Source organism: Salmo salar, chromosome ssa12, assembly GCF_905237065.1.
Source record: "Salmo salar chromosome ssa12, Ssal_v3.1, whole genome shotgun sequence".
In the NCBI taxonomy this organism is placed as follows: domain Eukaryota; kingdom Metazoa; phylum Chordata; class Actinopteri; order Salmoniformes; family Salmonidae; genus Salmo; species Salmo salar.
In genome coordinates, this window is record NC_059453.1 from 94,877,240 (window position 1) to 95,004,599 (window position 127,360).

Below are 127,360 nucleotides of genomic sequence, written 5' to 3' on the forward strand. Positions count from 1 at the left end.
AGTTGAACAGTTTTGAACAAATGAATTTCTTCCAAAATTAAGGAGGAGAGAGGGATCTATATTTGGTTGTATTTTTGAACTTTCCCTTTCACTTGCTGCTAGCTAGTTTAGCCTACTCAAACACCCAGCACAAACCGAGAGGGATGCTATGTTAGCTAGCTGGCTATGGCTATCCAACACTGGAACTCTTCCAAGTTTGGTTTTATTAATTTATTGCCACTGGGGCCCGTCGGTGTAACTGCTTAACTGCTTGCTGCTGACTGTACACTGTACTGCATGATTGTAGCGGGTTTACTAATGTATTAGTTCTAGAAGCTATGTTCACTATGATGTTAATATGATGACAATGATGTAGGCTGTGTGTAGCAGTTAGCGGTTATGATATGAAGGTTTGGCTTGGAAAGGTTTATTCGTCTGGTCACAGACCGCTGATGTGTTGTGCACTGAAGTCCACAAGCAAAGGGAAAAGGTACGAGGACATCGTGCAGATGTGAGAAGGAATACAACGAACAAGGGATCATGCTTTTTTTTTATGTGGCTTCTATGAAAGTGATAATGCTGTTTGTATGAGGCTTCTATGAAAGTGAACTGTGTGTGCGTGTGATCAGGGGTGTATTCATTACGCCGATTCGGGTTGAAAGAAAATTCTTAAAAGGAAACAATTGGAATGAAACCGGGATAAACATAACTGAATTTGTCCAATAAAAAAACTCTGTCTTTTCAAATGCAGACACATTTTGTCCTAAACCTGAAGAGTGGAGGGGAAGCATGTAGATGATGAATAGCAGGGGTCCCAGGACTGAACCTTGAGGCATGCCTTGCTTGACAGGGGCTGGGGTGGATGAACGGCAGGGGTCCCAGGACTGAACCTTGAGGCATGCCTTGCTTGACATGGGCTGGGGTGGATGAACGGCAGGGGTCCCAGGACTGAACCTTGAGGCATGCCTTGGTTGACAGGGGCTGGAGTCTCTGAGGAACACAAAACTCTTGCTTGTTTTAGAATATACTTTTTGGGGGATTTCCTTTGATATACCGTCCCCCCTCACATCCCGTATGTCTGTCTGTCTCTCCCTCAACCAGGCCTTCTTTGATAAGGAGTACATCAGCAGCCACCCAGAAGACACAGAGAAGATCACTGCCCTCAAAGACCTCATGCAAGAACAGGTATGTTTGTATCTTAATGTTGAGATCAAATTCAAATGTGGCAATAAACTGAAACTCAACAAACTGTTGCTGTCTCCTGTTGTAGGTTTACATCCTGGGGGTGGGGCTTGCGGTCCATGACAAGCTGGTGCACCCTGAAATGCGTCCCCTGCACAAGAAGCTGATAGATCAGTTCCAGATGATGAGGAGCAGTCTCTATGTGAGTGACTTTTTCAGCATTCTCTAATGTACGTGACTTTTTCAGCAGTCTCTATGTGAGTGGCTTTTTCAGCAGTCTCAAGATGTGTCCTTTGAGCCTTATCCACTTCTGTCTGGTGCAGTTGGTTCTAGAAGTAACTTAGTTAGCTATTCAATCAGACACATTCTCCAGAGAGTGTTTTCCGTACTACTTGCCGGATGGAGGGAGCTGACAAGTGATTTAGGAACCGGCAGTCCTATTCTGTGACCCGGTTATTGCTGACTGTACAACAGGCTCAGAAATCATTCAGTACAGGTAGCCAGACGGACACTTTCTACATCTAGACTAGGGTCAACTCCACTTTCTACATCTAGACTAGGGTCAACTCCACTTTCTACATCTAGACTAGGGTCAACTCCACTTTCTACATCTAGACTAGGGTCAACTCCACTTTCTACATCTAGACAACTCCACTTTCTACATCTAGACTATGGTCAACTCCAATTTCTACATCTAGACTAGGGTCAACCCCACTTTCTACATCTAGACTAGGGTCAACTCCACTTTCTACATCTAGACAACTCCACTTTCTACATCTAGACTAGGGTCAACTCCAATTTCTACATCTAGACTAGGGTCAATTCCACTTTCTACATCTAGACAACTCCACTTTCTACATCTAGACTAGGGTCAACCCCACTTCCTACATCTAGACTAGGGTCAACTCCACTTTCTACATCTAGACTAGGGTCAACTCCACTTTCTACATCTAGTCAACTCCACTTTCTACATCTAGACAACTCCACTTTCTACAGCTGGACAACTCCACTTTCTACATCTAGACAACTCCACGTTCTACATCTAGACTAGGGTCAACTCCACTTTCTACATCTAGACAAGTTTCACAGACATGTGACTAACAGAAATTGAATAATGTGTCCCTGAACAAAGGGGGGGTCAAAATCAAAAGTATCAGTCAGTATCTGGTGTGGCCACCAGCTGCATTAAGTACTGCAGTGCATCTCCTCCTCATGGACTGCACCAGATTTGCCAGTTCTTGCTGTGAGATGTTACCCCACTCTTCCACCAAGGTACCTGCAAGTTCCCAGACATTTCTGGGGGGAATGGCCCTAGCCCTCACCCTCCAATCCAACAGGTCCCAGATGTGCTCAATGGTATTGAGATCCGGGCTCTTCGCTGGCCATGGCAGAACACTGACATTCCTGTCTTGCCGGAAATCACACACAGAACGAGCAGTATGGCTGGTGGCATTGTCATGCTGGAGGGTCATGTCAGGATGAGCCTGCAGGAAGGGTACCACATGAGGGAGGAGGATGTCTTTCCTGTAACGCACAGCGTTGAGATTGCCTGCAATGACAAGAAGCTCAGTCCGATGATGCTGTGACACACCGCCACAGACCATGACGGACCCTCCACCTCCAAATCGATCCCGCTCCAGAGTACAGGCCTCGGTGTAACGCTCATTCCTTTGACGATAAGCGCGAATCCGACCATCAACCCTGGTGAGACAAAACCGCGACTCATCAGTGAAGAGCACTTTTTGCCAGTCGTGTCTGGTCCAGCAACGGTGGGTTTGTGCCCATAGGTGATGTTGTTGCCGGTGAAGTCTGGTGAAGACCTACCTTACAACAGGCCTACAAGCCCTCAGTCCAGCCTCTCAGCCTATTGCAGACAGTCTGAGCACTGATGGAGGGATTGTGCGTTCCTGGTGTAACTCGGGCAGTTGTTGTTGCCATCCTGTACCTGTCCCGCAGGTGTGATGTTCGGATGGACCGATCCTGTGCAGGTGTTGTTTCACGTGGTCTGCCACTGCGAGGACGATCAGCTGTCCATCCTGTCTGCCTGTAGCGCTGTCATAAGCATCTCACAGTACGGACATTGCAATTTATTGCCCTGGCCACATCTGCAGTCCTCATGCCTCCTTGCAGCATGCCTAAGGCACGTTCACGCAGATGATCAGGGACCCTGGGCATCTTTCTTTTGGTGTTTTTCAGAGTCAGTAGAAAGGCCTCTTAAGTGTCCTAAGTTTTCATAACTGTGACCTTAATTGCCTACCGTCTGTAAGCTGTTAGTATCTTAACGACCGTTCCACAGGTGCATGTTCATTAATTGTTTATGGTTCATTGAACAAGCATGGGAAACAGTGTTTAAACCCTTTACAATGAAGATCTGTGAAGTTACTTGGATTTTTACGAATTATCTTTGAAAGACAGGGTCCTGAAAAAGGGACGTTTCTTTTTTTGTTGCTGAGTTTATTTAGTGCTTTCTCTCTCTACAGGGTCTGCCGGGACTGGACAAGCTGAGTGCTGCCTGTTCTGGGGCCAGCACCCCTAGAGGCATCCTGGCTACGCACGGCCCCATGAGCCCCGACATCCTGGCTACGCACGGCCCCATGAGCCCCGACAGCTTCAAACTCATTCACAGGCACAGGTGAGGCACACACACACAGATATGGTCACACACACACACACACACACACACACACACACACACACACACACACACACACACACACACACACACACACACACACACACACACACACACACTTAGAGATGTGGTCACACACACACACAGAGATGTGGTCACACACACACACACAGGCATGCACACAATCCCCTTCCTCTACCACAGCCCCTCCTGGCCTCAACCCCTCACTGGTGATTTCAGTGCTCTCACGAGTCACGGCACAAACCCAACACGCATCCCACTGGGCACAGACATCAGTTAAACGTCGAGTTTTGATTGACATTTGGTTGAGTTGTCAATTAACGTGAAATTAACAGAACATTTCACCATGTTAATATAGTTTAACAGTTGGGTGAATAAATAAAAAGAGAGATTCTATCAGTGTTCCAGATAGATTTTTTATTTGTAGTTGTTGAAATGACGCGATATTGATTCAAGCAGTTTTTGCCCAGTGGGATTGTGGTTCGTCCTTCACTGCATCTGAGCTCCTAGACTGTGTGGCTCTCCTTTCCTGTTTCAAGTGTCCTTCACTCCTCAGTCACTCTTTCTATCTCTCACTCTCTCTATCTCTCACTCTCTCTATCTCTCACTCTATCTCTCTCTCACGATCTCTATCTCTCACAATCTCTATCTCTCTATCTCTCTATCACGATCTCTCTCTCTCTCACGATCTCTCTCTCTCACGATCTCTCACGATCTCTCTCTCTCTCTCTCACGATCTCTCACGATCTCTCTCTCTCACGATCTCTCTCTCTCACGATCTCTCTCTCACACGATCTCTCTCTCACACGATCTCTCTCTCTCACGATGTCTCTCTCTCACGATCTCTATCTCTCACTCTCTCTCACTCTCTCTCACTCTCTCTCACTCTCTCTCTCTCTCTCTCTCTCACTCTCTCTCTCTCTCTCACGATATCTCTCTCTCACGATCTCTCTCTCTCTCACTCTCTCACTCTCTCTATCTCTCTCACTCTCTCTATCTCTCTCACAATCTCTATCTCTCACTGTCTATCTCTCACTCTGTCTATCTCTCACTCTGTCTATCTCTCACTCTCTCTATCTCTCACTCTCTATCTCTCACTCTCTATCTCTCACTCTCTCTCTCTCACAATCTCTCTCTCACGATCTCTCTCACGATCTCTCTCTCACTCTCTCTATCTCTCACGATCTCTCTCTCTCACGATCTCTCTCTCTCACGATCTCTTTGCTCACAATCTCTCGCTCTCTCTGCCTGACCAATGTCTCACTACACCCCCACCTATAGCAATCATTCATTCACTCTTTCTCTCTCTTCCCTCATACCCCCACCCCTCCCCAACCTTCCTTCCCTCCCTCCCACCCCTCCCCAACCTTCCCTCTCCACCGCCCCTTCACCCCTCACCCCCCCCCTCCACAACCCTCCCTCTCTGTTCTCCCTCAACCCCCCCTCTCTCTCTCCCCCCCAGTCCACTGAATCTGCTGGGGTCTATCCGCCAATCGTCCTCCTCACTGTCCTCTCACACCTCCAGCGAGACGGGTAACCTGGTGATCCTGACGGACAGCATGGTGGAGGACATCTACCGTATGCAGGTCTGTCTCCACGCCAGGGCAGCACCAGCAGTACACGTTGTACCCATCTCAATGTACTGTACCCGCTGTACCCACCTAACTGTACTGTACCCACCTCACTGTACCGTACCCGCTGTACCCACCTCACTGTACTGTTCGCACCTCACTGTACCGTACCCGTTGTACCCATCTCACTGTACTGTACCCGCTGTACCCACCTAACTGTACTGTACACGCTGTACCCACCTCACTGTACCCACTGAATTCACTGTACCCAACTCACTGTACTGTACCCACCTCACTGTACCCACTGTACTGTACCCGCTGTACCCACCTCACTGTACTGTTCCCACCTCACTGTACTGTACCCGTTGTACCCACCTCACTGTAATGTACCCGCTGTACCCACCTAACTGTACTGTACCCACCTCACTGTACCGTACCTGCTGTACCCACCTAACTGTACTGTACCCACTCTACCCAACTCACTGTACTGTTCCCACCTCACTGTACCGTACCCGCTGTACCCACCTCACTGTACTGTACCCGTTGTACCCACCTCACTGTACTGTACCCGCTGTTCCCACCTCACTGTACTGTACCCGCTGTTCCCACCTCACTGTACTGTACCCGCTGTACCCACCTCACTGTACTGTACCCGCTGTACCCACCTCACTGTACTGTACTCGTTGTACCCACCTCACTGTACTGTACTCGTTGTACCCACCTCACTGTACTGTACCCGCTGTACCCACCTAAATGTACTGTACCCACTATACCCACCTCACTGTACCCACCTAACTGTACCCACCTAACTGTACCCACTGTACCCATTGAACCCGCTGTACCCATTGAACCCACTGTACCCACAGAGAGGACTCAGCCATGTTGAGCCCCCCCCATCTCTGACCAAGCTCCTTCGCAAGATGGATAATAAAGTTATTTTCTGTTGTAATTCTTATTCCCACAGAAGTGGGCGCCCAATGAAATACAGTTAACTAGCTGCTAAGTAAGGGCCAGATGCTAATTTAGAGCCGCATGGGGAACACAGAAAGTGTATGGCCCTAAATAACTACAGGTGAAGCTGATAAAGTTGCTAAAACCACAATGACTCTGCATCGGTTGGATGAGGTCCTTTACTTCTACTTAACAGTCAGGAGATTATTTCTGGAAGGAAGTAAATAATTTGGTTTCTGGCTCATTTACTGTAAGTAATCTAGTTTCTGGCTCATTTACTGTAAATAATCTGGTTTATGGCTCATTTACTGTAAATAATCTGGTTGATGGCTCATTTACTGTAAATAATCTGGTTGATGGCTCATTTACTGTAATTAATCTAGTTTATGGCTCATTTACTGTAAATAATTAGTTTATGGCTCATTTACTGTAAATAATCTGGTTGATGGCTCATTTACTGTAAATAATCTGGTTGATGGCTCATTTACTGTAAATCATCTGGTTGATGGCTCATTTACTGTAAATCATCTGGTTTATGGCTCATTTACTGTAAATAATCTAGTTTATGGCTCATTTACTGTAAATAATCTAGTTTATGGCTCATTTACTGTAAATAATCTAGTTTATGGCTCATTTACTGTAAATAATCTGGTTTATGGCTCATTTACTGTAAATAATCTGGTTCATGGCTCATTCTACTGTAAATAATCTAGTTTATGGCTCATTTACTGTAAATAATCTGGTTTCTGGCTCATTTTACTGTAAGTATATTTTCTCTTTCTTGTCTCAGCCCAGTCCTTCGTCCTCCAGTCTGAGCTCTACCCACTCAGCCCCCTCCCAGATGATGAACTCTGACCCCACCAGTATCAGAGGTAGGTTGTCTACTGTAGTCACATTTTACTAGCAATGGGTTCAAACCCCTACTTTGCATGTCTAGTTGTGATGCTCTGTTCCTCTCTGTCCTGTCTCCTCTCAGTATCTCTGTCTAGTTGTGATGCTCTGTTCCTCTCTGTCCTGTATCCTCTCAGTATCTCTGTCTAGTTCTGATGCTCTGTTCCTCTCTGTCTCCTCTCAGTATCTCTGTCTAGTTGTGATGCTCTGTTCCTCTCTGTCTCCTCTCAGTATCTCTGTCTAGTTTTGATGCTCTGTCCCTCTCTGTCTCCTCTCAGTATCTCTGTCTAGTTGTGATGCTCTGTTCCTCTCTGTCTCCTCTCAGTATCTCTGTCTAGTTGTGATGCTCTGTTCCTCTCTGTCTCCTCTCAGTATCTCTGTCTAGTTGTGATGCTCTGTTCCTCTCTGTCTCCTCTCAGTATCTCTGTCTAGTTGTGATGCTCTGTTCCTCTCTGTCCTGTCTCCTCTCAGTATCTCTGTCTAGTTGTCATGCTCTGTTCCTCTCTGTCCTGTATCCTCTCAGTATCTCTGTCTAGTTTTGATGCTCTGTTCCTCTCTGTCCTGTCTCCTCTCAGTATCTCTGTCTAGTTTTGATGCTCTGTTCCTCTCTGTGTCCTCTGCCCTCTGTGGTAGGCTCCCCGTCGCTGCCAGAAAAATACAGACACAACCGTGAGATGTTGATGCTGCTGCCTCTGCACCGTGAGAGACCCAGTTCTGCCATGTACCCCAACATCACTGAGAACGGACAGGTACAGCTACAGGTACAGCTACAGCTACAGGTACAGGTACAGGTACAGCTACAGCTACAGGTACAGGTACAGCTACAGGTACAGGTACAGGTACAGCTACAGCTACAGCTACAGGTACAGCTACAGGTACAGGTACAGCTACAGGTACAGCTACAGCTACAGGTACAGGTACAGGTACAGCTACAGCTACAGCTACAGGTACAGCTACAGGTACAGGTACAGGTACAGGGACAGCTACTGTTGGCTTGGCCCACGCTACTCCGCTCCTCTTCAATCTCTATCCACAAAGAATCTCACAGTATTGGTGCTGATCTAGGGTCAGTTTCCCCCCTTTTTTTTTTTTTTAGATCATAATCAATATGATTATATGGGCAGATCCTAGGTCAGTACTTCTACTCTGCTTCAATCACTATCTCTATAGATCTTCTTATTGGAACGTAATGAAGTACTTCCTGGTACAGCCAGAGTAGGATGACCCTCACCTCTGGGTCTGGTACCTCTCCATATGTTCTTCCTGTTCCTGCTTGCTTTTTTTTTAGGCCAGATTATTGTAAAAAAGAAAAAAAACACTTTGTGACAACTGCTGATGTAAAAAAAAAAAAGGCTTTATAAAAATACCTTTTGATTTGGTTCACTGATTCATTGGTTGTTGTGTCCTTTCTGTGTCTCCAGCCAACTAACTTCCAGCGAGCGTTGTTCCACCAGGTGATTGGTCCATGCAAGCCCTGTAGCGACCCTAACCTGTCCGTAGCAGAGAAAGGTACTGTTGTCCTGCCTGTCCTCAGCTTATTGCCCTTCAGTCTGACCTTGAGTCTGTTGCGTTAGAGTTACAGTACTTGTCCTATATATATAAAAAAGGGAAATCGCTGCCTACTTCTGATGATAGTCTGTAAGTAGTGTTGTTGCTGCGTTGACTAAAAGCTATCTGTATAAATTCACGAGTGCAGACATTCTGTCAGTCTGCTGTAATACTTCATCACACACCTTCCATCTCTTCTGCCAGTCTGTGTGTTCATGGGTCTGCTTTATCTGTTGATTCAGTCAGTGGGTACAAGGCAGTTCACAGAATCTCCTAATAATTCAGATGGTTTCATCCACAGTATCTTCAGCCTGTAGATATCCCACTGTGGATCATTTTGTAGAGAACAGCCCAGTCGGCACTAACTTGTTGCTATGACTAAAGCCCTTTGTAAGCCTCAGAGTTTATAGAAGGTGATGACCAACTGTTATTCAGAGTTTATAGAAGGTGATAACCAACTCTTGAACAGAGTTTATCGAAGGTGATGACCAACTCTTGAACAGAGTTTATAGAAGGTGATGACCAACTCTTGAACAGAGTTTATAGAAGGTGATGACCAACTCTTGAACAGAGTTTATAGAAGGTGATGACCAACTCTTGAACAGAGTTTATAGAAGGTGATGACCAACTCTTGAACAGAGTTTATAGAAGGTGATGACCAACTCTTGAACAGAGTTTATAGAAGGTGATGACCAACTCTTGAACAGAGTTTATAGAAGGTGATGACCAACTCTTGAACAGAGTTTATCGAAGGTGATGACCAACTCTTGAACAGAGTTTATAGAAGGTGATGACCAACTCTTGAACAGAGTTTATAGAAGGTGATGACCAACTCTTGAACAGAGTTTATCGAAGGTGATGACCAACTCTTGAACAGAGTTTATAGAAGGTGATGACCAACTCTTGAACAGAGTTTATAGAAGGTGATGACCAACTCTTGAACAGAGTTTATCGAAGGTGATGACCAACTCTTGAACAGAGTTTATAGAAGGTGATGACCAACTCTTGAACAGAGTTTATAGAAGGTGATGACCAACTCTTGAACAGAGTTTATCGAAGGTGATGACCAACTCTTGAACAGAGTTTATCGAAGGTGATGACCAACTCTTGAACAGAGTTTATAGAAGGTGATGACCAACTCTTGAACAGAGTTTATCGAAGGTGATGACCAACTCTTGAACAGAGTTTATCGAAGGTGATGACCAACTCTTGAACAGAGTTTATCGAAGGTGATGACCAACTCTTGAACAGAGTTTATCGAAGGTGATGACCAACTCTTGAACAGAGTTTATCGAAGGTGATGACCAACTCTTGAACAGAGTTTATCGAAGGTGATGACCAACTCTTGTACATTTCTCTCCTTCATCTATGTGTGGTACTGGTGTGTTATTGGTCAACCCTGTAAGTCAACATAAACAACATTAATGATACATATTAACCCCCTAAAAAAGAAAAGAATAATCAAAGACGTTACTAACGCCACCATTACAGAACATTGGCTACATTAATATATAAAAAAACATGAGCTGGCTGAGTAATGGCGAATAAACTTTAACCTATAAAAATAGAGTCTCACACCCTATATATATATATATATATATATATATATATATATATATATATATATATATAAACTCCCAGTAATTTATTAATTTCGTAATTACTGGGAGTTTATATATAGAGAGTGCGACTCTCTTTAGTTTTTATACATTAATATTACTAACATCGCTGTAAATGCCTTCAATATTAACAAAAGGATGATAATAATGTTGATTTTAATGATGACGATGATGAAGATTTTTTATGGTTATTTTTTTTAATTTTTTTTATTGTAATGATGTTATTGTGTAAATATTACCTGTCTCTCCACTGCAGTCCTAATCTCGGATAAACACAGAACTAAAATATTGCATCAGATGCTGATGATTAATGATGATTCAGAGTTAATTAATTAGATGATTAAGTTCTGGGGGGGGGGGGACGTGTTAGAAAACAAACAGGAAGTGGAAGCAGGGCTGTAGCTCCACCTGGCTTTTGTTTTTCAAGTTAGGGGAAAGTCTATGTGCCAAATGTCCCCTCCACTTCTGAAATTCGCAATATGCGAACACGATTCATGATTTGTCCAAATGATCTGTGCACCGGAAACAAAGTTCCTCATTAGTCGGCGCATCCCACAGTCTGTTGACAGACGTTACGATATCAGTTATGTTATCCCACAACTACGATATCAGTTATGTTATCCCACAGTTACGATATCAGTTATGTTATCCCACAACTACGATATCAGTTATGTTATCCCACAACTACGATATCAGTTATGTTATCCCACAACTACGATATCAGTTATGTTATCCCACAGTTACGATATCAGTTATGTTATCCCACAACTACGATATCAGTTATATTATCCCACAGTTACGATATCAGTTATGTTATCCCACAGTTACGATATCAGTTATATTATCCCACAGTTACGATATCAGTTATGTTATCCCACAACTACGATATCAGTTATGTTATCCCACAACTACGATATCAGTTATGTTATCCCACAACTACGATATCAGTTATGTTATCCCACAACTACGATATCAGTTATGTTATCCCACAGTTACGATATCAGTTATATTATCCCACAGTTACGATATCAATTATGTTATCCCACAGTCTGTTGACAGACGCTTCGATATCAGTTATGTTATCCCACAGTTACGATATCAGTTATATTATCCCACAGTTACGATATCAGTTATGTTATCCCACAGTCTGTTGACAGACGCTTCGATATCAGTTATGTTATCTGTGTCTGTCCACTAGAGATTACTGCCGTCCCAACCATCCTCAGCAGCTCAGGGTTAGGGTGGACAGTAGAGTGAAGTTGTAATATTATCTGTCTCTCCTCTACAGTCCTGACCACCCCCAGCTCCTGGAGTCTGGACAGTGGTACTAGAGAGGCGTTGCCATTCCTGTCCGCCCACGTTGGGAGTGTGTTGGCCCCCCCAGTCCCGCCTCGTAGCCTTCCTCATGGTAAGACCATCTAGACATTGAGTGCCACACTCCAAACTAAACATTTTCTGCTAGTTAAAACAATCAAGAAAGAAAGCTAGCACAAAGCATATGCTGCTCCCAGCTTCTTTAATGGCTTTATTCAAGACCACCTACAATGCCTTGCAAAAGTATTCATCCCCTTTGGCGTAAATTTTTGTACATTTATTACACCTTTATTTAACCATTTAGGCCAGTTAAGAACAAGTTCTCATTTACAACTGCGACCTGGCCAAGATAAAGCAAAGCAGTGCGACAAAAACAACCACAGAGTTACACATAAACAATATAAAAATCTATGTACAGTGTGTTTCAAATGTAGAAGAGTAGGGAGGTAAGGCAATAAATAGGCCAACGAGGCGAAAAAATTACAATTTAGCATTAACACTGGAGTGACAGGTGTGCAGATGTGGATGTGCAAGTAGAGATACTGGGGCGCAAAAGAGCAAAAATAAATAACAATATGGGGATGAGGTAGTTGGATGGGCTATTTACAGATGGGCTATGTACAGATGCAATGATCGGTAAGCTGCTCTGACAGCTGATGCTTAAAGTTAGTGAGGGAGACATGGGTCTCCAGCTTCAGTGATTTTTGCAATTCTTTCTAGTCATTGGCAGCAGAGAACTGGAAGGAAAGGCGGCCAAAAGAGGAGTTGGCTTTGGGGATGACCAGTGAAATATACCTGCTGGAGCGTGTGCTATGGGTGGGTGTTGCTATGGTGACCAGTGAGCTAAGGTGGGGCTTTACCTAGCAAAGACTTATAGATGACCTAGAGCCAGTGGGTTTGGTGACGAATATGAAGCGAGGGCCAGCCAGCATTGGTCAGTAGTACATGGGGCTTCGGTGACACAGCGGATGGCACTGTGATAGACTGCATCCATTTTGCTGAGTAGAGTGTTGGAGGCTATTTTGTAAATGACATTGCCGAAGTCAAGGATCAGTAGGATAGTCAGTTTTACGAGGGTATGTTTAGCAGCATAAGTGAAGGAGGCTTTGTTGCGAAATAGGAAGCCGATTCGAGATTTAATTTTGTATTGGAGATGCTTAATGTGAGTCTGGAAGGAGAGTTTACAGTCTAACCAGACACCCAGGTATTTGTAGTTGTCCACGTATTCTAAGTCAGAACCGTCCAGAGTATTGTCAGGCGGGCAGGTGCGGGCAGCGATCGGTTGAAGAGCATGCATTTAGTTCTACTTGCATTTAAGAGCAGTTGGAGGCCACGGAAGGAGTGCTGTATGGCGTTGAAGCTCGTCTGGAGGTTTGTTAACACAGTGTCCAAAGAAGGGCCAGAGGTATACAGAATGGTGTTGTCTGCATAGAGGTGGATCAGAGAATCACCAGCAGCAGGAGCGACATCATTGATATATACAGAGAAAAGAGTTGGCCTGAGAATTGAACCCTGTGGCACCCCCATAGAAACTGCCAGAGCTCCGGACAACAGGCCATCCGATTTGACACACTGAACTCTATCTGAGAAGCAGTTGGTGAACCAGGCGAGGCAGTCATTTGAGAAACCAAGGCTATTGAGTCTGCCAATAAGAATGTGGTGATTGACAGAGTCGAAAGCCTTGGCCGGGTCGATGAAGAAGGCTGCACAGTACTGTCTTTTATCGATGGCGGTTATGATATCGTTTAGGACCTTGAGCGTGGCTGAGGTGCACCCATGACCAGCTCGGAAACCAGATTGCATAGCGGAGAAGGTATGGTGGGATTCGAAATGGTCGGTGATCTGTTTGTTAACTTGGCTTTTGAAGACTTTAGAAAGGCAGGGCAGGATAGATATAGGTCTGTAACAGTTTGGGTCTAGAGTGTCTCCCCCTTTGAAGAGGTGGATGACCGTGGCAGCTTTCCATTCTTTAGGGATCTCAGACGATACGAAAGAGGTTGAACAGGCTAGTAATAGGGGTTGCAACAATTTCAGCGGATAATTTTTGAGAGGGTCCAGATTGTCTAGCCCAGCTGATTTGTAGGGGTCCAGATTGTGCAGCTCTTTCAGAACATCAGCTATCTGGATTTGGGTGAAGGAGAAGCGGGGGGGCTTGGGCAAGTTGCTGTGCGGGGTGCACAGCTGTTGGCCGGGGTAGGGGTAGCCAGGTGGAAAGCATGGCCAGCCTTAGAAAAATTCTTATTGAAATTCTCGATTATCGTAGATTTATCAGTGGTGACAGTGTTACCTAGCCTCAGTGGGCAGCTGGGAGGAGATGCTCTTATTCTTCATGGACTTTACAGTGTCCCAGAACTTTTTGGAGTTTGTGCTATAGGATGCAAATTTCTGTTTGAAAAAGCTAGCTTTTGCTTTCCTAACTGACTGTGTATATTGGTTCCTAACTTCCCTGAAAATGTGCATATCGCGGGGGTTATTCGATGCTAATGCAGTACGCCACAGGATGTTTTTGTGCTGGTCAAGGGCTGGAGTGAACCAAGGGCTATATCTGTTCTTAGTTCTATATTTTTTTAAAGGGGCATTCTTATTTAAGATGGTGAGGAAAGCATTTTTAAAGAATAACCAGGCATCCTCTACTGACGGGATGAGGTCAATATCCTTCAAGGATACCCGGGCCAGGTCGATTAGAAAGGCCTGCTCGCAGAAGTGTTTTAGGGAGCGTTTGACAGTGATGAGGGGTGGTCGTTTGACCTCGGACCCATTACGGACGCAGGCAATGAGGCAGTGATCGCTGAGATCCTGGTTGAAGACAGCAGAGGTGTATTTAGAGGTCAGGTTGATCAGGATGATATCTATGAGGGTGCCCGTGTTTACGGTTTTAGGGTTCTACCTGGTTGGTTCCTTGATAATTTGTGTGATATTGAGGGCATCTAGCTTAGATTGCAGGATGGCCGGGGTGTTAAGCAGTTTAGGTCACCTAACAGTACATTTTTCCCTATGTTGTTGCTTTACAACCTGTAAGTTTAAATTGATTTTTATTTGGATTTCATGTAATGGACTTACACAAAATAGTCCAAATTGGTGAAATGAAATGAAAAAAATTACTTGTTTCAAATTATTCAAAAAAATAAAAACAGAGAAGTGGTGCGTGCATATGTATTCAACCTATTTGCTATGAAGCCCCTAAATAAGATCTGGTGCAATCAATTACCTTCAGAAGTCACATAATTAGCTCTGCAAGCTCCACAGCGGAGATTGGAGTATCTGTCCATAGGACCACTTTAAGCTCTACACTCCACAGAGCTGAGCATTACGGAAGAGTGTCCAGAAAAAAGCCATTGCTTAAAGAAAAACATAAGCAAACATGTTTGGTGTTCGCCAAAAGGCATGTGGGAGATTCCCCAAACATATGAAAGAAGGTACTCTGGTCAGATGAGACTAATTGAGCTTTTTGGCCGTCAAGGAAAACTGTATGTCTGGCGCAAACCCAACACCTCTCATCACCCCCGAGAACACCATCCCCACAGTGAAGCATGGTGGTGGCAGCATCATGCTGTGGGGATGTTTTTCATTGGCAGGGCCTGGGAAACTGGTCAGAATTGAAGGAATGATGGATGGCGCTAAATATAGGGAAATTCTTCAGTGAAACCTGTTTCAATCTTCCAGAGATTTGAGACTGGGACGGAGGTTCACCTTCCAGCAAGACGATGACCTTAAGCATATTGCTAAAGCAACACTCGAGTGGTTTAAAGGGAAACATTTAAATGTCTTGGAATGGCCTAGTCAAAGCCCAGCCCTCAATCCAATTGAGAATCTGTGGTATGACTTAAAGACTTGAAGGAGCTGGAGCAGTTTTGCCTTGAAGAATGGGCAAAATCCCAGTGGCTAGATGTGCCAAGCTTATAGAGACATACCCCAAGAGACTTGCAGCTGTAACTGCTGCAAAAGGTGGGTCTACAAAGTATTGACTTTGGGGGGGTGAATAGTTATGCATTCTCAAGTTTTCAGTTTTCTTTGGTCATATTTCTTGTTTGTTTCACAATGAAAAATATTTAGCATCTTCAAAGTGGTAGGCATGTTGTGTAAATCAAATGATACAATTTTAATTCCAGGTTGTAAGGCAACAAAATAGGAAAAATGTGAAGGGGGTGAATACTTTCGCAAGCAACTGTATGTACATAACCACCATATTCCTGTTATTGCTGATATTTGAGAATATGGTCTTGTGGTATTTTGTGTGAACGATTGTATTTGTATTTATTATGGATCCCCATTAGTTCCTGCCAAGGCAGCAGCTACTCTTCCTGGGGTGTAGCAAAATTAAGGCAGTTTATACAATTTTAAAAACATTACAGTACATTCACAGATTTCGCAACTGACTGTGTTCCCTCAGGCCCCTACTCCACCACTACCACATATCTACAGTACTAAATCCACGTGTATGTGTGTATAGTGCGTATGTTATCATGTGTGCGTGTGTGTTCGTATGCATGTGTCTGTGCCTATGTTTGTTTCACAGTCCCCACTGTTCAATAAGGTGTTTTTTTTATCTCTTTTTCAAATCTGATTCTACTGTTGCATCAGTTACTTGATGTGGAATAGAGTTCCATGTAGTCATGGCTCTATGTAGTACTGTGCACCTCCCATAGTCTGTTCTGGACTTGGGGACTGTGAAGAGACCTCTTGTAATATGTCTTGTGGGGTATGCTTGTGTCTCTGTACTGTGTGTTAGTAGTTAAACATGTCAATACCTCTCATAAATGCAAGTAGTGATGAAGTCAATCTCTCCTCTACTTTGAGCCATGAGAGATTGACATGAATATTTTGTTATCTCTCTGTGTACATCCAAGGGCCAGCCGTGCTGCCCTGTTCTGAGCCAATTGCAATTTTCCTAAGTCCCTTTTTGTGGCACCTGACCACACGACTGAACAGTAGTCCAGGTGAGATAAAACTAGTGTTAAGTTGGTACAGCAGTGCTTTATTATGGACAGACTTCTCCCCATCTTATATACTGTTGTATCAATATGTTTTGACCATGACAGTTTACAATCCAGGGTTACTCCAAGCAGTTTAGTCACCTCAACTTGCTCAATTTCCAAATGATTTATTACAAGATTTAGTTGAGGTTTAGGGTTTAGTGAATGATTTGTCCCAAATACAATGCTTTTAGTTTTAGAAATATTTACGACTAACTTATTCCTTGCCACCTGAAACTAACTGCAGCTCTTTGTTGAGTGTTGCAGTCATTCCAATCGCTGTTGTAGCTGACGTGTATACTGTTGAGTTATCCCCATACACAACTTGCTTTACTCAAAGCCTGTTGCCTGTTGCATGTTGTTAGTAAAGATTGAAAAAGTAAGGGGCCTTGACAGCTGCCCTGGGGAATTCCTGATTCTACCAGGGTTATGTTTAAGAGGCTTCCATTAAAGAACACCCTCTATGTTCTGTTAGACAGGTTACTCTTTATCCACAATATAGCAGGTGGTGGAAAGCCATAACGCATACGTTTTTCAAGCAGCAGACTATGATAATGCCAAAAGCTGAACTGAAGTCAAGCAGCCACCCCACAATATTTTTATCATCGATTTCACTCAGCCAATCATTGGTCATTTATAAGCGTGCTGAAAGTCTGTTTTCAATTTGTTACTGTAAAATAGCATTCTGTCTGGTAAAACACCATTTTTTTCCAAAGGTTTACTAAGGTTTGTTAACAGGCTGATTGGTCGGCTATTTGAGACAGTAAAGGGGGCTTTACTATTCCTGGGTAGCGGAATGACTTTTGCTTCCCTCCAGGCATGAGGGCACACACTTTCTAGTAGGCATAAATTGAAAATATGGCAAATAGGAGTTGCAATGTTGTCCGCTATTTTCCTCAGTAATTTTCCATCCAAGTTATCAGACCTTGTTGATAGACAACAAAAATGTTTTCACTTTATGGAATTCAAAATTACGATGCTTGTCTTTCATCATTTGGTCATATATACTTGGATGTGTAGTGTTTGTTGCTGCATGTCATGCCTAAATTTGCTAATCTTGCCACTGAAAAAATCAAATAAATTGTTTTGGTCACATGCGCCGAATAAAACAAGTGTAGACCTTACCTTGAAATAGTTACTTACGAGCCCTTTCACACAATGAAGTTAAAAAGGACAAACATTTACAAAGAGATATAAAGAAAATAGTAACAAAATAAAATAACAATAACGAGGCAATATACAGGCTATATACAAGGAGTCAGTGTACGAGGTAGTTGGGATGATTGAGGTAATACGTACATGTAGGTTTGGTTATGTGATTGATTGATTGATTGATTTGATTGATTGATTGATTGATTGAAGTACTTGTAGGTAGCAGAAACTCTGGGTATCCATTTGATTAACTGTTCAGCAGTCTTAGGGCTTTTGGGGTAGAAGCTGTTACGGAGCCTTTTGGTGCCAAACTTGGCGCTCCGGTACCGCTTGCCGTGCGGTAGCAGAGAGAACAGTCTATGACTGGGGTGGCTGGAATCTTTGACAATTTTTAGGGCCTCCCTCTGACACCACCTGGTATAGAGGTCCTGGATGGCAGGGAGCTCGGCCCCAGTGATGTACTGGGCCGTACACACTACCCTCTGTAGCGCCTTGCGGTTGGATGCTGTTTCTGTGCGTGTATATGTATGCATGTGTGTGTTTGTTTAACCATCAGCCCTCTGTGATCAGCAGTCTCAGGTCCATGTCAGAGTTGATCATGCAGTTTGATGCAGTTTTGGTATATTTGCATTTTATTAGGATCCCCATTAGCTGTTGCAAAAGCAGCAGCTACTCTTCTTGGGGTCCACACAAAACATGAAACCTGACATAATACAGAATATGTATAGACAAGAACAGCTCAAGTACAGAACTACATACATTTTTAAAAAGGCACACGTACCCTACATATCAATACATAGACACAAAATATTTAGGTTAGGTGTGAGGTGTTGCTTTATCTGTTTTTTGAAACCAGGTTTGCTGTTCATTTGAGCAATATGAGATGGAAGGAAGTTCCATGCAATAATAGCTCTATATAATACTGTACTCTTTCTTGAATTTGTTCTGGATTTGGGGACTATGAAAATACCCCTGGTGGCATGTCTGGTGGGATAAGTGTGTGTGTCAGAGCTGTGTGTAAATTGATTATGCAAATATTTTGGGATTTTCAATATATTCATGTTTCTTATAAAAATAAGTGATGCAGTCAGTCTCTCCTCAACTCTTAGCCAAGAGAGACTGGCATGCATAGTATTTATATCAGCCCTCTGATTACATTGAAGAAGAGCAAGACATGCCGTTCTGTTCTGGGCCAGCTACAGCTGAACTATGTCTTTCCTTGCAGCACTCAACCACATAGCTGGACAGTAATCAAGATAAGACAAAACTAAAGCCTGCAGGACTTTTTGGAGTGTGGTGTCAAAAAAGCAGAGCATCTCTTTATTACGGACAGACCTCTCCCCATCATTACAACCATTGAATCTATATGTTTTGACCATGACAGTTTACAATCTAAGGTAACTCCAAGTAATTTAGTATTTTCAACTTGTTCAACAGCCACACAATTCACTACCAGATTCAGCTGAGGTCTAGAACTTAAGGAATGATTTGTACCAAATACAATGCTCTTAGTTTTAGAGATGTTCAGGACCAGTTTATTACTGGCCACCCATTCCAAAACAGACTGCAACTCTTTGTTAAGGGTTTCAGTGACTTCATTAGCTGTGGTTACTGATGCGTATATGGTTAAGTCATCAGCATACATGGACACACATTGCTTTGTTTAATGCCAGTGGCAGGTCATTGGTAAAAATAGAAAAGAGTAGAGGGCCTAGAGAGCCGCCCTGCGGTACACCTCACTTTACCACACGTTTGACATTAGAGAAGCTTCCATTAAAGAAAACCCTTTGAGTTCTATTAGATAGATAGCTCTGAATCCACTATATGGAAGAGGTTGAAAAGCCATAACACATATTGTTTTCTCAACAACAGGTTATGGTCAATAATATCAAAGGCTGCACTGACGTCTAACAGTACTGCTCCCTCAATCTTATTATTATCGATTTCTTTCAACCAATCATCAGTAATTTGTGTCAGTGCGGTACATGTTCAGTGCCTATAAGCATGCTGGAAGTCTGTCAATTTTGGAATACAGAGAAATAGCATTGTATTTGGTCAAACACAGTACTTTTTCCACCTCTCCAAAACTAACTTTGCAATGCTTTTTCTTTCATTATTAGTTTTTTTATGCATGAATACGATTGGCTCACTGTTCGTTGATGGCATAAGTTTGCCCACTTTTGCCAATGAAGTAATCATTAAAATAATTCGCAACATCAAATGGTTTGATGCAGTTTGTTGTATTTTTTATGAAGTTTGTTGGGAGCTTCTGATTCCAATAGATCCCCCAGGAATCCTTCAACTTCCGTCGACTAGTGATCTGTCTGTGATTGTAGCTCTCCTTTGTCCCTGTGTTTCTATGTTGTAAAGGGCCAGTCCTGTGTCATCCTATCCAGGGATATAGTGGTTCAGAAAGGTGGGTAAACACTGATGACGAGCAGCAAGTCAATTAGCTAGCATAATTAGTGTGTAAACCACAGGTGTCCCAACTCATTCCATGGAAGGCCTCATAAATAGAAGGGAAATAACCAAACCAGCAGACACACTGCCCTCCATGGAATGAGTTGGACACCTGTGGTGTGAATGCTATGCACAACATCGAAAGTTATGTCAACGGCACAGTGTTTACCCCCCTCCACCACACCCCTGATCTTACCTGATCCCCCTCCACACCATCTTTAAAAATATATATATATTTAACCTTTATTTTACTAGGCAAGTCAGTTAAGAACAAAGTCTTATTTACAATGACAGCCTACCGGGGAACAGTGGGTTAACTGCCGTGTTCAGGGGCAGAACGACAGATTTTTACCTTGTCAGGTATTCAATCTAACAACCTTTCTGTTACTGGCCCAACGCTCTAACCACTAGGCTACCTGCCGCCCCAATCTACCCCAACCTGCCTTTCAACTAGAATTACTTATGTAGCCTAGTGTAGAGACCTGTTTATCCTTCTCCACATCTCTCTCGCTCCCCCTCTCTTTGTCTATGTATCTCTCTTTCTACTTCTCTCTCTTTCTCCGTCCCTCCCTCCCTCCCTCCCTCCCTCCCTCCATCTCTCTCTCTACTTTTCTCTCTCTCTACTTCACTCTCTCTCCCACCTCTCCTTCTCGCTCCCTCCCTCGCTCCCTCCCTCCCTCCCTCCCTCCATCTCTCTCTCTACTTTTCTCTCTCTCTACTTCACTCTCCCTCCCACCTCTCCTTCTCGCTCCCTCCCTCCCTCCCTCCCTCCCTCCCTCCCTCCCTCCCTCCCTCCCTCCCTCCCTCCCTCCCTCCCACCTCTCCTCTCCTCCCTCCCTCCCTCCCTCCCTCCCTCCCTCCCTCCCTCCCTCCCTCCCTCCCTCTCTCCCACCTCTCCTTCTCGCTCCCTCCCTCCCTCCCTCCCTCCCTCTCTCCCACCTCTCCTTCTCGCTCCCTCCCTCCCTCCCTCCCTCCATCCCTCTCTCCCTCCCTCCCTCCCTCCCTCCCTCCCTCCCTCCCTCCCTCCCTCCCTCTCTCCCTCCCTCCCTCCCTCCCTCCCTCCCTCTCTCCCTCCCTCCCTCCCTCCCTCCCTCCCTCCCTCCCTCTCTCCCTCTCTCCCTCCCTCCCTCCCTCCCTCCCTCCATCTCTCTCTCCCACCTCTCCTTCTCCCTCTCTCCCTCCCTCCCTCCCTCCCTCCATCTCTCTCTCTACTTTTCTCTCTCTCTACTTCACTCTCTCTCCCACCTCTCCTTCTCGCTCCCTCCCTCCCTCCCTCCCTCCCTCCCTCCCTCCCTCCCTCTCTCCCTCCCTCCCTCCCTCCCTCCCTCCCTCCCTCCCTCCCTCCCTCCCTCTCTCCCTCCCTCCCTCCCTCCCTCTCTCCCTCCCTCCCTCCCTCCATCTCTCTCTCCCACTTCTCCTTCTCCCTCTCTCCCTCCCTCCCTCCCTCCCTCCCTCCCTCCCTCCATCTCTCTCTCTACTTTTCTCTCTCTCTACTTCACTCTCTCTCCCACCTCTCCTTCTCGCTCCCTCCCTCCCTCCCTCCCTCCCTCCCTCCCTCCCTCCCTCCCTCCCTCCCTCCCTCCCTCCCTCCCTCCCTCCCTCCCTCCCTCCCTCCCTCCCACCTCTCCTTCTCGCTCCCTCCCTCCCTCCCTCCCTCCCTCCCTCCCTCCCTCCCTCCCTCCCTCCCTCCCACCTCTCCTTCTCGCTCCCTGGTTTAGTTCTGTGTGCTTCTCCAACCAACCCCATTTTGTTCTGTCCTGGTTGTGTGTCTCTTCCTATAGGACACTTCTCCATGCATTTTGATGCTTTCCACCACCAGAACAACGACCTCCCTCCAGCTCTCCCTGCGCGCTCCTCTTTACGAAAGGTACCCTCCCTGACCCGCCCTGGGCTAGAGTAGCCTACCATCCTTTTCTGATCTGATCTGTTCTGTGCATGTCTCCGTCTAGTGTCTCAGCCCTTCAGTATCAATGCCCAAGCATGGCCACTTGGTTGTAGCATATCGTATAACTACAAAGATGCCTATTGTTTACTGTGTGTTTTTGTGTAGGTTTATAAGTGTATGTATTGTAATGTATAACTGTGTTTTTATAATATTTGTCTTGCAGTTTGGCTGGCTTGTATTTGCTTTATATCTGTTCATAATCGTTTTCTTTTTGTTTTTAACGCCTCTTTTGTACCGCATATCTATGAGAATTAACCCATTGTACTGCTTATCTATGAGAATAACCCATTGTCCCGCTTATCTGAGAATAACCCATTGTACTGCTTATCTATGAGAATTAACCCATTGTACTGCTTATCTATGAGAATTAACCCATTGTACTGCTTATCTATGAGAATTAACCCATTGTCCCGCTTATCTATGAGAATAACCCATTGTCCCACTTATCTATGAGAATAACCCATTGTACCGCTTATCTGAGAATAACCCATTGTCCCGCTTATCTATGAGAATAACCCATTGTCCCGCTTGTTTCCCTCCAACAGTCACCCCTGCACCCTATACCTGCCTCGCCCACCAGTCCCCAGTCCCAGTCCCAGTCCCAGTCCGGCCTGGATGGCAGTAACTCCACCCTCTCTGGCAGCGCCTCCTCCGGCGTCTCTTCCTTGAGTGAGAGCAACTTGTTGGGCCAGTCCTGCTCCACCGAGCCCCCTGGAACAGCCAGCAGACACCCAGCAGGCACCCTGGACTCTATCTCCATCACCCCCAGCACGGTGCACTCTATCTGGGCTATAGACGGAGAAGACCTGGGAATGGACTCCCCCTCTAGTTCCTACCTGCCTGTCCGATACAGCGTCTCCGAGCCAGAGGTCCCGGATGTCTCCAAGCCCCTTCCCTGCCGTAGCCACTCCGCCCCTGGGTGGGTCACCCCGGTCATCACCCCTATTATCCCCATCCTCCCAGAGTCCCACGCCCTAAACATCCATAACCTTCCCCGCTACCATCAGGAGCCACCGCCCGCCCTGCCCCCCAAGCCCTACCTGAGAGAGGGGTGTATCCCTGAGGAAGGGTGTATTCTCGTGCCCAGGCCCATGCCACGCAAGATCTCTCAGCCTCTCACCACCTCTAAGGAAGAGCAGGCCAAGGTGGCGTGGGAGCACGCCATCACAGAGGAGTAAAGAGCAGGCCTGGGGTTTATTCAGTCAGTGATGTAAATCTTTGTGAATGTTTCAGATATAAATAGTGTGAATAGAGCTGACACCTGATTCCCCCCCCCCCCAATTCCATCTGACAGACAATCATATCTGTTCTACATTATATATTTCTATCTGAATGTTCTGTAACTTTATATCCTCCTGAACATGCCCATGGTTCAGAAATGGTTGAGGCCAGTGTTAGGGCCTGTCTCTCTGAGGGGCCAGTGTTAGGACCTGTCTCTCTGAGGGGCCAGTGTTAGGACCTGTCTCTCTGAGGGACCAGTGTTAGGGCCTGTCTCTCTGAGGGGCCAGTGTTAGGGCCTGTCTCTCTGAGGGGCCAAGGTTAGGGCCTGTCTCTCTGAGGGGCCAAGGTTAGGGCCTGGGTTAGGGCCTGTCTCTCTGAGGGGCCAGTGTTAGGGCCTGTCTCTCTGAAGAGCCAGTGTTAGGGCCTGTCTCTCTGAGGGGCCAGTGTTAGGGCCTGTCTCTCTGAGGGGCCAGTGTTAGGGCCTGTCTCTCTGAGGGGCCAGTGTTAGGGCCTGTCTCTCTGAGGGGCCAGTGTTAGGGCCTGTCTCTCTGAGGGGCCAGTGTTAGGACCTGTCTCTCTGAGGGGCCAGTGTTAGGGCCTGTCTCTCTGAGGGGCCAGTGTTAGGACCTGTCTCTCTGAGGGGCCAGTGTTAGGGCCTGTCTCTCTGAGGGGCCAGTGTTAGGACCTGTCTCTCTGAGGGGCCAGTGTTAGGACCTGTCTCTCTGAGGGGCCAGTGTTAGGACCTGTCTCTCTGAGGGGCCAGTGTTAGGGCCTGTCTCTCTGAGGGGCCAGTGTTAGGACCTGTCTCTCTGAGGGGCCAGTGTTAGGACCTGTCTCTCTGAGGGGCCAGTGTTAGGACCTGTCTCTCTGAGGGGCCAGTGATATAGAGGGGAATGGTAAAAAATGATCCCCCTCCTTCCACTTCATTCCTTCTCACAGAGTATCCTATTTTGGTATTGACGAATGCTAGCTGTGATCTAATTGTACACATCTAAACGTGTTTGTTTGCAAATGCATCTTTGGAATGATAAGTCTTTTCCATTTTCGATTGCTTATTCTTTCAAACTCCTGTAAAAAAAAAAAAAGTATATTGATTGTCCTTTCTATGAATTGTGTCACTAACTCACACCAATGATGGGAACTACCTTTTAGAAAACATATCATTCTGTAAAAGTATTTCTTCTTTTATTGATAGTTCAGGTCCACATGCAGGGAGCTAATGGATTGTGAACCACACATTTAACCAGACATTTAATTAATGAATTGAATTAAACTGAAGCAAACCTCAGTAGAGTAAAAAAAAAAACCTGTTTGATTATGACCTCTATTTTCAATTTTTAATTTTTTTTATAGACAAGTTGCACTTTAGCAACTTAATAATAAACATTACTTATTATTTATTAATAATATGATAATAACATTATTATTACATTATTTAATAAATGTTAAAAACACATTTGATTCTATTCACACTTAGACATTTATATATATATATATATATATATATATCTTCATTTTTATATATATATGAAGATGGGTTAAGTGAAGTCTCGGGTTTTATTAGGGTATGGAGGGGGGGAGGGGAGGAGTTTGGAGAGATGATGATTGTTATTGAGGTCAGGTGATCTTAACATTACGGTTGTTTGTTATTTCCTGTAAGCGATGCATATTACTAACTGACCGTACTTTTTGTAGTGTTGATGTAACGCTGATACACTCAGCGATGCAACTGGCTTTTACTGAGAAAAATAAAAATGGTGGGGGTGGGAGACAATAGTTTGATGAATAGAGAGAGACGGAGGGGGGGGGGGGTTACGAACTAATACAAAACGTCAGGTCACATACTCCTTAACACTTCCTCTTACTCTGTCACAACTTCCTGTGGCACTGCTCTTCCTCGACAGACAGACAGACAGTCAGAGGCTTAAATACCGTGGTAAGGCTTCATTACACAGTAGTCGTATTTTATTGCCGTGTGCTACCTGCCACAGCCAGATCAGCCAGCCACTATAAAGAGTTGATTAGGACATAACAGTCTGAAGGCTGGTGAATAGATATCCCGTTTTAAACGGCTGCTCTTGCCCTATATAAGGGGTCTGTTGGTTTATTATTAAGGTCAGTTTCCCATTCAGTTGGCAGCATATTACACACTACAGTACAAAGAAAAGGCAATATTTTTTTAGAGATGAAACCTGCCAGTTTATTGTTATGTGTAGTTATAGTTATATTAATATTAGATTATTTATAAATGAATCCCTATATCCTGGATTGACTGAGGAGAATTGATGACTTGATAATGACTTGACGATGACTTGATTACGATGTGATAATGACTTGATAATGACTCAATGATGACGCGATGATGACTCGATAATGACGTGCCAATGTATTGATAATGACTTGATAATGACTCAACAATGACTTGATGATGACTCGATAATGGCTTGATGACTTGACGATGACTCGATTATGATGTGATAATGACTTGATGATGACTCGATAATGGCTTGATGACTTGACGATGACTCGATTATGATGTGATAATGACTTGATAATGACTCGATTATGATGTGATAATGACTTGATGATGACTCGATAATGGCTTGATAATGACTTGATAATGACTCAACAATGACTTGATGATGACTCGATAATGGCTTGATAATGAATTGACGATGACTTGACGACGACTCGATAATGCCGCGACAATGGCGTGATAATGACACGATAATGGCTTGACGATGACGACATAGAAACATAATAATGTGCTAGACTAAGACAAGGGCATTGAAAGTCACTGTAGCTGCTTGGTGATGTGCACAAGTGGAATGACACATTTTAGATGGCTGATATTTATAGACAAATGAATATTAACTATTATAATATTATGTGATTTTTGTTTTAGTTTTTCCCTTTTTATTTGGTACTTTTTATGTGTGCATGTTCATTCAGTGAAATAACACACTGGGTACAGGATGTCAATTCAACGTCTATTCAAATCAAATTGTATTGGGTCGCATACACATATTTAGCAGATGTTATTTTGGGTGTAGCGAAATGCTTGTGTTCGGAGCTCCAACAGTGCAGTAGCATCTAACAATACACAACAAACCAATATGTACACAGTGGGAAATGATAATACCATGGCTAGTACCGCCCATTGGACAACCAAGGAGCAGAGGGGTCAGAGAGAGAGAGAGAGAGAGAGAGAAAGAGAAGGGACTGTGACCTAAAGACATCATTGTTTCTAGTCATTTATACTTATTGACTATTCAGCCCTGATCACAATGTACAGATTATTCCACTTTTTGATTTCTGTAAGCGTCCTCCACCCTGCCTCCAATTACTATCTCTTGTATCTACCTAAGTGAACTGATCTGCCTTGTTACAACACTGCTGGTGCTTCACAGTCCCAGATCCTGGATCAGATGCTGCTGCTCATCTCACTCCTTGCTTCTTTCAGCTTGTTGTCCAGGTGTTGTGTTGTGGATGTCTCTCTCTCTCTCTGTCTCTCTCTCGCTCTCTCTCTCTCTCTCTCTGCATACAGTAGACCTACACTCTTTTGTTTGGGATAGTTTTCTCATGTCCTCCTGTTGTCATGTCCTCCTGTTGTCATGTTGTCATGTTGTCATGTTCTCCTGTTGTCATGTTCTCCTGTTGTCATGTCCTCCTGTTGTCATGTTGTCATGTTGTCATGTCCTCCTGCTGTCATGTTCTCCTGTTGTCATGTCCTCCTGTTGTCATGTCCTCATGTCCTCTTGTTGTCATGTCCTCATGTCCTCTTGTTGTCATGTTCTCCTGTTGTCATGTCCTCATGTCCTCCTGTTGTCATGTCCTCATGTCCTCCTGTTGTCATGTCCTCATGTCCTCCTGTTGTCATGTCCTCATGTCCTCCTGTTGTCATGTTCTCCTGTTGTCATGTCCTCCTGTTGTCATGTCCTCCTGTTCTCATGTTCTCATGTTCTCCTGTTGTCATGTTCTCATGTTCTCATGTTCTCCTGTTGTCATGTTCTCATGTTCTCATGTTCTCCTGTTGTCATGTTGTCATGTTGTCATGTCCTCCTGTTGTCATGTTCTCCTGTTGTCATGTTCTCCTGTTGTCATGTTGTCATGTTCTCCTGTTCTCATGTTCTCCTGTTGTCATGTTGTCATGTTCTCCTGTTGTCATGTTCTCCTGTTGTCATGTCCTCCTGTTGTCATGTTCTCCTGTTGTCATGTTCTCCTGTTGTCATGTTGTCATGTTCTCCTGTTGTCATGTTCTCCTGTTGTCATGTTGTCATGTCCTCCTGTTGTCATGTTGTCATGTTGTCATGTTGTCATGTCCTCCTGCTGTCATGTTCTCCTGTTGTCATGTCCTCATGTCCTCCTGCTGTCATGTCCTCCTGTTGTCATGTCCTCATGTCCTCCTGCTGTCATGTTCTCCTGTTGTCATGTCCTCATGTCCTCCTGCTGTCATGTCCTCCTGTTGTCATGTCCTCATGTCCTCCTGCTGTCATGTCCTCCTGTTGTCATGTCCTCATGTCCTCCTGTTGTCATGTTCTCCTGTTGTCATGTCCTCCTGCTGTCATGTTCTCCTGTTGTCATGTCCTCCTGCTGTCATGTTCTCCTGTTGTCATGTCCTCATGTCCTCCTGCTGTCATGTCCTCCTGTTGTCATGTTCTCCTGTTGTCATGTCCTCCTGTTGTCATGTCCTCCTGTTGTCATGTCCTCATGTCCTCCTGTTGTCATGTTCTCCTGTTGTCATGTCCTCCTGTTGTCATGTTCTCCTGTTGTCATGTCCTCCTGTTGTCATGTTCTCCTGTTGTCATGTTGTCATGTTGTCATGTCCTCCTGTTGTCATGTTCTCATGTTCTCATGTTCTCCTGTTGTCATGTTCTCATGTTCTCATGTTCTCCTGTTGTCATGTTGTCATGTTGTCATGTCCTCCTGTTGTCATGTTCTCCTGTTGTCATGTTCTCCTGTTGTCATGTTCTCCTGTTCTCCTGTTCTCATGTTCTCCTGTTGTCATGTTGTCATGTTCTCCTGTTGTCATGTTCTCCTGTTGTCATGTTCTCCTGTTGTCATGTTCTCCTGTTGTCATGTCCTCATGTCCTCCTGCTGTCATGTCCTCCTGTTGTCATGTCCTCATGTCCTCCTGCTGTCATGTTCTCCTGTTGTCATGTTCTCATGTCCTCCTGCTGTCATGTTCTCCTGTTGTCATGTCCTCATGTCCTCCTGCTGTCATGTTCTCCTGTTGTCATGTTCTCATGTCCTCCTGCTGTCATGTACTCCTGCTGTCATGTCCTCCTGTTGTCATGTCCTCATGTCCTCCTGTTGTCATGTCCTCATGTCCTCTTGTTGTCATGTCCTCCTGTTGTCATGTCCTCCTGTTGTCATGTTCTCCTGTTGTCATGTTCTCCTGTTGTCATGTTCTCCTGTTCTCCTGTTCTCATGTTCTCCTGTTGTCATGTCCTCCTGCTGTCATGTTCTCCTGTTGTCATGTCCTCATGTCCTCCTGCTGTCATGTCCTCCTGTTGTCATGTCCTCATGTCCTCCTGTTGTCATGTTCTCCTGTTGTCATGTCCTCCTGTTGTCATGTTCTCCTGTTGTCATGTCCTCCTGTTGTCATGTTCTCCTGTCCTCATGTCCTCCTGTTGTCATGTTCTCCTGTTGTCATGTCCTCCTGCTGTCATGTTCTCCTGTTGTCATGTCCTCATGTCCTCCTGCTGTCATGTCCTCCTGTTGTCATGTCCTCATGTCCTCCTGTTGTCATGTTCTCCTGTTGTCATGTCCTCCTGTTGTCATGTCCTCCTGTTGTCATGTTCTCCTGTTGTCATGTCCTCCTGTTGTCATGTTCTCCTGTTGTCATGTCCTCCTGTTGTCATGTTCTCCTGTCCTCATGTCCTCCTGTTGTCATGTTCTCCTGTTGTCATGTTCTCCTGTTGTCATGTCCTCCTGTTGTCATGTTCTCCTGTTGTCATGTCCTCCTGTTGTCATGTCCTCATGTCCTCCTGCTGTCATGTCCTCCTGTTGTCATGTTCTCCTGTTGTCATGTCCTCCTGTTGTCATGTCCTCATGTCCTCCTGCTGTCATGTCCTCATGTCCTCCTGCTGTCATGTCCTCCTGCTGTCATGTTCTCCTGTTGTCATGTTCTCCTGTTGTCATGTTCTCCTGTTGTCATGTTGTCATGTTCTCCTGTTGTCATGTTGTCATGTTCTCCTGTTGTCATGTCCTCATGTTGTCATGTTCTCCTGCTGTCATGTGCTCCTGTTGTCATGTTCTCATGTCCTCCAGCTGTCATGTTCTCATGTCCTCCAGCTCTCATTGTAGATTCTATCATGTATATTTCCTCTTTCTCAGAAGGGACATGGCTACAATCAGTATTTACTTGTCTCAGTAATGGGGTATACAGTAGGCGCATGTCTCCTAATGAAGAATGACTTTTATTTTTAAATGAATCGACTGAATTTAATTTATTTTCTAATGCTTCTGTGTAGCTGATGTATTCCATATATAACAATGCCATACATAAGATGATATTGTGTATTTATTAACCCCCCTGTATAACACACTCAAAACAATGTCCCACTACTACTGTCCGTCTAGGTTGTTTTGTGTCCGTTATGTGGTGATTGTACTCTTTGTGATGATGGAAGGGAGGGAGGGTTAAAAGAACATGAACCTAGGTTATTCACTGGTTGTGAGAGAGGGAGGGACTCAGACAGAGAGACAGACACCGTCAGCTGGCTCCTTTCCAGGTTCATACAAGCAGAGGGGTTAATCAGCCCCCTCACATGGTCAGCAAAGAGGTGCTCTCACACCCTCTCTCCCTCCCTCCCTCCCGTCCTCCCTCCCTCCCTCCCTCCCTGCCTCCCTCCCCTGCAGGTTCACCATTTTACCTCCAGGCCTGCTGCCACTCCTAATCTACTGCCACTAATCCTAATTTCTAAGTGTAAGAGTGTTAATATAGTCACTAGTGGTAGCGTGCGTAATGTATTTGATTAGATAGTGTGTCCTCCACAGATGGTAGAAGCCAGTGTAATACCATTAGTTTGTTTTAATTAGCAACTATATCTCTATGAGCAATGTTGCTGAAATAGCAGGAATTCCCCCTCATGTTTTCCATGTAACTTTTCATTTAATTTTTAAAAATTATTTTACATACTCATGAATAGCATGCTTTCAGAGCCAAAAATATATGAAGGAACATGTTTATGCGTATGACCTATGACCTATGCAAAACCTCCCAATTTATTTGATTTCTACAAATGGCGGTACAAATGTGGGGGGGGGGGTTACAAAACAGTTTTGAAATCATTACAGTTATTTTTCCCCAGACCACCTCGTCAGGCTCTTCTCTCTCTCTCTCTTCTGTAAGTAGTTATGACGACGCTGTGGATTCATAAGGTTAAAAGGGGCCATGTATAGATTGTGATTATTAATTGTCTGCCTTGTACTTTCTGATGTAAATGTGTTTTTAAAACCTAAAAAAAAAAAAAAACATTGACAAACATACAAAAATATTTTGACTTTTTTCATTATGCTTCATTATTTTGTGAATTTTTCCATCAAAGATCAGACAAATCTGGACAGTCGGCTACTCTTACGGCATACGAAAACCTTTTGAATTACTCCAAAAGTAATTTATTGTATATATTGTGTTAGCATGAATCAACAGTGATGTGGATTGTAGATGTAAATACAACACGTTTTTTTCCTGTGATGTGGAATTCATTTATTATTAATAATAATGCTAAACATTAAAGATCTTGTTTTATTGGCTCATTGATGTTTCAACTGGTCATTATTTATTAGCAGTGATGAGGGATGAGAAAACAGTGAACTATATGTAATTATCGTAGAATAAGGTCATTTCTAAAAGTAACTTGAAATTTTATATATCTAGGCAAGTCAGTTAAGATTAAATTCTTATTTACAAGGACGGCCTACCACGGCCAAACCCAGACGATGCTGGGCCAATTGTGCGCCGCCCTATGGGACTCCCAATCACGTCCAGATGTGATACAGCCAAGATAAAAACCAGGGACTGGAGTGACTCCTCTTGCACTGAGATGCAGTGTCTTAGACCACTGCGCCACTCGGGAGCCCAATGCAAAGTATTGGATAGTAGGCCTACTATGAAGAAAGCAGAAAGCGGTTGCCTGTGATCAAACCAACATCCTGTAGCTAAAATTGGCCAGAGGACACCATGTATTACTTTCTATTCTATAGTAAATATTCTGTAAATCAAACTAATTAGCCAAGTAATTAACCAGTTTTGTTGTTGTTTTTGTTTATCATTTTCCTTGTTGGACATAAAAGACTAATAAACACCAGGAAATCAGCTCCAAGTCATTTTAATTTTTTCGAAAATCTGTTCAAGTATTTCCATGCATACAGTACATTCGGGAAAGTATTCAGACCCCTTGACTTTTTCCACGTTTTGTTACATTACAGCCTTATTCTAAAAGCGATTAAATAGTTTTTTCCCCCTCATCAATCTACACACAATACCCAATAATGACAAAGCAAAAACAGGTTTTTAGACATTTGTGCACAAAATAATTTCACATTTACATTTACATTTGTATTCAGACCCTTTACTCAGTACTTTGTTGAAGCACCTTTGGCAGCGATTACAGCCTTAAGTCTTCTTGGGTATGATGCTACAAGCTTGGCACACCTGTATTTGGGGAGTTTCTCCCATTCTTCTCTGCAGATCCTCTCAAGCTCTGTCAGGTTGGATGGGGAGCGTCGCTGCACAGCTATTTTCAGGTCTCTCCATAGATGTTCAATCAGGTTCAAGTCCGGGCTCTGGCTGGACCACTCAAGGACATTCAGAGACTTGTCCCGAAGCCACTCCTGCATTGTCTGTGTGCTTAGGGTCATGGTCCTGTTGGAAGGTAAACCTTCGCCTCAGTCTGAGGTCCTGAGCGCTCTGGAGCTGGTTTTCATCAAGGATCTCTCTGTACTTTGCTCCGTTCATCTTTCCCTCGATCCTGACTAGTCTCCCAGTCCCTGCTGCTGAAAAACATCCCCACAGCATGATGCTGCCAACACCATGCTTCACCGTAGGGATGGTGCCTGGTTTCCTCCAGATGTGACGCTTGACATTCAGGCCAATCTTGGTTTCATCAGACCAGAGAATCTTGTTTCTCCTGGTCTCAGAGTCCTTTATGTGCCTTTTGGCAAACTCCAAGCGGGCTGTCATGTGCCTTTTACTGAGGAGTGGCTTCCGTCTGGCCACTACATAAATCACAAAGGCCTGATTGGTGTGCTGCAGAGATGGTTGTCCTTCTGGAAGGTTCTCCCATCTCCACAGAGGAATTCTTGCTTCTCGCGTTTTCCCTTTGTCATTATGGGGTATTGTGGGTAGATTTTTTATAATCAATTTTAGAATAAGGCTGTAATGTAACAAAATGTGGTAAAGGTCAAGGGGTCTGAATATTTTCTGAATGCACTGTAAATAGATACATTATATATGATCGTATCCCAATGTATTTAAGGTTTGAAATCATTTTGTTTTTGTCAAATACTATCTGTTTGGGCTTCTTGAGGTCAATTTGCAGTGTAATTATTTGTAATTATGTTCAGGCAGCCCGACCATCCGCTCAAGAAAAAAATCGGCAAGTGGCTGATAATATAGTTGGGGACCCTGTAATAAAAGTATAGAAAGTAGTATACTTATACTTAAATGTATAGCTATTGACACAGACAGCGCGGTATAGAGCACCGTGTCTCTGTTCAACGCCAGATGTTTCCATCTGAACTGTTTTGATATGACCGTAAAGTAAAGGTAACGTAATATACAGAGCTCTAATCCAATCGAATGACGCCAACTGGACGACGTCCCCAGAATGAAGACCATCTGTCCAATCAGAGAAAAGTGCATCGCGGTACCCCCGGGGAACGAACCAATCGCGTTCTAGAGACTGAAATGAGAGCCAATTGAAAGCCTTTTCGTAGGGTTGACGTGTTCATCAGGAAGCTTGGCAGACCGGTGTCGACTCTAGCTGTTCATGTTTTGTATTGTAACGTTTAGCTAGGTACATCTAGCTAAACTAGATTAAATTAGCTATTTAATCGTAAAATGTTGTGTTTGACTAGTTTGTCGGTCGCCCTCGCAGCGCTGGCTTTGGTACCGAGCATTAGCGACGCTTTGAAAGATGGGGATTGTGAAGGTGGGTTGGTTTGTCTCATATTTATCACTGTCGCTATGGATATAGCTAACTAGCTAACTAGCTAGTTACTCGTAGTTAAGTTTTATGGCAATCTACAATTCTATGCGTTGTCATTGGCAATGATTCTTAGCCAAATAGCCTAGACGTTGGCTAGCTGGCTAGCTATAATTCAATACATTTGAAATGTCTTTCAAAGCTCTCCTAAATATATGTTTGTTCGCAGATAAGTATTGTAGCTGGCTGTGTCTCGCTAACTAGTACCTGTCAATTGCTCATTAGGACCTTGCCTTGTACCCCAGCTGGGTCAGATATTGCCTGTGGTTTCTGTTGGTGAGGTAATATGCTCCCATGTCAAGCTATTGTTTCTCTGTTAGATGGGATAGCTGATACTTGACTGTGAATTGTTCAGGTTTATCCAGGGCGGTGGTTCCCAATCTTTTTATAGTCCCGTACCCCTTCAAACACCCAACCTCCAGCTGCGTACCCCCTCTAGCACCAGGGTCAGCACACTCTCAAATGTTTTTTTTTTTTGCCATCATTGTAAGCCTGCCACACACACACACACTATATGATACAATTATTAAACATAAGAATGAGTGAGTTTGTCACAACCCGGCTCGTGGGAAGTGACAGAGGTCTTATAGATCTAGGGCACAAATAATAATATAATAATAATCAATAAGTTTGCTCTTTATTTAACCATCTTACATATACAACCTTATTTGTATATTGAAAATGGTGAATAACTCACCACAGGTTAATGAGAAGGGTGTACTTGAAAGGATGCACATAACTCTGCAATGTTGGGTTGTATTGGAGAGAGTCTGTCTTAAATCATCTTCCACACACAGTCTGTGCCTGTATTTAGTTTTCATGCTAGTGAGGGCCGAGAATCCACTCTCACATAGGGACGTGGTTACAAAGGGCATCAGTGTCATAACAGTGTGATTTGCCAAGGCAGGATACTCTGAGCGCAGCCCAATACAGAAATCTGGCAGTGGCTTCTGATTAAATACAATTTTCACAGAACCGCTTGTTGCAATTTTGATGAGGCTCTCTTGTTCAGTTATCGGTAAATGGACTGGAGGCAGGGCATGAAAGGGATAACGAATCCTGTTGTTTGTGTCGTCCGTTTGGGGAAAGTACCTGTGTAATTCAGCACCCAACTCACTCAGATGCTTCGCTATATCACATTGGACATTGTCTGTAAGCTTGAGTTCATTTGCACACAAAAAAATCATACAATGATGGAAAGACCTGTGTGTTGTCCTTGTTAATGCAGACAGAGAAGAGCTCCAACTTCTTAATCATAGCCTCAATTTTGTCCCGCACATTGAACATAGTTGTGGAGAGTCCCTGTAATCCTATATTCAGATCATTTCAGGCGATATAAAAAAAACATCACCCAGATAGGCCAGTCGTGTGAGAAACTCGTCATCATGCAAGCTGTCAGCCAAGTGAACTTTAAGCTCATCTCTCAATTGAAAAAATTGTAAATACTTTGCCCCTTGATAACCAGCGCACTTCTGTATGTTGTAAAAGTGTTACATGGTTGCTGCCAACATCATTGAATAGTGCAGACAATACATGAGAGTTCAGGGGCCTTGCTTTAACAAAGTTAACCATTTACACTGTAGTGTCCAAAACGTCTTTCAAGTTGTCAGGCATTCCCTTGGCAGCAAGAGCCTCTCGGTGGATGCTGCAGTGGACCCAGGTGGCGTCGGGAGCAACTGCTTGCACGTGCGTTACCACTCCACTATGTCTCCCTGTCATGGCTTTTGCGCCATAAGTACAGACACCAACATGAGCAGCAGCTACGTTTGGCTACATACGGACCGTTAGTGGAATTCCCGCGAGAGAGTAACGGTTAATGTGATCGGATGTTCATTATTTGACTAGGCTACCTGTATTTGACATTGTGTTGTTATTTTGCTGTGTTGTGTTATTTCGCTGAACACTAGATGGTTTAATTTTATATTTGGCAGTCAAATGAGGCTACTCTGGCGGGGAGAAAAAACTCACCCAAATGTACAGCCCCGTTGGGAAAATATAAATGGACTGTTTGAGAATGTGAAGAGAATTTTTTTGGGGGGGGTATTTAAAAAAAAAAAAAAAAATGTAAATCACATTTTTATTTTGCGTGCCCCCGATGGCATTGCGCATACCCCAGTTTGGGAATACCATTTTTTTATTTTTTTTTTGTATACCATCAGATTAGTAAAATGTTATATTACTAAAGTGTATAGAGAGTAATGCATTCATTGCAAGTCATGCCATGTTTGTATAATCCTAACATCCTAATGTAATGATGATCATTCCTTGTTTTGTGTTGTTTCCTCCCAGTGTGTGTGAGCTTCCTGGGAAGGTTATACCAGTCATTGCAGGACAACGACGTTAAATTCACCAGCACAGACATCGAGAAGGCCCTCGTCGAAACCTGCAAAGATGCCAAGGGCAAGGAAAACCGCTTTGTAAGTGATTTTAGGCTAATGTTTTAGTTTTAATGTATGTCTAGTCGATAAGTAGTTACATTGTGTCCTATCCAGATTATCCACTGAATTTGTTGATTCATTGCTATTCTTTTCTTCCTTCTGTACCCTAGTGTTACTACATTGGTGGAACAAATGACGCAGCCACCAAAATTCTCAATGAGATCTCCAAGCCCCTGAGCTACCACACACCAGTGGACAAGATCTGTGAGAAACTAAAGAAGAAGGACAGTCAGATCTGCGAACTGAAATACGGTAAGGAAACAAACCCATCTCAGATGACTTGCTATGCAGTTATTTGTAAGTTAAATCAATACTACAGTACCGAACCACACTTAAGTTGTTTAACATAATGATGTAGAAGATAGACTGTGTACCATACAGAGTATGTTAGCATCTCTCAATTCCATGTCTCTGACAGCTAAACCCCGCTTAAGTCTCAATTTCAAAAACAAATTTGTCCCTTATTTGTTCCCATAGTTTATCTTCTTTCACGTGGGACTCATCACAATGCTTATCACAATAAATACTTTTTTTACAACTGTCATAATACCACTACATGCTGACCACACCGGTCGCGTGCGCTGCAAATATAAATGTATACATGCATGCATGTTATTGTCATTACACCCACACTGCCTCAGCGAGCGTCTGCGTGGCCAGGCGCTAGTTCTATATGTGACACTCAACGCGCTGCAAATCCTGCCTCTCCCATCTCCTCATTGGTGTTTAGGAGTATATACCCACGTGAGTGATTGAAAGATGATCTGACGTCCACACTCCAGTCGTTGTAGTAATGCACCGTAAAGTTGGTTGCCAAATGCCATATAAAGTCCAAAGAAGTAAAAAAAAAAAAAATAAGCCTGAGGAAGGAGAAGAGATGATGAGAAAGGAATTGGGTTTATCGTTTTATCTGTGGATTCATTGTTGGAGTAGAGGACCTTGTGCATTTCAGGTAAAATAACAACCCAATGTTTATATCCCAGGACAAATTAGCTAGCAACAGCAAGCTAGCTAGATAAATTGGCATAAATATTTAATGCTTTTCGACCTGTCCCCAAATTAATGTCAACAAAATCAAAGTGCCCACGATGGCACGCTCGTGTCCAGTTTGGTCAGCTTGTTAGATAATTGTTTGTGGATCATGCTTAGTCAAAAACGACATTGTACAATGTAGGCCTGTGTGCTATTTCCAACCCCCTTCTGGCATATTACAAGTTATTTACATACACAAACACAGGTGAGGACTGATTTTTCCATCTCATCACCATACCTGGCTGTCTATTATTGCCTCACAGTGAAATTTGACCTCTTCCTGAAACGTGAACAGACTCTGCATTCTACTGTTTATCATACGGCATAGAATGCAGAGTCTCGTGTAACCTTTTTATAGTGAACGTCTTTTGATATCAGCACCTGCTAAGAGACAATTTAATATTTGTATGTAACGTGTGTGTGCTTTCTTAACAGAAGCCTATAGCTTCATTCCTTCATCTCGAATCCTCTACCACTCAGACACTTGGTCAACACTCCTGAACCCCCCTCCTTGTAATTAGTCAGTTAAACCACTGAAAAGCTAGCAGGATCTGTTTTTAAAGATGGAATCTTCACCTTCTCTCCTCGCTCTGCAGACAAACAGCTGGACCTGAGCACGGTGGATCTGAAGAAGCTGAAGGTGAAGGACTTGAAGAAAATCCTGGAGGAGTGGGGAGAGTCGTGTAAAGGTTGTGCCGAGAAGTCCGACTTCATCCGCAAGATCAACGAACTCATGCCCAAGTACGCACCCAACGCAGCTAAAGCACGGAGGGAACTGTAACCAGAGGGAGAGGGGGATGCAGACCTGGGATTGTATTCAGTGTCTCAAAGTAGAAATGCTGATCTAGGATCATTTAAAAAAATATATAAAGTTTGATCATAATGAGTAAGACTCTGTATCAAGCATCTCGAGTAGGAGCGTTGATTTTAGGATCAGGTCTCCCCCCCCCCCATCCATGTCATTTTATTCTTTGTGATCTAAATGCCAATTTATAATCCTAGATCAGCACTCCTACTCTGAGACACTTTGTCTGAATACCAAATTGCACCCTAGTCCCTATATAGTGCACTACCTTTGACCAGAGCCCTGTGGGGAGTATGGTGCCATTTGGGATGTTGCCTTTGTTTAAATAGGTTCTGGGGAAGGTGCTTTGGTGGTCCTGAGAGGGTATTTTGTGGTGGGTAATGTTCGCTGTGCGGTATATGAACCACCTGTCAGTCTGTACATGACCTTAGTTTATTTTTCTTTTTTTTTAAGGGATATACTTTTTTTTTTAATTTGTCTTAATTAATAACGGTATAATCAAATATAACAGGTGTGGACAAGCTCCTATGCAGAAGGTCCTAGACAGTGGGTGTAGTAAGACACCTGATTCTACTAATCATCAAATCGAGACCTTGATTTATACCCTCTACAAATAAGCTTGGCCACCCCTGAAATATATTTTTTAAGAGAAGATAAAACTATTGAAATGTGCTTTTCTTTCACACAACCGTACATATTTATTACAACTGTTCTGTACTTTTTCATTAAAATATGAAAACAAGGTGTCGGAAGTCATGGCGTTTTTAATAATAAATGCTTGTAGCATAATCACACGTGGTCATAAATATCTAACTTGGCTTGAGTGTTTTATTCTGAACAAAACATAATTGCAACATGTAGTAAAAGATCCCAGAAATTATCCATACGCATCAAAAAGCTTATTTCTTTCAAGTTTTGTGCACAAATTTGTTTACATCCCTGTTAGTCAACTTTTCTCCTTTGCCAAGATAATCCATCCACCTGACAGGTGTGGCCATATCAAGAAGCTGATTTAAACAACATGATCATTACACAGTTGCACCTTGTGCCGGGGACAATAAAAGGCTTCTCCAAATGTGCAGTTTTGTCACACAATACAATGCCACAGATGTCTCAAGTTTTGAGGGAGCGTGCAATTTGCCATGCTGACTGCAGAAATGTCCACCAGAGCTGTTACCAGAATTCAATGTTCATTTCTCTTATCATAAGCCGCCTCCGTTTTTAGAGAATTTGGCAGTCTGTCCAACTGGCCTCACAACCACTGACCACGTCTGGTGTTGTGTGGGTGAGCGGTTTGCTAATGTCAGTGTTGTGAGCAGAGTGCCCCATGGTGGGGTTATGGTATGAACAGGCATAACCTACGGACAACGAACACAATTGCATTTTATTGATGGCAATTTGAATGCACAAAAATAATACCTTGAGATTGTGCAGGCCAATTTTTTTAAAACATTTTTTTAAGGTATCTTTGACCAACAGATGCATATCTGTATTCCCAGAAATGTGAAATCCATAGATTAGGGCCTAATGAATTTATTTCAATCGACTGATTTCCTCATATGAACTGTAATTCAGTAAAATCAATGAAATTGTTGCATGTTGAAGTTATATTTTAGTTCAGTATAATTCAAAATGCATGTGAAACATTTTCTATTCAACATTTGTTATTTCTCATTTCCATAGCACATATTATACAAGTTCCTGATCTCGTTTCCTTTTCTAATTTCCTGATCTAGTTTCCTGATCTAGTTTCCTGATCTCATTTCCTGATCTCGTTTCCTGATCTCGTTTCCTGATCTAATTTCCTTTTCTAATTTCCTGATCTCGTTTCCTGATCTAGTTTCCTGATCTAATTTCCTGATCTAGTTTCCTGATCTCGTTTCCTGATCTAATTTCCTTTTCTAATTTCCTGATCTAGTTTCCTTTTCTAATTTCCTGATCTCGTTTCCTGATCTAGTTTCCTGATCTAATTTCCTTATCTCGTTTCCTGATCTAGTTTCCTGATCTAATTTCCTGATCTCATTTCCTTTTCTAATTTCCTTTTCTAATTTCCTGATCTAGTTTCCTGATCTAGTTTCCTGATCTCATTTCCTGATCTCGTTTCCTTTTCTAGTTTCCTTATCTCAGTTTCCTGATCTGATTTCCTGATCTCATTTCCTGATCTCATTTCCTGATCTCATTTTCCTTTTCTAGTTTCCTTATCTAATTTCCTTATCTCATTTCCTGATCTGATTGGCTTAGCAATATCTGCGTGTGACATGACGTCGCTAGCCCTGCGGCTACGTCGCCTCAAACCCCTCCCATTGGCGGAACGTGTACGTTCCTTTTGTCCAAGATGGCGGAGTTGACACAGGTTCACTGATTCTAATATGTTTTTAAACGCGTTTATCCTTTATTTTTTTATTTCGGAATACATGCAAAGTCTTAACGTCGCCAACATTAGTTACAAGTTACTAACGTTCCCCCCAAAAGTGAGGAATTTGCTTCCAGATCGGATTTTTTTCCCCTGCAGACACTGACTGAAAGACTGGCTAGCTAGTTAGCGAAAAAGTTTGGGCATCGTTTAAAAATGAAGCGACAGGCCGGAAGGGACTCCAGTCCCAGTAGGACTTTAGTGAAACGAATACGGGAAAGAGAGCGGGACCGGGACGGGGTACGGAGAGAGGACCTGCCGCCCCCACCACTTGCTTTACTGCTCGCTGAAAGCGGGAGGCAACATGCTCGGAGTAGGAGCAGGGAACGAGAGAAGACACGGCTCCGGGAGGAACGTGGAGGCACCGGAGATCCACTTCACCACCGACAACAACACCACGACCTCGGTCTCATCGGCCGACCCCCTCTCCGGACTACAGCCGTCCTGCCTAAAGGCAAAGCGGCAGCCGAACTACTGGGCCTCCGGGGGGGAGCGGGGGGGACTCTGGAATATAAATCGTTGCTCATTAGTAATATTGGCTCGGTGCTTTCTGACGAACACGTTGAAGACGGACTGTTTCACGAGTTTAAAAAGTTTGGGGACGTTAGTGTGAAACTATCCCACACCCCAGAACTAGGCCGAGTCGCCTACGTCAATTTCAGGCACCCGGAGGACGCTAAAGAGGCCAGGCATGCCAAAACCAGGTTAGTACTGTATGACCGTCCACTCAAAGTAGAGCCCATGTACGTCCGGCGGCGCAGCTGCACGCCACCGGATATGGGCTATGTCCCCATCCATAACGCCCCATATCCCTCTTATAGACAGAGGTCCCTGTCCCCCTGCGCTGGAGTTAGTAGTATCAGAGATATCCGACCAAGACATTACCATGTAGAGGGACTGGGACTGAGCAGAGAGAGGGAGAGGATCTTAGATTACTACGGGATGTTAGACGAGAGGGGACGGCCATACGGGCTGCCTGTACTTGAGCACGATGACATAAAACCTGAGGATGATGCGAGGGCGTGCAGGAACCTGTTCATCGGCAACCTGGATCACAACGTCACCGAGGGCGAGCTGAGGAGAGGCTTCGATAAGTACGGCGTCATCGAGGAAGTTGTGATTAAACGACCGGCGCGCGGTCAGGGGGGAGCCTACGCTTTCCTCAAGTTCCAGAACTTAGACATGGCTCACAGGGCTAAGATAACCATGCAGGGGCGCGTGATTGGCGGGAACCCAGTGAAAATAGGCTACGGTAAGGCCAACCCTACCACCAGACTCTGGGTAGGCGGGCTGGGACCCAGTAATTCCCTGGCAGCCCTGGCCAGAGAGTTTGACCGTTTTGGAAGCATCCGGAACATACACTATGTGAAAGGGGATAGTTTTGCCTACATTCAGTATGAGAGCCTAGATGCCTCCCAGGCTGCATGCACTCAGATGAGAGGGTTCCCTCTGGGAGGCCCAGAGAGGAGGCTAAGGGTAGACTTTGCCAAGGCTGAGGAGCCCCTGCCTCGTAGCTACCCAACAGGATACCAGCCCCCTGTGCCCCTGCCTGCCCACCTGGACCTGCTGAGGCATCGCGACCGTAGCCTGGAGAGAGAGCTACGCGCCCGGGACCGCTCGCCTCCCTCCCACGCTCTGTTCACCCAGCGGGAGAGAGAGAGAGCTATGCTGGACAGGGGGGACAGAGAGTTCACCTCTCCAACAAATAGTCTGGAGCGCAGGGGGAGTGAAGCATTTGGGGGGTCTCGTGGTAGCCGAGGGGCCCGGGCAGCCCGGAGCCGAAGCAGAGAGCGCTGGCTGAAGGAGAGGGACGCAGAGCGGGCTGTGGTGGAGAGACGCAGACGCAGGTCCCTCTCCCTTGACGGACCCTCTCAGGAGAAGGAGAGAGGAGGAGCAGGGCCAGCTTCTCCAGAGGACAGCCCAGACAGAGCCAGGGTCCGGGCCCCAGATTCTACCACCGAGCCCAGGGGACAGAGCCCTGACAGCAGCCGCCACTCCAACGAGGACCGGGTCGGCCAGGACGGCCACGAGCCATCCTCCAGCCGGGACCGCCACAAGAAGACTGGCGGGGACAGAGAGAAGGACCGTGACCGGAACCACCGGGCGAGCGACACACACCACACCTCCGACACGCTTAGTAAAAACCCCAGAACACCCAGCACGTTGTCGGAGTGTGCTACCACCCTCACCAAAGCCTGGCACGGCCACTTCACCCTGAAGAACTCCTGCTTCCCCACTAACATGCACCTGCTAGAGGGAGGTTCCGGGTTCTTCCACTCTGTCATGAAGGACCACCAGGCCAAGGGGAAACTGACCCAGCTGAAGATCGCCCAGCGACTGAGGATGGATCAGACCAGGCTGAACGAGGTCACCCGGAGGATCAAACATGGTGGCTCCGAGGGTTACGCTGTTCTCCTGGCCCTCCAGGGCCCCGTCGACCGCGAGGCCCCTCCACCTGAACCAGGCCTACAGATCAGACTCCTCCGTCACCTGGTTACCTACCTGAGGAACAAGGAGGCTGCAGGAGTGATCAGTCTACCTGTAGGTGGGGCTAAAGAGGGGGGAAAGGGAGGCATGCTGTATGCTTTCCCCCCATGTGATTTCTCCCAGCAGTTCCTCCAGAGTGCTCACAGGACTTTGGGGAATCTGGATGAAGAACACCTCGTGGTTGTTATTGTAAATGACTCTGCCTGACTAACTTAAGACAGAAGACGTTTATGGTGTTGGCTGTCAATGTTATTCCACCCACGTTAACAACAGACAGCTGTCCGTAGGGCTGGGGATTACCAGGGACCTCACCATACTTAGATGCCGATATGTATTGTGATTCTCACGATTCTATTTGTATTGTGATTCGATAACTGTGATTTCATTGCGATTCGATGTTCCAAACATATTGCTCACCGTATGTCTGCTGCAGAGGGACGAGAGAGAGAAAGAGAGAGAGCCAGGAGAAAATGAGTTTTGATCAGTCATGGAAATCAAAGTGCTAAAAACAAATTGACTCCCAATTTAAAAAGAAGATGGAGAACAAGTTATGAAGGAAAAATACTGGAGTTGTTTGTGCAGGTACAGCCAACGAGCACTTAAATAATATTGAGATATTGTCAAAATGATACGGTATGTCGTCAGATAATATCCCAATATGTAACTAAAACACAATTGGTGTTGGTGGCTATCAGTCTCTATGGTGGTGTTGGTGGCTATCAGTCTCTATGGGGGTGTTGGTGGCTATCAGTCTCTATGGTGGTGTTGGTGGCTATCAGTCTCTATGGGGGTGTTGGTGGCTATCAGTCTCTATGGTGGTGTTGGTGGCTATCAGTCTCTATGGGGGTGTTGGTGGCTATCAGTCTCTATGGGGGTGTTGGTGGCTATCAGTCTCTATGGGGGTGTTGGTGGCTATCAGTCTCTATGGTGGTGTTGGTGGCTATCAGTCTCTATGGGGGTGTTGGTGGCTATCAGTCTCTATGGGGGTGTGGTGGCTATCAGTCTCTATGGTGGTGTTGGTGGCTATCAGTCTCTATGGGGTGTTGGTGGCTATCAGTCTCTATGGTGGTGTTGGTGGCTATCAGTCTCTATGGTGGTGTTGGTGGCTATCAGTCTCTATGGTGGTGTTGGTGGCTATCAGTCTCTATGGGGGTGTTGGTGGCTATCAGTCTCTATGGGGGTGTTGGTGGCTATCAGTCTCTATGGTGGTGTTGGTGGCTATCAGTCTCTATGGGGGTGTTGGTGGCTATCAGTCTCTATGGGGGTGTGGTGGCTATCAGTCTCTATGGGGGTGTTGGTGGCTATCAGTCTCTATGGTGGTGTTGGTGGCTATCAGTCTCTATGGGGGTGTTGGTGGCTATCAGTCTCTATGGGGGTGTTGGTGGCTATCAGTCTCTATGGTGGTGTTGGTGGCTATCAGTCTCTATGGGGGTGTTGGTGGCTATCAGTCTCTATGGGGGTGTTGGTGGCTATCAGTCTCTATGGGGGTGTTGGTGGCTATCAGTCTCTATGGGGGTGTTGGTGGCTATCAGTCTCTATGGGGGTGTTGGTGGCTATCAGTCTCTATGGGGGTGTTGGTGGCTATCAGTCTCTATGGGGGTGTTGGTGGCTATCAGTCTCTATGGGGGTGTTGGTGGCTATCAGTCTCTATGGGGGTGTTGGTGGCTATCAGTCTCTATGGTGGTGTTGGTGGCTATCATTCTCTATGGTGGTGTTGGTGGCTATCAGTCTCTATGGTGGTGTTGGTGGCTATCATTCTCTATGGTGGTGTTGGTGGCTATCAGTCTCTATGGTGGTGTTATAGGGACTGAGTGGCTATGATCTTCTATGACACTTCTGATCTCTCTGTTGGGGGGGTTACCCCCCCCCCCCCACCACATGGTGGGCTTGGCCCCCTTCCAGACTGTCTGTGTCTGTATAGGGGGCCACACACTGAAGCCACCCTAGTGTGTCTGTATAGGGGGCCACACACTGAAGCCACCCTAGTGTGTCTGTATAGGGGGCCACACACTGAAGCCACCCTAGAGGACATGAATGCCTAGCTGTCTGTCAGTGTCGCTACTTCAATGTACAAACGGAGACAGAGCTGTCTCTCCAAGCATGGGAACATGTCTCTCTCCAAGCATGGGAACATGTCTCTCTCCAAGCATGGGAACATGTCTCTCTCCAAGCATGGGAACATGTCTCTCCAAGCATGGGAACATGTCTCTCTCCAAGCATGGGAACATGTCTCTCCAAGCATGGGAACATGTCTCTCCAAGCATGGGAACATGTCTCTCTCCAAGCATGGGAACATGTCTCTCTCCAAGCATGGGAACATGTCTCTCTCCAAGCATGGGAACATGTCTCTCTCCAAGCATGGGAACATGTCTCTCTCCAAGCATGGGAACATGTCTCTCCAAGCATGGGAACATGTCTCTCTCCAAGCATGGGAACATGTCTCTCCAAGCATGGGAACATGTCTCTCCAAGCATGGGAACATGTCTCTCTCCAAGCATGGGAACATGTCTCTCTCCAAGCATGGGAACATGTCTCTCTCCAAGCATGGGAACATGTCTCTCTCCAAGCATGGGAACATGTCTCTCTCCAAGCATGGGAACATGTCTCTCTCCAAGCATGGGAACATGTCTCTCTCCAAGCATGGGAACATGTCTCTCTCCAAGCATGGGAACATGTCTCTCTCCAAGCATGGGAACATGTCTCTCTCCAAGCATGGGAACATGTCTCTCTCCAAGCATGGGAACATGTGACTCTTGAGACAGACTTTAGGAGGTCGGGCCGAATAGTCGGACAGACATGATTTGTATGTAGTCTCGTGCATTAGTGAAACACTACCAGTGTAACAGAAACACCATGGCCTATTTATTGCCTTAACTTACCTCATTTGCACTCACTGTATATAGACTTTTTGTTTTCTTTTGTTCTACTGTATTATTGACTGTATGTATGTTTATTCCATGTGTAACTCTGTGTTGTATTGTGTCGAATTGCTTTGCTTTATCTTGACCAGGTCGCAGTTGTAAATGAGAACTTGTTCTCAACTAACCTACCTGGTTAAACAAATAAAATACTAGTGAGTGTGGGATTGTTGTTCATACAAACTGTTGTATATATTTTGAATGGAATTGACCAGTGCAGTATATCTACAGGCTACTTCCACAGCGGTAGTATAATTCATATGATGATTGTTTGCATGTTATTTGTTATTTTTCTTTGTTTTTAATTGAACCATTCCTGAAGTTCCATGTTTGTCTTGTTGTTGAGAATGGTGTGCTCTAATTGGCTGTTGCATGCAGAAGGTTGTTTTCTCCAGATTCTACCCTGCGGCTGGTGTTCAACTTCCACTGTCGTCTACGAGTTGATTTGAAACCGTTGTTGTTTTTAAATACTGTTTCAGCTCACAGATAGTATTTCTTAATAGTTCTGTCTTTGATCCTAATGTGATATTGTGACGTTCATGACTGGTATGTTTAGCCATTTTAAAAAAACGTTTAATACACTATCCACCTTACAATGTACTGAGTGAGCCTGTAGCCTATTTGCATATGATTTTGAACTCTTTAGTCTGATTTGCTGTAAGGCAGAATAGATTGAATCTACCTCTACAATTATTTCAGTAATTCGTTTTTTTTTTTATCACAAACATACAATGCAAATGAAACCCACCCCCTGGTCTTTGTTGAAGTCAGGATATTATTATTACAATTTATTATTATTATTATTATTATTACAATTTATTGTGTCTCCCAGGAGTTTCTTTGAGCAGAAAGTGTCGCGACACTAAAAATACACATTTATTTTTGAATTTGATTTTACCAGTCGATGTGCATTGAATGTTTTTTGTTTTTCCAAACATTTTGACTCACTGGTATTTTATATTACTGTGATCTTTAGAGAAAACACCATTGCAAAGCCTGTCTGTTTTAAATGATCATTATGGTCATTTTAATATAGATTTGAAGAAAGAGAACCATCACCTGAAATAATGGAACAGGAAGTCGAATGGTTTTAAGGGAAATTGTCTCTGCGTCCCAAATGGCACCCTATTCCTTACATAGTGCACTACTTTAGACCACAGCCCTATGGCACCCTATTCCCTACATAGTGCACTACTTTAGACCACAGCCCTATGGCACCCTATTCCCTACATAGTGCACTACTTTAGACCACAGCCCTATGGCACCCTATTCCCTACATAGTGCACTACTTTAGACCACAGCCCTATGGCACCCTATTCCCTACATAGTGCACTACTTTAGACCAGAGCCCTATGGCACCCTATTCCCTACATAGTGCACTACTTTAGACCAGAGCCCTATAGAACCCTATTCCCTATATAGTGCACTACTTTAGACCAGAGCCCTATAGAACCCTATTCCCTATATAGTGCACTACTTGTTTTGGGTAGAGCCCTGGTCAGAAGTAGTGTACTGTGTAGAGGATAGGGTGCTATTTTTAGGATGCATCCTTTGTCACTACTTGACGTGAAACTGGTGTTAGAATCTACTGCCGTGTGAAGTTACTTTAAACTGGTGTTAGAATCTACTGCCGTGTGAAGTTACTTTAAACTGGTGTTAGAATCTACTGCCGTGTGAAGTTACTTTAAACTGGTGTTAGAATCTACTGCCGTGTGAAGTTACTTTAAACTGGTGTTAGAATCTACTGCCGTGTGAAGTTACTTTAAACTGGTGTTAGAATCTACTGCCGTGTGAAGTTACTTTAAACCACCAATAGAGAATGAGAAGTATGGTTTGTTTATTATTCTGTCATGTGTGATACTAACCAATCACATCACAGTGAGGAGTGTATATACCGGTAACTACATCAGTCAGATGTGTTAACTTACTCAACATGCCAGTCCCATTGTGTTTTCTCTGTTTCAACATGTATGCCGTATGAAAATGAAATTAAACGTTTTATTGCTCTTGTTTTAAAAATATATTTTTGTATGTATTTTTTTATTTATTTGCACTTGATGGGATAATTCATGTCTAATTGTTGTAAAGGCCTAACAGTAAAAAATAGAGCGTGTTTGTGCGTTAATCTCAAAGGAACAAATCTAGTTTTATGTCCTCCCATCTTTTCTAATGTAACTAGAGTGCAAGTAGTCTGAGCGGGAAACCGTGGACCTCTTGTCTTTTTCACAAGTCTGTTTATGACACTAGGTGGCAGTGTTACCCAGGAAATTGAACATTGGGTAATGTTACCCAGGGTGCCAATTGATTCCCCACTGGAGAATAAAGTGTCAACTACACTCTGGGATTTTATTTCTGATGAATTTTAAAACTTGGTTTGCTACATTTAACATAATAATTATATAAACATAATCATTTCAAATTAGTCACATACGATGAATACAACAGAATAGACCTTACAGTGAAATGTGGACGTAAAAGCCCTTAACCAACAATGCAGTTTTAGATATCATTTTACCTTTATTTAACTTGGCAAGTCAGTTAAGAACAAATTCTTCTTTACAATGACGGCCTACCGGGGAACAGCGGGTTAACTGCCTTGATCAGGGGCAGAACGACAGATTTTTACCTTGTCAGGTCGGGGATTCGATCTAGCAACCTTTCAGTTACTGGCCCAACACTCTAACCACTAGGCTACCTGCCACCCCAAGATATTGTCTTTATAAAGTATTTAACTAATTCCAGTATAGAGACCGCCGTTACTGTGACTTAAATCCCAGTGTTATTGTACCTACAGTTTGATGCAATGTTGCTTTATAATTGCCTTGTTGTTTTGATGTGTGGAACCTACTCAATAGCCCTGTTTATACCTGCCGTTAACATGCATCCTTTGTCCTGACTTTGTCTGTTTACACTTATAAGATCAGATCACAATGCGCCTTTTAATTGTCTACACTTGTCGGACAATGTGGGCACAATCAGAATGTGGACAAGATCAGGACAAAGACTACATGTATAAACAAGGCTTTAGAGGGATTGTGTAATGACAGTATAGAACCAGGTATAAACAAGGCTTTAGAGGGATTGAGTAATGACAGTATAGAACCAGGTATAAACAAGGCTTTAGAGGGATTGAGTAATGACAGTATAGAACCAGGTATAAACAAGGCTTTAGAGGGATTGAGTAATGACAGTATAGAACCAGGTATAAACAAGGCTTTTGAGTAATGACAGTATAGAACCAGGTATAAACAAGGCTTTAGAGGGATTGAGTAATGACAGTATAGAACCAGGTATAAACAAGGCTTTTGAGTAATGACAGTATAGAACCAGGTATAAACAAGGCTTTAGAGGGATCATGTAATGACAGTATAGAACCAGGTATAAACAAGGCTTTAGAGGGATTGAGTAATGACAGTATAGAACCAGGTATAAACAAGGCTTTAGAGGGATTGAGTAATGACAGTATAGAACCAGGTATAAACAAGGCTTTAGAGGTAATGACAGTATAGAACCAGGTATAAACAAGGCTTTAGAGGGATCATGTAATGACAGTATAGAACCAGGTATAAACAAGGCTTTAGAGGGATCATGTAATGACAGTATAGAACCAGGTATAAACAAGGCTTTAGAGGGATCATGTAATGACAGTATAGAACCAGGTATAAACAAGGCTTTAGAGGGATCATGTAATGACAGTATAGAACCAGGTATAAACAAGGCTTTAGAGGGATTGAGTAATGACAGTATAGAACCAGGTATAAACAAGGCTTTAGAGGGATCATGTAATGACAGTATAGAACCAGGTATAAACAAGGCTTTAGAGGGATCGTGTAATGACAGTATAGAACCAGGTATAATCAAGGCTTTAGAGGGATTGTGTAATGACAGTATAGAACCAGGTATAAACAAGGCTTTAGAGGGATTGTGTAATGACAGTATAGAACCAGGTATAAACAAGGCTTTAGAGGGTTTGAGTAATGACAGTATAGAACCAAGTATAAACAAGGCTTTAGAGGGATTGTGTAATGAGAATGTGGGCCTATATGATGTGGGTGCGTCCCAGTAATCTCTCCTTGGAAGTGTGCACTTGTTCACTACTCTCTACAAATGTAAAATCATTGGAGTGGAGTAGGCATGTGGGACTTTCCATATACCAATCATTGTATTTGAAATCCATGAAGGGAAGTGAACAAGTGCACACTTCGGAAGAAAGGAGATTATTGGGTTACGTTGTCGCAATTACCAGACTTTACTGTGACTGTGGCCCTGATTACATAGATATTTTTGGAGACAACACACAACGGCTGTGTAAACATTTTAGGCCGGTATTCAATCCGATCCAGAATTTGGACAATGCTAAAAATCCTTTCAGATTGAGCCGACATACAGTATGCAGCGCTTACCGTGAATGTGGTCTCCACAAATGCATTTCTGTCTCTATCACTCTGTCTCTATCACTCTGTCTCTCACTCTCTCTATCACTCTCTATCACTCTGTCTCTCTCTGTCTCACTCTCTCTCACTCTCTCTATCACTCTCTATCACTCTGTCCCTCTCACTCTCTCTCTCACTCTCTCTCACTCTGTCTCTCACTCTCTCTGTCTCTATCACTCTGTCCCTCACTCTGTCTCTATCACTCTGTCTCTCACTCTCTCTATCACTCTCTATCACTCTCTCTCTCTCACTCTGTCTCTCTCACTCTCTCTCACTCTGTCTCTCTCACTCTCTCTCACTCTGTCTCTCTCTCTCTCTCACTCTCTCTCTCTGTCTCTATCTCTCTCTGTCTCTATCACTCTCTCACTCTGTCTCTCACTCTCTCTATCACTCTCTCTATCACTCTGTCTCTATCACTCTGTCTCTATCACTCTCTATCGCTCTATCTCTCTCTCACTCTATCACAATCTCTTTATCACTATCTATCTGTCACTGTAGTTACTAGTAGCTGATGATGCAGCTGGAATCGACCAGGCAGGCAGGCTCAGCACTGACGGTAAGCAACCGAGCACCGTCCAGGCTTTTAAGAGCCATGCAGGCAGGAAATGGAAAGAAGAGATTGTAAATTATTAATGTGGAATCATGAGGAGCGCTCCAATGAAATCCATTACAGAGGAAAAATCAATGGAACGTACGGAAGGGAGAGCACATACACACTAGCAAACGTTCACACTCTCACACAAACACTCACTACCCCTCCCTGACTGAGCCCCTCCCTGACTGAGCCCCTCCCTGACTGAGCCCCTCCCTGACTGAGCCCCTCCCCAGCTGAGCCCCTCCCTAGCTGAGCCCCTCCCCAGCTGAGCCCCTCCCTAGCTGAGCCCCTCCCTGACTGAGCCCCTCCCTAGCTGAGCCCCTCCCTGACTGAGCCCCTCCCTAGCTGAGCCCCTCCCTGACTGAGCCCCTCCCTAGCTGAGCCCCTCCCTGACTGAGCCCCTCCCTAGCTGAGCCCCTCCCCGACTGAGCCCCTCCCCGACTGAGCCCCTCCCTAACTGAGCCCCTCCTTTGCTGACCCAGATAAAGCTATAGATGAAAACACCAGGGCTGTGTCTGAAAACATGACTATCCGTCAAGTCCTTGTTACCTGCATCCTTGTTTTCTCAATTCCTTTCAGAGAGATTTGAGAGGGAAATAAGGACAGAGCGAGAGAGAGGGAGCGAGAGAGAGGGAGGGAGAGAGAGAGGGGGGAGAGAGAGAGAGAGACCCACTAATGCAGCTAGTCGCACCAGACAGACACGGAAGCAAAAGAAGATATGCCCGTTTTTATCCATAGTAACTTACCGTAGACGGAGAGCATACGTGATCTCTGTCTGACTGTGAACATGACTGTCTTGCCTGCCTCCTCCTTTTTGGCTTCAAAATAAAGAGATTAGATGTGTTAGCATTTTACCTCATACCATTACCAATACTGAGTTGATCAAGAGACTGGCATTTTTTCTACATCGAGCAAGAGCCACGCAAACACACACAGCTTTGTATTACTATACTTGTGAGAACTTTTTACCTTAACCCTAAACCTAACCCCTATCTCTAAACCTAACCCCTATCTCGAACCCTATCTCTAAACCTAACCCATATCTCTAAACCTAACCCCTATCTCTAAACCTAACCCCTATCTCTAAACCTAACCCCTATCTCTAAACCTAACCCCTATCTCTAAACCTAACCCCCATCTCGAACCTTATCTCTAAACCTAACCCCTATCTCTAAACCTAACCCCTTAACCCTAAACCTAACTCCTATCTCTAAACCTAACCCCTATCTCTAAACCTAACCCCTATCTCTAAACCTAACCCCTATCTCTAAACCTAACCCCCATCTCGAACCCTATCTCTAAACCTAACCCCTATCTCTAAACCTAACCCCCATCTCGAACCCTATCTCTAAACCTAAACCCTGTCTCTAAACCTAAACCCTATCTCTAAACCTAAACCCTATCTCTAAACCTAAACCCTATCTCTAAACCTAACCCCTATCTCTAAACCTAACCCCTTAACCCTAAACCTAACCCCTATCTCTAAACCTAAACCCTATCTCTAAACCTAACCCCTATCTCTAAACCTAACCCCTTAGCCCTAAACCTAACCCCTATCTCTAAACCTAAACCCTATCTCTAAACCTAACCCCTATCTCTAAACCTAACCCCTATCTCTAAACCTAACCCGGTCTCTAAACCTAACCCCTGTCTCTAAACCTAACCCCTGTCTCTTAACCTAACCCCTAACCCCTATCTCTAAACCTAACCCCTATCTCTAAACCTAACCCCTATCTCTAAACCTAACCCCTATCCCTAAACCTAACCCCGTTCTCTAACCCTATCTCTAAACCTAACCCTATCGCTAAACCTAACCCTATCTCTAAACCTAACCCCTATCCCTATCTCTAAACCTAACCCTATCTCTAAACCTAACCCCTATCCCTATCTCTAAACCTAACCCCGTTCTCTAACCCTATCTCTAAACCTAACCCCTATCTCTATCTCTAAACCTAACCCCTAACCCCTATCTCTAAACCTAACCCCTATCTCTATCTCTAAACCTAACCCCTATCTCTAAACCTAAACCCTATCTCTATCTCTAAACCTAACCCCTATCCCTAAACCTAACCCCGTTCTCTAACCCTATCTCTAAACCTAACCCCTATCTCTAAACCTAACCCTATCTCTAAACCTAACCCCTATCTCTAAACCTAACCCCTATCCCTAAACCTAACCCCGTTCTCTAACCCCAACCCTAAACCTAACCCCGTTCTCTAACCCTATCTCTAAACCTAACCCCTATCTCTAAACCTAACCCCTATCTCTTACCCCAACCCTAACCCTAATTCTAAACCTAACCCCCTGAATTTAAAATAGCCTTTTTAGAAGTGAGGACCAGCCAAATGTCTTCACTTCTCTGAATTATCCTTGGTTTACCATTGTTGTTGGACTGGTTCTTACAAGTATAGTAAAACCAGGACACACGCACACGCACGCACGCACGCACACACACACACACACACACACACACACACACACACACACACACACACACACACACACACACACACACACACACACACACACACACACACATACAGTGTAGGGGTTTATAATATCTTTATATAGGACATTTGTCTCTATATATTGTGTCAAGTGGAGTTTCAACAGATTACTCCTCTGTCTGGGGATGCTATGCTGCTCGCAGGGATGACTGACGGGATATCTAGTGAGATGACAGTTACTAGTAAAAGATAGCCAGATGATGTCATAGCCTACAGACAGTGGAGCTCTCTCTCTCTCTCTCTCTCTCTCTCTCTCTCTCTCTCTCTCTCTCTCTCTCTCTCTCTCTCTCTCTCTCTCTGTCTACTCTCTCTCTCTCTCTCTCTCTCTCTGTCTCACCTCTTTCCCTCTGTCTGTCTGTCTGTCTGTCTGTCTGTCTGTCTGTCTGTCTGTCTGTCTGTCTGTCTGTCTGTCTGTCTGTCTGTCTGTCTGTCTGTCTGTCTGTCTGTCTGTCTGTCTGTCTGTCTGTCTGTCTCTCTCTCTCTCTCTCTCTCGGTCTCTCCTTCTCTCTCTCTCTCTCTCTCTCTCTCTCTCTCTCTCTCTCTCTCTCTCTCTCTCTCTCTCTCTCTCTCTCTCTCTCTCTCTCTCTCTCTCTCTCTCTCTATCTCTCTCTCGGTCTCTCCTTCTCTCTCTCTCTTTCTCTCTCTCTTTCCCTCTCTGTGTCCCTCTGTGGTGTTTTGCATTTCAGGCTGGCAGCATTTTATCCATGCTAGCCTGGTGTCTTTAGCTAACATTACCAGAGCCATGTTATATCCTACAGCCTGGTGTCTTTAGCTAACATTACCAGAGCCATGCTAGATCCTACAGCCTGATGTTTTAAGCTAACATTACCAGAGCCATGCTAGATCCTACAGCCTGGTGTTTTGAGCTAACATTACCAGAGCCATGCTAGATCCTACAGCCTGGTGTTTTGAGCTAACATTACCAGAGCCATGCTAGATCCTACAGCCTGGTGTTTTGAGCTAACATTACCAGAGCCATGCTAGATCCTACAGCCTGGTGTTTTGAGCTAACATTACCAGAGCCATGCTAGATCCTACAGCCTGGTGTTTTGAGCTAACATTACCAGAGCCATGCTAGATCCTACAGCCTGGTGTTTTGAGCTAACATTACCAGAGCCATGCTAGATCCTACAGCCTGGTGTTTTGAGCCACCCCTAGAGGTGCTTTGCAATTCAGTCCAACAGCTGACCTGGGCTGGGTTGGGTTGGGTTGGGCTGGGTTGGGTTGGGTTGGGCTGGATTGGGTTGGCGTCTCATTGTCGATGTAACATACCAACCACCCACCGTATCCCCAAAGAATGGTGTCTGGGCTGCTCTGGGCTGGGCAGAGATCACTTTTATTGTCTTGGCTGCATGCCATGGGCTGTATGAAAGCTGTCTCGAGGTCTGGCAGACACAGCTCACAGAACAATGGGGGATTTATAGTCATGAGAGATTGGTGTGTGTGTGTGTGTGTGTGTGTGTGTGTGTGTGTGTGTGTGTGTGTGTGTGTGTGTGTGTGTGTGTGTGTGTGTGTGTGTGTGTGTGTGTGTGTGTGTGTGTGTGTGTGTGTGTGTGTGTGCGCTGTGGGGTATTTTTAAACAGTGAGCAAGTCTTGTCAGTAAAACATTAGAAGTAGGAGTTTAAAAAAATATATATTGAAAACGTGATAACAATAATTTTCTGCTTTGTTGTTGAAGACCGTTGTTCTAGATGAGAGGACCCTCCACAGCGTGGGTGAGAAGACACTGCAGACGGGGACTAAAAAGCATTCTGGGTGAGAAGACACTGCAGACGGGGACTAAAAAGCATTCTGGGTGAGAAGACACTGCAGACAGGGACTAAAAAGCATTCTGGGTGAGAAGACACTGCAGACAGGGACTAAAAAGCATTCTGGGTGAGAAGACACTGCAGACGGGGACTAAAAAGCATTCTGGGTGAGAAGACACTGCAGACAGGGACTAAAAAGCATTCTGGGTGAGAAGACACTGCAGACAGGGACTAAAAAGCATTCTGGGTGAGAAGACACTGCAGACAGGGACTAAAAATCATTCTGGTGGCAAAAGAAGGGAATAGGGTAGAACCAGGCGGTGACTGCTTGAGATTCTAATCGTTGGATAATCTTTAAAATGTCTGTACTAAGATTAGAAAATAGACACTGGTCTGAACTAAGCCACATTCACTAATAAATACTCTGTTTTTTTTTGTTCAGGATGTCATGACGGTTGTATCAGATAATTATATTTCTAACTTCCTGTCGTAATGGCAGCTGTGATGACTAGGAACAGACTTGCCCCATATCATATAATTACCCCCATAACACCATCCTCAACCCACTCTCCCTATCTACAAAACCACCATCCACCCCTCTCTTTCCTATCCACCCCTTACCTGCACCTCCTGCCCTGGATAACCCAATATCTTAGCCTGTGGCTATGGCTCCAGCAAGCAGATGGTAGCTTATAGAGAATCCCAGCCCCAGCCCCAACCCAACAACCAGTTTATTAATTACCCATAATGCCATCTAGCCCAGCCACTCTGTTTGTACCAGACCTGGGTTCAAATACTATTTGAAATTAATTTAAATACAGTATCTGTGGTTAAATGAGCATTCCTGTTGTAATGGATCAAATAGAACCTCCCCCAAAACCCCAAACTTCACCCACTCCAGGAAGGCTAAAGAAAATGGGCAAAGGTCAGAGGTCTCTCTGTGTGTCCTCCTCGTGTTTCACTGCAGCCTGTAGTCAGTCAGCTGATTGTCTTGTCAGCTCTCAGGGCCCATCTGCTTCTCTCCTCTGGGAGATGGGACAGGAAATCTGGGAGGGACTGGATTTAAGGCACCAAGGGTTTTATTGGATTGGATTGTGTTTACACATAGAGAGGTGCGAGAGAGGGGGGAGGTGGAGGGGGGAGAGAGAGAAGAAGGAGAGAGAGGGGGTGGAGGGAGGGAGAGAGAGAGAGAAGAAGGAGAGAGGGGGGAGGTGGAGGGAGTGAGAGAGAGAAGAAGGAGAGAGGGGGGAGGTGGAGGGGGGAGAGAGAGAAGAAGGAGAGAGGGGGAGAGAGAGAAGAAGGAGAGAGGGGAGGAGGAGGGAGAGAGAGAGAAGAAGGAGAGAGTGGGAGGAGGAGGGAGGGGGAGAGAGAAGAAGGAGAGAGGGGGGAGGTGGAGGGGGGAGAGAGAGAAGAAGGAGAGAGGGGGGAGAGAGAGAAGAAGGAGAGAGGGGAGGAGGAGGGAGGGGGAGAGAGAGAGAGAAGAAGGAGAGAGGGGGAGGAGGCCTTAACAAAGACATGTCAGTAAACCTCCACTTCCAGCTCCCTACAGAGAGGAGAGATGGAGTGTAGAGGTGGACTACTGTTGATTTTCAGCTAGTAGACAATTTATTTTAGAAAACAAAAGCAATCCTTCATACAGAGCAATCCTACATACAGAGTAATCCTACATACAGAGTAATCCTTCATACAGAGTAATCCTACATACAGAGCAATCCTACATACAGAGTAATCCTTCATACAGAGTAATCCTTCATACAGAGTACTCCTTCATACAGAGCAATCCTACATACAGAGTAATCCTTCATACAGAGTAATCCTACATACAGAGTAATCCTTCATACAGAGTAATCCTTCAGAGAGAACAATCCTTCAGAGTAATCATTGTGATATTAACTGTTCACAAAACATCTTGAAATTTGGAGACCCATTTAGTATTTTGTTTTGTTTGAAATAGACCAGGGATGTCAGAGTCCATCAGTTAACTTGAGTAAAACATTTATCATTTTAGTGTACACATTGTCTGAAAGTATTCAAAATACATTAAAAACATCCCAAATACATAATCACTACAACTCAAAACAACAATGCAATGTAAACGCGAGTTGAATAAAAACGAGTTGACATTGTGAATAAAGAAAGTGTGCTTTCTCAATTTACCTGATTTTACTAAACGTTACTTCACGCAAAAGCAAGACGTCAATGTTCTTGTTATGTTTTTGGATTGAAAAATCTTAAACTACACCTTTAAATTTGAGCAAATTCAGAATTTGTAATTAATCGTGATTAATCACAGCCAATCCTGAACTAGATTTATTTTATAGTTTGACAGCCCTGACATGAACATACTAAATGAGCTTCACAGGGATTCATAGTATAATAATCAGTAATACACTGTAGATGTTTTCCTATTCTGTATTGACCAATAGTCTCATCTTCTCCTGCCTGATTGAGTCGTCCATTAGTACTCTGAGGTCAGAGGAATAAAGAGATGCCAGATGGACTCCCTTGGTTTTACCATCTGTCTGCTGTTGTTCTCTGAGTCTGAGCCAAACCCTCTCTATAGATTACCATTGAAAGAGATGTGTTTATTGCTCTTGGTGTCAAGGATCAAGGAATTCATATATATTTTTTTTGTGTGATTGGAACTGTCCATATGACAAATTGGGCTTTACTTTGATTTCCTTGCAGAATTGAATCTACTTGACAGGTAATGTGGATATACTTGACAGGTATTTTTTTTATCAATATGGTAGGTCTACATAGAAGTTATAGACACTGTTGTACTAATATACTCTCTGTCCGTATTGGCAGTACAAGCGATCCCCTTACCTCTCTTCTCCTCTCCTCCCCTTCTCTCCTCGCCTCTCATCTCTTCTCCTTTTCTTCTCTCCACTTATCCCCTCTCCTCTCGTCTCCTCTTCTCCCCTCTCAACAGCTAAGTGATGATCACTGTATAATTACCAGCTTCCATTCTGGTCCTCTTTCGTCTCCAGATAGTCTTTAATTGATGCTAAATTGTAGTTGTTATTCAACACAGTGAATAAGAGAGGGTTTATTGATGGTGTAATTACTTTCTGTCATGTCTTACATGTGCTCCTATCTTTGGCTGAGGGAACGTCCCTAATGAAGCCCTATGTTGCCCTGGTCAAAAGTACTGCATTATGAAGAGATTAGGGTGTCATTTGGGATGCACACCGTGCATTTATGTTGTTGGCGGTGGGGTTGTTATAGCTACCCTGGTGTACATACTGTGTGTATAACAACGGGCTGCTCCCAACCACCAACCGTTGGAACATTCTGTTTTGACTGTCTGGGACAAGAGAAGAAGAAGAAAAGAAGAACTCTCACAGGACAATAAAGTTATTCTAACAGGACGATAAAGTTATTCTAACAGGACGATAAAGTTATCCTAACAGGACGATAAAGTTATTCTAACAGGACGATAAAGTTATCCTAACAGGACGATAAAGTTATTCTAACAGGACAATAAAGTTATCCTAACAGGACGATAAAGTTATCCTAACAGGACGATAAAGTTATCCTAACAGGACGATAAAGTTATCCTCACAGGACGATAAAGTTATCCTAACAGGACAATAAAGTTATTCTAACAGGACGATAAAGTTATCCTAACAGGACGATAAAGTTATCCTAACAGGACGATAAAATTATCCTAACAGGACGATAAAGTTATCCTAACAGGACGATAAAGTTATCCTAACAGGACAATAAAGTTATCCTAACAGAACGATAAAATTATCCTAACAGGACGATAAAGTTATCCTAACAGGACAATAAAGTTATTCTAATTGAAATGGATTTGAATAGAACAGACATCATAGACTAGAGCTCATTCATGTGTCAGGTACCTAGAGAGAAAAAAGAGGAAGGGTGAAATGAAGTTGATCACTTTGATTTATTTATTAGAATGGAAAGAAACAGAGAATCACCAAAACATCTGGTTGATTCAAATGACAGAACTTTTCCTGTGAGCAATAAACAAACAGAAAACAACAAAAACTGTGATGGCATCTAATCAATAGAATATGTTGATACTGTGATGGCATCTAATCAATAGAATATGTTGATACTGTGATGGCATCTAATCAATAGAATATGTTGATACTGTGATGGCATCTAATCAATAGAATATGTTGATACTGTGATGGCATCTAATCAATAGAATATGTTGATACTGTGATGGCATCTAATCAATAGAATATGTTGATACTGTCATGGCATCTAATCAATAGAATATGTTGATACTGTGATGGCATCTAATCAATAGAATATGTTGATACTGTGATGGCATCTAATCAATAGAATATGTTGATACTGTGATGGCATCTAATCAATAGAATATGTTGATACTGTCATGGCATCTAATCAATAGAATATGTTGATACTGTGATGGCATCTAATCAATAGAATATGTTGATACTGTGATGGCATCTAATCAATAGAATATGTTGATACTGTGATGGCATCTAATCAATAGAATATGTTGATACTGTGATGGCATCTAATCAATAGAATATGTTGATACTGTGATGGCATCTAATCAATAGAATATGTTGATACTGTGATGGCATCTAATCAATAGAATATGTTGATACTGTGATGGCATCTAATCAATAGAATATGTTGATACTGTGATGGCATCTAATCAATAGAATATGTTGATACTGTGATGGCATCTAATCAATAGAATATGTTGATACTGTGATGGCATCTAATCAATAGAATATGTTGATACTGTGATGGCATCTAATCAATAGAATTATAATCAAAATAATATGTTGATATCTATTACTTGCCATGATAATGGAAACACTTATGTTTAAATGCAATATTGTACTGTATTCATTTTCATTGAGTGGTTATAATTATGTACATGTGTAAAGAGCTGGAATACCAGTATTGGTGTTATATAGTCATCCTGATGGTTCATAAAACAAAAGCCAAAATGAACACAGCAATGCTGATCCCAGGGTTACAAAATGCTGGTCTCTTTCTTTAAAAAATTGTTCCCAAGTTTCCCAGAAATCCTGGTTGGAGGACTCCGGATTTCCTGCATATTCCCTTCCCATTCCAGGAGTCTTCCAATTTGGGATTTATGGAAAACCTTGAAATTTTGTGAAGAGTTACCAGATATTTACAACCTTAGATGATCTCCTGTATTCTCTCTCCTACAGACAGTCTGTTCATTAGCCCTTTCTTATCAGACAGTAGCATCTCAATGCTACTATTCAGTCAGTAGCATCTCAATGCTACTATTCAGACAGTAGCATCTCAATGCTACTATTCAGTCAGTAGCATCTCAATGCTACTATTCAGACAGTAGCATCTCAGTGCTACTATTCTGTCAGTAGCATCTCAGTGCTACTATTCAGACAGTAGCATCTCAGTGCTACTATTCTCTCAGTAGCATCTCAGTGCTACTATTCTGTCAGTAGCATCTCAATGCTACTATTCTGTCAGTAGCATCTCAATGCTACTATTCTGTCAGTAGCATCTCAATGCTACTATTCTGTCAGTAGCATCTCAGTGCTACTATTCAGTCAGTAGCATCTCAGTGCTACTATTCAGTCAGTAGCATTTCAGTGCTACTATTCAGACAGTAGCATCTCAGTGCTACTATTCTGTCAGTAGCATTTCAGTGCTACTATTCTGTCAGTAGCATTTCAGTGCTACTATTCTGTCAGTAGCATCTCAGTGCTACTATTCTGTCAGTAGCATCGCAGTGCTACTATTCAGTCAGTAGCATCTCAATGCTACTATTCAGACAGTAGCATTTCAGTGCTACTATTCTGTCAGTTGCATCTCAGTGCTACTATTCAGACAGTAGCATCTCAGTGCTACTATTCTGTCAGTAGCATTTCAGTGCTACTCTGAGCTACACAGAACACATTATTTGCTGAACCATCAAGCAATGTTTGGCATAGACATCAATTTAAATTGAACTCATGCAAATGGCCCACAGTGAGATACATTAGGAGAGAAGAGAGACACAAACAGTGGTGAGTCTGGGTTTTAACAACAACGTTCAATGGCACACTATGGGCCCTGGTCTAAAGTAGTGCACTACCCTATGGGCCCTGGTCTAAAGTAGTGCACTACCCTATGGGCCCTGGTCTAAAGTAGTGCACTACCCTATGGGCCCTGGTCTAAAGTAGTGCACTACCCTATGGGCCCTGGTCAAAAGTAGTGCACTACCCTATGGGCCCTGGTCAAAAGTAGTGCACTACCCTATGGGCCCTGGTCAAAAGTAGTGCACTACCCTATGGGTCCTGGTCAAAAGTAGTGCACTACCCTATGGGTCCTGGTCTAAAGTAGTGCACTGTATAGGTTGCCATTTGGAACGTACACCATGAATGAGTGATTTTCAGGAAGTGGCCACAGTAAATTCCATACACCATGAATGAGTGATTTTCAGGAAGTGGCCACAGTAAATTCCATACACCATGAATGAGTGATTTTCAGGAAGTGGCCACAGTAAATTCCATACATCTTACATCATCTGGGTTTATAAAAATAAGTGAATTCATACAGTATATACGGCATATTTATAAAAACCAACGCAAACCGTCTCTATGCGAGAACCCCCCCCAGTGAGCTAGTTATTATGAAGGAGCTATAGCTGAAGTAGGTGTACATATGCTGTCCTGTTGTCCTGTCCTGCTTGTCCTGCTGTCTTGTCTGTCTCTATGTAGATACTCTACAGCTGTCCTGTCCTGCTGTCCTGTTGTCCTGCTGTCCTGTTGTCCTGCTGTCCTGTTGTCCTGTCCTGTTGTCCTGCTGTCCTGTCCTGCTGTCTTGCTGTCCTGCTGTCCTGCTGTCCTGTCCTGCTGTCCTGTTGTCCTGCTGTCCTGTCCTGTTGTCCTGCTGTCCTGTCCTGCTGTCCTGTTGTCCTGTCCTGTTGTCCTGCTGTCCTGTCCTGCTGTCCTGTTGTCCTGCTGTCCTGTCCTGTTGTCCTGTCCTGCTGTCCTGTCCTGTTGTCCTGCTGTCCTGTCCTGCTGTCCTGTTGTCCTGCTGTCCTGTTGTCCTGCTGTCCTGTTGTCCTGTTGTCCTGCTGTCCTGTCCTGTTGTCCTGTTGTCCTGCTGTCCTGTCCTGCTGTCCTGCTGTCCTGTCCTGCTGTCCTGTTGTCCTGTTGTCCTGTTGTCCTGCTGTCCTGTTGTCCTGTATGTCTATAGAGTCTGGTTATGTATGTCTATAGAGTCTGTAGTTATGTATGACTATAGGATCTGTAGTTATGTATGTCTATAGTCTGTAGTTATGTATGTCTATAGAGTCTGTAGTCATGTATGTCTATAGTCTGTAGTTATGTATTAACATTGGAGTATGTCTATAGAGTCTGTAGTCATGTATGTCTATAGTCTGTAGTTATGTATGTCTATAGAGTCTGTAGTTATGTATGTCTATACAGTCTGGTTATGTATGTCTATAGAGTCTGTGGTTATGTATCGAGTCTGTAGAGATCCATTTTATTGTATTTTAACGTGTGTGTGTGTTTCAATGTGTGTGTGTTTGTGTATGTGTGCGTGTGTGTCCAAGCTAACATGCAGCATTAGTCTCACAAGAGTAGCTACCATGCATGGCATCTTAGTTTGACAGCTGGGGTGAGAAAATCATCTCTCATCCCTCAGACACGTCCTAACAGAGGTTTTGCTGTTTAAATCCCAGTAACAAAGTTGGAAATACACAGCTTTTATCGTGTTAAATGTTTAATAATATTGACATATCAGTTGTGGAAACACAATTTCTCTATTCAACAAAAACATAATGTTGTTAAAATAAACAACAACCTTTAGTAGAAGATACCACTTCTGTGGTGAGAGACAGGAGGAAATACCATGTTAGAGAGGAGCTCGCGAGCAGTGTGGTCACCATGTTAAAGAGGAGCTCGCGAGTAGTCTGGTCACCATGTTAGAGTGGCGCTCGCGAGCAGTCTGGTCACCATGTTAAAGAGGAGCTCGCGAGCAGTCTGGTCACCATGTTAGAGTGGAGCTCGCGAGCAGTCTGGTCACCATGTTAGAGTGGCGCTCGTGGGAGCAGTCTGGTCACCATGTTAGAGTGGAGCTCGCGAGCAGTCTGGTCACCATGTTAGAGTGGAGCTCGCGAGCAGTCTGGTCACCATGTTAGAGAGGAGCTCGCGAGCAGTCTGGTCACCATGTTAGAGTGGAGCTCGCGAGTAGTCTGGTCACCATGTTAGAGTGGAGCTCGCGAGCAGTCTGGTCACCATGTTAGAGTGGAGCTCGCGAGCAGTCTGGTCACCATGTTAGAGTGGAGCTCGCGAGCAGTCTGGTCACCATGTTAGAGTGGAGCTCGCGAGCAGTCTGGTCACCATGTTAGAGTGGCCCTCGTGGGTGCAGTCTGGTCACCATGTTAGAGTGGAGCTCGCGAGCAGTCTGGTCACCATGTTAGAGAGGAGCTCGCGAGCAGTCTGGTCACCATGTTAGAGTGGAGCTCGCGAGCAGTCTGGTCACCATGTTAGAGTGGAGCTCGCGAGTAGTCTGGTCACCATGTTAGAGTTAAAACTCAGGACAGGATGAAATAACTCGTAGTCTTAGTAGTACTCGCTGCCATTCCCCTCCCCCAAAAATCTAACATTTTATCATAAAAGTAATACTCGGCATAATAAATAAAATAAATTAAACAACACATTTCAAATTAAAATATTACCAAAAACTCACAAAAAAACAACGCAAAACGAGAGGTTAGATTTTTTTGTCTAGTCATTTTTTGAAACTTTTTTTTTTTTTTTTACATCGTTCTTCCAAAAATTGAGGAGTTGAACACAGGAACACAGACATCATGTACTGTATAAAAGCTCATACGCACGTACAGTTGAGCATCACTCACCAGTGTTTTAATTTATAAACTCTTAGTGGGAATATTTCATTATTATCAATAATAAATCAATAATCAATAACAGCAGTACAGTAGAACGAAAGGAAGGTTAGAAGAAGATAAAAATGGAAGTTAGGAATAGTCTATGTGTGCATCCCAAATGCCACCCTATTCCCTATATAGCGCACTTCTTTCAACCTGAACCGTATGTGCTCTGGACTAAAGTAGTGCACCGTAAAGGAATTAGGTTGCCATTTGGGACGCAGACTATGGCTTAATAGGTTTCCAAGACCTGACAACATAAATATAGCTATCTAAACGAGCCAATCAAACATCCCTCCTAGTGGTTCACTATATAAAGGACAAAAAAAGCCTAAAAAACTAAATCAATCGAAAATGTCCAACTACAACCACATCATCAAGCAAGAAGAAAGAGAATGGAGGAGAACAAAAAAACCCTGCTATTTCCTTCCCTCCATTCTTTCCCCCTTTCTTTCTTGTCTCGTGGACGGAGGAGGTGAGAGCTGGAGGGATAGATGGAGGATGGAGACAGACGTCATCAGTACGGCGCAAACTTCTGTCTCTCTGGTTTCTTCCCGATCCCATTGGCGGAAGAAATCTTCGCCGTATAGATCTGAGCCTGGGCCTGGGCCTGAGCCTGAGCCTGGGCCTGGGCCTGGGCCTGGGCCTGGGCGGCGGCTGCATTGGCGGCAGGGTTGGATAAAGCCAGGTAGGGCATGGATTGGAGGGATTTCATGGATTGCATTCCGAGGAGGCTGGAGAGGGGGAGGGCCCCGTAGGGGTTGCCCATCATGGGGACTGCAGCGTGGGGGTGGGACATGCCGGGGCAGCCCATGGCAGCCAGGGTGGCAGCAGCAGCGGCTGAGGAGGAGGCGGGGGAGGGGGTTGGGTGTAGGCCATGGTGAGGTCAGCAGAGGTCGACATGGAGGAAGACTGGGCGGTGGATTTGGCGGTCTCTAAACTGCACAGGGGGATAGGAGGAGGACGATAGGAGGTGGAGGGGTGGAGGGAGGGAAGGGAGGGAGGGTGGAGGGAGGGAGGGAGGGACGAGGAAAGGAGGAAAGGAGGGAAGGAGGAGTACCGGATGAAAACGGGTTAGAAGGTTAAATAAATAAAAGACATGTTAAAGAAAGTAAAAATTAAATAAATTAAATAAAAGGAGATAAAAAAATGTGTGTTTTGCTGGAGGTTGCAACAGATTACTGGAAGGGGGTTCTTTAGGACTCTCATGTGGGGAGAGGGTGCTATAAGTCAGGGTGATGGCTTGGGTAGGGGCTTGGGTAAGGGAAACAAATAAGTTCAAAGTTCATTAGGAATTTCCTTATTATTGTAAGATTCGAATATACATATTGCATTTGTCAATATGTAATGAAATATATATATTGCATATTGCGAATGTATTGTCTGTGTGAATACAATTTCTAACTACTTACTAATATAGTGTAATTAGTAATATAGTGTAATTAGTAATATAGTGTAATTAGTAATATAGTGTAATAAGTAATACAGTGTAACTAGTAATACAGTGTAATTAGTAATATAGTGTAATAAGTAATACAGTGTAACTAGTAATACAGTGTAATTAGTAATATAGTGTAATTAGTAATATAGTGTAATTAGTAATATAGTGTAATAAGTAATATAGTGTAATTAGTAATATAGTGTAATAAGTAATATAGTGTAATTAGTAATATAGTGTAATTAGTAATAGAACATGTAGGATGTGTAATTCAGCATGGCTATAATATGTTTTTTAGGGTAGAAGAATGATGGAATGTTATGGTGTGACGTTCTGGCCCTACAGTCCAATGTTTTGCACTTCGTACTTATAGGGTATGTTCAAAATGTAGCACTTTAACCTGTCAGATGCAACACCTGGAAGAGAGACAGCGAGTGAACTGTAAACGCTCTAGTCGCTGTGCTGATCGGAGGCGAGAGGTCCTCAGAGAACAGTCACGCAATTGTATTTAATCAGTGTGTTAGCGCATCATTGTCATACTTGACAGTTTTAGTATCCTTAATGCAAATGTGTTGCAAGTGTCGTTTTCTAATAGTATGGGTTGTTGTAGTCTATCTCTCCAATACTCAGAAGTAAAACTCCTTTGTCCAAATGTGTAATCTGTGGAGATAAATGTGTAAAGATTCTCTCATGAAGCAGTAGGACTGAGTCTGGAGACATGAGTTTCTAGGGCCAGGGTTTTTTCCTGATCATGTGACCTGACCAGGGTTCTTTCCTGATCATGTGACCTGACCAGGGTTCTTTCCTGATCATGTGACCTGACCAGGGTTCTTTCCTGATCATGTGACCTGACCAGGGTTCTTTCCTGATCGTGTGACCTGACCAGGGTTCTTTCCTGATCATGTGACCTGACCAGGGTTCTTTCCTGATCGTGTGACCTGACCAGGGTTCTTTCCTGATCATGTGACCTGACCAGGGTTCTTTCCTGATCATGTGACCTGACCAGTGGAATAAAACAGGTGCCAGTACTTATTCTAATTTGACAGTATTGTTAAGTCATATTTTAGAGCCAATTCAATAAGGTGTTGGACTCAAACAGCGCTCTGTACCAGTGTGTACCGGCCCAATTCAAGCACTGCCAGGAAGTGGTCCAGTTGCTGGGGCTAAAAGATACTGTACACATCTTGTATCTTATTGTTTACATTGTTGTCCTGCTGGGTGGTGCTTTCTCTTACCAGGAGGAGGGAGAGGGAGGGGAGGTGCTTTCTCTTACCAGGAGGAGGGAGAGGGAGGAGAGGGGTGGTGCTTTCTCTAACCAGGAGGTGGGAGAGGGAGGGGGGTGGTGCAATCTCTTACCAGGAGGAGGGAGAGGAGGGGAGGGGAGGTGCTTTCTCTTACCAGGAGGTGGGAGAGGGAGGGGTGGTGCTTTCTCTAACCAGGAGGAGGGAGAGGGAGGGGAGGGGTGGTGCTTTCTCTTACCAGGAGGTGGGAGAGGGAGGGGTGGTGCTTTCTCTTACCAGGAGGTGGGAGAGGGAGGGGAGGTGCTTTCTCTTACCAGGAGGAGGGAGAGGGAGGGGAGGGGAGGTGCTTTCTCTTACCAGGAGGTGGTAGAGGGAGGGGTGGTGCTTTCTCTTACCAGGAGGTGGGAGAGGGAGGGGAGGTGCTTTCTCTTACCAGGAGGTGGGAGAGGGAGGGGAGGGGTGGTGCTTTCTCTTAGCAGGAGGTGGGAGAGGGAGGGGAGGTGCTTTCTCTTACCAGGAGGTGGGAGAGGGAGGGGAGGGGGTGCTTTCTCTTACCAGGAGGTGGGAGAGGGAGGGGAGGTGGTTTCTCTTACCAGGAGGTGGTAGAGGGAGGGGAGGTGGTTTCTCTTACCAGGAGGTGGGAGAGGGAGGGGAGGGGAGGTGCTTTCTCTTACCAGGAGGTGCTTTTACGGAGGTGGGAGGGAGGAGACAGGAGGTGGGAGAGGGAGGGGAGGTGCTTTCTCTTACCAGGAGGTGGGAGAGGGAGGGGAGGTGCTTTCTCTTACCAGGAGGTGGGAGAGGGAGGGGAGGGGAGGTGCTTTCTCTTACCAGGAGGTGGGAGAGGGAGGGGTGGTGCTTTCTCTTACCAGGAGGTGGTAGAGGGAGGAGAGGGGAGGTGCTTTCTCTTACCAGGAGGTGGGAGAGGGAGGGGTGGTGCTTTCTCTTACCAGGAGGAGGGAGAGGGAGGGGAGGTGCTTTCTCTTACCAGGAGGTGGGAGAGGAGGGGAGGTGCTTTCTCTTACCAGGAGGAGGGAGAGGGAGGGGAGGGGAGGTGCTTTCTCTTACCAGGAGGTGGGAGAGGGAGGGGAGGGGTGGTGCTTTCTCTTACCAGGAGGTGGGAGAGGGAGGGGAGGGGAGGTGCTTTCTCTAACCAGGAGGTGGGAGAGGGAGAGGAGGGGTGGTGCTTTCTGTAACCAGGAGGTGGGAGAGGGAGGGGAGGGGTGGTGCTTTCTCTAACCAGGAGGTGGGAGAGGGAGGGGAGGGGTGGTGCTTTCTCTAACCAGGAGGTGGGAGAGGGAGGGTTTCAAGGAGGGGGGAGGTGCTTTCTCTTACCAGGAGGTGGGAGAGGGAGGGGTGGTGCTTTCTCTTACCAGGAGGTGGGGAGGGAGGGGAGGTGCTTTCTCTTACCAGGAGGTGGGAGAGGGAGAGGGAGGGGAGGTGCTTTCTCTTACCAGGAGGTGGTGTTGGGTAAAGTTAATGGAGATGGTTGTTCCCGTGATGGTGATGTCCCCTCCCTCCCTCCCTCCCTCCCTCCCTCTCTACTCCTTGTGTGCTGTGCTCGGTGGTGGCAGAGAATTCTCTTACCAGGAGGTGATGAGGTATTGGGCCAGGTTGATAGAGATGGGGGTCCCTGTGATGGTGACGGCTCTATCACTGGTGCTGTCCAGCTGGCTACCAATCTTTATCTGAGCCCCTGACGCCTGGCGGATCTCATTGATCTTGGTTCCCTGACGCCCGATGATGGAGCCGATGAGCTGAAGGAGAGAGAGAGGAGAGAGAGAGGGGGGACGTGAGAATGTGGGAGGAGGCCTGTGTGTGTGTTTTGATCTTGGTTCCCTGATGCCCGATGATGATCAGGTCAATGATGGAGCCAAGGAGAGAGGGAAGAAACGAGGACGCTTCACCAGACACTTGACAGATCATGTCCTAACTCCAAAGGGAGTTAGTGTTGACCATACTAAATGTTCAGGGTACACTTGAACAACAGATGGCAATCTTAATGTGACTTCCCAGAATACAGTGCATTCGGGAAAGTATTCAAACACCTTGACTTTTTCCTAATTTTGTTACATTACAGCCTTATTCTAAAATTGATTACATTTTTTTTTATCTCATCAATCTACACACAATCCCCCATAATGACATCACAATACACCATAATGACATCACAATACCCCATAATGACATCACAATACCCCATAATGACATCACAATACACCATAATGCCATCACAATACCCCATAATGACATCACAATACCCCATAATGACATCACAATACCCCATAATGACATCACAATACCCCATAATGACATAGCAATACCCCATAATGACAAAGCAATTTTCTTTTTCTTTTTTTGCAAATCTATTAAAAAAAAGAAACTGAAATATCACATTTACATAAGTATTCAGACCCTTTACTCAGGACTTTGTTGAAGCAGCTTTGGCAGTGATTACAGCCTCAAGTCTTCTTGGGTATGACGCTATACGCTTGGTACACCTGTATTTGGGGAGTTACTCCCATTCTTCTCTGCAGATCCTCTCAAGCTCTGTCAGGTTGGATGGGGAGCATTGCTGCACAGCTATTTTCAAGTCTCTCCAGATGTTCAATTGGGTTCAAGTCCGGGCTCTGGCTGGGCCACTCAAGGACATTCAGAGACTTGTCCCGAAGCCACTCCTGCATTGTCTTGGCTGTGTGCTTGGGGTCGTTGTCCTATTGGAAGGGGAACTTTCGCCCCAGTCTGAGGTCCTGAGTGCTCTGGAGCAGGTTTTCATCAAGGATCTCTCTGTACTTTGCTCTGTTCATCTTTCCCTCGATCCTGACTAGTCTCCCAGTCCCTGCTGCTGAAAAACATCCCCACAGCATGATGCTGCATCCACCATGCTTCACCGTAGTGATGGTGCGAGGTTTCCTCCAGATGTGACACTTGGCATTCAGGCCAAAGAGTTCAATCTTGATTTCATCAGATCAGAGAATCTTGTTTCTCATGGTCTGAGAGTCTTTAGGTGCCTTTTGGCTGTCTAAGCGGGCTGTCATGTGCCTTTTACTGAGGAGTGGCTTCCTCCTGGCCACTCCACCATAAAGGCCTGATTGGTGGAGTGCTGCAGAGATGGTTGTCCTCCTGGAAGGTTCTCCCATCTCCACAGAGGAACTCTAGAGGTCTGTCAGTGACCATCGGGTTCTTGGTCACCTCCCTGACCAAGGCCCTTCTTCCCAGATTGCTCAGTTTGGCAGGGCAGCAAGCTCTAGGATGAGTCTTGGTGGTTCCAAACTTCTTCCATTTAAGAATGACGGAGGCCACTGTGTTCTTGGCGAACCTTCAATGCTACAGACATTTTTTGGTACACTTCCCCAGATCTGTGCCTCGACGCAATCCTTTCTCAGAGCTCTACGGACAATTCCTTCGACCTCATGACTTGGTTTTTTGCTCTGACATGCACTGTCAGCTGTGGGACCTTATATAGTCAGGTGTGTGCCTTTCCAAATCATGTCCAATCAATTGAATTTACCACAGGTGGACTACAATCAAGTTGTAGAAACATCTCAAGGATGATCGATGGAAACAGGATGCACCTGAGCTCAGTTTTGAGTCTCATAGCAAAGGGTCTGAATACTTATGTAAATAAGGTATTTCTGCTTTTTATTTTTAATAAATTAACAAAATTTTCAAAAAAAATGTTTTCGCTTTGTCATTATGGGGTATTGTGATGTCATTATGGGGTATTGTGATGTCATTATGGGGTATTGTGATGTCATTATGGGGTATTGTGATGTCATTATGGGGTATTGTGTGTAGATTGCAGAGAATAGTATTTTTTTTTTCACATCCATTTTAGAATAAGTCTGTAACGTAACAAAATGTGGAAAAAGTCAAGGGGTCTGAATACTTTCCGAAGGCACTGTACATGAGAAATAAATGTAAACGTTTGTGTATCATGGAAACATTGTCTTGAGCATGGTTTAAAAACAAACATGTACTCCCTCCAGTCCCACAGTTTGTCTCAGTGCAGAACAGATCTAACAAGGAAAAGCTACTAACCTTTAAAATCAGGGGTCAATTCCAATACCTTGCAAACCATACTGGTAGTCAATCTGTACACTACATCCTGCTACAGCCAACAGATCCCTCACCTATACCCATTGAAGGTAAGTGACTATTGATTTCTTACCACGGTAACTTCACAAGTGTATTTGCTTCTGGACATGAGTCACACAAGTGTTTCTGTTATAGTGGGTCAGACTAGTGTTTCTGTTATAGTGGGTACATTTTACATTTAAGTCATTTAGCAGACGCTCTTATCCAGAGTGAATACATACATTTCATGCATTTAAATTATTATTATTTAAAAATTTTGTACTGGCCCCCCGTGGGAATCGAACCCACAACCCTGGCGTTGCACACACCATGCTCTACCAACTGAGCCACAGGGAAGGTATAATAGAAATGCAATCAGAAACAAACAGCAGAAATGTAAAACAAACCAACAACAACAAAACAGTCCACATCCTGTGGATGAAAACAGCTCGTTGATGAGAGGTCGAAGGAGAATGTCACAGATGGGCTAATGCAGCAGACGACCACACCGGGTTCCACTCCTGTCAGCTGAAAACAAGAAGAAGAAGAATCGCTCCAGTGGGCACGCCATCGCCAACACCGGACAATTGAGGAGTGTAAAAACATCGCCTGGTCCGATGAATCTTGGTTCCTGTTACGTCATTCTGATGGCAGAGTCAGGATTTGGCTTAAGCAGCATGAGTCCATGGCCCCATCCTGCCTGGTGTCAACGGTACAGGCTGGTGGTGTAATCGTGTGGGAAATTAGCAATTAAGCAACGTTTCTATGCCCCAAAGAATTCACACTGTTCTGGAGGCAAAGGGGGGTCCGGCCCGATACTAGATGGGTGTACCTAATAAACTGGTCACTGAGTGATTGTGGCCGACCTAATAAACTGGCCACTGAGTGATTGAAGCCAACAGGGTCATCCATCCATCAATGGGTATATTCCTCTGTAAACTGGTGATCTCTGTATACCCGTCGCAAGACCCACTGGTTGATGCTTATTTATAAAACCCTCTTAGGCCTCACTCCGCCCTATCTGAGATATCTACTGCAGCCCTCATCCTCCACATACAACCCCTGTTCTGCCAGTCACATTCTGTTAAAGGTCTCCAAAGCACACACACATTCCTGGGTCGCTCGTCTTCTCAGTTCGCTGCAGCTAGCGACTAGAACGAGCTGCACCAAACACTCAAACCGGACAGTTTTATCTCCAGCTCTTCATTCAAAGACTCAATCATGGACACTCTTACTGACAGTTGTGATGTTTCTGTGCCCAATAATACTTGTATCATGTTTTGTGGTGCTACCGTGTTGTTGTCATGTTGTGTAGCTACCATGTTGTTGTCATGTTGTGTAGCTACCATGTTGTTGTCATGTTGTGTAGCTACCATGTTGTTGTCATGTTGTGCTGCTGCCATGTTGTTGTCATGTTGTGTAGCTACCATGTTGTTGTCATGTTGTGCTGCTGCCATGTTGTTGTCATGTTGTGTTGCTACCATGTTGTTGTCATGTTGTGTTGCTACCATGTTGTTGTCATGTTGTGTAGCTACCATGTTGTTGTCATGTTGTGTAGCTACCATGTTGTTGTCATGTTGTGTTGCTACCATGTTGTTGTCATGTTGTGTTGCTACCACGCTGTGTTGTCATGTTGTGTTTCTACCATGTTGTTGTCATGTTGTGCTGCTGCCATGTTGTTGTCATGTTGTGTAGCTACCATGTTGTTGTCATGCTGTGCTGCTGCCATGTTGTTGTCATGTTGTGCTGCTGCCATGTTGTTGTCATGTTGTGTTGCTACCATGTTGTTGTCATGTTGTGTTGCTACCATGTTGTTGTCATGTTGTGTAGCTACCATGTTGTTGTCATGCTGTGCTGCTGCCATGTTGTTGTCATGTTGTGTTGCTACCATGTTGTTGTCATGTTGTGTTGCTACCACGCTGTGTTGTCATGTTGTGTTTCTACCATGTTGTTGTCATGTTGTGCTGCTGCCATGTTGTTGTCATGTTGTGTTGCTACCATGTTGTTGTCATGTTGTGTTTCTACCATGTTGTTGTCATGTTGTGTTGCTACCATGTTGTTGTCATGTTGTGTTGCTACCACGCTGTGTTGTCATATGTTGCTGCCTTGCTATGCTGTTGTCTTAGGTCTCTCTTTACGTAGTGTTGTCTTGTCTCTCTTGTCGTGATGTGTGTTTTGTCCTATATTTATTTTTATTGACATTTTTTTTAATCCCAGCCCCCATCGCCACAGGAGGCCTTTTTTGCCTTTTGGTAGGCCGTCAGTGTAAACAAGAATTTGTTCTTAACTGACTTGCCTAGTTAAATAAAGGTTAAATATATATATTTTTTAATAATCGCTAGTCTTGTTTGGAACAATATATCAGAGCTCTCAACTTAAACTACAATAGGTGCTGCAGCCTGACTCATCCTCCTGTCTCTGCTCTGGGATCGTCTAGTGTTCCTGTGGTCTGGGTCTAGTGTGGTAGTTTGGTTCTGCTGTGTCCTGTCTGTGTGTGTTCTCATCCTCCTGTCTCTGCTCTGGGATCGTCTAGTGTTCCTGTGGTCTGGGTCTAGTGTGGTAGTTTGGTTCTGCTGTGTCCTGTCTGTGTGTGTTCTCATCCTCCTGTCTCTGCTCTGGGATCGTCTAGTGTTCCTGTGGTCTGGGTCTAGTGTGGTAGTATGGTTCTGCTGTGTCCTGTCTGTGTGTGTTCTCATCCTCCTGTCTCTGCTCTGGGATCGTCTAGTGTTCCTGTGGTCTGGGTCTAGTGTGGTAGTATGGTTCTGCTGTGTCCTGTCTGTGTGTGTTCTCATCCTCCTGTCTCTGCTCTGGGATCGTCTAGTGTTCCTGTGGTCTGGGTCTAGTGTGGTAGTTTGGTTCTGCTGTGTCCTGTCTGTGTGTGTTCTCATCCTCCTGTCTCTGCTCTGGGATCGTCTAGTGTTCCTGTGGTCTGGGTCTAGTGTGGTAGTATGGTTCTGCTGTGTCCTGTCTGTGTGTGTTCTCAGGTCTGGTTATTCTCAGTGACAGCAGAGGGCATAGATAAGGGATACGGGATCTGTCAAAGATAGCCAAGCCCAGTGTCAGAGATCAGGGCCAGACCTGGGTTCAAGTACTATTCGAAATATTTCAAATACTTGTAGAGTTTGATCTGGTCTAACTGGAGTGATCTGGTCTGACTGGAGTCTAACTGGAGTGATCTGGTCTGACTGGAGTCTAACTGGAGTGATCTGGTCTAACTGGAGTCTAACTGGAGTGATCTAGTCTAACTGGAGTGATCTGGTCTGACTGGAGTGATCTGGTCTGACTGGAGTGATCTGGTCTAACTGGAGTGATCTGGTCTGACTGGAGTGATCTGGTCTAACTGGAGTGATCTGGTCTAACTGGAGTGATCTGGTCTAACTGGAGTGATCTGGTCTGACTGGAGTGATCTGGTCTAACTGGAGTGATCTGGTCTGACTGGAGTGATCTGGTCTGACTGGAGTGATCTGGTCTAACTGGAGTGATCTGGTCTAACTGGAGTGATCTGGTCTAACTGGAGTGATCTGGTCTAACTGGAGTGATCCTGTCTAACTGGAGTGATCTAGTCTAACTGGAGTGATCTGGTCTAACTGGAGTGATCTGGTCTAACTGGAGTGATCTGGTCTAACTGGAGTGATCTGGTCTAACTGGAGTGATCTGGTCTGACTGGAGTGATCTGGTCTGACTGGAGTGATCTGGTCTGACTGGAGTGATCTGGTCTAACTGGAGTGATCTGGTCTGACTGGAGTGATCTGGTCTAACTGGAGTGATCTGGTCTAACTGGAGTGATCTGGTCTAACTGGAGTGATCTGGTCTGACTGGAGTGATCTGGTCTAACTGGAGTGATCTAGTCTAACTGGAGTGATCTGGTCTAACTGGAGTGATCTGGTCTAACTGGAGTGATCTGGTCTAACTGGAGTGATCTAGTCTAACTGGAGTGATCTAGTCTAACTGGAGTGATCTAGTCTAACTGGAGTGATCTGGTCTAACTGGAGTGATCTGGTCTAACTGGAGTGCCAGCTGCCAGGTGAGTGAGACATTTGTACTTTTGCAACTACTTTATTGTTCTCATTGCGTCAGTAAAGCCCAGATATTTCACTATTTGAAATTACAAAAAAATGATTTGAAACAGTATTTCAACCCAGGTCTGAGAGGAAGCCCCGCTCAGTGTCAGTGTCAGGGCAGAGGCCCTTTGTGGAGAGGGGCCCTGATGTCAGGAGTTAGGCCCCTGATCCAGAGAGAGCCCTATGTCTCTGTGAGTGTGTCTCAAATTACACCCTATTCCATTTGTAGTGCACTACTTTTTATCAAGACCCATAGAGCTCTGGTCTAAAGTAGTGTACTATATAAGGAATAGGGTGCCATAGAGCTCTGGTCTAAAGTAGTGTACTATATAGGGAATAGGGTTCCATTTGGGATACAGAACTCCCTGTCATGTCTGAGGCCTGGACAGTGATGAAGTGACACCAACATGGACGTGTTGGCAGCTCGGCATGCTTAGCTAAAGGACAGACCTTCATTTCCTTTTGTTCTCCCCTCACTCGCTCTCCTCTCGGCGCTCTCCTCTCTCTCTCTGTCTCTCTCTGTCTCTCATCTGTCCTGTCTTTCTACCTCTCCTTTCGCCCTCTCCATCTCCCCTATCTCCCCCCTCTCTCTCTCTCTCTCTCTTCTTTTGTCACGAGTCACCTGCTCACCCAGTGTCTGATCTATCAACCCCTCTGTCCTTCTCCCATCCTCCTTCCTTCCTTCCCTCCCTCCCTCCTTCCTTCCTTCCCTCCTCTCCTCTCTCCCCTCCCTCCCCTCCTTCCTTCCTTCCCTCCATCCTTCCTTCCCTCCTCTCCTCTCTCCCCTCCCTCCCCTCCTTCCCCCACTGCAGTCTATTAATGGCCTGCTGATTATTTTGGGGGGACTAAGCTAAGTGCCCACAGACAAGTACCAGGTCCAAAGCACTTTGTCTGTCTGACTGTTAGCTCTCCAACTGTCCCCATATCACTGTACAGCACAGGACTCAGTTGATCTCATTCTGATGTTAAAGAAGCGGAAAACAACCAGGTTATTTTGGGTGGATTCCCTGCTGCCAGTTGTAATGTGAAACGGCTTATTATGTGGAGCTGGTGGACACACACACACACACACAGCCCCCCCCCCAGATAAAGCCCCTCCAGGCCCTCAGGAAATTCTCAGCAGCGTGTGCCTGTCGGGCTTATTGTCTCTCTCTGTCTCTCTCTCTCTCTCTCTCTCTCTCTTCTCTTTCCCTCTCTCCCATCTTATTCCTATTCATATTGTTCACCTTCCGATAGAAAGGGGGTTTTGTGGAAAGAATTTGAGTTGCGACCTTATCTAACACGATTAACAACTTTATCCATCAAGGTTTTGACGGATGTTAGAACATTGAATCTTTAATGCGAAAGGCCGTCTGTAACGGAAGACCACAGAAACACAATGACAGAATGCCAAACAATGGCTGCGTACCATCCCTCAAATCCATCTTCTGTTCTTTCAGTCCAAGGTCCCTTCCTCTGACTTCAATGAGCTTTGAGAGGAATTGAGGAACCAAGGACGGCCGAAAGCAAGGATTTGATAGCTAGAAACGTTTTCAGACACAGACGATATATTAACAATGTGGGACAAAAGTAACTGCGGTCTCCTTGTCTATATGAATATTCAGAGTCTCAATTACAATGACTTGAAACAAAGATCTGAAATCCACACCGTTCCTTTCATTAACGATAGACGTTTATCCTCATTCTCCCTGTCTTGACGTTTATCCTCATCCTCCCTGTCCTGACGTTTATCCTCATTCTCCCTGTCTTGACGTTTATCCTCACCCTCCCTGTCCTGACGTTTATCCTCATCCTCCCTGTCTTGACGTTTATCCTCATCCTCCCTGTCTTGACGTTTATCCTCATCCTCCCTGTCTTGGCGTTTATCCTCATCCTCCCTGTCTTGATGTTTATCCTCATCCTCCCTGTCTTGACGTTTATCCTCATTCTCCCTGTCTTGACATTTATCCTCATCCTCCCTGTCTTGACGTTCATCCTCATCCTCCCTGTCTTGACGTTTATCCTCATGCTTCTTGACGTTTATCCTCATTCTCCCTGTCCTGACGTTTATCCTCATCCTCCCTGTCTTGACGTTTATCCTCATCCTCCGTCTTGACGTTTATCCTCATCCTCCCTGTCTTGACGTTTATCCTCATCCTCCCTGTCTTGACGTTTATCCTCATCCTCCCTGTCCTGACGTTTATCCTCATCCTCCCTGTCTTGACGTTTATCCTCATCCTCCCTGTCTTGACGTTTATCCTCATCCTCCCTGTCTTGACGTTTATCCTCATCCTCCCTGTCTTGACGTTTATCCTCATCCTTCTTGACGTTTATCCTCACCCTCCCTGTCCTGACGTTTATCCTCATCCTCCCTGTCTTGACGTTTATCCTCACCCTCCCTGTCTTGACGTTTATCCTCATTCTCCCTGTCCTGACGTTTATCCTCATCCTCCCTGTCTTGACGTTTATCCTCACCCTCCCTGTCTTGACGTTTATCCTCATCCTCCCTGTCCTGACGTTTATCCTCATCCTCCCTGCCCTGACATTTATCCTCATCCTCCCTGTCTTGACGTTTATCCTCATCCTCCCTGTCCTGACGTTTATCCTCATCCTTCTTGACGATTTTCCTCATCCTCCCTGTCTTGATGTTTATCCTCATCCTTCTTGACGTTTATCCTCATCCTCCCTGTCTTGACGTTTATCCTCATCCACCCTGTCTTGACGTTTATCCTCATCCACCCTGTCTTGACGTTTTTCCTCATTCTCCCTGTCTTGACGTTTTTCCTCATTCTCCCTGTCTTGACGTTTTTCCTCATTCTCCCTGCCCTGGCAGCGATCTAGGATGGATGACTAGGGTAAACTTCCGAACCATGCAGTCCTTCTCTTCTGACATGCAGGGACAGAAATAACAAAGGCCAGCATATCAGGGCACTTCTCCAGGAGTGTTGGGCGGTGATATCAGTGGCTGGTGGAATTTGTTTGGGAAGCCCCATGCTCTGGCTCTGTCTCATGTCTAAAGTATGTGTCCCCCCCCGCACTATGCCCTGCTACTTCCCCCACCTCTAGAGTCTACACTGTCTATGCTGGGCCATGCTGAGTTGGGCTGGGCAGGGGCAGGGGAGGGGCTTGGGAGGGGCTGGGGAGGGGCTGGGCCATACTGAGTTTGGCTGGGCTGAGCAGGGGAGGGGCTTGGGAGGGGCTGGGGAGGGGCTGGGCCATACTGAGTTGGGCTGGGCTGAACAGGGGAGGGCTGTCCTGTCCTGAGCTGAACAGGGGAGGGCTGTCCTGAGCTGGGCTGAACAGAGGAGGGCTGTCCTGAGCTGGGGTGGGCCGAGCTGGGGAGGGCTGTCCTGAGCTGGGGTGGGCCGAGCTGGGGAGGGCTGTCCTGGGCTGGGCTGAACAGGGGAGGGCTGTCCTGGGCTGGGCTGAACAGGGGAGGGCTGTCCTGGGCTGGGCTGAACAGAGGAGGGCTGTCCTGGGGTGGGCCGAGCTGGGGAGGGCTGTCCTGGGGTGAACAGAGGAGGGCTGTCCTGAGCTGGGGTGAACAGAGGAGGGCTGTCCTGAGCTGGGGTGAACAGAGGAGGGCTGTCCTGGGGTGAGCTGGGGAGGGCTGTCCTGGGCTGGGGTGAACAGAGGAGGGCTGTCCTGGGGTGAGCCGAGCTGGGGAGGGCTGTCCTGGGCTGGGGTGAACAGAGGAGGGCTGTCCTGGGGTGAGCTGGGGAGGGCTGTCCTGGGCTGGGGTGAACAGAGGAGGGCTGTCCTGGGCTGGGGTGAACAGAGGAGGGCTGTCCTGGGGTGAGCTGGGGAGGGCTGTCCTGGGCTGGGTGAGCTGTACTGTATTGTGTGGAAAGAGGAGGGCTGTCCTGGGCTGGGGTGAACAGAGGAGGGCTGTACTGTATTGTGTGGAAAGAGGAGGGCTGTCCTGGGCTGGGGTGAACAGAGGAGGGCTGTACTGTATTGTGTGGAAAGAGGAGGGCTGTCCTGGGCTGGGGTGAACAGAGGAGGGCTGTACTGTATTGTGTGGAAAGAGGAGGGCTGTCCTGGGCTGGGGTGAACAGAGGAGGGCTGTACTGTATTGTGTGGAAAGAGGAGGGCTGTCCTGGGCTGGGGTGAACAGAGGAGGGCTGTACTGTATTGTGTGGAAAGAGGAGGGCTGTCCTGGGCTGGGGTGAACAGAGGAGGGCTGTACTGTATTGTGTGGAAAGAGGAGGGCTGTCCTGGGCTGGGGTGAACAGAGGAGGGCTGTACTGTATTGTGTGGAAAGAGGAGGGCTGTCCTGGGCTGGGGTGAACAGAGGAGGGCTGTCCTGGGCTGGGGTGAACAGAGGAGGGCTGTACTGTATTGTGTGGAAAGAGGAGGGCTGTCCTGGGCTGGGGTGAACAGAGGAGGGCTGTACTGTATTGTGTGGAAAGAGGAGGGCTGTCCTGGGCTGGGGTGAACAGAGGAGGGCTGTACTGTATTGTGTGGAAAGAGGAGGGCTGTCCTGGGCTGGGGTGAACAGAGGAGGGCTGTACTGTATTGTGTGGAAAGAGGAGGGCTGTCCTGGGCTGGGGTGAACAGAGGAGGGCTGTACTGTATTGTGTGGAAAGAGGGCTCAGTTGAAAGCCCTCTGGTTGCTTTATTTACTGCTCTGTTTTGACAGCACAGAGCCTTTCAATATGACAAGCATCATGACTGGATTTAGTTCAAACTCATAGAACTTCACTGAGACATACGGACGGAGGGACATGAAAGAAGGAGGGCGGGAGGGAGGGCAAGAGCGAGACAGAGAGATAACGAGAGAGAGAGAGAGAGAGAGAGCGAGAGAGAGAGACAGAGAGAGAGAGAGAGAGAGAGAGAGAGAGAGAGAGAGAGAGAGAGAGAGAGAGAGAGAGAGAGAGAGAGAGAGAGAGAGAGAGAGAGAGAGAGAGAGAGAGAGAGAGAGAGAGAGAGAGAGAGAGGTGACATCGTTACGAAGTCATTTCAACACTCCAAGCCCAGTTGTACCCGCTGGGTTTAGAGGCAACATTGGAATGAATCCGAGAGCAGAGAACAGCTCTGGAATGATTAGTGGGCGGGTGTCTGACTGAATAATATTGTTCAGGATTGTTATGTGGCAATGTTTGTTACATAGCAGACAAAGTGCTGCTAGCTACACTTACGTCATTAGGAATGAGCAGTTCCTGTGATGTGGTCTGGGAATTGGACTCCATTCCTGCTGGGAGAAAAGAGAGGTAACTAAACCCTTGGGGAATAACACAGTGAAACATTATGTATTTCACAGTAAAAGCCCAATTATGACATGGGGAGTCACACAGTGAAACATTATGTATTTCACAGTAAAAGCCCAATTATAACAACGGGGAATTACACAGTAAAACATTATGCATTTCACAGTAAAAGCCCAATTATAACAACGGGGAATCACACAGTAAAACATTATGCATTTCACAGTAAAAGCCCAATTATAACAACGGGGAATCACACAGTAAAACATTATGCATTTCACAGTAAAAGCCCAATTATAACATGGGGAGGCACACAGTAAAAAAAACACAAAATTATAACACCTCACAAACGCTATACGCTTTATGTTCTAGTGATCAATCTGCTGTTGGATACCATCACCTCTCTGAAACAGGTTCAGTGTAGAAGTTTAAAGAACTGGGATTGAATCCATATCACGAGTGCCTCAAAACTGTCTACCATCTCTACTCTACAGTCTCTAATGTCTCTACTTTACCGTTTCTACTCTCCTGTCTCTACTCTAATGTCTCTACTCTCCTGTTTCTACTCTCCTGTTTCTACTCTACCGTCTCTAATGTCTCTACTCTCCCGTCTCTACTCTCCTGTCTCTGCTCTCCTGTCTCTACTCTACAGTCTCTAATGTCTCTACTCTCCTGTCTCTACTCTCCTGTCTCTACTCTACCGTCTCTACTTTACCGTCTCTACTCTCCTGTCTCTACTCTACCGTTTCTACTCTCCTGTCTCTACTCTCCCGTCTCTACTCTCCCGTCTCTACTCTCCTGTCTCTACTCTCCTGTCTCTACTCTACTCTCTCTACTCTCCTGTCTCTACTCTACCGTCTCTACTCTCCTGTCTCTACTCTCCTCTCTCTACTCTCCTCTCTCTACTCTCCTGTCTCTACTCTCCTGTCTCTACTCTAACGTCTCTACTCTCCCGTCTCTAGTCTCCTGTCTCTAGTCTCTTGTCTCTACTCTCCTCTCTCTACTCTCCTCTCTCTACTCTCCTCTCTCTACTCTCCTGTCTCTACTCTCCTGTCTCTACTCTCCTCTCTCTACTCTCCTCTCTCTACTCTCCTCTCTCTACTCTCCTGTCTCTACTCTAACGTCTCTACTCTCCTGTCTCTAGTCTCTTGTCTCTACTCTCCCGTCTCTAGTCTCCTGTCTCTAGTCTCTTGTCTCTACTCTCCTGTCTCTACTCTCCTGTCTCTAGTCTCTTCTCTACTCTCCTGTCTCTACTCTCCTGTCTCTAGTCTCTTGTCGCTACTCTCCCGTCTCTAGTCTCCTGTCTCTAGTCTCTTGTCTCTACTCTCCTCTCTCTACTCTCCTGTCTCTACTCTACCGTCTCTACTCTCCTGTTTCTACTCTCATCTCAGCAAGGATGGGATGTAGAGCTTAGCTTTCTAATAGACTATAACATTGATGATGAACTGATGAACTTTTTATCTACAACTTAATATAACCCCCCCATCCATAACACAGTGAGAATACTCTCTCCTCTTTCTTTCTCTCCTCTTTCCTTCTCTCCCGCTTCCTCTCCTCTCCATCTCTCTCTCCTCTCCTCTCCTCTTTCTCTCCTCTCCTCTCCTCTTTCTCTCCCGCTTCCTCTCCTCTCCATCTCTCTCTCCTCTTTCTTTCTCTCCCGCTTCCTCTCCTCTCCATCTCTCTCTCCTCTCCTCTTTCTTTCTTTCTCTCCCGCTTCCTCTCCTCTCCATCTCTCTCTCTCCTCTCCTCTTTCTCTCTCTTCTCTCCTCTCCTCTTTCTTTCTCTCCCGCTTCCTCTCCTCTCCATCTCCCTCTGCCTCCTCTCCTCTTTCTTCTCTCTCTTCCATGTATCTCTCCATCTCCCCTCCTTTCCTCTCATCGCGTCTCCTCTCATTAATTTTTCCTCTCCATCTCTTCTCTCCTCTCTCCTATTTTCTCTGTTCCTGTTTTAGCAGAAGACAGAATAAATCATTGTGTTCCTATTATGCATTTGAAAGCTTGTGAAGAATTGCAATAATGCATTTAAAGCATGTAAATAAACCCCATTATGAATTTAAAGCGTATAAACAAACACGTCAATTAGGCACTCTTTCTACAGTGAAGTATTCATTTGTTTAGCCTTCTGTTGAGTCACTAGACTACACAACAAGCTACTGTAGCCTTCTGTTGAGTCACTAGACTACACAACAAGCTACTGTAGCCTTCTGTTGAGTCAGCAGACTACACAACAAGCTACTGTAGCCTTCTGTTGAGTCACTAGACTACACAACAAGCTACTGTAGCCTTCTGTTGAGTCAGCAGACTACACAACAAGCTACTGTTTAGCCTTCTGTTGAGTCAGTAGACTACACAACAAGCTACTGTATAGCCTTCTGTTGAGTCACTAGACTACACAACAAGCTACTGTTTAGCCTTCTGTTGAGTCAGTAGACTACACAACAAGCTACTGTAGCCTTCTGTTGAGTCAGCAGACTACACAACAAGCTACTGTATAGCCTTCTGTTGAGTCACTAGACTACACAACAAGCTACTGTTTAGCCTTCTGTTGAGTCACTAGACTACACAACAAGCTACTGTTTCAGCCTTCTGTTGAGTCACTAGACTACACAACAAGCTACTGTTTCACCTTCTGTTGAGTCACTAGACTACACAACAAGCTACTGTAGCCTTCTGTTGAGTCAGCAGACTACACAACAAGCTACTGTATAGCCTTCTGTTGAGTCACTAGACTACACAACAAGCTACTGTTTAGCCTTCTGTTGAGTCACTAGACTACACAACAAGCTACTGTAGCCTTCTGTTGAGTCACTAGACTACACAACAAGCTACTGTAGCCTTCTGTTGAGTCAGCAGACTACACAACAAGCTACTGTATAGCCTTCTGTTGAGTCACTAGACTACACAACAAGCTACTGTAGCCTTCTGTTGAGTCACTAGACTACACAACAAGCTACTGTATAGCCTTCTGTTGAGTCAGCAGACTACACAACAAGCTACTGTATAGCCTTCTGTTGAGTCACTAGACTACACAACAAGCTACTGTAGCCTTCTGTTGAGTCAGCAGACTACACAACAAGCTACTGTATAGCCTTCTGTTGAGTCACTAGACTACACAACAAGCTACTGTATAGCCTTCTGTTGAGTCAGCAGACTACACAACAAGCTACTGTATAGCCTTCTGTTGAGTCACTAGACTACACAACAAGCTACTGTATAGCCTTCTGTTGAGTCACTAGACTACACAACAAGCTACTGTTTAGCCTTCTGTTGAGTCAGCAGACTACACAACAAGCTACTGTATAGCCTTCTGTTGAGTCACTAGACTACACAACAAGCTACTGTTTACCTTCTGTTGAGTCAGCAGACTACACAACAAGCTACTGTTTAGCCTTCTGTTGAGTCAGCAGACTACACAACAAGCTACTGTTTAGCCTTCTGTTGAGTCACTAGACTACACAACAAGCTACTGTAGCCTTCTGTTGAGTCAGTAGACTACACAACAAGCTACTGTTTAGCCTTCTGTTGAGTCACTAGACTACACAACAAGCTACTGTTTAGCCTTCTGTTGAGTCAGCAGACTACACAACAAGCTACTGTAGCCTTCTGTTGAGTCAGCAGACTACACAACAAGCTACTGTATAGCCTTCTGTTGAGTCAGCAGACTACACAACAAGCTACTGTATAGCCTTCTGTTGAGTCACTAGACTACACAACAAGCTACTGTATAGCCTTCTGTTGAGTCAGCAGACTACACAACAAGCTACTGTATAGCCTTCTGTTGAGTCAGCAGACTACACAACAAGCTACTGTTTAGCCTTCTGTTGAGTCACTAGACTACACAACAAGCTACTGTAGCCTTCTGTTGAGTCAGCAGACTACACAACAAGCTACTGTATCGCCTTCTGTTGAGTCACTAGACTACACAACAAGCTACTGTTTCACCTTCTGTTGAGTCACTAGACTACACAACAAGCTACTGTTTCACCTTCTGTTGAGTCACTAGACTACACTATTCATTTCAATAGATCTTTGTTGTGCTTCTACAGTGCTGACTGACTGATTCATACGTTCATGATTCATCAATACATATGTACATTATGACGAGGAGATCATCTGGCGGAGAGCAGGGAATGAGGAAATACAGCTTCCTCATCTATTGACCGAAGAAAGCCCCCCCCCTCATACGTACCAGGCATGACAGAGTTGGCTTGCTGCTGGCTCATCTGGGCGGCCAGGCCTTGCTGCTGCATCGACAACTGGTGAAGCTTGGCCAACTGAATCACAGACAGGAGGGAGACAGACAGGCGGGCGGGCGGGCAGAGAGAGCGAGAGACAAGAGGACAGATGGGTAGGTAGACAGTCAGACAAACAGAGAGACAGAGAGACAGAGAGACAGGCAGGCAGGCAGGCAGGCAGGCAGGCAGGCAGGCAGGCAGGCAGGCAGACAGACAGACAGACAGACAGACAGACAGACAGACAGACAGACAGACAGACAGACAGACAGACAGACAGACAGACAGACAGACAGACAGACAGACAGACAGACAGACAGACAGACAGACAGACAGACAGACAGGCGGGCGGGCAGAGAGAGCGAGAGACAGGAAGACAGATGGGTAGGTTTTACAGTCAAACAGACAGACAGACGGGCAAAGAGAGAGACAGAGTGACACACAGTGACACAGAGACAGATGGTTTGGGTAAAAACGGAAGAAATAACACACAGCAGTCATGAATACGATACAGAATTAATCTTGACTAGGAAACATTTTACAGTTCAGAATTAACCTTGACTAGTAAACGTTTTAGAGTTAATTTACTAATTTCAGCATATTTCACAGCGTGATAACTGTACGTACCTCTGAATGTGGAATGCCATATTGGTTCTGTACAGCGTACATCTGAAACGAGGAAGAACAAGAAATGTTTCAGAAAAATGTAATCAATTCCTATTCTCTCCATCGCGGTTTACTTCACCAGATATAGTGCCATTGAGATCAAAAGAGCAATTTTTCAAGGGAGACGTTGGTAGCCTCTCAGAGAGGTTTAGAAATAACACTTCAAATCCACTATCAGCATCAAAGACAACAGTTCAATGACACGGCTGCTGAGGGAGAGAGAGAGAAAGGGAGTGTGTGTGTGTGTGTCGTTGTGTGTGTGTGTGTGTGTGTGTGTGTGTGTGTCCGCGCTCGTTGTTCTCACCAGCCTCCTTATATAAGACTTATATCAGGATTTTAACCACTTTTGCAGCAGAAACCCTAGCAGGTCTGACTGTTGAAATTACACCCAATACAGGAACGTAGAGTTGATGCAGCGTTCTGCTGTTCAGGCTAATAGGAGGAAGTGGTTTAATGTACCAGGAAGTAAGGATACAAATGCAACTCCTCTACTAAAGGTGAGAGGGAGCCCTGGGGCTTTAGATGAGGCTCTACGTGTGTGTGTGTGTGTGTGTGTGTGTGTGTGTGTGTGTGTGTGTGTGTGTGTGTGTGTGTGTGTGTGTGTGTGTGTGTGTGTGTGTGTGTGTGTGTGTGTGTGTGTGTGTGAGACTGCTGGGGGAGTTACTTTTTTACTTTACCATTTCGGTAACACCTCATGATACGATTATAACCTGTCATTATATGGTCATAATACCTCATGATACGATTATAACCTTTCATTATATGGTCATAACACCTCATGATACGATTATAACCTGTCATTATATGGTCATAATACCTCATGATACGATTATAACCTGTCATTATATGGTCATAATACCTCATTATACGATTATAACCTGTCATTATATGGTCATAATACCTCATGATACGATTATAACCTGTCATTATATGGTCATAACACCTCATGATACGATTATAACCTGTCATTATATGGTCATAATACCTCATGATACGATTATAACCTTTCATTATATGGTCATGACACGATTATAACCTGTCATTATATGGTCATAATATCTCATGACACGATTATAACCTGTCATTATATGGTCATAACACGTTATGACTCTCCCCTCCCCCTTCCCCTCTCCCATAACCACTTAACGCTATGTTACCCCAACCTTCCCCCTCTCCTCTCCCCCTTCCCCCTCTCCTCTCCCCCTTCCCCCTCTCCCCTCCCCCTTCCCCCTAACCACTTAACGCTATGTTACTTCAACCTTCCCCCTCTCCCCCTTCCCCCTCTCCTCTCCCCCTTCCCCCTCTCCCCCTTCCCCCTCTCCTCTCCTCTCCCATAACCACTTAACGCTATGTTACTTCAACCTTCCCCCTCTCCCCCTTCCCCCTCTCCCCCTTCCCCCTCTCCTCTCCCCCTTCCCCCTCTCCCCTTCCCCCTCTCCTCTCCCATAACCACTTAACGCTATGTTACTTCAACCTTTCCCCTCTCCTCTCCCCTTCCCCCTCTCCCCTTCCCCCTCTCCTCTCCTCTCCCCCTTCCCCCTCTCCCCTTCCCCCTCTCCTCTCCTCTCCCCCTTCCCCCTCTCCTCTCCCCCTTCCCCCTCTCCTCTCCCATAACCACTTAACGCTATGTTACTTCAACCTTTCCCCTCTCCTCTCCCCCTTCCCCCTCTCCCCCTTCCCCCTCTCCTCTCCCATAACCACTTAACGCTATGTTACTTCAACCTTCCCCCTCTCCTCTCCCCTTCCCCCTCTCCTCTCCCCCTTCCCCCTCTCCTCTCCCATAACCACTTAATGCTATGTTACTTCAACCTTCCCCCTCTCCTCTCCCCCTTCCCCTCTCCTCTCCCCTTCCCCCTCTCCCCTTCCCCCTTCCCCCTCTCCCCCTTCCCCTCTCCTCTCCCCCTTCCCCCTCTCCTCTCCCCTTCCCCCTCTCCTCTCCCATAACCACTTAATGCTATGTTACTTCAACCTTCCCCCCTCTCCTCCCGCCCTTCCCCCTCTCCTCTCCCCCTTCCCCCTCTCCTCTCCCCCTTCCCCCTCTCCTCCCGCCCTTCCCCCTCTCCTCTCCCATAACCACTTAATGCTATGTTACTTCAACCTTCCCCCTCTCCTCTCTCCCCTTCCCCCTCTCCTCTCCCATAACCACTTAACGCTATGTTACTTCAACCTTTCCCCTCTCCTCTCCCCCTTCCCCCTCTCCTCTCCCCTTCCCCCTCTCCTCTCCCCCTTCCCCCTCTCCTCCCGCCCTTCCCCCTCTCCTCTCCCATAACCACTTAATGCTATGTTACTTCAACCTTCCCCCTCTCCTCTCCCCCTTCCCCCTCTCCTCTCCCATAACCACTTAACGCTATCTTACTTCAACCTTCACTCCCCCTTTTTGGTTCGGTAGGTTTCTCAATTTCTTTCTTAGGTTTTGGCATTCTTCATCAAACCATTTGTCGTTGTTGTTCATTTTCTTCAGTTTTCTGTTTTACATTTTTAGATTTGATAGGGAAGCTGAGAGGTTAGATATAATGTTTAGGTTTTCTACTGCCAGGTTTACACCTTCACTATTACAGTGGAACGTTTTGTCCAGGAAGTTGTCTTAAAGGGATTGAGAATTTGTTGTTGCCTAATTGTTTTCTGTTAGGTTTCCACACTACTTTCCTTCCATCTATAGCATTTCTTAATATCATGATTGATCATAGCTCTGTTCAAGTAGAGTGTGATTTTGCTGTGGTCTGATAGGGGTGTCAGTGGGTTGACTGTGAACGCTCTGAGAGACTCTGGGTTGAGGTCAGTGATATTGGCTTAGCAGAGGAACTGGCTTTACGTTATCATTGACGCCCCACACACACTCTTGGCTGGCTGGGTGACAGAAGTAGTAGCTTTGAGTTTCACCCAGTGATCACTTACAACGGCCTGGTCACAAGTGTGTCTCAATTCAATTCAAGGGTTTTATTGGCATGGGGAAACATATGTTAACATTGCCAAAGCTAGTGAAGTAGATAATTTCACCAAAGTGAAATAAACAATAAAAATGAACAGTAAACATTACACTCACAGATATAATAATCCCTTTCTCCCCCCCCGGCTCTCTCTCTCGTCTCTCTCTCTCTCTCTCTCTCTCTCTCTCTCGTCTCTCTCTCTCTGGCTCTCTCTCTGGCTCTCTCAATTTTCAATTCAATTCAAGGGTTTTATTGGCATGGGAAACATATGTTAACATTGCCAAAGCAAGTGAAGTAGATAATACTCTCTCTACCCCCCCCCCCCCCTCTCTCTACCCCCCTACCCCCCACTCTCTGTCTCTGTCTCTCTCTCTCGTCTCTCTCTGTTTCTCTCTCTCTCTACCCCCCCTCCCTCTCAGGATCTCTCTCAGTCATCTCTCTCTCTCTACCCCCCTTCTCTCCCTCTCTGGATCTCTCTCTCTCCCTGTCTACTTTCTGTGACACCATCCCTGTTTATCTCCACAGTGATAATGTTGGCAGCAGACAACAGAGGACACTGGGGTTGTTAATACACTCTGGGCCAACAAGGGAGACTTGGCCTGGTTCTATTGTGTGTGTGTGTGTGTGTGTGTGTGTGTGTGTGTGTGTGTGTGTGTGTGTGTGTGTGTGTGTGTGTGTGTGTGTGTGTGTGTGTGTGTGTGTGTGTGGGTGTGTGTGGTTGTGTGTGTGGTTGTGTGTGCGTGAGTGTGTGTGCGCCTGTGTGAGTGTGAGTTTGCGGTTATGTGTGTGTGTGTGTGTGTGTGTGTGTGTGTGTGTGTGTGTGTGTGTGTGTGTGTGTGTGTGTGTGTGTGGGGTTGTGAGAATGTGGTTGTGTGTGTGGGTGCATGTGTGTGTGAGAGTGTGTGTGTGTGTGTGTGTGTGTGTGTGTGTGTGTGTGTGTGTGTGTGTGTGTGTGTGTGTGTGTGTGTGGTTGAGTGAGTGTGTGTGTGTGTGAGTATGTGTTTGAGTGAGTGAGTGAGTGAGTGAGTGAGTGAGTGAGTGAGTGAGTGAGTGAGTGAGTGAGTGAGTGTGTGTGTGTGTGTGTGTGTGTGTGTGTGTGTGTGTGTGTGTGTGTGTGTGTGTGTGTGTGTGTGTGTGTGTGTGTGTGTGTGTGTGTGTGTGTGTGTGTGTGTGTGTGTATGGTTTAGTACACATTCTTGCGTGTGGTTGTGTGTGTATGTTCAGTTCAAGAGCAAGTTGTATTGTCAAATGCACAAGTACAGTGAAATGCTTAGCTTGAAGGCTCTAACCAACAGAGCAGTAATGAATATCAAACTAGTACAGTATAGCTAGCTATAATAGTATAACTAATAAAACTATCTATAATAAAATATATCAAACTAGTACAGTATAGCTAGCTATAATAGTATAACTAATAAAACTATCTATAATAAAATATATCAAACTAGTACAGTATAGCTAGCTATAATAGTATAACTAATAAAACTATCTATAATAAAATATATCAAACTAGCACAGTATAGCTAGCTATAATAGTATAACTAATAAAACTATCTATAATAATAAAACAAGAAATAAGAGTGTCAGTTCTATAAACAGGGTCAGTTCTATATCCAGGGTCAGTTCTATAAACAGGGTCAGTTCTATAAACAGGGTCAGTTCTATAAACAGGGTCAGTTCTATAAACAGGGTCAGTTCTATAAACAGGGTCAGTTTTATATCCAGGGTCAGTTCTATATCCAGGGTCAGTTCTATATCCAGGGTCAGTTCTATATCCAGGGTCAGTTCTATATCCAGGGTCAGTTCTATATCCAGGGTCAGTTCTATATCCAGGGTCAGTTCTATAAACAGGGTCAGTTCTATATCCAGGGTCAGTTCTATATCCAGGGTCAGTTCTATATCCAGGGTCAGTTCTATATCCAGGGTCAGTTCTATATCCAGGGTCAGTTCTATATCCAGGGTCAGTTCTATCAACAGGGTCAGTTCTATATCCAGGGTCAGTTCTATATCCAGGGTCAGTTCTATATCCAGGGTCAGTTCTCTCCACATATTTATTTCTCACTTCTATTCTCACCCCAACACTACAAGGTGACTGACTGAGTAGTTGTCTGACTGGCTGCCTACCTTGTCCGAGGTGACTGACTGTCTACCTGCTCCGAGGTGGCTGACTGTCTACCTGGTCCGAGGTGACTGACTGTCTACCTGGTCCGAGGTGACTGACTGTCTACCTGGTCCGAGGTGACTGACTGTCTACCTGGTCCGAGGTGACTGACTGTCTACCTGCTCCGAGGTGACTGACTGTCTACCTGGTCCGAGGTGACTGACTGTCTACCTGGTCCGAGGTGACTGACTGTCTACCTGGTCCAGGTGACTGACTGTCTACCTGGTCCGAGGTGACTGACTGTCTACCTGGTCCGAGGTGACTGACTGTCTACCTGGTCCGAGGTGACTGACTGTCTACCTGCTCCGAGGTGACTGACTGTCTACCTGGTCCGAGGTGACTGACTGTCTACCTGGTCCGAGGTGACTGACTGTCTACCTGGTCCGAGGTGACTGACTGTCTACCTGGTCCGAGGTGACTGACTGTCTACCTGGTCCGAGGTGACTGACTGTCTACCTGGTCCGAGGTGTACATAGAGACGTTATACTGCAGTAGTTATGGACAGGACTTTTCCAGGTGCTCAAAGTGAGGAACTGCACATGTCAGTGTAACTAGCCAGTCAGTCAGTCAGCCAGTCAGTCAGCCAGTCAGTCAGCCAGTCAATCAGTAAGTCAGCCAGTCAGTCAGTCAGCCAGTCAGCCAGCCAGTCAGCCAGTCAGCCAGTCAGTCAGTCAGCCAGTCAGTCAGTCAGCCAGTCAGTCAGCCAGTCAGCCAGTCAGCCAGTCAGTCAGTCAATCAATCAGTAAGTCAGCCAGTCAGTCAGCCAGTCAGCCAGTCAGTCAGCCCGTCAGTCAATCAGGGGTGGCAGGTATCCTAGTGGTTAAACCGTTGGCCCAGTAACCAAAAGGTTGCTAGATGGAATCCCCCGAGCTGACAAGGTATAAATCTGTCGTTCTGCCCCTGAACAAGGCAGTTAACCCACTGTTCCCCGGTAGGGACGTCGTTGAAAATAAGAATGTGTTCTTCACTGACTTGCCTGGTTAAATAAAGGTTTAAATTTACAATAATATATATTTTTTTAAATCAGCTCATCATCATACTCACTTGTTGTAAATCCAGCCCTCCCTGGGCCACATGGAAGAGAGGATGTGACCCGTAGTCAGATGTCTCAAACACCTTCAAGCACAGAGACAGACAGACAGACAGACAGACCAGGGGTTAGACTTGGTACAGTCCAAACTGTAGGATGTTACAGACATCAACAACCTGCCCCTGTCCCCCCTACATAACACATTTTCTATGGGATTGAGGTCAGAGCTTTGTGATGGCCACTCCAATACCTTGACTTTTTTGTCCTTAAGCCATTTTTACACAACTTTGGAAGTATGCCTGCGGTCATTGTCCATTTTGAAGACACATTTGCGACCAAGCTTTAACTTCCTGACTGATGTCTTGAGATGCTGCTTCAATATATTCGCATAATTTTCCTGCCTCATGAGGCCATATATTTTGTGAAGTGCACCAGTCCCTCCTGCAGCAAAGCACCCCCACAACATGATGCTGCGACTACCGTGCTTCATTGTTGGGATGGTGGTCCCGTGTGGCTCAGTTGGTAGAGCATGGTGTTTGCAACGCCAGGGTTGTGGGTTTGATTCCCACGGGGGACCAGTACGAAAAAAAAAATGGTATGAAATGAAATGTATGCATTCACTACTGTAAGTTGCTCTGGATAAGAGTGTCTGATAAATGACTAAAATGTTAAAATGTAAGTGAAGAGACCAAGGGTCAGACTCGCCTAAGTAAATGTACCTAACAACCCAACTCAAGGTATGCTGTCCAGTATCCCTACAGAATCGTCATCATGCCATTCAGATCCTCATCAACGTCAGAGATTTAACATTTATCTGATCTTTTAAAAAGGACTTTTTTTTTATTCCATTACTACACTGATATAGGGAATCACAGTCACAGGCCGCGAGCATCAACTAAGGCACCTTATTCCCTATCTAGTGCACTACTTTCAACAAGGGCCCATAGGACTCTGGCCAAAAGTAGTGCACTATGTAGGGAATAGGGTGCCATTCCACTTCATTGCAATTAATGTATTTTCTGCTGTGGAATTGCAGCTCTTGAACCCAGGCAGGAAATGATGAATATTCATGAAGACCATTGATCTTGATATTATTGTGCGTTAGTGTGTATATGTGTTAATGTATGTGTGTGTGTTAATATATGTGTGTGTGTGTGTGTGTGTGTGTGTGTGTGTGTGTGTGTGTGTGTGTGTGTGTGTGTGTGTGTGTGTGTGTGTGTGTGTGTGTGTGTGTGTGTGTGTGTATGTGTGTGTGTGTGTGTGTGTGTGTGTGTGTGTGTGTGTGTGTGTGTGTGTGTGTGTGTGTGTGTGTGTGTGTGTGTGTGTATGTGTGTGTGTGTGTCTGGGGATGTGTGTGTGTATGTGTGTGTGTGTGGAGTATGAGATAAGGGCGGGTTTGGCCTGGTTAGGCAGTCATTGTAAATAAGAATATGTTCTTGACTGACTTGACTAATTAAATAAAAGTTAAATAAAAAATAAAACAAATCCAGACTAGGGTTGAATATGCGATTCAGATATTTGAAATACTTGGGTTTAGGACTATTCTCTGGCTAATCGCACCTGAAATACTTCAAATATATACAAATCAATATTGCAAAATGGTGTGGAGACCCGAGTAGTTTAGCTGGATATTGTGAGGTGGTCCCGGGCATAGAAATAAAAAATCCCTAGAATAGAAAAAAAAAATTCTCCATTCAGGTCAATGATGTTATGGACTGGCGGACATTTTGAGTGTCGTCCCCCTCCCCCTCCGTAGGTCTGATTCTCTCACCTGTTACTGTATGTGACGTTAAGGTTGATGTGACGCTATACTTTCCTACGTTGTGTTGTGTTATGTTACGGTGTTCGGATCCTCACCTGGTTCCCGGCGATCATGACTGTTCCCGGGGAGGGGCCGGGTCGATACGGGATAGTGGCTCCCTTCGGAGGTGACTAGATACAAGACAACCGACATTAAAACAGTATTAAAACTCACGGTAGCTTTTTAGTAAAACATCACAGCACAATTGAGGGCATAAAACACACAATCAAATATAGTTGTGCAGCCTAAAAGGATAGATGAGTTGCAGAAGGTTGGCGCCAACAGACGTTGGTTTCAAAACACTTCTACATACTTTGAACATTTCCTTTAGCCCTGCCGGAGTGCCAGATAGAATTTGAACCCAGGTCTGAGGGACTAAATATATATCAATATGGTCAATACAGGCTCCCTTTGAAGGCCAAGTTCTGTTATAATCTCCACCCTGCAGAAGAGGACTGGCCACCCCTCATAGCCTGGTTCCTCTCTACCCGGCACAGCCAGAAGAGGACTGGCCACCCCTCATAGCCTGGTTCCTCTCTAGGTTTCTTCCTAGGTTCCGTGCCTTTCTAGGGAGTTTTTTCCTAGCCACCGTGCTTCTTCTACACCTGCATTGCTTGCTGTTTGGGGTTTTAAGCTGGGTTTCTGTACAGCACTTTGTGACGTCAGCTGATGTAAAGAAGGGCTTTATAAATACATTTGAAAAAAAAAACACAACAGTATTCAGAAAACGTAGATATATCTATCTTTGATTCCACAGCTACATGCTTGGATAGCGTCAGCATATTTTTTCCCCCCAGCAGAGATTAAGGTGGAATAACAATGAGTTACTAAATCCTTTGATTTCTCTGTTTTAGCATTTAGGTTAATCCTCATAAGTACTCTACTCGCTGTGGTAAGCTACTTCTTAAGTCTTGCAGATAAGAGGTTATACGTTTTAGATATTGCATTACAGACAAACAGATAGACAAACAGACATGACATCAAAGGGCACCATCAGACCAACTCTTGAAATAGCCTACTCCTTGAAGTTTGCACTTGTGTTAAAAAAAACCATATACACGAAGTGGCCAATTTATTAGGTACACCACCCCGTTCATCAAAATGGTTCGCTCCTATAGACAGTGAGTCACGTGGCCGTGGGTTGTTATATAAAGCAGGCAGACAGGCATCGAGGCATTCAGTTACTATTCATTTTGAACGTTAGAATAGGGGGGGAAAAGTAGTTTTTTTTTTAAAACAGTAACAATTCCTGAAGTCCATCTTTAAATCAATTATGACCTTCCATCTCTTACCATGGCTGGTAATGACGTGATGTTGAAAACCATGAGCCATACAAATAAAACAACACTGATATCTGCTAAATGCACACTTCCGGGATGAAGTGTTTGAGAACGCAGCCGAGTTGTACAGTACCTCGAGAATGACAGTGCATATGAGTTTGACACACTGGATGACGGCGTCTTGGGTTCCAGATATCGTCACTCCTCTCTCGGTGGAGTTGGGCAGAAGGTCCCCAGCTACCTGTACTTGTGCCCCGGTGGTCTGTTGAGTGAGAAAATACACAGGTCATTTATCTGGTTTAAAAGTGAAAATACACAGGTAATTTATCTGGTTTAAAAGTGAAAATACACAGGTAATTTATCTGCTTTACAAGAGAAAATACACATGACAATTTTAACTCCTTATTGTTTACCTTTCAATTCATATTTAAATTACAAATAGACACAGACACTTTCTCAACTGTCTAAAAACAATTCTCCTCTCAAGTTCAAAGAGTTCAAATAGTTTAAATAGTTTAAAGAGTTTAAATCATTTAAAGAGTTCAAAGAGTTTAAAGAGTTTAAATAATTTAACTTCATCGGGTTAGGGGGCAGTATTTTGATGTCCGGATGAAAAGCGTTCCTGTAGTAAACTGCCTGCTACTCAGGCCCAGAAGGTAGTATATGCATATTATTAGTAGATTTGGATAGAAAACACTCTGAAGTTTGTAAAACTGTTTGAATGATGTCTGTGAGTATAACAGAACTCATATGGCAGGCAAAAACCTGAGAAAGAATCCAACCAGGAAGTGTGGAAATCTGAGGTTTGTAGTTTTTCAAGCGATTCCCTATCCAGTATACAGGGTCATTTTGCACTCCCTAAGGCTTCCACTAGATGTCAACAGTCTTTAGAACGTTGTTTCATGCTTCTATTGTGACTGGGGAGAGAATAAGAGCCATTGGAATCAGATGACTGAGAAAATGACATGAGCTCAATCGCGCGCGCGCGCTCATGTGAGAGTTAGCTGTGTTCCTTTTCATTTCTGAAGACAAAGTAATCGTCCGGTTGGAATATTATGGAAGATTTATGATAAAAACATCCTAAAGATTGATTCTATACATCGTTTGACATGTTTCTACGAACTGTAATATAACTTTTTAGACTTTTGAACTAACTGCACGAGCACAGTGGATTTGGATTACTCGACTGAATGAGCAAACAAAACGGAGGTATTTGGATATAAAGATGAACTTTATCGAACAAAACGAACATTTATTCTTTAACTGGGATTCCAAAGGTAAGTGAATTTTTATAATGTCATTTTTGTCATTTCTGTTGACTCCAAAATGGCGGGTATCTGTATGGCTTGTTTTGATATCTGAGCGCTGTACTCAGATTATTGCAAAATTTGCTTTCGCCGTTAAGCTTTTTTGAAATCTGACACAGCGGTTGCATTAAGGAGAAGTGTATCTATAATTCTTTGAATAACAGTTGAATATTTTATCAACGTTTATGATGAGTATTTCTGTAAATTGATGTGCTCATTCACCGGAAGTTTTGGGAGGCAAAACATTTCTGAACATTACACGCCAATGTAAAATGGGGTTTTTGGATATAAATATGAACTTTATCGAGCAAAACATACATGTATTGTGTAACATGAAGTCCTATGAGTGCCATCTGATGAAGATCATCAAAGGTTAGTGATTCATTTTAGCTGTATTTCTGGTTTTTGTGACGCCTCTCCTTGCTTGGAAAATGGTTGTGTGGTTTTTCTTGTCTAGGCGCTGTCCTAACATAATCTAATGTTATGCTTTCGCCGTAAAGCCTTTTTGAAATCGGACAATGTGGTTGGATTAACGAGAAGTGTTTCTTTAAAATGGGATATAATAGTTGTATGTTTGAGAAATTTGTCTAGCGTCCCACATACCCCAGAGAGGTTAAAGAGTTCAAAGAGTTCAAAGAGTTTAAAGAGTAAGAGTTTATTTGCCGTTTGCAGGTATTGAAAGTAATACAATGTTTTGTTGGAGATCTCTGTGTAGTACGTACACATGTACAGTGATTTATTTTTGATTTATTTAACCTTTATTTAACCTTTATTGAACTAGGCAAGTCAGTTAAGAACACACTCTTATTCACAATGACGGTCTGTGGGCTAATTGTGCGCCGCCCTGTGGGACTCCCAATTAGGTCTTCCATCCATTCCTATCCTAAACAGAATATCTATTAAACGTGCTGAGTGGTAAGATCAGGAAAAACTGTTTAGTCATATGTACTGAAGTACAAGTAGGATAAAAACAGTAGTCAGGTTCCTCCTCGGCTCTTCTCATCCATTGCTCTGATCTGAAATAACCGACCAGGTGAAAGCCATCCTAATGGGGCGGCAGATAGCCTAGTGGTTAAAGCGTTGAGGCCAGTAACCGGAATGGTTGCTGGATCGAATCCCCGAGCTGACAAGGTAAAAATCTGTCGTTCTGAGCAAGGCTGTTAATCCACTGTTTCCCGGGCGCCGTGGATGTCGATTATGGCATCTCCCCGCACCTCTCTGATTCAGAGGTGTTGGGGGTTAAATGCGTAAGACACATTTCAGTTGAATACATTAAGTTGGACAACTGACTAGGTATCCCCCTTTCCCCTTTAATGATGAGCTTCCACCATATTGTTTTCACCTGTCAAATGGGAAAAATCCACCTGTCATTTTTCTGACACACAGATAAATAATAAACTCTATCACATGAATCAGACTTTGAACAGACTCTGCCCTCACCTCACCTGCTTTCCTTTAATGTACTGTACTGAAGGAACTGACGGCGAGCCACCATATTGTTTTCACAGGTCAAGTCTTTTCCAATCAGTGCAGACGAAGGGGAGGAGACTAGGAGAGAACAGATGTTGAAGCGATTGGTAAAGAGAAACACTCACCTCTCTGATCTCCTTGATCTTGGAGCCGCCCTTCCCGATGAGAGAGCCACATTGGCTGGCAGGAATGACCAATCGTAGGGTGACGGGAGGCTTGCTGGTGACCGTGCCATTGGCTACCAGAGTTGAAAGGTCCTAGAGAGAACAAAGCTGATTGGTTGTAGAAGGCCTGACCCTTAAAACTTTTAGTAATTTAGCAGAAACTCTTAGCCAGAGTGACTTATTCTTAGAGTATTCAACTAAGGTAAAAAGAACCACATAGCACAGTGACGCTACAACCAGGGGTTTAGTAGGGCTACATGGGTAAATGCTGGTCAAGATGAGGGCTAGTCATGTAAATACCATTCCTATACTAGTATAAACACCACCTGTGACATTTAGAGTTTAGTTTGCACGTCAACGGTCCTGGATCCTGCCGGTCAAGAGAAAGAAAGGCTGATGGAACAGAACAGAACCTCTTGTCCATTCCTATGTAGATCCCATACAATATTTACACTGCTGGTCAAATCTATTCACCTTTAGAAACACCATTCCCTTAAGAGGGTGACTCGTCGATGAGGTTTTCCTGGTCATCCCATGTGACCTGAACAATGAAATCTCTAGGGTTTATATTCATGGCTTTCCCTTTACACTAGCCCTACATCATCACATTTGTATTATTTAACCAGGCAAGGCAGTTAAGAACAAATTCTTATTTATACAACGACAGCCTAGGAACAGTGGGTTAACTACCTTGTTCAGGGGCAGAACGACAGATTTTTACCTCGTCAGCTCGGCGATTCAATCTAGCAACCTTTCGGTTACTGGCCTCAACACTCTAACCACTAGACTACCTGCCGCTCTAACCACTAGGCTACCTGCCTCTCTGACCGCTAGACTACCTACCGCTCTAACCGCTAGACTACCTGCCTCTCTAACCGCTAGACTACCTGCCTCTCTAACCGCTAGGCTACCTGCCGCTCTAACCGCTAGGCTACCTGCCGCTCTAACCGCTAGGCTACCTGCCTCTCTAACCGCTAGGCTACCTGCCTCCCTAACCGCTAGGCTACCTGCCTCTCTAACCGCTAGGCTACCTGCCGCTCTAACCACTAGGCTACCTGCCTCTCTAACCACTAGGCTACCTGCCTCTCTAACCACTAGGCTACCTGCCTCTCTAACTACTAGACTACCTGCCTCTCTAACCACTAGGCTACCTGCCACCTCTAACCACTAAGCTACGTGCCTCTCTAACCACTAGACTACCTGCCTCTCTAACCGCTAGGCTACCTGCCTCTCTAACCACTAGGCTACCTGCCTCTCTAACCACTAGGCTACCTGACGCCCCTCTAACCACTAGACTACCTGCCTCTCTAACCACTAGGCTACCTGCCGCCCCCAAAGTACTGCTCCTGCATATAATACTCTGCTGCAGTATAGGACTCATAGAGGTTCAAGGCTTTATGTCCACTAGTTAGACATAAACTTCTCTATTTCACACACAGACACAATCTCTCTCTCACACACACGCACACGTACACACACACGCACACACACAATCTCCTTAATTAAGCTATAGGTAATAAATATCATCCTAAATCATGGCCCCAATCAATTAGCCGTAGCATTGCACCAATAAATTAGTCGTAGCATTGCGGCAATCAATTAGCCGTAGCATTGCGGCAATCAATTAGCCGTAGCATTGCGCCAATCAATTAGCCGTAGCATTGCGCCAATCAATTAGCCGTAGCGTTGCGCCAATCAATTAGCCGTAGCGTTGCGCCAATCAATTAGCCGTAGCGTTGCGCCAATCAATTAGCCGTAGCGTTGCGCCAATCAATTAGCCGTAGCGTTGCGCCAATCAATTAGCCGTAGCGTTGCGCCAATCAATTAGCCGTAGCATTGCGCCAATCAATTAGCCGTAGCAGGTCTCTAGTAGCGTTTGAAATGTAAATAGCATGGGCTGTCCAGCCGCCCATCACATCAGTTTAGAGGCTACGTGACCTGAATCAGTAGTATGCTTCCTTGACTCAAACCTATAGTCTCCCCTGAAGAATTCAACGTAATGCACACATGATTATGTATTTCTCTCCAAATAGAACGTGTGTATAAATGATCAAGGGGTTTGGCGTTTGGAAGGATGGGTTTTAGTATTCTTTCGGCGCTAACTCCTAAATCTCTTGAGCACTGCTTGGAATGGATGGGAGAGAAAATATACGTTTGTATTCAAAATAACCTGGAGATGAATATCCGTATGTAAACGAGGCAGTGACTTCCTGTCTCCCTATGTTAATCTCTCTTAATGTCTTTCTCTCTCTTTCTCTCCCCTCCCTCCTCCCTGCCTCCCTCTCTCTCTCTCTCTCTCTCTCTCTCTCTCTCTCTCCCTCCCTCCCTCCCTCCCTCCCTCTCTCTGTATCTATCCCATCCCTCCCCTCCCCCCTCTTTCTGTATCTCCCTCCCCTCCCTCTCTTTCTCTGTATCTCTATCCCCCTCCCCCTCTCTCTCTGTATCTCCCTCCCTCCCCCTCCCTCTCTGTATCTCTCTCCCTCCCCCTCCCCCTCCCTCTCTCTGTATCTCTATCCCTCCCTCCCTCCCTCCCTCCCTGTATCTCCCTCCCCTCTCTCTCTCTTTGTATCTCCCTTCCCCTCCCTCTCTCTCTGTATCTCTCTGCCCTCTCTCTCTCTCTCTCTCTCTGTATCTCCCTCCCCCTCCCTCTCTATATCTCTCTCCCCCTCTCTCTCTCTATCGCCCTCCCTCCCTCCCCCTCCCTCTCTCTCTGTATCTCTCTCCCCCTCCCTCTCTCTCTGTATCTCCCTCCCCTCCCTCTCTATCTGTATCTCCCCCCCTCTCTCTCTATCTCTCTCCCCCTCCCTCTATCTCTCTATGTCTCCCTCCCCCTCACTCTCCCCTATCTCTCTCTCGCTCCCTCCCTCCCCCCTCTCTCTGTATCTCCCTCCCCTCCCTCTCTCTCTATATCTCTCCCCCTCCCTCTCTCTATGTATCTCTCTCCCCCTCCCTCTCTCTCTATATCTCTCCCTCCCTCCCTCTCTCTGTATCTCCCTCCCCCTCCCTCTCTCTCTCTATATCTCTCCCCCTCCCTCTCTCTCTGTATCTCCCTCCCCCTCCCTCTCTCTCTGTATCTCCCTCCCCTCCCTCTCTCTCTGTATCTCCCTCCCCTCACTCTCCCCTATCTCTCTCTCTCTCTCCATCCGTCCCTCTCTCTGTATCTCCCTCCCCTCCCTATCTCTCTGTATCTCTCTCTCCCCCCTACCCTCTCTGTATCTCCCTCCCCTCCCTCTCTCTCTCTGTATCTCTCCCCCTACCCTCTCTATATATCTCCCTCCCTCTCTCACTCTCTCAATTCAATTCAAAGGGCTTTATTGGCATGGGAAACATATGTTTACATCGCCAGAGCAAGTGAACAGTAAAAATTACTCTCTCTCCCCCTCTCCCTCTCTCTCTTCCCCCTGTCCCCCTCCCTCCCCATTCTCTCCCCCCTCCCCCTCTCCCTCTCTCTCCCTCCCTCCCCCTCTCATTCTGTATCTCTATCCCTCTCTCCTCCCCCCTCTCTCTGTAGCTTTCTCCCCCCTCTGTCTTTGTACCTCAATCCCTCTCCCCTTCCCTCCCTCCCTCCCTCCCTCCCTCCCTCCCTCCCTCCCTCCCTCCCTCCTCCCTCCCTCCCTCCCTCCCTCCCTCCCTCCCTCCCTCCTCTCTCGCTATGTATCTCCCTCCCTCCCCCCTCCCTCGCTCTCCCTCTCTTCCCCTCCTCCCTCTCTCCCTCCCCCTTTGTCTCTCTCCTTCCCCCTCCCTCCTCTCCCCCCCTCTCTTTTCTGTCTGGTTGATTGGTTGGGGATGGCCGGTTTCTCCTCATGTGGATCAGGCAGATTTAAATGTCACCTCCGAAGATTTAATTTAAAACTATGAAATACTCTCTTAATAGAACAGTATAATCCTCCCTAGTCAATCCAACACTCTAAATCACTGAACAAACCACAGGAAATAGCTGCTTCCTTCTATAAGGGTCCTACTACTCACTACTTTATATACTGTGGGCACACTTTTTCTCTCTCTCTCTGTCTCTCTCTGTCTCTCTCTCTCTCTCTGTCTCTGTCTCTGTCTCTCTCTCTCTCTCTCGCCCTTTATATATATAGAACGTGTGTATAAATGATCAAGGGGTTTGGCGTTTGGAAGGATGGGTTTTAGTATTCTTTCGGCGCTAACTCCTAAATCTCTTGAGCACTGCTTGGAATGGATGGGAGAGAAAATATGCGTTTGTATTCAAAATAACCTGGAGATGAATATCCGTATGTAAACGAGGCATATATACATATATATGTATATGTATATACACACACACACGGTATGCTGGATAGTCCTTGGATAGTCCTTAATAGGCTAAGGTTCCAATATCCATACTAGCAATACTGTATATGTATAATGCATGCCCAATATATAGCTTCATTCTAAGTGCTGAGCTAGAGTGGGTACTGGGATCGTAGGCAAAGACACGCTTTCTCTTCTCTCCCTCATCTGCACTGCTGATGGGAATGAAACAGCAATAGTAGTATATATAGTAGTATATATAGTAGTATATAGTAGTATATATATATATATATATATATGAAATATTTGTGTGTTTCTTTCTGTTCTCTGTGTCTTTAAGAGTCACAATACAGTGTTTTGGGGGGGTGTGGGGTCAGACTACCATGTGATGACTTGTTATTGTTCATTGTAAAACCAGAAAAGAGACATAGTTGACCCACCAGCTGGCCAAGTCTGAATGGGGCTCCTTGTAACTTTCTTCTTTCTTTCAGTAGCGTGTTCTACATCACACTAAAACGTGCTCTTTATCACACTAATGTGTTTGTACATCACGTGACTGGGTGGAGCGGGGCTCCAGGACCACCCCTAGTGTTACCATGACAACCCCGTCTTCACTGTGAAGGGATGAGAGGAGTTAACAGAAGGACTGTGAGAGGAGGTTCCTACAAAGATGTCTATAAGCCTGTATGTTTGACAGAAAGAGTGAGCGATAAACACACACTAGCTAGTCCTCTCTCTCTCTCTCTCTCTCTCTCTCTCTCTCTCTCTCTCTCTCTCTCTGGATTTGTTTCAAATAACAGCTGCCCACCAAAACCGGTCTGATGTGATGTGTCAGACTTGCCTCAGCAGCGATTCGATGACGCCATCGAAAAACACGCAGACACGTAGAAACAAAAACATCCACATCTCAAGGATAAACCAGACCATTTCCTTTTTACAGAAAAAAGAGAGAGATGAACAAACCAAACCAAAATGCTGCACAATAGTTTCCCAGACAACGACAGTTCACTGAAGGCTTCGTACTTCCTCACTTCTCATGTAACATTTCCCAGCTCCTTTCTCTGTAGCTGAAAAGCTGGCCTCAGTCGTGGATGCTTGCCGAGAGGTGTTAGGTCCACTGCTGCTACAAAGATCAGTGAAATTCTGATTTCCAATGACACTGTCACGCATAGAATCCGGGTTATAGCAGATGATATTGACTCACGTGCAGGTTTTAGACAGAGACGAGACGACTGACATTTCAAATGCCGCTTCTTGTATATATTTGTTACATATATGAAGAATTTATATGATGCAAAGAGTTGCTTCAGAACTGCAGGTGAAATATTCTGTGTTCTGAACGAGTACATAACGGGACATGAATTAGGATGGGTCCGTTGAATTGGGATCTGTTATGCCCTGCTGCGATGAGACCTGCTGCTCAACCTAACCATGCAGGGACACGTGCAAGTGGCATTTTCCAAGCAAACGATAAATTGACAAATTGACAATTTCAAGAAAAGTCTGTGCGTCTGGAGAGACAGAGTGGATAGAGGTACGGGGGGCACTTCAGCAGGAGAGACAACTTGTAAAAAAAAAAATACTAATATAAATAAAAATAAAGAAATATCTGTGCCTACTGATGTCCTGTTCAGAAGGAGAACGTGAAGATGGAGGAGGTGAAGATGGAGGAGGTGAAGATGAGAAGGAGAACGTGAAGATGAGAAGGAGAACGTGAAGATGGAGGAGGTGAAGATGGAGGAGGTGAAGATGGAGGAGGTGAAGATGAGAAGGAGAACGTGAAGATGAGAAGGAGAACGTGAAGATGGAGGAGGTGAAGATGAGAAGGAGAACGTGAAGATGAGAAGGAGAACGTGAAGATGGAGGAGGTGAAGATGAGAAGGAGAACGTGAAGATGGAGGAGGTGAAGATGAGAAGGAGAACGTGAAGATGGAGGAGGTGAAGATGAGAAGGAGAACGTGAAGATGGAGGAGGTGAAGATGAGAAGGAGGACGTGAAGATGAGAAGGAGGACGTGAAGATGGAGGAGGTGAAGATGAGAAGGAGAACGTGAAGATGAGAAGGAGAACGTGAAGATGAGAAGGAGAACGTGAAGATGGAGGAGGTGAAGATGAGAAGGAGAACGTGAGGATGAGAAGGAGAACGTGAAAATGAGAAGGAGAACGTGAGGATGAGAAGGAGAACGTGAAGATGAGCAGGAGGACTGGAGGTAAGCTTGCTAATTGCTATATATATATTTCTTTTAATAAAAACAATATGTTTCATTGCCCATAATGAAGCTACACCACATGACCAAAAGTATGTTGACAGTCGCTCGTCAAACATCTCATTCCAAAAAATCATGGGCATTAACATGGAGTTGGTCCCCCCCTTTGTTGCTATATCAGCCTCCACTCTTCTGGGAAGGTTTTCCACTACATCCTCCATACTCAACTGGCAGACCGCGTACCGGATCTAGAAAGGGGTCAATATATATACTGTATCTGCCCCATGCAAAATGTGTCGAATTCATTCGGGTACTAATGTTGGGCGAATAGGCCTGGCTCACAGTCGACCTAATCCCAAAGGTGTTCGATGGCTCTGTGCAAGCCAGTCATGTTCTTCCACACAGATCTCGACAAACAATTTCTGGGGTCTAGCCTGAACCATGAAAAACAGCCCCAGACCAGTATTCCTCCTCCACCAAACTTTACAGTTGTCACTATGCATTGGGGCAGGTAGCGTTCTCTTGGCATCAGCCAAACCCAGATTCGTCCGTCGGGCTGCCAGATGGTGATGCGTGATTCATCACTCCAGAAAACGCGTTTCCACTGCTCCAGAGTCCAATGGCGGCAAACTTTACACCACTCCAGCCGACGCTTGGCATTGCGCATGATGATCTTAGGCTTGTGTGCGGCTGCTCGGCCATGGAAACCCATTTCATAAAGCTCCCGACAAAACAGCTATTGTACTGATGTTGCTTCCAGAAGGCAGTTTGGAACTCGGTAGTGAGTGTTGCAACCGAGGACGGATTATTTTTACGCACTACGCGCTTCAGCACTCGGCGTTCCAGTTCTGTGAGCTTCTTGTGTGGCCTACCACTTTGTGGCTAAGCCGTTGTTGCTCCTAGACGTTTCCACTTCACAATAACAGCACTTACAGTTGACCGAGGCAGCTCTAGCAGGGCAGAAATTTGACGAACTGACTTGTTGGAAAGGTGGCTTCCTATGAAAGTCAATGAGCTCTTCAGTAAGGCCGTTCTACCGTCAATGTTTGTCTATGGAGATTGCATGGCGGTGTGCTCAAATTTATCCACCTGTCAGCAACGTGTGTGGCTGAAATGGCCAAATCCACTCATTTGAAGGGGTGTCCACATACTTTTGTATATAGTGTATTCATCAGAGTAATTATTGACCTCACAATAAGCCATATTTGAGTCATTTACATACATTAGCTGCAGAGATGGACAGCACATGGGTGCTGAAAGTAGGCTAATTCGAAGAAGACCTAATTCCTTTAAACAGTATTCATTTTACTTTAACTTTAGACTACTAACAACAAGAGGGCTTTGTGTTGGAACCTATTCCTTCCTGTTCAACAAATAAGAGGTAGTCCTTCCTGTTTGACAGACGAAATTATAGTCTACTATCCATAGATTTTTTTCAGACAATTCTTTCAGTCTCCATAAATATCTCAGTGTCAGTGAAGAGATCGATGTGTTAAAACCAGGGCTCGAATTGATGGGGTATGTGAGGGTATATTGGGTATATTGAAGGCATTTGAGGGAAACGCCTCACAAGTCTTCAAGTGGTAGCTTCTTTTGGCTTTCTAGGCAGAGTTGCAAAGAAAAAGCCATATCTCAGACTGGCCAATAAAAATAAAAGATTTAGATGGGCAAAGGAACACAGACACTGGACAGAGGAACTCTGCCTAGAAGGCCAGTCACCTCTTCACTGTTGACGTTGAGACTAGTTGTTTTGCGGGTACTATTTAATGAAGCTGCCAGTTGAGGACTTGTGAGGCGTCTGTTTCACCAACTAGACACTCTAATGTATTTGTCCTCTTGCTCAGTTGTGCACCGGGGCCTCCCACTCCTCTTTCTATTCTGGTTAGAGACAGTTTGCGCTGTTCTGTGAAGGGAGCAGTACACAGCTTTGTACGAGATCTTCAGTTTCTTGGCAATTTCTCACATGGAATAGCCTTCATTTCTCAGAACAATAATAGACTGACAAGTTTCAGAAGAAAGTTGTTTGTTTCTGGCCATTTTGAGTCTGTTATCGAACCCACAAATGCTGATGCTCCAGATACTCAACTAGTCTAAAGAAGGCCAGTTTTATTGCTTCTTTAATCAGATCAACAGTTTTCAGCTGTGCTAACATAATTGCAAAAGGGTTTCTTAATGATCAATTAGCCTTTTAAAATGATAAACTTGGATTAGCGAACACAACGTGCCATTGGAACACAGGAGTGATGGTTGCTGATAATGGGCCTCTTTACGCCTACGTAGATATTCCATAAAAAACCTGCCGTTTCCAGCTACAATAGTAATTTACAACATTAACAATGTTTGCAGTGTATTTCTGGTAAATTTGATGTAATTTTAAATGGACAAAAATGTCAAAGTGACCCCAAACTTTAGAACGGTACTGTATATTTGTATTACTTACAAATAAATAATAATGAAATGAAAAATGCCTTATTAGGCCTTACAGTCATCCCACAGTGCCTTTGAATTCCCTTTCAGAAAGTTTGACCCGTCTTTGGTTTGAGGATCATGTGGTGAGCTATTCATGCCTAGTTTGTTAATTTAACCTAGCAGATGTTCTCATATTCACATGCCCTAATCACAGTCAACACAAATCTATTTTGTAACAACAATATCATGGAATAAAATAGAATAAATTCGAAAATTATAGTTTCCCAAATGAAATAAAAACAGTTACAAGGACACACCTGAGGATATGTGGCTGCGGTGTTTAACACAACGATCGTGTTTTTCTCTAAATCATTGACGATCAGATACTTCAGTAGTAACTGGTTCTGTTGCGATAAAAACATTTTTTTTTTAACAGTTGATAGTCAACTTTAGCTCTGTTCAAAACGTAGACTATTCTCATCATTAACATTAGTCTGTATAGAAACCAAAACGTAGACTATTCTCGTCTTTAACATTAGTCTGTATAGAAACCAAAACGTAGACTATTCTCGTCATTAACATTAGTCTGTATAGAAACCAAAACGTAGACTATTCTCGTCATTAACATTAGTCTGTATAGAAACCAAAACGTAGACTATTCTCGTCATTAACATTAGTCTGTATAGAAACCAAAACGTAGACTATTCTCGTCATTAACATTAGTCTGTATAGAAACCAAAACGTAGACTATTCTCGTCATTAACATTAGTCTGTATAGAAACCAAAATGTAGACTATTCTCATCTTTAACATTAGTCTGGTTATAAACCAAAACGTAGACTATTCTCGTCTTTAACATTAGTCTGGTTATAAACCAAAACGTAGACTATTCTCGTCTTTAACATTAGTCTGTATAGAAACCAAAACGTAGACTATTCTCGTCTTTAACATTAGTCTGGTTATAAACCAAAACGTAGACTATTCTCGTCTTTAACATTAGTCTGGTTATAAACCAAAACGTAGACTATTCTCGTCATTAACATTAGTCTGTATAGAAACCAAAACGTAGACTATTCTCGTCTTTAACATTAGTCTGTATAGAAACCAAAACGTAGACTATTCTCGTCATTAACATTAGTCTGTATAGAAACCAAAACGTAGACTATTCTCGTCATTAACATTAGTCTGTATAGAAACCAAAACGTAGACTATTCTCGTCATTAACATTAGTCTGTATAGAAACCAAAACGTAGACTATTCTCGTCTTTAACATTAGTCTGTATAGAAACCAAAACGTAGACTATTCTCGTCATTAACATTAGTCTGTATAGAAACCAAAACGTAGACTATTCTCGTCATTAACATTAGTCTGGTTATAAACCAAAAGGTTTCCAGGCCTGCAGCTCATTCAATGTCATGTTCTGTTGATTTATGAAAAAAGATTCTAATTGTATCCAGTCATGTAAAATGACGTAGAATTGAATGAAATTCATTTTAATTTATAATAATTTTTTCTGAGACCACAAATAAGATGATAGATTCATGAAGTGTTTTTATTATAGTGGATATCTTTACACCCCTACCCTTGTTCGCAGTGGTCTGCCAATCCACAGCCTCCTGGCTACTTTGCCATGTAATGCTTACAAAATAAAGAACGCTTTCTAAAACTTCATATCTAATGCTCTGGTCTGTACTAAGAGTGAGGGTTAATGTTGTGTCATGTTCTCTGCTATCCACCTCATGTTTGAATTATTATTTTGTGCATAGGGGAGGGTCACTTGTTTCTTTTCCAAGTGTTCAGGGAGGGGAGGATAAAGACATTTTTTACTGAAGGGAGGGCCATCTAGTTTCATTTCAGAGGGATTCAATTTTCTCCAGGTATTCGTCATTATAAGCAATGTACAGTCCCTTAACTCAGTCAGCTCACTGTTCAAGGTCTACTGAATGGAATAGACCTTGTGGTAACATCCTCACTAATCATTCAGAGGTTTGAAAAGCAGGCAGAGAGATGAAGAGAGAGTAAAACAGAGAGACAGACCTCTTCCAGGTTGAGAGTGATCATAGTGAAGGCTCTGAAGACACAGAGAGACAGAGAGACAGAGAGACAGAGAGACAGAGAGACAGAGACAGAGAGACAGAGACAGAGACAGAGAGACAGAGAGACAGAGAGACAGAGAGACAGAGAGACAGAGAGACAGAGACAGAGACAGAGAGACACAGAGACAGAGACACAGAGACAGAGAGACAGAGAGACAGAGAGACAGACCTCTTCCAGTTTGAGAGTGATCATAGTGAATGCTCTGAAGACACAGTCTGTAGGTCCTGTTATGGTGATGATCCTCTCTGGACACGAACCCTCTGAGATGTTGATACGAGCGCTGCTCTGTGATGGATGATGGAATAGAGGGATGGAGGAGAAGTAGAGAGAAGAAAGGTCAACTATCATTCCCACTTCACTACATTGGTTCAGTAGCTGTGGAGACACAAACACATGTATTTGGCCCTTTCGCTCCATGCCTATTTCACTATTGAAGGCCCCTTGTCTTTGTCTTGGAGAGCCAGTCACTAAACAAACCACACAATCTGAGGACAGGGGAAGTTGTTCCACTAAAGTGGTGAGTGTGTGTGTGTGTCTGTTGGCGGGGAGAGTGGGGGGAGAGCGGAGGGAGAGAGGATGGAGAGTGGAGGGAGAACAGAGAGAGCTGATGGAGAGCGGAGGGAGAGCGGCGGGAGAGAGGAGGGAGAATGGAGGGAGAGTGGAGGGAGAGCGGCGGGAGAGCGGATGGAGAACGGAGGGAGAGTGGAGGGAGAACAGGGAGAGAGCTGATGGAGAATGGAGGGAGTACGGAGAGAGCTGATGGAGAGCGGAGGGAGAGCGGAGGGAGAGAGGAGGGAGAACGGAGGGAGAGCGGAGGGAGAATGGGGAGAGCTGATGAAGAACGGAGGGAGAGCGGAGGGAGAGAGGAGGGAGAACGGCGCGAGAGAGGAGGGAGAATGGAGGGAGAGTGGAGGGAGAACAGGGAGAGAGCTGATGGAGAATGGAGGGAGAACGGTGAGAGCTGATGGAGAGCGGAGGGAGAGAGGCGGGAGAGAGGCGGGAGAGCGGAGGGAGAGCGGAGGGAGAGAGGCGGGAGAGCGGAGGGAGAGCGGAGGGAGAGAGGAGGGAGAGAGGAGGGAGAACGGAGGGAGAGTGGAGGGAGAACGGGGAGAGCTGATGAAGAACAGAGGGAGAGCGGAGGGAGAGCGGAGGGAATCATGGTGTGTTTTTATATCCTCCGTCCCCCCTCTGAGTCATTCAACACAACAAGCTCCTCTGAGGACTCACTAAAGATGGCTAAACATGTGTGTGTGTGTGTGTGTGTGTGTGTGTGTGTGTGTGTGTGTGTGTGTGTGTGTGTGTGTGTGTGTGTGTGTGTGTGTGTGTGTGTGTGTGTGTGTGTGTATGTGCATCTTTATATGTGTGTCTCCCTTCTCTGTGTGTGTGATTCACTGAACTGCAGGCTCATAGAATTAGGAAATAGAATACTAGAATGGTGAAGGTTCATCTTCTTATGATGGGAAAAAGGTCAGCCATTTTGGTCAGGGAGTTGGTCAACCCTGGTTTACCAGTAGTGTGATAAGATATTGTGTAAAATAACACATCTGAATAATTTATCTGCACTGTATGTTTGTTAGCTAGCTAGCCAGTCAGTTTTAGAGGAATGATTCCATAACTTAAACAAATATAAAAATGAACTACCAACATGACAACATTCCTTTCAAACAGTACAGTCGATTCACAGCCAAACACTGACTGACTTCAGCTGTTGATAGGATTTAGACAAGATGTAAATGCAACAACTACCGGTATTGTATCATATAATATATTTTAGCACAACTTTCCAAGAAAACAAACATTTAGATATATTTTAAAGGCTATTTATACAGAAATTGGTATAAAAAAAAAACATATAAAAATGTATTTATACTTACTTTACAGTATATGACAATATTTTAGGTTGACAATAATTCTACTACACGATTGTGATATTTCACATGCCTTACTTTTATTTTCCTGCATAACAAAAAATCTACTGCTATTCATTCCAATTAGACAGGTTTGGATTTCTCCCTGACCAAGATGGCCGCCATTTACTCCCCCGCTTTCCGGAACTTTGACGGTTTATGACATTTCCCCTCTAGTAATTGAATATGATCTCTATGTGCAGGGCTCCCAGCTCCTATCTCCTGTCTGTTTCATTAAGGTCTGCTCACTCTATCACTCAGTCTCTGCTCTGGTCAGTCATCAAGACCCCCGGCTCTGTGTGTTCCTGCATGTGTGATCTCTTTATCACTCAGTCTAGGGTCAATCTAGGGTCAATCTTAAAGACGCCCTGCTCTGCTTCTTCCCATGATAATGTTTTTATCACCATCGTGGAGACAGCTTTACTAATGTGATTATCGCCACAGTGACAGATCAGCTAACAACACTACCCTGCCAAGGAGACTGGAGGGAGGGGGGAAGGAGGGAGAGAGAGAGAGAGAGAGAGAGAGAGAGATCAGCTAACAACACTACCCTGCCAAGGAGACTGGAGGGAGGGGGGAAGGAGAGAGAGAGAGAGAGACAGATCAGCTAACAACACTACCCTGCCAAGGAGACTGGAGGGAGGGGGGAAGGAGAGAGAGAGAGAGAGACAGATCAGCTAACAACACTACCCTGCCAAGGAGACTGGAGGGAGACTGGAGGAGAGAGAGAGAGAGAGAGAGAGAGACAGATCAGCTAACAACACTACCCTGCCAAGGAGACTGGAGGGAGGGGGGAAGGAGAGAGAGAGAGAGACAGATCAGCTAACAACACTACCCTGCCAAGGAGACTGGAGGGAGACTGGAGAGAGAGAGAGAGAGAGAGAGAGACAGATCAGCTAACAACACTACCCTGCCAAGGAGACTGGAGGGAGGGGGGAAGGAGAGCGAGAGAGAGAGAGAGACAGATCAGCTAACAACACTACCCTGCCAAGGAGACTGGAGGGAGACTGGAGGAGAGAGAGAGAGAGAGAGAGACAGATCAGCTAACAACACTACCCTGCCAAGGAGACTGGAGGGAGGGGGGAAGGAGAGAGAGAGAGAGAGACAGATCAGCTAACAACACTACCCTGCCAAGGAGACTGGAGGGAGACTGGAGGAGAGAGAGAGAGAGAGAGAGAGACAGATCAGCTAACAACACTACCCTGCCAAAGAGACTGGAGGGAGGGGGGGAAGGAGAGAGAGAGAGAGAGACAGATCAGCTAACAACACTACCCTGCCAAGGAGACTGGAGGGAGGGGGGAAGGAGAGCGAGAGAGAGAGAGACAGATCAGCTAACAACACTACCCTGCCAAAGAGACTGGAGGGGGAGACGTAGTCAGTTGTACAACTGAATGCCTTCAACTTAAATGTGTCTTCCACATTTAAACCAAGGAGGGGGGAAGGAGAGAGAGAGAGAGAGAGAGAGAGAGAGAGAGAGAGAGAGAGAGAGAGAGAGAGAGAGAGAGAGAGAGAGAGAGAGAGAGAGAGAGATCAGCTAACAACACTACCCTGCCAAGGAGCCTGGAGGGAGGGGGGAAGGAGGGAGAGAGAGAGAGAGAGAGAGATCAGCTAACGACACTACCCTGCCAAGGAGCCTGGAGGGAGGGGGGAAGGAGGGAGAGAGAGAGAGAGAGAGAGAGAGAGATCAGCTAACGACACTACCCTGCCAAGGAGCCTGGAGGGAGGGGGGAAGGAGAGAGAGAGAGAGAGAGATCAGCTAACAACACTACCCTGCCAAGGAGCCTGGAGGGAGGGGGGAAGGAGATAGAGAGAGAGACAGATCATTATGTATTCTATTCCTATGGCAATAAAAGGAATCTGTAATCTGCTGAATATGTGGATATCAGCAGACACACACACACACACACACACACACACACACACACACACACACACACACACACACACACACACACACACACACACACACACACACACAGCTAAGCTATCCTTAGCTGTTCTCTATATGCGTCAGTTTGATGTCAGAGATAGCCCCTTCGTGACCCTGTTAGCTACATGCTGATGATGAATGAGGAAGTGTTCTCGGATCACAGCTGTATAGATCACTAGCCTCACCCATTATCAATGCTTTTACTGACCAAATAAAAAATGGTTCCTTGTGCGCTGATGGTACATGATACGCTTCACTGGCAAAACCCCCTTTGGTTCTTTTTATCCTGGTGCTCAGGCTACAGTACCTAAATTATTATGAAACTATAAGTGAAATGCACAGGCAGTATAAAGGACTTCTGTACACTGTTTTGAAACATGTATTATAAAGTACTTCTGTACACTGTTTAAAACATGTATTATAAAGTACTTCTGTACACTGTTTAAAACATGTATTATAAAGGACTTCTGTACACTGTTTAAAACATGTATTATAAAGTACTTCTGTACACTGTTTAAAACATGTATTATAAAGTACTTCTGTACACTGTTTAAAACATGTATTATAAAGGACTTCTGTACACTGTTTAAAACATGTATTATAAAGTACTTCTGTACACTGTTTAAAACATGTATTATAAAGTACTTCTGTACACTGTTTAAAACATGTATTATAAAGGACTTCTGTACACTGTTTAAAACATGTATTATAAAGTACTTCTGTACACTGTTTAAAACATGTATTATAAAGTACTTCTGTACACTGTTTAAAACATGTATTATAAAGGACTTCTGTACACTGTTTAAAACATGTATTATAAAGTACTTCTGTACACTGTTTAAAACATGTATTATAAAGTATTTTTTGTTGTTGACTTTTTAAAAAACCTTTATAGCGTTGTAATACTGTGTCTGCTATTTTGTTTTAGGAAATGATTGAGTGCTGTGAGACAGCGAGAGAGAGAAAGAGAGAGAGAGACCGAGACAGAGGGAGAGACAGAGGGAGAGAACCTGTATGAATTGGTTGCCCTTGAGACTAAAATATTAATTCAAATATTCATGCTTCCTCTTCCTAAGACTTTTCTGTCAGTGAAGACGCTGAGGTATATAAATACTGAAAGAGATGTGTTTGGTTTCTCTTTAATCTATAGACCTAGATGGATCAATCCCTCCCTGACTATAGAAACCACGATGCTGAGATTCTGAGGTATATATAGGAAGATTGATTTATCTTTAAACTATAGACCTAGATGTTAATAAAATACAGTATGTATGTGGGTTTATCACACCCTGTCTATATATATATATATATATATATATATGTATATTCTCTGCTCTGTATGTCAGGAATGTATTGCAGGTATAAGGACAGATGTATTAACAACAAAACGTACCTCTTCTCGTATTCTCTTTACTGTCTCTCCTTTCTGTGGAGGGGAAAAAGACACACAAACACAACCTTTCAGATACACATTCAGCCATTTTGTTGAAAGACCCAGTGTTCTCTCTTGTAGTGTCTATTCTAAAATAGATTTAATCTCATTGATACTAAAAAAAACTTGTATAAAATAAAAAGTCAATCAAATGAAAAAAGTGTTATCTTTTACCGTGTCTTTCCAACTTGTTATTACTAAATGATATTGACTTGGTTATTATGGAGAAATCAGCCCAGCATGGCTAGCCCAGCATGGCCAGCCCAGCATGGCCAGCCCAGCATGGCTAGCCCAGCATGGCCAGCCCAGCATGGCCAGCCCAGCATGGCCAGCCCAGCATGGCTAGCCCAGCATGGCTAGCCCAGCATAGACAGCCCAGCATGGCTAGCTCAGCATGGCCAGCCCAGCATAGCCAGCCCAGCATAGCCAGCCCAGCATGGCTAGCCCAGCATGGCCAGCCCAGCATGGCTAGCCCAGCATGGCCAGCCCAGCATGGCTAGCCCAGCATGGCCAGCCCAGCATGGCCAGCCCAGCATGGCTAGCCCAGCATGGCCAGCCCAGCATGGCCAGCCCAGCATGGCTAGCCCAGCATGGCTAGCCCAGCATGGCCAGCCCAGCATGGCTAGCCCAGCATGGCCAGCCCAGCATGGCTAGCCCAGCATGGCTAGCCCAGCATGGCCAGCCCAGCATGGCCAGCCCAGCATGGCTAGCCCAGCATGGCCAGCCCAGCATGGCTAGCCCAGCATGGCCAGCCCAGCATGGCCAGCCCAGCATGGCCAGCCCAGCATGGCTAGCCCAGCATAGCCAGCCCAGCATGGCTAGCCCAGCATGGCTAGCCCAGCATGGCTAGCCCAGCATAGCCAGCCCAGCATGGCCAGCCCAGCATGGCTAGCCCAGCATGGCCAGCCCAGCATGGAGCGAGAGAGAGAGGGGGAGAGAGAGAGAGAGGGGGAGAGAGAGAGGGAGAGCGAGAGAGAGGGAGGGAGGGAGGGAGAGAGAGAGAGAGAGAGAGAGAGAGAGAGAGAGAGAGAGAGAGAGAGAGAGCAAGGGAGAGAGAGAGAGAGAGAGAGAGGGAGGGAGAGAGAGAGATAGAGAGAGAGGGAGATAGAGGGAGGGATGAAAAGTATGGAGAACTGTTTGCCGTCCTCTAAAAGGTGCAATCTGTGATATTTTGTCACAACCTGGTCTGTTTCACCTGCCTTAGTGATTGTCTCCACCCCCCTGCGGGTGTCGCCCATCTTCCCCATTATCTCATTTGTATTTATACCTGTGTTCTCTGTTTGTCTGTTGCCTGTCTTGTCAAGTCAACTAGCGTGTTTTTATCAGTGTTCATGCTTTTTCCTTATCTCTGTTTTTCTAGTCCTCCCGGTTTTGACCCTTGCCTGCCCTGACACTGAGCCCGCCTGCCTGACCAATCTGCCTGCCCTGACACTGAGCCCTCCTGCCTAACCAATCTGCCTGCCCTGACACTGAGCCCTCCTGTCTGACCATTCTGCCTGCCCTGACACTGAGCCCTCCTGCTTGACCAATCTGCCTGCCCTGACACTGAGCCCTCCTGCCTGACCAATCTGCCTGCCCTGACACTGAGCCCTCCTGCCTGACCAATCTGCCTGCCCTGACACTGAGCCCTCCTGCCTGACCAATCTGCCTGCCCTGACACTGAGCCCTCCTGTCTGACCATTCTGCCTGCCCTGACACTGAGCCCTCCTGCCTGACCAATCTGTACCTCCTGGACTCTAACCTGGTTTATGATCTTTTGCCTGTTCACGACCTCTCTTGCCTGCCCCTTGTTTTGTAATAAATATCAGAGACTCGAACCACCTGCCTCCCGTGCCTGCATCTGGGTCTCGCCCTGTGTCGTTATATATTTAGGCCTTAAAATGTAGCGGTCAGGGTTGGGGAGTAACAGATTACCTTTAGAAAGTACGCTACCAAACCCTGCGCTATCTCTTGGTCTTCTCCCACGATTACCCTTTGCAGATGTCCTTTTTACCTTAACCTCACTGTAATAGTCAATAGCCTGAGTGCTGGGCACTGATAGCACAGTGTACTCTATATCCATCCACTCTGAGCACCTGATTCCTATTGATGGTCTGACTGCTTCTGACTGCTCTATATGGAATAGTACTGCTACTGACTGCTGTTGATGGAATAGTACTGCTACTGACTGATCTATATGGAATAGTACTGCTACTGACTGCTCTAGATGGAATAGTACTGCTACTGACTGCTCTAGATGGAATAGTACTGCTACTGACTGCTGTTGATGGAATAGTACTGCTACTGACTGATCTATATGGAATAGTACTGCTACTGACTGCTGTTGATGGAATAGTACTGCTACTGACTGATCTATATGGAATAGTACTGCTACTGACTGCTCTAGATGGAATAGTACTGCTACTGACTGCTCTATATGGAATAGTACTGCTACTGACTGCTGTTGATGGAATAGTACTGCTACTGACTGATCTATATGGAATAGTACTGCTACTGACTGCTGTTGATGGAATAGTACTGCTACTGACTGCTGTTGATGGAATAGTACTGCTACTGACTGCTGTTGATGGAATAGTACTGCTACTGACTGCTCTATATGGAATAGTACTGATACTGACTGCTGTTGATGGAATAGTACTGCTACTGACTGCTCTATATGGAATAGTACTGCTACTGACTGCTGTTGATGGAATAGTACTGCTACTGACTGCTGTTGATGGAATAGTACTGCTACTGACTGCTCTATATGGAATAGTACTGCTACTGACTGCTGTTGATGGAATAGTACTGCTACTGACTGCTCTATATGGAATAGTACTGCTACTGACTGCTCTAGATGGAATAGTACTGATACTGACTGCTCTATATGGAATAGTACTGCTACTGACTGCTGTAGATGGAATAGTACTGCTACTGACTGCTGTTGATGAAATAGTACTGCTACTGACTGCTGTTGATGGAATAGTACTACTACTGACTGCTCTATATGGAATAGTACTGCTACTGACTGATCTATATGGAATAGTACTGCTTCTGACTGATCTATATGGAATAGTACTGCTACTGACTGCTGTTGATGGAATAGTACTGCTACTGACTGCTCTATATGGAATAGTACTGCTACCGACTGCTGTTGATGGAATAGTACTGCTCCTGACTGCTGTTTATGGAATAGGATTGTTCTAGATGGAATAGTAGTGCTCCTGACTGCTGTTGATGGAATAGGATTGTTCTAGATGGAATAGTACTGCTCCTGACTGCTGTTGATGGAATAGGATTGTTCTAGATGGAATAGGACTGCTCCAGACTGCTCTCATTGGAATAAGACTGTTCATGACTGCTGTAGATGGAATAGGACTGTTCCTGACTGCTGTTGATGGAATAGGATGGCTCCTGACTGCTGTAGATGGAATACAAATGCTCCTAACTGCACTAGATGGAATAGGACTGTTCTTGACTGCTATAGACGGAATACGAATGCTCTAGATGGAATAGGACTGCTCCTGACTGCTCTATATCGAATACTACTGATTCTGATGACAGAAATAGAGACAGAGATGGGGGAGAGAGAGAGAGAGAGAGAGAGAGAGAGAGAGAGAGGAGAGAGAGAGAGAGAGAGAGAGATTGCTTCTCACCTTTCCAATGATGCTGCCGACTTCCTGTAAAAGGAAACAAAAGTAAATGTCACCATATTGATTTAATCCTGTCCATTCCCAGGATACTGTATGTCTGTCTGGTGTCGTCTGTCTGTCAGTTGTCTGTCTGTCGATCTGTCTGTTATTTGTCTGTCTGAGGCTCTGTACCAGGTTGTGTGTGTGTGATGTACCTTTTCTGTGCATGAGAAGCAATAGTGTGACGGTATGGTGTTCTGTATTAACAGAATGAGTCAGTGTGTGTGTGTGTGTGTGTGTGTGTGTGTGTTTCTGCCATAAGCATGCCTGTGTGAGAGACTAGGGCTGTGACGGTCCAGGAAGTTTGTCAGCTGGTTATTGTCATACAAAACATTTCCAGTCTCACGGTAATTGTTTGTTAATTAACATAAACACGTTTAGCATCTCCAGGCCTCCATGCATACAATCTGCATACAAGCCGCTGATTTAAAAAAAAAAGTTGAATAAATCAATTGAATATATCACAATAAATCCATTATTTATTTTAGGCAGGTCTAAAGAAACATAAAATGAAGAAAATGTCTTTCAGAAGAACAGAATATGACCCAGTGTCACGTCCTGACCAGTAAAAAGGGTCATTTTGCCATAGTAGTATGGTCGGGGCGTGGCAGGGGGGTTGTTTTGTGTGTTTTGGGGGTTTGTTGGTTCTAGGGGAATTTGTTCTAGTTTTCTATTTTCTATGTTTCGTTTTCTATGTTTGGCCGAGTATGGTTTCCAATCAGAGGCAGGTGTCTTTCGTTGTCTCTGATTAGGAACCATACTTAGGCAGCCTGTTTTCCTTTGGGTTTCGTGGGTGGTTGTTTTCCGTTTAGTTGTTGTACCTGACGAAACTGTTGGTCGTTTTGTTGTTGTTGTTATTTTGTAAAGTGTTACTCATTAAAGTATTCAGAATGAGCACTATCTACGCTGCGCCTTGGTCTATTCAACACGACGCCTGTGACACCCAGCCTACTGTGTGTTATCTGGCTGTGCTCCATGCCATAGGCTGTAGGCTTGTTCATTTAGGAGACAAGATATGCTTAGAAGTCCCGTGTCCTTATTTTATATTATATGATTTTATAGTAAGAAGAATATAATAGAAACTGAGCTGAATTAAATAGAAAGGATGTTTTTTCTCATTCTGTAGCGAGAGTGCACATATGAAGTGGCTATGTTGAGCATAAAAGTGAACATTTGAAACAGGTCTTATTGGCAACTTTAGTTTTAAATTATACAAACCTTAGAATGCCTTAGAAATCAAAAGGTATTTGGGCTGCATGATGCGACTACAGACTATTGATTTGAGAAAGCTTGCGTTCTGTTTCTTGCCTCAGGCTGCACACGCTGCTCTCTCATCAAGTGATCAAATTCTATTCTCCATTTAATCTTGTCTTTACTAATATGTACCATTTGTTCAGAATTAGAATGGCCCATTATTAAATAGTCAGGAATAAGGGCAGGTAAAGACATGTCATCCTTATGCTCTGAATAGAGAATGGAGGCCACTTGTCAGGTAGGCTACTCTGGTTATTTAGCAGTACAACAGGTGATATTCTGCCCAGACTCTATATGCCGTGGGCTCTCTAACACTGTTTCTGCAGCTACCCAGTGCTTCATTTGGGAAACTAAGTGAAAGAAATGTTGCAGATGGCCTGGGGGTTAGGGCGGCAGGCGGCCTGGGGGTTAGGGCGGCAGGCGGCCTGGGGGTTAGGGCGGCAGGCGGCCTGGGGGTTAGAGTGTAGAGGAGGCAGGTATCCTAGTGGTTAGAGCGTAGAGGAGGCAGGTAGCCTAGAGGTTAGAGCATTGGGCTAGTAACTGAAAGGTTGCTAGATCGAATCCCTGAGCTAACAAGGTAAAAAAACTGTCATTCTGCCCCTGAAGATATCTTAAATGTATTGTTTTTCTGCCGTGGCTATGTATAGTGTAAGGGGCGTAATCATTATTTTAAACTCAGGTGTTTTGAATGAATCCTCACCTTAGAAAGCAGCTGTCCATTTCATTGTGTTAGTCTTTGAAACAACATCCACAACAACCATGTTTTCCCACTCAGTTTCAACCTGCTGTTGAACTTCTTTCTTCACATGTATCAATCACAGTGAGGTGAGTTTTAAAAGCATCATACTGTTTCCATGATCAGTGTTTTGATGTGATTTTCCATCTCAGTTGCATTGATGTCAGAGAGGTTAGAAGGACATTAGTAGACTGAGTACCAGACCATTAGCAACCCGATGACCGTTAGTGGGTTGTCCACAGTGCATAAATGGGAGATTACCGTAACTCACTGCGGTCGTGTCTCCTGACTGCCGGTGTGGCAGTAATACAGTCACCATAACAGCCCTGGTCAGGACTCCTGACTGCCGGTGTGGCAGTAATACAGTCACCATAACAGCCCTGGTCAGGACTCCTGACTGCCGGTGTGGCAGTAATACAGTCACCATAACAGCCCTGGTCAGGACTCCTGACTGCCGGTGTGGCTGTAATACAGTCACCATAACAGCCCTGGTCAGGACTCCTGACTGCCGGTGTGGCTGTAATACAGTCACCATAACAGCCCTGGTCAGGACTCCTGACTGCCGGTGTGGCAGTAATACAGTCACCATAACAGCCCTGGTCAGGACTCCTGACTGCCGGTGTGGCAGTAATACAGTCACCATAACAGCCCTGGTCAGGACTCCGAACTGCCGGTGTGGCAGTAATGCAGTCACCATAACAGCCCTGGTCAGGACTCCTGACTGCCGGTGTGGCAGTAATACAGTCACCATAACAGCCCTGGTCAGGACTCCTGACTGCCGGTGTGGCAGTAATACAGTCACCATAACAGCCCTGGTCAGGACTCCTGACTGCCGGTGTGGCAGTAATACAGTCACCATAACAGCCCTGGTCAGGACTCCTGACTGCCGGTGTGGCAGTAATACAGTCACCATAACAGCCCTGGTCAGGACTCCTGACTGCCGGTGTGGCAGTAATACAGTCACCATAACAGCCCTGGTCAGGACTCCTGACTGCCGGTGTGGCAGTAATACAGTCACCATAACAGCCCTGGTCAGGACTCCTGACTGCCGGTGTGGCTGTAATACAGTCACCATAACAGCCCTGGTCAGGACTCCTGACTGCCGGTGTGGCAGTAATACAGTCACCATAACAGCCCTGGTCAGGACTCCGAACTGCCGGTGTGGCAGTAATGCAGTCACCATAACAGCCCTGGTCAGGACTCCTGACTGCCGGTGTGGCAGTAATACAGTCACCATAACAGCCCTGGTCAGGACTCCTGACTGCCGGTGTGGCAGTAATACAGTCACCATAACAGCCCTGGTCAGGACTCCTGACTGCCGGTGTGGCAGTAATACAGTCACCATAACAGCCCTGGTCAGGACTCCTGACTGCCGGTGTGGCAGTAATACAGTCACCATAACAGCCCTGGTCAGGACTCCTGACTGCCGGTGTGGCTGTAATACAGTCACCATAACAGCCCTGGTCAGGACTCCTGACTGCCGGTGTGGCAGTAATACAGTCACCATAACAGCCCTGGTCAGGACTCCGAACTGCCGGTGTGGCAGTAATGCAGTCACCATAACAGCCCTGGTCAGGACTCCTGACTGCCGGTGTGGCAGTAATACAGTCACCATAACAGCCCTGGTCAGGACTCCTGACTGCCGGTGTGGCAGTAATACAGTCACCATAACAGCCCTGGTCAGGACTCCTGACTGCCGGTGTGGCAGTAATACAGTCACCATAACAGCCCTGGTCAGGACTCCTGACTGCCGGTGTGGCAGTAATACAGTCACCGTAACAGCCCTGGTCAGGACTCCTGACTGCCGGTGTGGCAGTAATACAGTCACCGTACTCCTGACTGCCGGTGTGGCAGTAATACAGTCACCGTAACAGCCCTGGTCAGGACTCCTGACTGCCGGTGTGGCAGTAATACAGTCACCGTAACAGCCCTGGTCAGGACTCCTGACTGCCGGTGTGGCAGTAATACAGTCACCGTAACAGCCCTGGTCAGGACTCCTGACTGCCGGTGTGGCAGTAATACAGTCACCGTAACAGCCCTGGTCAGGACTCCTGACTGCCGGTGTGGCAGTAATACAGTCACCGTAACAGCCCTGGTCAGGACTCCTGACTGCCGGTGTGGCAGTAATACAGTCACCGTAACAGCCCTGGTCAGGACTCCTGACTGCCGGTGTGGCAGTAATACAGTCACCGTAACAGCCCTGGTCAGGACTCCTGACTGCCGGTGTGGCAGTAATACAGTCACCGTAACAGCCCTGGTCAGGACTCCTGACTGCCGGTGTGGCTGTAATACAGTCACCGTAACAGCCCTGGTCAGGACTCCTGACTGCCGGTGTGGCAGTAATACAGTCACCGTAACAGCCCTGGTCAGGACTCCTGACTGCCGGTGTGGCAGTAATACAGTCACCATAACAGCCCAATGTGAGACCTACCTTTCCGTGCATGAGGAGCCGTAGCGTGAGGGTGACGTTCATGCCCCCCTCTTCAAAGTCCTGCTCACAGTTCATGTTGATGTGGGAATGAGACACAGGTAGACGCATGGAAGATGCTCTACAGACAGACAGACAGACAGACAGACAGACAGACAGACAGACAGACAGACAGACAGACAGACAGACAGACAGACAGACAGACAGACAGACAGACAGACAGACTCTCAGGGTGAAGGTGGGGTCTCTCTCTCCTCACAGCTCTCTGTAGGGACACACAGAGAAGATACAACATGGATATTATTGATTGTATTCATTATTGATTATTGATTATTAAAATGAATGACAGAAGGAGTCTCTCCTCACAGCTCTCTGTAGGGACACACGGGAAGGATAAAACATTGATATTATTGATTAACGGTAATTTATCGTTATTACAAGGCATCCCAGCGAACTGAACAATTTGATTATTTTCCAAAAAGGAAACAAGGAATACATTTATATCGCCCATATACTTTATAGAACTGCAACCAGCCACTTGAAGATTCAATGTACGTCAGCGACAAGCTTTAACACACTGTCAACACCCTGATCTGTTTCACCTGTCTTTGTGCTTGTCTCCACCCCCCTCCAGGTGTCACCCATCTTCCTCATTATCCCCTGTGGATTTATACCTGTGTTCTCTGTTTGTCTGTTGCCAGTTTGTTTTGTTTCGTCAAGCATACCAGCGGGTTTCCCCTTGCTCCTGTCTTTCTCTAGTTCCTGTTTCCCCGGTTTTGACCATTTCTGCTTGCCCTTACCCGGAACCTGCCTGTCGTTCTGTACCTTTCGGACTCTGTTCTGCATTACTGACCTCTGCCTGCCCTTCACCTGTCACTTGTCTGTTTTTGTAATAAACTTTTGTTACTTTGAAACTGTCTGCATCTGGGTATCTCCTGAGCCGTGACACAGAGAGAGAAACCATTGCTAATATTGTTCTGGGAGCTGGGTCCAGAGTTGAGTCTTTATCTCAACGACGGGAACAACGGGTATCTTCTCAAACTCCTCTGCATAACGACGGGGACGACAAACACAATGGCAGAAGTGCCTTATGCCTTTCTAACAAGCAAGCTAATTGTAGGTTTCATGAACAAGCTCCTTTTTTGTTTCAGAGACAGGACCGACAACTAGGTAAGAGGCGTGACACCATGATTAACAGAGAAATAGACATTATACCCTGATACCATGATACAGTGGCTTGCGAAAGTATTCACCTCCTTGGCATTTTTCCTATTTTGTTGCCTTACAACCTGGAAGTAAAATAGATTTTTTGGGGGTTTGTATCATTTAATTTAAACAACATGCCTACCACTTTGAAGATACTAAATATTTTTTATTAAGAATCAAACAAGAAATAAGACCAAAAAACAGAAAACTTGAGTGTGCATAACTATTCACCCCCTAAAGTCAATACTTTGTAGACCCACCTTTTGCAGCAATTACAGCTGCAAGTCTCTTGGTGTATGTCTCTATAAGCTTGGCACATCTAGCCATTGGTATTTTTGCCCTTTCTTCAAGGCAAAACTACTCCAGCTCCTTCAAGATGGATGGGTTCCGCTGGTGTACAGCAATGTTTAAGTCATACAACATATTCTCAATTGGATTGAGGTCTGGACTTTGACTAGGTCATTCCAAGACATTTTTGTTGAATTCTTTGAAACAAGTAATTTTGTTCATTTCACTTCACCAATTTGGACTATTTTGTGTATGTCCATTACATGAAATCCAAATAAAGATCCATTTAATTTACAGGTTGTAATGAAACAAAATTGGAAAAACGCAAAGGGGGGTGAATACTTTTGCAAGGCGCTATAAACAGAGATACCCTGATACCATGATAAACAGAGATACCCTGATACCCTGATAAACAGAGATACCCTGATACCATGATAAACAGAGATACCCTGATACCATGATAAACAGAGATACCCTGATCCCATGATAAACAGAGATACCCTGATCCCATGATAAACAGAGATACCCTGATACCCTGATAAACAGAGATACCCTGATCCCATGATAAACAGAGATACCCTGATACCATGATAAACAGAGATACCCTGATACCATGATAAACAGAGATACCCTGATACCCTGATACCATGATAAACAGAGATACCCTGATACCATGATAAACAGAGATACCCTGATACCATGATAAACAGAGATACCCTGATACCATGATAAACAGAGATACCCTGATACCATGATAAACAGAGATACCCTGATACCATGATAAACAGAGATACCCTGATACCATGATAAACAGAGATACCCTGATACCATGATAAACAGAGATACCCTGATACCATGATAAACAGAGATACCCTGATACCATGATAAACAGAGATACCCTGATACCATGATAAACAGAGATACCCTGATACCATGATAGACAGAGATACCCTGATACCATGATAAACAGAGATACCCTGATACCCTGATAAACAGAGATACCCTGATCCCATGATAAACAGAGATACCCTGATACCATGATAAACAGAGATACCCTGATACCATGATAAACAGAGATACCCTGATACCATGATAAACAGAGATACCCTGATACCATGATAAACAGAGATACCCTGATACCATGATAAACAGAGATACCCTGATCCCATGATAAACAGAGATACCCTGATACCCTGATAAACAGAGATACCCTGATACCATGATAAACAGCGATACCCTGATACCCTGATAAACAGAGATACCCTGATACCCTGATAAACAGAGATACCCTGATACCATGATAAACAGAGATACCCTGATACCATGATAAACAGCGATAGAGACATTCTATGTGTCTATAATACTGATTTGGTGCTGTTTCCATGGTCATGTGACCTTTACTCAGCATACCACATAACAATCTACATACAGTACATGTATATATGTATATATGTATATGTATATATATATATATATATATATATATATATATATATATATATATATATATATATATATATATATATATGTCAAGGCTGTGCAGCACGAAAAGGTCCAATCAAGCCTATGAAAATGAATTTAATTTCCAAGTGCCAGGAGCGAGCACAACAACTCAGCACTGTGATTAAAACATGACTTGGGGCAAAAGCTGTCAAAAAAACTTAAGTGGGAATTAAGTTGATCTTTGGGGCCGGGACATGCGGCTGACGCCTGGTAGATACCATCCTGCAGACAGACATCACACAGATACCATCCTGCAGATAGACATCACACAGATACCATCCTGCAGATAGACATCACACAGATACCATCCTGCAGATAGACATCACACAGATACCATCCTGCAGATAGACATCACACAGATACCATCACACAGATACCATCCTGCAGATAGACATCACACAGATACCATCCTGCAGATAGACATCACACAGATACCATCCTGCAGATAGACATCACACAGACACCATCCTGCAGACAGACATCACACAGATACCATCCTGCAGACAGACATCACACAGATACCATCCTGCAGACAGACATCACACAGATACCATCCTGCAGATAGACATCACACAGACACCATCCTGCAGATAGACATCACACAGATACCATCCTGCAGACAGACATCACACAGATACCATCCTGCAGACAGACATCACACAGACACCATCCTGCAGACAGACATCACACAGACACCATCCTGCAGATCCCATCCTGCAGATAGACATCACACAGACACCATCCTGCAGATAGACATCACACAGATACCATCCTGCAGATAGACATCACACAGTTACCATCCTGCAGATATACATCACACAGACACCATCCTGCAGACAGACATCACACAGATACCATCCTGCAGATAGACATCACACAGATACCATCCTGCAGATAGACATCACACAGACACCATCCTGCAGATAGACATCACACAGATACCATCCTGCAGACAGACATCACACAGACACCATCCTGCAGACAGACATCACACAGACACCATCCTGCAGATAGTACACAGATACATCACACAGATACCATCCTGCAGATAGACATCACACAGACACCATCCTGCAGATAGACATCACACAGATACCATCCTGCAGATAGACATCACACAGATACCATCACACAGATACCATCCTGCAGATAGACATCACACAGATACCATCCTGCAGATAGACATCACACAGATACCATCCTGCAGATAGACATCACACAGATACCATCCTGCAGATAGACATCACACAGACACCATCCTGCAGATAGACATCACACAGACACCATCCTGCAGATAGACATCACACAGACACCATCCTGCAGATAGACATCACACAGATACCATCCTGCAGATAGACATCACACAGACACCATCCTGCAGATAGACATCACACAGATACCATCCTGCAGATAGACATCACACAGACACCATCCTGCAGATAGACATCACACAGATACCATCCTGCAGACAGACATCACACAGATACCATCCTGCAGATAGACATCACACAGATACCATCCTGCAGATAGACATCACACAGACACCATCCTGCAGATAGACATCACACAGATACCATCCTGCAGATAGACATCACACAGACACCATCCTGCAGATAGACATCACACAGATACCATCCTGCAGATAGACATCACACAGACACCATCCTGCAGATAGACATCACACAGATACCATCCTGCAGATAGACATCACACAGACACCATCCTGCAGATAGACAGCACACAGACACCATCCTGCAGATAGACATCACACAGATACCATCCTGCAGATAGACATCACACAGATACCATCCTGCAGATAGACATCACACAGACACCATCCTGCAGATAGACATCACACAGATACCATCCTGCAGATAGACATCACACAGACACCATCCTGCAGACAGACATCACACAGACACCATACTGCAGATCCCATCCTGCAGATAGACATCACACAGACACCATCCTGCAGATAGACATCACACAGATACCATCCTGCAGATAGACATCACACAGATACCATCCTGCAGATATACATCACACAGACACCATCCTGCAGACAGACATCACACAGATACCATCCTGCAGATAGACAGCACACAGATACCATCCTGCAGACACCATCCTGCAGATAGACATCACACAGATACCATCCTGCAGATAGACAGCACACAGACACCATCCTGCAGATAGACAGCACACAGACACCATCCTGCAGAACACAGATACATCACACAGATACCATCCTGCAGATAGACAGCACACAGACACCATCCTGCAGATAGACAGCACACAGACACCATCCTGCAGAATCAGAACATCACACAGATACCATCCTGCAGATAGACATCACACAGACACCATCCTGCAGATAGACATCACACAGATACCATCCTGCAGATAGACATCACACAGATACCATCCTGCAGATAGACATCACACAGATACCATCACACAGATACCATCCTGCAGATATACATCACACAGACACCATCCTGCAGATAGACATCACACAGATACCATCCTGCAGATAGACAGCACACAGACACCATCCTGCAGATAGACAGCACACAGACACCATCCTGCAGATAGACAGCACACAGATACCATCCTGCAGATAGACATCACACAGACACCATCCTGCAGATACAAACCATCCTGCAGATAGACATCACACAGACACCATCCTGCAGATAGACATCACACAGACACCATCCTGCAGATAGACAGCACACAGACACCATCCTGCAGATAGACAGCACACAGACACCATCCTGCAGACACCATCCTGCAGATAGACATCACACAGATACCATCCTGCAGATAGACAGCACACAGACACCATCCTGCAGATAGACAGCACACAGACACCATCCTGCAGACACCACACAGATACCATCACACAGATACCATCCTGCAGATAGACAGCACACAGACACCATCCTGCAGATAGACAGCACACAGACACCATCCTGCAGACATCACACAGATACCATCACACAGATACCATCCTGCAGATAGACATCACACAGACACCATCCTGCAGATAGACATC

At 45.1% G+C, this 127,360-nt stretch overlaps 3 protein-coding genes and 1 pseudogene across 3 annotated transcripts in view; 3 read left to right on the forward strand and 1 right to left on the reverse strand.

Annotated features, from left to right (window-relative positions):
* The window catches only part of LOC106566212 (dedicator of cytokinesis protein 3), a 398,163-nt gene extending 371,954 nt beyond the window's left edge, over positions 1-26,209 (forward strand). Inside the window, exons 44-53 of the mRNA XM_045691962.1 lie at positions 1,081-1,164; positions 1,250-1,363; positions 3,642-3,793; positions 5,277-5,400; positions 7,127-7,208; positions 7,861-7,976; positions 8,649-8,736; positions 11,683-11,802; positions 22,075-22,160; positions 22,784-26,209. Coding sequence (XP_045547918.1) covers positions 1,081-1,164; positions 1,250-1,363; positions 3,642-3,793; positions 5,277-5,400; positions 7,127-7,208; positions 7,861-7,976; positions 8,649-8,736; positions 11,683-11,802; positions 22,075-22,160; positions 22,784-23,416 — 1,599 coding nt within the window. The 3' untranslated portion in view covers positions 23,417-26,209. The remainder of the gene's footprint in view (positions 1-1,080; positions 1,165-1,249; positions 1,364-3,641; positions 3,794-5,276; positions 5,401-7,126; positions 7,209-7,860; positions 7,977-8,648; positions 8,737-11,682; positions 11,803-22,074; positions 22,161-22,783) is intronic.
* A 7,199-nt stretch (positions 26,210-33,408) lies between these two features.
* LOC106566211 (mesencephalic astrocyte-derived neurotrophic factor) lies at positions 33,409-38,690 on the forward strand. The gene is made up of 4 exons (XM_014134085.2): positions 33,409-33,619; positions 35,963-36,090; positions 36,222-36,363; positions 37,740-38,690. Exons 1-4 carry the CDS (start codon positions 33,529-33,531, stop codon positions 37,922-37,924), a joined length of 546 nt encoding a protein of 181 aa, XP_013989560.1. The 5' UTR covers positions 33,409-33,528; the 3' UTR covers positions 37,925-38,690.
* A 1,431-nt stretch (positions 38,691-40,121) lies between these two features.
* Positions 40,122-43,653, forward strand: LOC106566210 (putative RNA-binding protein 15B). Its single transcript, XM_014134084.2, has one exon. It carries the CDS (start codon positions 40,518-40,520, stop codon positions 43,053-43,055), a length of 2,538 nt encoding a protein of 845 aa, XP_013989559.2. The 5' UTR covers positions 40,122-40,517; the 3' UTR covers positions 43,056-43,653.
* Positions 43,654-62,756: 19,103 nt separating this feature from the next.
* On the reverse strand, positions 62,757-121,588 carry LOC106566209 (poly(rC)-binding protein 2-like; annotated as a pseudogene).
* Between the last annotated feature and the right edge of the window lie 5,772 nt (positions 121,589-127,360).

Bases quoted from the DNA above. Each gene is read 5' to 3' on its own strand.
- LOC106566210 (XM_014134084.2), top strand. From the start codon at position 40,518: ATGAAGCGACAGGCCGGAAGGGACTCCAGTCCCAGTAGGACTTTAGTG.
- LOC106566211 (XM_014134085.2), top strand. From the start codon at position 33,529: ATGTTGTGTTTGACTAGTTTGTCGGTCGCCCTCGCAGCGCTGGCTTTG. The intron at 33,620-35,962 runs GTGGGTTGGTTT...GTTTCCTCCCAG, and splicing joins GAAAGATGGGGATTGTGAAG to TGTGTGTGAGCTTCCTGGGA. The intron at 36,364-37,739 runs GTAAGGAAACAA...CTCGCTCTGCAG, and splicing joins GATCTGCGAACTGAAATACG to ACAAACAGCTGGACCTGAGC.